Source organism: Anomaloglossus baeobatrachus, chromosome 2 (genome assembly GCF_048569485.1).
Source record: "Anomaloglossus baeobatrachus isolate aAnoBae1 chromosome 2, aAnoBae1.hap1, whole genome shotgun sequence".
NCBI classification, from domain to species: domain Eukaryota; kingdom Metazoa; phylum Chordata; class Amphibia; order Anura; family Aromobatidae; genus Anomaloglossus; species Anomaloglossus baeobatrachus.
In genome coordinates, this window is record NC_134354.1 from 795,558,405 (window position 1) to 795,695,199 (window position 136,795).

General features: G+C 49.9%; 1 protein-coding gene across 2 annotated transcripts; it reads right to left on the reverse strand.

Moving 5' to 3' along the window:
- Positions 1–27,555: 27,555 nt before the first annotated feature.
- LOC142292376 (polyunsaturated fatty acid lipoxygenase ALOX15B-like) lies at positions 27,556–90,410 on the reverse strand. Of its 2 annotated transcripts, XM_075337703.1 has the most exons (14): positions 90,239–90,410; positions 89,199–89,403; positions 88,972–89,044; positions 88,753–88,875; positions 44,402–44,505; positions 42,564–42,736; positions 40,943–41,089; positions 40,187–40,390; positions 39,746–39,832; positions 39,412–39,581; positions 28,979–29,100; positions 28,318–28,418; positions 27,918–28,088; positions 27,556–27,841 (listed from the first exon to the last, which is right to left on the reverse strand). In XM_075337703.1, exons 1-14 carry the CDS (start codon positions 90,374–90,376, stop codon positions 27,662–27,664), a joined length of 1,998 nt encoding a protein of 665 aa, XP_075193818.1. In that variant the 5' UTR covers positions 90,377–90,410; the 3' UTR covers positions 27,556–27,661. The 2 variants fall into 2 exon arrangements, with proteins under 2 accessions (XP_075193818.1, XP_075193819.1); XM_075337704.1 differs by lacking the exon at positions 40,187–40,390.
- Between the last annotated feature and the right edge of the window lie 46,385 nt (positions 90,411–136,795).

Sequence of the window (136,795 nt, forward strand, 5' to 3'; positions counted from 1 at the left end):
ATACTGTCCATTATGAAGCTCAGGAGGCAGATCCCACGCCTCCAGCAGACCAAGTTGTCCGTCCGAAGCGCTCTTCCAAACCCACGATAAAGGCCGCTGAAAACTATCACACTATGAAAGATGAGCTATGTGAACACCTGGAAGAACAGTGGGAACGAGTCACCTATTACATGTCAAGACTTGAATCCTCATCAGGTGATGCCACATGCTTACAAGCCGCTCTGGAACGGCTGAACACAGCTCATGAAAGATACAAGAGACTGTCAACAAGGTACATTACCTTTCTAAAAGACTCTAAAATTGATGAAGCTCTTTCAGACCTGAGCAAGGCAGAAGAGGTGGACAAGGAAAGAGATGCCAAGGTGCAAGATGCCATAGACAAGGCCGAACACCGTATCTCTCACCAGCAAGAAACCAGATCACACCGATCAACCTCATCTAGACGTTCCTCTCAATCATCCGGGTCATCATCCTCAAGAAGCTCAGCCCTGAGCGACAGGATACTAGAGGCCCGCATAAGAGCAGAGGAATCCAAGGTGAGACGTTCCTTCACAGAAAGAGAAGTAGAGGAAGAAGCCAAAAGGGCAGAAGCCCTTGCAAAAGCAGAAGCTGCTAAAGCAGAAGCCAAAAGGGCAGAAGCAGAAGCCCTTGCAAAAGCAGAAGCTGCTAAAGCAGAAGCCCTTGCAAAAGCAGAAGCCGCTAAAGCAGAAGCCCATGCAAAAGCAGAAGCTGCTAAAGCGGAAGCCAAAAGGGCAGAAGCGGAGGCTCGGATAAAGATTCTTCGGTCACAGATGGAAGAGGAAGTTGCGCTAGCTAAAGTGAGACTTCTTGAGCAAGCATTGATCCAAGGTCCTGATCCAGCTGACTCGCCACCACTGGAAGCAGACAATCCAGTTGATCGCACAAGAGACTATGTACTGAATCAGTTACCTGTAGCAACCCCGGTTTGCAGTACCGTCCAAGCCGACAACACCAAAACCTCCAACTTACCTCTGCCAGTGCCACCTAAAGCACCCGAGCAAATTAATAACAGTCACCAAGAGGTGCCCTCTCAAACACAGCCACCACAGCAAGATGGCAACCAAGTGTTTCCTGACCCACTTCCACAGCTCAAGCAGCGGTCATCAGAATCTACAGAGGCTAAACCACAGCTCAACCCTGCAGCAACGTCATTCTACCCGGGAACATCTCATCCATTCACGCAAGGCAGCCCATACACCCCAGAGGCATCACGAGTCGTCGTGGCAACAAGTGGTGAGAAATCAGATATGTCTGAGTTTGCCAGGTTCATGGTAAGCAGAGAGCTAATCAACACTAGTCTCACAAAATTCGATGATCGTGCAGAGAGCTACAGGGCCTGGAAAGCAACTTTCAAGGCAGCCATCGCCAATCTCAACTTCACTGCGGAACAGGAGCTCGACCTCCTGATCAAGTGGTTGGGCCCAGGCTCTACAAACCGTATCAAGAGCCTCAGAACCGTCTATGTGGGACAAGCAGAAGCAGGTCTCACTGCTGCATGAAGAGACTGGAACGCACCTTTGGCAGCGCAGAAGCAATAGAGAAAGCCCTATTCAAGAGACTGCAGGACATCCCAAAGTTCAACCTTAAAGAAGTCCATAAGCTTCAAGACCTAAGTGATCTGCTCATGGAGCTGGAGCTCGCCAAAAGAGACCCTCGTCTGTCTGGGCTGTGCTACCTGGATACAGCCCATGGAGTGAACCCAATCGTGGTGAAGCTGCCATACAGTCTGCAGGAGAAATGGGCAACGTCAGTCTCAAGGTACAAAAGAATACATGACGTCACCTTTCCCCCATTTATTCAGTTCTGCAAGTTCATTGACGAGCAGGCCCAGATGAGGAACGACCCCAGCCACGACTTCCTAGAGTTCAACACTTCGGCAGCTGCAACATCATCATCATCATCAAGGTATGAAGGTGCCATACACAAACGCAGAGACATTAAGAACACTGTGAGTGTCAGGAAGACTGAGCTACCATCACCTGCAGCACGCACAGATAAACAGAACACCATCTCATCATGAGATAAGTCTTTCAATCAAGAATGTCCCATCCATAAAAAACCGCATTCACTGAACAAGTGCAGAGGGTTTAGATCCAAAACCTTACAGGAGCGCAAGAAAGTCCTCACAGAGCTTGGGATCTGTTTCAAATGCTGCGCATCACTTGAGCACATGGCCAAGGACTGTAAATCCATTGTCAAGTGTGAGGAGTGTCATAGCGAAAAACACGTTTCAGCCATGCACCCAACCCAGCTAGCTAGAGACACACCGGCTGCAGCCACCACCACTCCCACTCCAAGTCATGGCAGGGAGCCCAAGAATCAGACTGACACCACCACAGCCGTCTCCTGCTCATGCTCAGGGGTATGTGGAGAGGGCCAAATGCAGAAATGTTGTGCCCGAATATGCCTCATCAAGGTTTATCCCGAGGGACATCCAGAAAAGGCAATGAAGGTGTATGCCATCATAGACGACCAAAGCAACCGGTCCCTAGCAGGAACCAAATTCTTTGAAGCCTTCGGAATTAATGGACCATCAGAACCCTACACCTTGAACACCTGCTCGGGTCGCATAAAGACTAGCGGCAGAAGAGCCCAGGGATTCATTGCTTCTCCTATCAATGGGAAGACTGAAATACCTCTACCAACGCTCGTTGAATGTGACCAAATACCCAGCCACAGGAATGAAATTCCTACCCCAGAAGCTGCATTTCATCAACCACACCTAAGACACCTCGCTAGCGTTATCCCACCTCTGGACAATAACGCAGAGATTCTACTCCTGCTCGGCAGAGACAATCTAAGGGTACACAAGGTGCGACAGCAGTGTAATGGGCCTGACTATGCACCATACGCCCAGAGACTGGACTTGGGATGGGTAGTCATAGGAAATGTGTGCGTTGATCGATCAGAAATTGATTCCTTCAAGACTTATGTGCATGGAGATGGGCGCACAACCTGCTTAAAGCCATGTCCTCATCACTATGGAGTGAAAGAGAAGTCTGCAGACACAATACAGCTACCTGACATCACTTCTTCTCTGCATATCGACAACTTGGGAAGATCAGTCTTTCTCACAACCAAGGACGACGATAAAGTAGCCTTGTCAGTAGAGGACAGAGAATTCATCGAAATAATGGACTGTGAGTTTTCTAAAGACAAAACCAACCATTGTGTCTCTCCATTTCCCTTCCGATCTACCAGGGTAAAGCCCGCTACACACGCTTCAATATATCTCACAATCCGTCGTTGGGGTCAAGTTGTAAGTGACGCACATCCGGCATCGTTTGTGAGGTATCAGCGTGTGACATCTAAGTGCGATCAGGATTGAACGCAAAACCGTTGATCGCAAACACATCGTATCATTCTCTAGAATTGAGCGTTTTGTTGCACGAACCTAGTCAATTGTAACGTGTGACATCCCTCATACGATTTTGTTGTCTGATGCTATGTGCGCAGGTGTGCGCTCTGCACCGCAGCTTAAAAAAGGTCCGCTTCAGAGCGCAGCTGAAAAGCTGCGTTCTGAAGCGCCTCACAATGTCTGTCATTCACTAATCTCTGTCAGTCCGTCACTATCTCTGTCCCTCACTCTCTGTCCATGTCAGTCTATCCCCCTCTCTCATATACTCACCGATCCCCGGCGCTGCACGGCGTTCACACTGCTCCGGCGGCTTTTACTGTTTTGAAAAAGCCGGCCGCCCATTAAACAATCTCGTATTCCCTGCTTTCCCCGCCCACCGGCGCCTATGATTGGTTACAGTGAGACACGCCCCCATGCTGAGTGACAGGTGTCACACTGCACCCAATCACAGCAGCCGGTGGGCGTGTCTATACTGTGTAGTGAAATAAATAATTAAATAATTAAAAAAAAACGGCGTGCGGTTCCCCCCAATTTTAAAACCAGCCAGATAAAGCCATACGGCTGAAGGCTGGTATTCTCAGGATGGGGAGCTCCACGTTATGGGGAGCCCCCCAGCCTAACAATATCAGCCAACAGCCGCCCAGAATTGCCGCATACATTATATGCGACAGTTCTGGGACTGTACCCGGCTCTTCCTGATTTGCCCTGGTGCGTTGGCAAATCGGGGTAATAAGGAGTTAGTGGCAGCCCATAGCTGCCAATAAGTCCTAGATTAATCATGCCAGGCGTCTATGAGACACCCTCCATGATTAATCTGTAAATTACAGTAAATAAACACACACACCTGAAAAAATCCTTTATTAGAAATAAAAAACACAAACATATACCCTGGTTCACCACTTTAATAAGCCCCAAAAAGCCCTCCATGTCCGGCGTAATCCAGGATGCTCCAGCGTCGCTTCCAGCGCTGCTGCATGGAGGTGACCGGAGCTGCAGAAGACACCGCCGCTCCGGTCACCTCCACGCAGGTAATGAAGACAGCCGCGCGATCAGCTGCTGTCACTGAGGTTACCCGCTGTCACTGGATCCAGTGGTGGCCGCGGGTAACCTCAGTGACAGCTCAGCTGATCGCGCTACTCACCGCCGCTCCTATCACCTCCACGCAGCAACTGAGGTGAGTAGCGCGATCAGCTGAGCTGTCACTGAGGTTACCCGCGGCCACCGCTGCATCCACCGCTGGATCCAGTGACAGCGGGTAACCTCAGTGACAGCAGCTGATCGCGCGGCTGTCTTCATTACCTGCGTGGAGGTGACCGGAGCGGCGGTGTCTTCTGCAGCTCCGGTCACCTCCATGCAGCTGACTCGCCCACCCCAGGGCTATGGGACACCCGGTGCCGGACCGGACTAGTCCGGTGGTAGTCAGTGGTGGCTGGGCCCGGCTCCGTGGCCCTGGTGGGTGTCAGTTGAATATGTGGCTTGAATTAAAGTTTGTGTTCGTGACGCCACCTGTGGTATGCGGCTACTAAGCCGCCGCTGCTGTGTGAGGCCTCCGGGATGATATTATGGCAGCAATGGTAGTACTGCTCCCCACAGGTGGAGCAATGCCCGGGGCACGGTTGGTGCTTGTGGAAGTCTATGGTGCTGCGTGACTAACACGGTGCAGGGCCGACCAGCAATGAAAGAAACAGGCACAAACAGTAGTCTCTTTACCTTCTCCTCTTTTACTCGGCAGAAACTTAGTCCAGGGAGACCGTCACAGATGGTAAAGATGGTCCGGCCGGCCTGGAAGTGCCTGGGGTGATCTTTGGCCAGTTGAGTATGAGGCCTACTCCTTAATCTTTCTCTGCTGTGTTAGGACACTGCACTTTGGGTTTGCAATTGCCCTCTTGCTGCTGGGACTTGTTGTTCGTCCCCTTTTCTGTGTGGTAGACTGCGCAGGCCCTCTCTGGTGCTTCTCTGCTGGAGTCTACACCGGGCCCTTGGGATGCAGCTGTACCTTCAGATTGCTTCTGGGACAGGGGGGCTTACAGCTCTCCTGCCCTCCGGATTCAGCTACCAGGGATGGATTTTATGCCCTGGCAACTACAGACTCCGATGTCCGAGTCCCTGCTGTGCCTCTCTGCTCCCCTTGCTTCACTGGGCCAAGCTATCCCAGCTCTAGGCCCCAGTTTACAAGGCAGCACTACTCTGCGTCTGCACTCTTTCACTCCTGTCACCAGACTAACTACCACTTCCTCCTTCCAGCCAGACTTAAGGAATGCTCCCTGAAGTTCCAGGTTCAGAGCTCCCCCTGCTGGCCGGAGGGAGAACTGTGTTGAGTGTTAACTTACTGGCCAATAGATCTCCCAATTACCTCCAGGCTCAGCATTAACCCTTTTGGGAGGGCAATGCTGTTGTGGCGACCAGGTCCTGGGGCGCCACACTCCCCCTTAGTTAAATTCAGTACTCCCGGACTGTAGAAACAAACATGACATGTTAGAACATTTCATCCCATTATGGGAGGCGCAAATACTTTAACGTTACAACCTTAAACATTACTATAAGAGTCCAGTGTGGCTCCCTGCCGGGTGTCCATTACACTGCTCCATGGGGGACCCGCCGCGTTCAAACCCCCAACGTAGGCTCTGGGCGTGCGTCAGAGCATTGATGACCCCACTCTATGCACGCCGGACGGGTTTTTCTTCAGGGGTGTTGAGCACACTGGTGCTAACTATGAACAATTTAGGTGTTGGCCACCCATAGTCCAGTGGCCCAATTGTCCATTTTCGCAATCAAAGAAAAAGAAAACATTTTGTACACAACATGACAGACATTTTGCATAACTATTTACATTCTAATAAGTACTCTTTCCCTTATACAGTTGACTCCCTATACCTTAGAGGGGGTTGTCCCCGAGTGCTGCGCTGGGACCTACGTAGCTCTGGTGTTTGCCCCTGACTACGTGGTGCGTCTTCTATCTCAGCACTACAGGTGGGCCTAACCCCCATAGGTAAGCGTGATGGTTGCCTTTGTGATCTAAGAGTCGCCAAGGGTATGACAGGTTCACCACTGACAGGGGGTTGATCCTCCTGTTCCACTGCTGGCGTGTCATCTCGTGCTGGAGCGGACGATTCTTTAGGTGGATCCGGAACCTTTTCCGTTTCTGGCTCGACCAACTGCGGAAACGTCAAAACTGGTACCACTATGGCATTGTTTATTCGGGTCCAAGTTTTGGGGAACTTTCCAAGGATGGTTTGAATCATCTCCCCTTCTTTCTCTTGACTTTGGGGACTTCCTTGTACTCCTTCCATTTCTCTTTGGATTCTGCACCGTTCAGGGCACGCTTTCAGGCGGTCTCGGGAAATTGCTTGATAGGTCTTGCCTTCATCTTTGCTTATGAGGCATACCTTACTATTGTCAAAGTTGGAGGGGATAATGGTGTAGGGCTCGCTTTCCCACTGATCATCCAATTTATGCGCCTTCCGCTTCTTCTTGAGGACTTGTTCTCCAGGTGCTAAGGGAGTTGCTGGGGCTGTTTGATTGTAATGCTGTTCTTGTCTCGTTCTTGCTTGAGACAGGCTCCTCTCTACGCACTCCTGGACCTTACGGTACCGCTGCTGCCGTTCTGTATCCCAATCCTCTATTTCTTGAACCGCCTCAGGCGACACAGTCCCCATCTCAAAGTCTACAGGCAACTTGCCTGGTCTGGCTCGCATCAGGTAAGCGGGGCTGCAGTTGGTCGAATTCACTGGGATGTGGTTGTACAGGTCTACCAGATCTGGCAACTTTTCTGGCCATTGGTTCCTTTCCTCCAGCGGTAGGGTCTTCAGCATATCAATAACCACATGGTTCATTTTCTCGCACAGTCCATTGGTTTGGGGGTGGTACGGTGTGGTTCGGATTTTCTTACAACCGTACATGTTACAGAACTCTTGGAACACTTCAGCCTCGAATGCAGGACCCTGATCAGTCAGTACCCTTTCCGGATAGCCGTGAGGTCGGCAAAAGGATGCCTGGAACGCTCTAGCTGCTGTCCTGGCTGTCTGGTCCTTCACAGGCACTACTACCAGGAAACGAGAGTAATGGTCCACAATGGTGAGGGCGTACACATAGCCTGACCGGCTTGGTGTTAACTTCACGTGGTCCAGGGCCACCAACTCCAGAGGCTGCTTTGTGACAATTGGCTGCAAGGGAGACCTTTGGCTGGCATCGTCTTTCCGCCTCAGGTTACACGGGCCACAGTCTCGGCACCACTTCTCGATCATCTTTCTCATGTGCACCCAATAGAACCGATCACGGAGTAGGGCCTCCAACTTCTTCCACCCGAAGTGTCCTGCGTTATCATGATACGCTGCTAGGACCATTGGAGCATCTCTCTGCGGAACCACTATCTGCCAGACAAGTTCATTTGTTCGATAGTTGACATATCTCTTGCAGAGCTTGCCTTGGTAGGTGAACAGTCGTCCCCTCTCCTTCCACAGCTGCTGGGCTTCCTCTGGAGCGTCTGGGCCAAGATGGGTCTCAGCTTGCGCTAGCTTCTCTTTGACCAATCGCACGGCCGGGTCACCGTTCTGTGTTTCTTCCCAATTATGGTGGAGTAAGGGGTTGACCGAGACCCCGTGCTGGCTTGAGCGCTTCACTCCCACAGCATGCTCACACTGGGACACACCTTGGTGATGGAAAGCCGGTAACTCTATCTCTTCGAGTTCATCCATGTCTTCTCCAGACTCGGGCAAGTGAGGCATTCTGGACAGCGCATCAGCATTGTTATTCTTCTTGCCAGCCCGATACTTGATGGTAAAGTCAAAGTTAGACAGCCGGGCCATCCATCGCTGTTCCATCGCACCTAACTTGGCTGTTGCCAGGTGTGTCAACGGATTGTTGTCCGTGAAGATGGTGAACTTGGCCGATGCCAGATAGTGCTTGAAGCGTTCAGTCACTGCCCAAACAATAGCAAGGAACTCCAGCTTGAAGGAACTGTAGTTTTCTGGATTCCTTTCTGTGGGCCGAAGCTTCCTACTGGCGTACGCTATCACCCTCTCTCTGCCTCCCTGTACCTGGGACAGAACTGCTCCCAGTCCCACGTTGCTGGCGTCTGTATACAGTACAAACGGTTGGCTGTAGTCAGGGTAGGCCAGAATTTCTTCTCCCGTGAGAGCCCCTTTCAGCCGGACAAAGGATGTTTCCAGTTGGCTGCTCCATTCAAATGGAGGGCTCTGCTTCTTAGCCTGCTTTGGCTGGCCCACCAGGAGATCTTGAAGGGGCGCTGCTATCTTGGTGAAACCATCAATGAACCTTCGGTAGTAGCCCACCAGTCCAAGGAACTGCCGCACCTCCTTCACTGTGGTGGGTCTTGGCCAGTCCTTGATTACAGTGACTTTCTCCGGATCAGGTGCCACACCTTCTGCGCTGACCACATGACCCAGGTACTGTACCTTTGGCTTCAAGAGGTGACATTTGGACGGCTTGATCTTCAGGCCATATTTCGACAAGGATTCAAACACTTCTGCTAAGTGCTTCAGGTGGTCCTCATAAGTCTTGGAGTAGACTATTACGTCATCCAGGTACAACAGCACGGTTTCAAAGTTGTGGTGGCCCAAGCAGCACTCCATCAACCTTTGGAATGTCCCTGGGGCGTTGCAGAGCCCGAATGGCATACAGTTGAACTCACAGAGGCCCATTGGTGTCGTGAATGCAGTCTTCTCCTTGTCCGCCTCTGCCACGGGAACCTGCCAATACCCACTGGTGAGATCCAAGGTGGAGAAATAGTTAGCTGACTTTAAGGCTGTTAGTGACTCCTCTATTCTGGGCAGTGGATAAGCATCTTTATGTGTAATGCGGTTAATTTGCCTGTAATCTACACACATTCTCATTGTACCATCTTTTTTCTTTACGAGCACTAGTGGAGCTGCCCAGGGGCTACAACTATCTCTGATAACCCCAGCCTCCTTCATTTCCCGTAACATTTCCTTGGCACACTGATACTGTGCGGGCGGTACAGGGCGGTATCTCTCTTTAATGGGATGATGATCACCCGTGGGGATTTGATGTTTAACCCCTTTCACCTGCCCAAAATCTAGGGGGTGTTTGCTGAAGACCCGCTCGTACTCCTGTACCACCCGGTAAACCCCATGCTTTTGGTGCGAGGGGGTGGAGTCGGTGCCTACATGTAATTTTTGGCACCAGTCTTCCGGCTGCCCCTTGGAGCCATTGTCTTCCGCCTGGTCGGACGGGATCAAGGGTTCCACTGCTTTAATGGTATTGTTACTGACAGTGTACAGTTTTGCTACAGTGGCGTACCGGGGCAATTTGGCCTCCTCCTCCCCACAATTCAGGACACGGACGGGCACTCTCCCCTTGCGGACGTCCGCTACCCCTCTGGCTATCAGGACTCCAGGCCTACTGTCTGAATACACTGGTTCTACCAAGGCATGGTAATCCTGACCCTTGAGGCCTATTGCTGCCCGACACCATATCAACATTTCACTTCTTGGGGGTATTGCAATGGGGAGAGGGTCACTTACCCTCACACTGCCAATTTCTCCTCCGGCTAGCTCTACTTGCTGCCTCCTCATCAGGGCTCTGATCTCCCTCTGTAGGACACGCTGCTGCCCGGAGCTGGCAGTTTCAGACGCCTGTTGCAACAAAATTATCACTTCGGCAATACAATTTTCTATCACATTTGTACCAAGGGTTAGCAGTGGGTCAGATTCTTTGCGATCTATATCTACAATTATCATCCCCTGACATGGCAATTCCACCCGCCCCACTTTAATGGTTACTTCTTTGTACCCAATTTGAGGCAAGGGCTGACCATTACTGGCCACAATCGTTAAATCATCATCTGGGCCATGGTCAATGTCTGAATCAGCCCAATATCTTTTGTACAGTTTGTGGGGGATGGTTGTTACCTGGGACCCCGTATCCAGGAGGGCATTCAAAGGGATCCCATCCAGCACAATGGGAAGGACCGGGCGTCCTCCCACATACTTGCTGCGGCTGGGGTTTGAGCCGGGCTTCCTCACACCTGGGGGTTGGCTCCTGGCCCCAGGCTCGGCCCGTTTAAAGGACAGCGTCGTGCAATGTGGCCCGCCTGGTTGCAGTGGCGGCAGATCGGTTGTCCTGTTGAATCATACCGGTCTGTGTCTCTGCCTCGGGTCGGCGGAATCCTCCTCTGTCGCATCCATGGGACGTCTTCTGGGCTGGAGGCCAACTCGATTTTTGCAGGCGAGGGGGTCATTTGTAGAGACTGCACGGTCTTGGCAAGGGCAGCCACAGTCTTGGTCAGCTCCTGGAACTGCTGTCTGAGCTCTGCAGTGGGATCCTTATCCAGGGACTGCGCCTCAGCCCTTGCAGTGGCTCGTGTTGCAGGCACCACCCCGGGGTACGTGATAGCAAGAGGCCGGAGGGGTACTGGGTCATTCGGTGTAGATTCTCTCAGTACCCTGATGGCCTGGTCCTTAAACTTGGCAAAGTCCAGAGCAGGGTTCTGCAGGACCAGGATACGCAGCTGGGTCCTGTGGGCATCTGACAGGAGCCCCTCTATGAACTGCTCAGTTAGGAGTTTGTCTTCTTCACGTACACTCTCTGGGTCCACCTGTTTAACTGCTTTCAGGGCCTCCTGCAGGTTTAAGGCATAGTCCCTTATGCTGTCCGTGGCCCGTTGCTTGCACCCAAAGAATCTCATCTTTATCTCTGCTGCGGTGCGGGTGTCAAAAGTACTCTTTAGCTTGGCCAGTATCTGGGCTGCTGTCCCTTTATCTGTATCAGGCCAGGACTTCGCTTCACGCTGGGCTGCGCCGGCTAGCTGTCCCATTACTATGCCCACCTTCTGGCTCTCAGTCAGCGGATACACCCGGAATAAGCTGTGCAGGCTTTCTCTGAAGTCACTCAAGGTATGGGACTCCCCGGAGTACTGCGGCAGCCATTCTGCTCCTGGTATGTACGGCATGGTGATCGGCATTACCGGCGCTACAGTGGGGGCTGGGGCGACGGCGACTGGGACTACTTCGGCCGGTGCTGCGGCGCCCTGGGCGATGGCAGCCACCTGCTCTCCCTCGGAGTCGGACATCTTCCTCCCCCTTAGTGAACCTTACCAGGCTCCGTTCACTTTTCAAATTTTCTTCCGGGTCGCGCGGGGTTAACAGCGCTCTGCTCTGATGGCGCGCTCCCTTCGCGCTCTTTGTCAGGCACGCCCCCCTTCTTCCTGCGCTCGGCGCGGCTAATGGCGGCGGCAATTTACAACCAGTACACAGTCTTTTACACAGTTCTTCAGGCGCACAGTACCCGGTGTGACCGGGCACGAAATCCTGTTCGTGACGCCAAAGTTGACTCGCCCACCCCAGGGCTATGGGACACCCGGTGCCGGACCGGACTAGTCCGGTGGTAGTCAGTGGTGGCTGGGCCCGGCTCCGTGGCCCTGGTGGGTGTCAGTTGAATATGTGGCTTGAATTAAAGTTTGTGTTCGTGACGCCACCTGTGGTATGCGGCTACTAAGCCGCCGCTGCTGTGTGAGGCCTCCGGGATGATATTATGGCAGCAATGGTAGTACTGCTCCCCACAGGTGGAGCAATGCCCGGGGCACGGTTGGTGCTTGTGGAAGTCTATGGTGCTGCGTGACTAACACGGTGCAGGGCCGACCAGCAATGAAAGAAACAGGCACAAACAGTAGTCTCTTTACCTTCTCCTCTTTTACTCGGCAGAAACTTAGTCCAGGGAGACCGTCACAGATGGTAAAGATGGTCCGGCCGGCCTGGAAGTGCCTGGGGTGATCTTTGGCCAGTTGAGTATGAGGCCTACTCCTTAATCTTTCTCTGCTGTGTTAGGACACTGCACTTTGGGTTTGCAATTGCCCTCTTGCTGCTGGGACTTGTTGTTCGTCCCCTTTTCTGTGTGGTAGACTGCGCAGGCCCTCTCTGGTGCTTCTCTGCTGGAGTCTACACCGGGCCCTTGGGATGCAGCTGTACCTTCAGATTGCTTCTGGGACAGGGGGCTTACAGCTCTCCTGCCCTCCGGATTCAGCTACCAGGGATGGATTTTATGCCCTGGCAACTACAGACTCCGATGTCCGAGTCCCTGCTGTGCCTCTCTGCTCCCCTTGCTTCACTGGGCCAAGCTATCCCAGCTCTAGGCCCCAGTTTACAAGGCAGCACTACTCTGCGTCTGCACTCTTTCACTCCTGTCTCCAGACTAACTACCACTTCCTCCTTCCAGCCAGACTTAAGGAATGCTCCCTGAAGTTCCAGGTTCAGAGCTCCCCCTGCTGGCCGGAGGGAGAACTGTGTTGAGTGTTAACTTACTGGCCAATAGATCTCCCAATTACCTCCAGGCTCAGCATTAACCCTTTTGGGAGGGCAATGCTGTTGTGGCGACCAGGTCCTGGGGCGCCACACAGCAGCGCTGGAAGCGACGCTGGAGCATCCTGGATTACGCCGGACAAGGAGGGCTTTTTGGGGCTGATTAAAGTGGTGAACCAGGGAATGTGTTTGTGTTTTTTATTTCTAAAAAAGGATTTTTCAGTTGTGTGTGTTTATTTACTGTAATTTACAGATTAATCATGGAAGGTGTCTCATAGACGCCTGACATGATTAATCTAGGATTTAGTGGCAGCTATGGGCTGCCATTAACTCCTTATTACCCCGATTTGCCAACGCACCAGGGCAAATCGGGAAGAGCCGGGTACAGCCCCAGAACTGTCGCATATAATGTATGCGGCAATTCTGGGCGGCTGTTGGCTGATATTGTTAGGTTGGGGGGCTCCCCATAACGTGGAGCTCCCCATCCTGAGAATACCAGCCTTCAGCCGTATGGCTTTATCTGGCTGGTTTTAAAATTGGGGGGAACCGCACGCCGTTTTTTTTAATTATTTAATTATTTATTTCACTACACAGTATAGACACGCCCACCGGCTGCTGTGATTGGGTGCAGTGTGACACCTGTCACTCAGAGTGGGGGCGTGTCTCACTGTAACCAATCATAGGCGCCGGTGGGCGGGGAAAGCAGGGAATACGAAATTGTTTAATGGGCGGCCGGCTTTTTCAAAACAGTAAAAGCCGCCGGAGCAGTGTGAACGCCGTGCAGCGCCGGGGATCGGGGATTGGTGAGTATGAGAGAGGGCTGCTAACTTCAGTAACTTAGGAGATTAGCGGTCACCGGTGAGTCCTTCACTGGTGACCGCTAATCAGGGCGCGACACAGACAGAGCCGCAGCATGACCGTGAAGTCGGGTGAAGTTCACCCGAGTTCATTCTGACAGTGTGGCTCTGTCTGTGTCTGCTGTCATCTGCCATTCACCGCTGCTACATGGCTGTCTGTGTCTGCTGTCAGCGGCCATTCAGCTCTGCTACATGGCTGTCTGTGTCTGCTGTCATCTGCCATTCAGCTCTGCTACATGGCTGTCTGTGTCTGCTGTTAGCGGCCATTCAGCTCTGCTACATGGCTGTCTGTGTCTGCTGTTAGCGGCCATGTAGCAGAGCTGAATGGCAGATGACATAGTAAAAACGCATCCCTACACATTACACACGCTTGTCAAGTCAATAAATAAAAAAAAAAAAAAGGTGCCCAATGCATACGTCACAGATCACATGATCTAAAGGATCGCACACAAAATTGATCAATTTAACATAGACTACTAACGCACGTGTGACAGCAAATGAACGACCTACGTGCAATCTCATAAGATCCCGTATGCAACCTGGGCGTGTCACATCGCAAATGCGATTGTACAACTAATTGCAACGTGTAAAGTGGGCTTAAGACTCCCATACAACCGAGCTCAAGCTCAGACCAGATTTAACTCTCTTCAGCGTTCTATGAGCAGCAAACCTGAAATGAGAGAACATATTGTTGCCTTTATGGACAAGGAAGTCCGCAACAACCTAGCAGAACCCGTACCAGCTGAACTGAATCCAGCAGATCACGCAACTAGACCTATGTCTATAAGTTCTTTTGCTAACTCTTCTTGGCTTACAGGTCCAGAGTTCCTGCTGAGACAGTCAGAAGAAGGTGTCCAGGAAGCCTTCAGCATCCTAGATCCAGACAACGATCCAGATGTCCGAGCTGAAGTCAATACCCTGGCCACCAGTGCAGAAAAAACTTCCAACTTCGGTTGCCAACGTTTTGAACGTTTCTCCAGCTGGATGAGGCTCGTCAGGACTGTCGCTAGGTTAGTGCATATCGCCAGATGCTGTCGTACTGACCTTAAAAACAAAGAATGTCATCGCTGGCATGTCTGCCACAAACCTCTTTCTGCTGAGGACATCTCCCATAGCGAGTCCCTCATAATACGCCACCTCCAACAGAGTGAATTCGCCATAGAATGGAAGTGTTTATACAACAAACAGCAGATTCCATTAAGAAGCCCTCTCGCCAATTTAAACCCAGTCATCGACAGTTTCGGCTTACTGAGAGTTGGTGGTCGTTTAAATCAGGCTCATCTTGGAGTTGCAGAACAAAATCCTCTCATCATTCCCAACAAACACCATGTTAGGCTATGTGCGCACTTACCGGATTTTTCGCGGATTTTGCCGTGGATTTGCTGCATGTTTCGCTGCAGAAAATGTTCATAACATCTCTGCAGTGAATCACCAGCAAATCCTATGGAGAAAAAAAATCCTGTGCGCACTGGGCGGAATTTGACAGCTGCATGTTTTGCTGCAGGATTCCCGCAGCAAAAACAAGTGCATGTCACTTCTTTTCCGCACATCGCTGCGGGATTTCACTCCATTGACTCCAATGTTAATCATGAAATCCCGCAGGGAATAACGCAGGCAGCAAATTCTGTGCGGTTCACTGCGTTTTGCTGCGTTATTCCCTGCGGTATTTCGCGGTTTACCTCCGGTAATGTACATCGCCTGTCTGCGGTTTGCAGGGAAGTGATGTCATTACAGGAAGAGGAAGGGGAGCAGAGAGTAAACACACACATACACACACAGACATCACAGACACAGAACACACACACAGACACATAGAACACACATAGAAAGCAAACGGAAATATAGAAAACAAAGAACGTGTGCTCCGCTGTATATTTACCGTCCAGCCGAGGTAAGCACACAGCGGCGGCCCGGTATTCTCATGCTGGGGAGGGAGAGGGGCAGGGTTAATGTCCCCCGCCTCACTCCCCCTCCGGCAGCCGAGAATATCAGCCGCAGCTGCCCCGGCACTGTCGCATACATTATGCGGCAGCACCGGCGTGTCCTCGGCTCTTCTTGCCGCCGTGTAGCAGTGGCAGCAAGGTAATACAAGGGGTTAATGATGGTGGGGGACCACCGCCATTAACTCCAGGCTTGATCATGGCAGCGTCTATGTGACAGCTGACATGATCAACCCGTAAGTAAAGTGAAAAAACACAGACACCGAAAAATCCTTTATTTTAAATAAAACAAACAAGCCTCGTTCACCATTTTATTAACCCCTCCCGCACCAAAGCTCCGGCGTAATCCACCGCTCCGGCGTAATCCACAGGTCCTGCGCTGCTTACATCCAGCCGCGATGTGTCACAGACACAGCGCTGAATGAAAGCAGCAGACAGCAGAGGTAATTACCGGTCATTTCCCACGGCCGGTAATGTGAACTCACTGCCGACCGTGGGAAATGCAGCGATCTGTCCTCTATCTATCTATCCCTCTGTCTGTCTATCTATCTATCTATCTATCTATCTATCCCTCTATCTATCTATCCCTCTATCTATCTATCTATCTATCTATCCCTCTATCTATCTATCCCTCTATCTATCTATCTATCTATCTATCTATCCCTCTATCTATCTATCTATCTATCTATCCCTCTATCTATTCTTCTGTCTATCTACTATCTCAGAATTAAATGACTTTTTTTTTTTCAATGTGCTTTATTGCATTGAATGCAATAAAGCACATCCCAACCCGCACGCGGCAAAACCGCGGCAATACCGCGAATAATACCGCGGTAAAACCGCGGCAAACCGCATGCGGTTTTCGGGTGCGGTTTCCCGCGGTTTTTTACCGCGGGTGCGGTAATCTTTGAGAGCATGCGGAATTTTCTCAAGAAAATTCCATTTCCCAGTGCGCACAAGGCCTTACAGTCTTGCTGATCCGACACCACCATGAAAAGACTGAACACCAAGGCAGGCAAATTACAGAAGGTGCTTTACGGTCTGCAGGCCTCTGGATTATTGGAATGAAGAGATGTGTAGCACAAATACTACACGATTGTGTGCACTGTCGTAAAGCGAGAGGAAAACAACTGTACCAACAAATGGCTGACTTACCTACAGACAGACTTTCTACAGAGCCACCTTTCACCTACGTGGGCCTAGACGTTTTCGGACCATGGATGGTGTCCACACGCAGAACTCGCGGAGGCCAAGCAAACAGCAAGCGGTGGGCTGTGTTATTCACCTGCATGAGTGTTCGAGCCATTCACATTGAGGTGTTAGAGTCCATGGATACCTCCAGCCTAATCAACGCCTTGAGAAGGTTCCTTGCCATCAGAGGACCAGTGAAGCAGCTGAGGTCTGACCGTGGAAGCAACTTCGTCGGTGCATGTAGAGAACTGAACATCGACACCAAACCTATCCAAGATCAGCTGGCAGAGAAAGGTTGCACCTGGATCTTCAATCCCCCTCACAGTTCTCACATGGGAGGCTCCTGGGAGAGGATGATCGGGATTTCACGCAACATCTTGAACTCCATGCTAATGGACGTCAATTCCTCAAGACTCACACATGAGACTCTAGTCACTCTTTTAGCTGAAGTCTCAGCCATTATCAATTCAAGACCCCTTGTGCCGGGGACCATGGATCCAGAAACACCAACCATATTAACTCCTACTATTCTCATTACCCAAAAAACTGACAACGCGGTAATGCCCAGCGGAGAGTTCACCCACGCGAACACTGGAAACGGGTTCAATACTTGGCTGACTACTTCTGGAACCGATGGAGGAAGGAATACCTCACCATTCTTCAAGGAAGAAAGAAGTGGCGACATCCCAAGCCGAACCTCAAGGAAGGAGACCTAGTCCTCATGAAAGATCAGACCACAGAAAAGACTGACTGGCCTATGGGACTAATTACTAGGATACTGCCTAGTCAGGATGGCAATGTTCGGAAGGTGGAACTAAAGGTCATCAGGAAAGGTGAGACGAAGACCTTTGCAAGGCCAATCCACGAACTTGTTCTGCTTTTGCCCATAGAGAGCGTCCCTACAGGATGAACGCTACCGGATCTGAACTTTGAGCCATCATTCTTGTTTTGGACTCAATTGAGCTTGTTTTTGCATTTAACATGCCTTTCCTTTCAGGTTGTATTATGGGCTCAATAGTGAAATCCCCAAAGTGAATTTCAGACGGGGAGTGTGCTGTTTCTATTTGTCTTAGTTAAAACTGTTATTTAATGTTTTTCATGCTTGTCTCTGCTGCCATCTACTGGTCAGACCTTTCGGCTCCTCTGTTTCTTTTGTCCAGCCCATGGGAGTGTCTGATGACCCTCTTGCATCACATCCTGGGATGTTCATTTCCAAAGCAGAGTTTGTGAGAACAACTTCCCATATTGGATTGGAGCTACTAGGAGCAAAGTCTTCTGACCACACGTAGTAGCTTCAGAGGCAAGCATCACTGAGAATTACAATGCCAAGTACTTGGATTACTGCACTCTGCATGTCCTAACCTTTGGAGAAAATAAACCACCATTGTTTCATCTCAGCATGTGCATTTTTCACTCTGGAGCGCCCTGGTCCTGTCTGCCCCACCTATAGGAAAAACGAAGATAAGATTCTCACAACCTCTCACAACTACGCACCTTCCATCGCCTTTAAGTGGGGACAGAACAGTGCCCACACAATGTGCCCAACTAGTGCTTCTGGAGCAACGCACCTATAAAATAAGTGGGCTCTCCTCACTACATTAATGTTAAACATATGTATATAACCGCTTCTATGTTGCAAAAGAGGCAATTATGGATAGAGGCCAGCCCAGGTCCCAGTATGTGGAGCAAGCTCTACACATACCAGGACTATATCAGAACTGACCCTCCCAGTGCCAGACAGCAATATATTCCTCCTGTTGGTAGCTGTTCACATTCAGTTGCCTCACCCTTTCCACAGGCAATGTTAATTAAGCACCATCCTTGGATCTGGTCCGCCTTTATCAATGGTTTCTGTGTGGCACTGGGAGGGTCAGTTCTGATATAGTCCTGGTATGGTGCAGAGCTTGCTCCACATGCTGGGACCTGGGCTGGTCTCTATCAACAATTGCCTCTTTTGCAACATAGAAGCGGTTATATACAGGTTGCAGGTATGTGTGCTCCATTATGGTTCTGCTTTTAACTTTATCTAGGAGGCCGCATGGCACATGAAATACAGAATATAGTGTAGGACCCCCTATTGAAATTTGCCGTGACGTTGGGAGGGGTGGCTCAAAGAATTCATCAATTATTTGCTAAAAATCTCATTTATACTACAGTACAGTTGGAATAAATCTGTGAATTTGCACTTTTTATATGATGCATGCCATTTTCAGATCGTGCTGGCTCCCCTCTCTCTGAGCTCTTATATCACGGTTTCTATCAGAATATCCTATGTTTGGCTGCTATCACACACTAAAGGCCGCTTTACACACTGCGATATCGGTACCGATATCGCTAGCGTGGGTACCCGCCCCCATCGGTTGTGCAACATGGGCAAATCTCTGCCCGTGTCGCACAACATCGCCCGGACCCGTCACACTACTTACCTTCCCTGCGACGTTGCTGTGACCGGCGAACCGCCTCCTTTCTAAGGGGGCGGTTCGTTCAGCGTCACAGCGACATCACAGCAGCGTCACTGAACCGCCGCCCAATAGAAGCGGAGGGGCGGAGATGAGCGGGACGAACATCCCGCCCACCTCCTTCCTTCTGCATTGTGGCTGGGAGGCAGGTAAGGGGAGCTTCCTCGTTCCTGCGGTGTCACACAGAGCGATGTGTGCTGCTGCAGTAACGATATTTGAGAATGGACCCCCATGTCACCGATGAGCGATTTTGCACGTTTTTGCGAGGATGCAAAATCGCTCATAGGTGTCACACGCAACGGCATCGCTACAGCGGCCGGATGTGCGTCACAAATTCCGTGACCCCAACGAGATCGCTGTAGCGATGTCGCAGTGTGTAACGCCCGCTTAAGAAACACTTTTTTTTTTTTTTACAAAATAAAGTTTTTGTATTGCCATATTTTGAGAGCTACAATTTTTCTGTATTTCTGCCAAAAGTGTCATGTGAGGGCTTGTTTATTGCTGCGTGAGTTGACATTTTTATTGGTACAATTTTTGTATACATGCCATTTTTTGATCGCTTTCTATTCTGATTTTTAACAGGCAGAATGCCCTTTTGCGGATTTGCTTTGCAAGACAGTGCTGCCCATAGGACTCAGCTAATATGGCCACCGCATGGACTCTGGTGACGCATGGCCTCTGGTGATGTGAGGTCCTACGCTCTCCCTCAGTGGCATCACATGGTGAGATGTGCATCTTAGTGACTTCACTGGGAGATTTCTCCAGACATTACACTCCTCAAGGCCACAGAAAGAGAGCAATTCTCTTAGAACGCACCTACGTTGTGGACGTCACGATTGCAGGTGATGATTATTAACAGATTTATCTTTTTTTATACTCAGCAACATTATTGGTGGAGGTGGCGAGAATGCTGACAGAGTCTGTTCACCGGGCAGAAGCTTCTTCTGACTCCTTGTATCAGAAGTGTCGCTGCCTGGAATCTGCCACAAGGAATCTCCTCACAAATAAAGATAACTTGGTCACCGTTCACACCTGATGTCTGCCTTATTCTGGCCTACTGACCCTCTTCCCAGAGCAGAAGTGTAGAGCGTCCTGGGGTCATGAGCATTTTCTGCCTTGTAAATAGTCAGGGTTCACTGTCCCCATCATTCTTCATTCTGTTGAGGGTTGTCGTACCTCGGAGCTTCTGTGTGTGACACTTCTTCAAGGCATGAAAGTCAGGTGCTAAGTGATTCCACATGTAGATATGGAGCTGCCTTCAGGCCTGATGGAGTCAGATGACAAGCAAGGTGAATTAAGGCAACACAGAACCACTAATCTATGTCCACACAATGAACCTCAGGAGGCCAGAAAATGCACTTACCACTTATGAGAGCAATCCTGGCCATCCTCGTAATGTGTGAGTGTCTCCAGCTCCCTCCCTGCACCATGCCAGTGAAAAAAACATGGGCACTGCTCACCACCTCTAATGGCTGCCAGATTTACCAGACTGAGGGTGATGTGACGAGTGCCCAACAGGTCATAGGGTCAGTGGCTCAGAAGTCTGGGACTACTCCACATTGGCAGAGAAGCCTCCAATCTCCAACCGGTAACTCCTCAGCCAAAGAGGAGAGTGGTAGAGCGCAGCAGAGATCCGAAGAGGCCAAGGACAGCGTAGACATAGACACTTTGCAGCTGGTAAGTAGCACTGCAGGACCCAAACAAGCTTCAAAGACACCCCCCTCGTCTCCACTGGACTTCCTCTGCAAATTATGGCTGATAGGATGTTGTCAGGGTATAAAGACGATCCCTGGGAGATCAAGGACCCTAATGCCGGCGTCACACGGGACGATCTATCGTGCATTCACACGAGCGATCGTACCCGCCCCTGTCATTTGTGCGTCACGGGCAATTAGTTGCCCGTGGCGCACAAAGTTGTTAACACCCCGTCACACATACTTACCTCCTGAACGACCTCGCTGTGGGCGGCGAACATCCACTTCCTGGAGGGGGAGGGACGTTCGGCGTCACAGCGACGTCACACAGCGGCCGGCCAATAGAAGCGGAGGGGCGGAGATGAGCGGGACGTAACATCCCGCCCACCTCCTTCCTTCCGCATTGCCGGCAGGACGCAGGTAAGCTGCAGTTCATCGTTCCCGGGGTGTCACACGGAGCGATGTGTGCTGCCTCGGGAACGATGAACACAGAAGGAGGACCGAGATTCTGAAAATGAACGACGTGTCAATGAGCAATGATAAGGTGAGTATTTTTGCTCGTTTACAGTCGCTCGTAGCTGTCACACGGTACGATATGTCAAACGATGCCGGATGTGCGTCATTAACGACGTGACCCCCGACGACATATCGCCCGATATATCGTACCGTGTGACGCCGGCATTAGTCTTCCTCATTCAGCCATCAAACCATGCTCCAAAGTATGACACACTTATGGGGCTACACATTAAAGAAAAATGTTGAGGGCAGAGAGGAGGCAATAGATACTTATAGAAAATTAAATTCTGTAAAAAGCAAATTAATGCAGCAAAGATTGAGAGAGACTCATTGCCAGAGAAAGTAAAAAAAATCCAGAAATATTCTCCAACTACATAAACAGTAAGAAACTCAAAAGTGATAGTATTGGCCCCTCTAAAATAGTCTGGGTGAAATGGAGGAAGAGGATGAAGGAAAGGCCGATCTGCTGAACACCTTCTCTACAGTCTTTATACAAGACAATCCCATGACAGACGACGAGATCAGCAGACCAGAAATTCTCCATTAAATGCCACCTGATAACCCAGCAGGGTGTACAGCGCCGCCTCAAAATCACTGAAGTAGATAAATCCCCGGATGGCAAACACCCCCAAGATAGGCAACAGTTTCTAATATTTACACACTTCATAATAACAGGGTCTGCACCACAGGACGGCGCAAACAAATGTGTGGCCAATATTCAAAAAGGAGACAAAATTTGGAAATTATACAGTAGGCTTGTAAGTGTCACCTCTACTGTGGGAAAAATCCTTGAAGTTCTCTTAAGAGACGCAATCCTAGAGGATCTCAAGAAGAATAACCTCATGACCCAGCATCATCATGGGTTTATGAGGGATCGATCATGTCAGACTCATCTTATCCGCTTTTATGCGGAGGGAAGTTCCAGACTGGACCAGGGAAACGCTGTGGATGTTGTCTATATGGATTTGTCAAAGGTGTTTGAGACAGTGCAAAAAAAAGGTTGGTACATAGAATGAGAATAATGGTAATATGGGGGAAATATGTGTAATAGGGTTAAGAACTGGCTCAAAGATAAGAAACAAAGGCTGATTATTAATGGAACATACTGGGACTGGGTCACAGTTAACAGTGGGGGTACCACAGGGGTCAGTATTGGGCCATCTTCTTTTAAACATATGTATTAATGACCTTGTAGGGGATATACAGAATAGAATTTCAATATTTGCAGATTATACTAAATGCTGCAGGGTAATTAAGACAGAGGAGGATAAATTTAATATTGCAGAGGGATCAGCCCCTCATCATAGCTACTCAGCCTTCTTCCTCCAAATCCAGCTTCTCCACCATGAAGAAAACAATCTTTCCACTCTACTCTCAAGATCACATCTAACAACCTGTGCACTGGACCCGCTCCCATCACACCTCATCCCCAACATCACCGCAGTCCTCATCCCAGCCCTAACCCATGTCTACAACCTATCACTAACAACTGGTGTATTCCCTTCATGCTTTAAACATGCCTCTATTACACCCATCCTCAAAAAGCCCTCACTTGACCCATCCTCTGTGTCAAACTATCGCCCCATATCCCTTCTCCCCTATGCCTCAAAACTACTAGAACAGCATGTCCATCTTGAACTGTCCCTCATACCTCTCCTCCTGCTCTCTCTTTGACCAGCTACAATCTGGCTTCCGACCGCACCATTCCACTGAAACTGCCCTAACTAAAGTCACTAACGACCTACTAATCGCCAAAGCCAAGCGACACTACTCTATCCTCCTCCTACTGGACCTGTCCTCTGCCTTCGACACAGTAGACCATTCCCTCCTACTACAGATTCTCTCATCTCTGGGCATCACAGACTTGGCCCTATCTTGGATCTCCTCATAACTAACCGACCAAACTTTCAGCGTCTCCCATTCTCACACCACTTCCTCATCTCGCCCCCTATCTGTCGGTGTCCCCCAAGGCTCAGTTCTTGGACCCCTGCTGTTCTCCATCTACACCTTCGGCCTGGACAGCTCATAGAGTCCCACGGCTTCCAGTATCATCTCTATGCCGTTGACACACAGATCTACCTCTCTGGACCTGACATTACCTCTCTACTAACCAGAATCCCACAATGTCTGTCTGCTATTTCATCCTTCTTCTCTGCGCGATTCCTAAAACTTAACATGGACAAAACAGAGTTCATTGTCTTTCCTCCTCCTCACTCATCTCCTCCAACAAGCCTTTCCATCAAACTCGATGGTTGCTCACTCTCCCCAGTCTCACAAGCTCGTTGCCTTGGAGTGACCCTTGACTCTGCTCTATCCTTCAAGCCACACATCCAAGCCCTCTTCACCTCATGCCGATTACAGCTCAAAAACATCTCCCGGATCCGTGCTTTCCTTAACCAAGAATCAGCAAAACATTAGTGCATGCCCTCATCATCTCCCGTCTCGACTACTGCAACCTCCTGCTCTCTGGCCTCCCTTCCAACACTCTTGCACCCCTCCAATCTATCCTAAACTCTGCGGCCCGCTTAATCCACCTCTCCCCTCGCTACTCCCCAGCCTCGCCACTCTGCCAATCCCTTCACTGGCTTCCCATCACCCAACGACTCCAGTTCAAAACACTAACCATGACATACAAAGCCATGCACAACCTGTCTCCTCCCTACATCTGTGACCTAGTCTCCCGGTACCTACCTGCACGCAACTTTAGATCCTCACAAGATCTCCTTCTCTGCTCCTCTCTTATCTCCTCTTCCCACAATCGTGTACAAGATTTCTCCCGTGCATCCCCCATACTCTGGAATGCTTTACCTCAGCACATCAGACTCTCCCCTACCGTGGAAAGCTTCAAGAGGAACCTCAAGACCCACCTCTTCCAACAAGCCTACAACCTACAAAAACTCTCAGTCCAGTAGACCACTGCGCAACCAGCTCTGTCCTCACTTATCGTACCATCACGCATTCCCTGTAGACTGTGAGCCCTCGCGGGCAGGGTCCTCTCTCCTCCTATACCAGTCTGTTATGTACTGTTAATGATTGTTGTACGTATACCCTCTTTCACTTGTAAAGCGCCATGGAAGAAATGGCGCTATAATAATAAATAATAATAATAATAATTTGTGTAGGCTGGAGTCTTAGGCTGAGAAATGGCAATTAAAGCTTATTGTGGATAAATGTGCAGTCATTCACTTGTACAGCATAAATAAAATGTGTAATTATGTACTTAATTATAAAACACAGGGTAAAACTGTTACTGTTTTAAAAAAGACTGGTGTGTATGATAGGATGGCAAATTCAAGTTTACTGACGAGTGTCAGGCAGCTGCTGCTAAGGCTAATAAAATAATGGGAGGCAATAAAAGAGGCCGAGATGCTCATGAAAAGAATATACCTTTACCCCTTTAAAAGTCACTAGTGCGACCACACTAAAGCGGGCTTTACACGCTACGATATATCTAACGAGATGTCGGCGGGGTCACGTCTTAAGTGACGCACATCCGGCATCGTCTGATATATCGTAGCGTGTGAAAGCGGTGAACGAGCAATAATACTCACCTTCTCGTTCATCGTTGACACGTCGCTCATTTTCTAAAAATCGAACGTCAGGTTGTTCGTCGCTCCCTAGGCAGCACACATCGCTCCGTGTGACACCCCGGGACGAATGAACACAGCATATCTGCGTCCCGCCGGAAATGCGGAAGGAAGGAGGTGGGCGGGATGTTTACATCCCGCTCATCTCTGCCCCTCCGCTTCTATTGGGCGGCCGCTGTGTGACGTCGCTGTGACGCCGAATGTCCCTCCCCCTTCAGGAAGAGGATGTTCACCGCCCACAGCGAGGTCATTTGGAAGGTAAGTATGTGTAACGGGGGGTTACAGGATTGTGCGACACAGGCAAGAAATTGCCCGTGCCGCACAAACGATGGGAGTGGGTGCGATCGCACGACTAATTGCTGCGTGTAAAGCAGCCTTTAGAATACTGCGTACAATTTGGGTCTCCAGTGTATAAGAAGGACAGAGCTGAGCTACAGCGGGTGCAGAGAAGAGCCACCAAGGTATTAAGGGAATGGGTGGAATAGAGAAGACGGGTTATTAAAGGGAACTAACAACCAGGATTTTACTGTACAATGTGCAGACAGTGCCATACCGGCACTAGCAGGTGAAGTAAACAATACCAGCTGTTTTCTTATTTGATCTTTGATAGCAGAAAATGACGTTCATAAAGATCCAGAAATTCATGCATCTGGTGATGGACGTGGATATCGGGGGCGGGACTATGTGGGTGGGGTCATCGGTGTATATTCCTCTTCCTGTGTCCTCTATGGCTTGCCCCCGATTCTTTATTTATATATTGTGCCACGCCACCATTGTTGCTATTGGCGGCATGTGCGCATTGCTACACTAATGATGTTTTCATTAAAATGGTGCCGGAGTCCGCGCATGTGTACCGCCCCGCACTCAGCTGCAGCCGAGCCACTCGGATCCGGGCTCGTGTATCAGTGGCCCGAGCGTCTCCGGACCGGGGGTCATGTCGCTCTGAAAGGGGGCTGGCATGTTGAGAGGCGTTTTTGTTTAGATTTAGAGTTCGTGACGCCACCCATGGGTTGTGGTGAATGTAGGCACCATCGCTGCCGGTTAATGGGCACCCCGGGGGAGATGTTGGGGGCAGCTTGTGATGTTAACCCCTCCATGGGCAGGGGATGATGGCCCCGGGACCCGGATGATGTGGTGCAGTGTCGGTGCGCGGCCCGCGGGCCCAGTAGTACTCACTCGGACAAACACACGGGAGTCTCTGGTAAACCAAACGGTGGATAGTCGGTGCCCACAGCCGGTCGCTCCGGTCCCTAAACGGTTAGTGGTGTCCGTCTTCTCCTGCACCTTTTTGTAGATTTTGGACAACCGCGCTTCAGCGACGGGAGACCCGCTCCCCGGCATGTACGTTGGGAGAGCCCTTTGCCCGCAGGCGCTGGCCCGGTGGATGTTTGGCCCTTGGCGGTGGCCGTGATCCGGAATCGGTGGGCTGTTGCCTTCTTTCGGGACTTTGGGTGGGAAAGGACCTAAAGTCCAGACCTCAATCAGTTAATTAACGGGGTCTGGTAGATTCAGTACCGCGTTTCAGGGTCTGAGTACCCCCAACATGTGCTGCGGTTTCCAACTGGTTCCCCGCTTCGGTACCGGCGGGCCACTACTCTGTCCCGCTTACCTACGGTTCCACCGGGCTGTCTTCCCGACTCCTGCAGACGGCCACCACCATCTGCCTCCTGGTCAAAGTACCCGGGCTCCTACCCAGGGCATAGACAGATTTTACACTCCACTGAACTCCTTCACTCCCTAACTTAATCTGCTCCACTCTCCTCCTCCTAAACTCATCTGCACTAGAACTTTCTGCCTCTGGGCATGTGAACTCCTGGGGGTGGCGTGCGACCGCCAGGCTCTGCCCCCATGGTGTGGACATCAAACCCAGAGGGAGGTAACCAGGGTTTTAATGGGTGGCTGCTGACACCTTATTTGGGGATGGTGTTCTGTATGGGGCTAACTGTGACTACCTGGCTAGTCCAGGGCGTCACACATGTATGTACCGTGATCCCCAGTGCCATTTTGTTGAAAACTCTGCGGAGAAGACTATGAGTGACAGAGGTGCAAGCGCAGATGTAAAAATATCTGTGCACACGCTGATGCCGCTCGTAGTCTACTCCATAGTGTCTTTAATAAAATGGTGCCAGAGATGGCGGTACACGCATGCGCAGACTCCAGCACAATATTAATGAAGACATGATCACTGTAGCCATGCGCATGCCTCTAATAGCAGCAATGGAGACACGATATTTAAATAAAGAAAAGGGGGCACGCCATAGACGACGCAGGAGGGGGAATTTACAGCAAGGACCAGACCCACAAAGGCCTGCACCCAATGCATATGCCAATCAAAGTGCAGGGCATTGCTGGAACTTTGATTACAGAAATTTCAGCAATGAAGCATCCGACCTTTCTACAACAGGCATGCTTGGATACAGCATCCGAGTGCCAGTATGGCTCTGCCTTTACTTCATATAGAGAAATCCTAATGGTGGGTTCTCTTTAACAGCGAAGAAACCTGTATTAGACTAATTCTCTTCTCTAGTATATTACAGCTTTCATTCACACAGGAATGGACCCAATAAGACGTGACCTCCATCGATCGGATGAAGCCAGTAGTGATTGAGGACAGAAATGACAATCACTTCACGCAGAAAACACACTTGGAGTCCATGTCACTTTATTGTCCAGATCCCGTGTACACAATGATACTAAACACTTTACTATTCACCAGAACAAGGCATCCTCGAAGTCCAGAACGCGCTGAACGAAGCCTCAACATTAGATGGAGACCGCATTCTCCGTCATCTTGGGGTCCAGGTACAGGTAGGACAAGCGCCGACTCTGGTTCTTCTCATTAATTATCTCGGATATCTCAGCAAGCTTCTCCTGGAATTTCTGAATGAACTTTTGTGGAGTTTCTTCAATAAAATGCACATCGGGGTAGCTCCCGAGACGCCTCTAACATACAGGAAAAAAAGCATAAGCCCACGTGGAAAATGTATAGAATAGTGCACCAGCTCTATAAAATACCCACCTGGTCCTTGGGCTCCTTGCTGAGCCCCTTTACAGTAATTTGTGCCCTAGTCGTAGTGTTGACATCAGGCAGCGAGTCCAGGATGGTCTGCAGTGTGGTGACCCCTTTGGCTGAGAGCGGGGGTCTCTTCATAGTTGTTGGTCCATTGGGCATCCAGGTATAGAAGTCAGACTGCAGAATAAACACTTGATAAAGGACACAGAACAAGGCCACGGTCTCATTGTGAACAACCCTTTATCACCGAGGACGAGTCTATGAGCATCTATGAGTAGACAGAGCAGAGGACTATTGGAGTCTGGTGGGAGGAGACACTGGACCAGTCTCAGGGGAGGGCTCCTCGGGACACCAGGAATGAGACCCCATATCATGTGTGAATAATCCACAATTTTCTGCCACTCACCTGACTATTATTCATGGCAGCGTGCTGAGTAGAACATCTGAAGATCACCATGGTCAGGTATTTCACCAGTGAGGATACGGTCTCCAGGGAGGATGGGATTCCTGGTGGAGGAGCAGACGAGGAGAAGAACCATATACCAAATCTTCATCTAGTTATGTTGTGTCACTAGTATTTACCATCACTGCTAACTTCCCACAATTACTTTATTTCTGGGGTTACCGTGGGGTTATTGCTGCAGTTCATTCTCTTCAGAGCGTTGCTCAGGTAACTGCAGCATTAATAGTGGAAATTTCCACTCAAATCAATGGGGCTGTACAGTGGGGACCAGGAGCGCTGCTCTGAAGACCTTGCTTCTCTGTATCTCATCACTTAAGATTAGTGATCTGCCGCAACCGTGTGAAATGGGAATCTGCTGGAGGAAAGTCCTCGAAGAGTTTGTCAAGAACGAACAACACACCACAGTCAGTAGCAAAAGATGGTTGTTCCTAAGTAAAGCCGGGGAGGTTTCTACACCTCAAGTAAAGCTTCATTTATGTCTTGTTCCATCAAATCTGACAACCTGGTGTTCTGATGTAAAGAAAAGCGCCGCAGACAATAAGGGAACCCAACGCACAATAATAATGTTATTCATGGTGGTCGGATGACATTACGATGGTCGTACCTGAGGATTCATGCTGTAGGAAGCCCTTTTCGTAGATCTCGGCTACCCAGGCCTGCAGTTCTGGATCCGTCCGCACAGACTCGTCCCCCTTATAATAATACCGCACCATTCTGGAAACAAAGCTGGAGGGAGATGGAGGGTTAGATCACCTCCTATATATTGTAGGTCTATTATAAATAGACATCTATGTGGCAACATCATGTGCCGTTAATCTGTGCACAGCAGGTCCTATCTGAACATTGGCCCTATGCTGGCACAAAGTACCCATGTCGGACTATTCTCGAACATTCACGGGTTCATTGCCCATAAAGTGTGAAGCTTTTATGTAGATCATATGACCCTGAGTGGACACAGTCTGCATTTATTACACTGAGCAAAGATATGAACACAACACTTTTGTTTTTGTTCCATTTTTATGAGCTGAACTCAAAGATCTAAGACTTCTTCAATTCACACAAAAGGCTATTTTTCTTAAATATCATTCACAAATTTTTCTAAACCAGTGCTAGTGAGTGTGACGACATGGTCTCTGAGTGCCTTGCATGGGTTAACTTTCTTAACATTCAGCCAGACATGAAGACAGTTTGTTTATAGATGGGGGATAATCCCTCATTGTTCTACAAGACTTTTGGGAGTTTAGTATTGAAGTTTTTGTTGACTCATGTAATTGTTTTGGCCACTGAAGGCCAGACACCCAGATAACTCAATTATGCGAACTTCCCATTGTATTACTATGTGAATTGCTAGATGTGATGTAATTTACCTGTCTCACCCTTGTCTCTGGATATTTGAATATAGCTTGAAATTCATACAATAAGAGAAGCAACCTTGTACAACCAATCCGATAAGGGCACATGATATCCTAAGGGAAGGTTATGGATATAAAAGGTGACTTCTTGGAGTCACCAGGTTGTTGATGGATGTTGCATGATCCAGTCTAAGCTCTTAGGAGCTGGCTAGGAGATCAGAACCAGGATGCCTTGTGGACTCGGTCTAGGGACTTTGGCTCCGACTAGAGGATCACTTGGCTACATGGCTTCAATCTAGGGACTCCGATTCCGATTGGAGACCATAACCGCAGTCTAGGGATTTCGACTCTGGCTACCAGGATTATATCATCATACCAGAGACTACTTATGGAAGAAACCCAGGTTGGGACAATCCAGTCACCTGACTACAGACATTGCAGACCTCAGCCAGCTTCCTAAATCTGGCGTTATTCCAGTCTCGGTGGGTGCCCGCCGAAAGCGGGGTGCTGCTGGATTGGAGTAAGTAGCCCTGGAAGCTCCGAGCCACGGACATTCTAAATCCCTGGTGAGCCAGGGGAAGGGTGAGACTCTGTTGCCTGTTACATTTGTGTGTTTTGCTGGTTATGTGTTATGTGCCGTTAATTGTTTGGGGATCCAATAAAGTCTGAATATTGTGGTTCCCTCACCCTGTGTTGTCTGAGTAGTGTTCGGCCCACGGTTAAGGAGGTTGGCGTTCAGTTGGGATGAGCTTTGGGCCCAGCTGTCTTTCTAAAGGTGGCCGGGCCAGGGGACGAGAGCACCCACTGACCCTCGCGTCTCCACAATTGGTGGCCGCAGTGGAATACTACTCAGCCTGGTTTATCCAGGGGAGCTGCAGTGGACTGGTGTTCTCAGACACCGTCCAGGGCTCAACAACCAGGGACTCACATAAGCATACCTAGCAGGCCATAGGGGAGGCATTCAGGTTTCGGACGCTGCCATGTCCAACCCCACCAGCTCAGCCATGGGACAAGGACAAGAGAGATGTTACGACCGCAGCAGTAAAGGGATGCTACAGGATCTGTGCCAGAGGCGAAAGACTGACTACAGGAACGCTGAGACTCGGTTGGACTTGATCTTGGTCCGTTGGGATGCCCAGAATGATGCAGAGGACGATGAGGATCCCGCCGATATTGACCCAGAGGATTTAAACTATGTGCCGCATCATGGATCTAGTGACAATAGGGAATCAACTTGGTCCCAAATGGCCCGAGCCACAGCGTTGTTGGCTGCACTGGAGCCTAAATCCTCAAGAGAAGAGAGGGCTTGTGTTCTGGAATATGTTTATGGGATTCCAGCTGTAGTACTGCTAACACCAGCCGCTCGAGAAGGGTGGTCCCGCTACCCAGCAGAAGCTGCGCCAAAACAAAGGACTACAAACAGGGCCTGTGACTTGCTCAATCTACGGCGCTGTTATACATGTGGGCGCCGTGGACATATCGATAAAGATTGTCTCCAAAACCGAGGCCCCATGCTTGGAGCCCATCTGCCAGCTCAGCCAGTCAAGGTCTGTGACATTCAGAGCCAGGGACTATGAGACACTGGTTCCTCCATTACCCTGGTAAGCCCAGTTATTGTTTCCCTAGAAGACCATTTACCAGATTCCCAATTATCCATCTCCCTGGCTGAGGGCCAGCGCTCGGACATCCCTCTGGCATGTGTGCAGTTGGACCTAAGGACCAACCAGGGAGAGGTTGATGTAAGACTTGTGGAAAGCCTCCCCACACCTGGTACTTTGGGGACTAACCAGGAAGCGATCGATGTGGGACTTGTGAACAGCCTCCCCACACCTGCTATTTTGGGGACCAACCAGGAAGCGATTGATGTGGGACTTGTGAACAACCTCCCCATACCTGTCATTGTGGAGACTGACCAGAGCAAGGCTGATGTGGAGCTTATGAACAGCATCCCCACCCCTGTTATTTTGGGGTCTGACCAGGAAGAGGTCCATATGGAGCTTATGGACAGCCTCCCCACACATGTTGTTTCGGGGACTAACCAGGAGGAAGTTGATGTAGGGCTCATGGATGGTCTCCCCCCTTCTGTTGTTTCGGGGACTAGCCAGGAGGAAGTTGAAGGGGGGTTCATGGATGGCCCCACCAAGTCTGTTTTGGATACCACCCAGAGGGAAGTGGAAGTGGGGATTGTGGATTACCTGCTCACACCAGTTATTTTGGAGTATGACCTAGGACAAGGACTATCCAGCCAGTTTGTAGCAGCCGTCACCCACGTCCACGCCAAGCAGGACCTTGATGTGGATCTGTCTAACATCTTTTCCAAGGATAATTCACATTCCCAGTCTCCATCATCCACTTCTGAGCCAACAACCGTGAGTAAGCCTAACCAGACTGTGGCTATTGACTGGGGAAAGATTGATAGTAAGAAATGTATGCAAGCCTAACTAATGGACCTCACCTTAGTGTTTGTCTGCAATATGGCTGCTCAACCTGGGGGAGGTAATCAGGGGGAGGTGTATAGATGCGAGCCTCAACTGCTGACCTCACCATTAAAAAAGACAATGCCATCAAGAGGAGAAGGATGATCGGAAGCCCATCCTTTCTGGCTAATAATAAGAAGTGGGAGGAATGTGATGACATGGTCTCTGAGTGCCTCGCATGGGTTAACTTTCTTAACATTCAGCCAGACATGAAGACAGTTTGTTTATAGATGGGGGATAATCCCTCATTGTTCTAAAAGACTCTTGGGAGTTTAGTATTGAAGTTTTTGTTTACTCATGTAATTGTTTTGGCCACTGAAGGCCAGACACCCAGATAACTCAATTATGCGAACTTCCCATTGTATTACTATGTGAATTGCTAGATGTGATGTAATTTACCTGTCTCACCCTTGTCTCTGGATATTTGAATATAGCTCGAAATTCATCCAATAAGAGAAGCAACCTTATACAACCAATCCGATAAGGGCACATGATATCCTATGTGAAGGTTATGGATATAAAAGGTGACTTCTTGGAGTCACCAGGTTGTTGATGGATGTTGCATGATCCAGTCTAAGCTCTTAGGAGCTGGCTAGGAGATCAGAACCAGGATGCCTTGTGGACTCGGTCTAGGGACTTTGGCTCCGACTAGAGGATCACTTGGCTACATGGCTTCAATCTAGGGACTCCGATTCCGATTGGAGACCATACCACAGTCTAGGGATTTCAACTCCGGCTGCCAGGATTATATCATCATACCAGAGACTACTTAAGGAAGAAACCCAGGTTGGGACAATCCAGTCACCTGACTACAGACGTTGCAGACCTCATCCAGCTTCCTAAAACTGGCGTTATTCCAGTCTCGGTGGGTGCCCGCCGAAAGCGGGGTGCTGCTGGATTGGAGTAAGTAGCCCTGGAATCTCTGAGGCATGGACATTCTAATCTCTGGTGAGCCAGCGGAAGGGGGAGACTCTGTTGCCTGTTACATTTGTTTGTTTTGCTGGTTATGTGTTATGTGCCGTTAATTGTTTGGGGATCCAATAAAGTCTTAATATTGTGATTTCCTCACCCTGTGTTGTCTGAGTAGTGTTCGGCCCACGGTTAAGGAGGTTGGCGTTCAGTTGGGATGAGCCCTGGGCCAAGCTGTCTTTCTAAAGGCGTCCGGGCCAGCGGACAAGAGCACGCACTGACCCCCGTGTCTCCACAGTGAGTACTTCTCCTCTGTGGAGATAATCCATCCACATCACAGGTGCGACATGTCAAGATGCTGATTAGACAGCAGGATTATTGCACAGGTGCGACTTAGGCTGGCCACAATAAAAGGTCACTCTAATATGTGCAGTTTTACAGTAGTGGTGGGTCCTGGTTGTCAGAAAACCAGTTAGTATCTGGTGTGACCACCATTTGCCTCACACAATGCAACACATCTCCTGTGCATAAAGTTGATCAGATTGTTGTTGATTGTGGCCTGTGGAGTGTTGGTCCACTCCATTCAATGTCTGTGCAAAGACGCTGGATATTGGCAGGAATTGGAACATTCAGTCGTATATGACTCCATACAGGCAGTCTGCCATCTGCCCTGTACAGTGAAAACTAGGATTCATCCATCAAGAACAACCTCTCCAATGTTCCAGATGCCATCATACAGTACAGACCAAATGTTTGGACATGTGTGGGATGAAATACGTAACAAAAGATTGTGAAACAACTGAAAATATGTCTTATATTCTAGGTTCTTCAGTAGCCGCCTTTTGCTTTCATTACTGCTTTGCACACTCCTGGCATCCTCTTGATGAGCTTCAAGAGGTAGTCACCGGAAATAGTTTTCCAACAGTCTTGAAGGAGTTCCCAGAGATGCTTAGTACTTGTTGGCCCTTTTGCCTTCACTCTGCGGTTCAGCTCACCCCAAACCATCTCGATTGGGTTCAGGTCTGGTGACTGTGGAGGACAGGTCATCTGGCGTAGCACCCCATCACTCTCCTTCTTAGTCACATAGCCCTTACACAGCCTGGAGGTGTGTTTGGCGTCATTGTCCTGTTGAAAAATAAATGATGGTCCAAGTAAACGCAAACCGGATGGAATAGCACGCCGCTGCAAGATGCTGTGGTAGCCATGCTGGTTCAGTATGCCTTCAATTTTAAATAAATCCCCAACAGTGTCAGCAGCAGAGCCCCCCCCCACACCATCACACCTCCTCCTCCATGCTTCACGGTGGGAACCAGCCATGTAGAGTCCATCCGTTCACTTTTTCTGCGTCGCACAACGACACAGTGGTTGGATCCAAAGATCTCAAATTTAGCCTCATCAGACCAAAGCACAGATTTCCACTGGCCTAATGTCCATTCCTTGTGTTCTTTAGCCCAAACAAGTCTCTTCTGCTTGTTGCCTGTCCTTAGCAGTGGTTTCCTAGCAGCTATTTACCATGAAGGCTGCTGCACAAAGTCTCCTCTTAACAGTTGTTCTAGACATGTGTCTGCCGCTAGAACTCAGTGTGGCATTGACCTGGTCTCTAATCTGAGCTGCTGTTAACCTGTGATTTCTGAGGCTGGTGACTCGGATAAACTTATCCTCCGCAGCAGAGGTGACTCTTGGTCTTCCTTTCCTGGGGCGGTCCTCCTGTGAGCCAGTTTCTTTCTAGCGTTTGATGGTTTTTGCCACTGCACTTGGGGACACTTTCAAAGTTTTCCCAATTTTTCAGACTGACTGACCTTCATTTCTTAAAGTAATTATGGCCACTCGCTTTTCTTTACTTAGCTGCTTTTTTCTTGCCATAATACAAATTCTAACAGTCTATTCAGTAGGACTATCAGCTGTATCCACCAGACGTCTGCATAACACAACTGATGGTCCCAACCCCATTTATAAGGCAAGAAATCCCACTTATTAAACCTGACAGGGCGCACCTGTGAAGTGAAGACCATTTCCGGTGACTACCTCTTGAAGCTCATCAAGAGAATGCCAAGAGTATGCAAAGCAGTAATCAAAGCAAAAGGGGGCGACTGTGAAGAACCTAGAAGATAAGACATATTTTCAGTTGTTTCACACTTTATTGTTAAGTATTTCACTCCACATGTGGTAATTCATAGTTTTGATGCCTTCAATGTGAATCTACAATTATCAGAGTCATGAAAATAAAGAAAACTCTTTGAATGAGAAGGTGTGTCCAAACTTTTGTATGTTAGCATTTGCCCACTCAAGTGTGTTACGATGACAAACTGCAGTCAGGTGGAGACCCTGATGAGGAGGAGAAGCTGCAGTCAGGTGGAGACCCCCGATGAGGAGGACGAGCTGCAGTCAGGTGGAGACCCCCGATGAGGAGGACGAGCTGCAGTCAGTTGGAGACCTCAATGAGGATAACGAGCTGCAGTCAGGTGGAGACCCTGATGAGGACAACGAACTGCAGTCAGGTGGATACCCCGATTAAGAGGACGAGCTCCAGTCAGGTGGAGACCTCATTGAGGATGACGAGCTGCAGTCATGTGGAGACCCTGATGAGGACAACGAACTGCAGTCAGGTGGAGATCCTGATGAAGATGATGAACTGCAGTCAGGTGGGGACCCCGATGAGGAGGACGAGCTGCAGTGAGGTAGAGACCCTTATGAGGACAACGAGTTGCAGTCAGGGGGAGACCCTAATGAGGACGACGAGCTACAGTCAGGTGGAAACCCCGATGAGGAGGACGAGCTACAGTCCGGTGGAGACCCCGATGAGGAGGACGAGCTGCAGTCAGGTGGAGACCCCAATGAGGAGGACGAGCTGCAGTCAGGTGGAGACCTCAATGAGGATGACGAGCTGCAGTCAGGTGGAGACCCCAATGAGGAGGACGAGCTGCAGTCAGGTGGAGACCCCGATGAGGAGGACGAGCTGCAGTCAGGTGGAGACCTCATTGAGGATGACGAGCTGCAGTCAGGTGGAGACCCTGATGAGGACAACGAACTGCAGTCAGGTGGAGACCCCGATTAGGAGGACGAATTCCAGTCAGGTGGAGACCTCATTGAGGATGACGAGCTGCAGTCAGGTGGAGACCCTGATGAGGACAATGAACTGCAGTCAGGTGGAGATCCTGATGAAGATGACAAGCAGCAGACAGGTGGAGACCCCAATGAGGATGATGAACTAAAGTCAGGTGGGGACCCCGATGAGGAGGACGAGCTGCAGTGAGGTAGAGACCCTTATGAGGACAACGAGTTGCAGTCAGGGGGAGACCCTAATGAGGAGGACGAGCTACAGTCAGGTGGAAACCCCGAAGAGGAGGACGAGCTACAGTCCGGTGGAGACCACGATGAGGAGGATGAGCTGCAGTCAGGTGGAGACCCCAATGAGGAGGATGAGCTGCAGTCAGGTGGAGACCCCGATGAGGAGGACGAGCTGCAGTCAGGTGGAGACCCTGATGAGGAGGATGAGCTGCAGTCAGGTGGAGACCCCGATGAGGAGGACGAGCTGCAGTCAGGTGGAGACCTCATTGAGGATGACGAGCTGTAGTCAGGTGGAGACCCTGATGAGGACAACGAACTGCAGTCAGGTGGAGACCCCGATTAGGAGGACGAACTCCAGTCAGGTGGAGACCTCATTGAGGATGACGAGCTGCAGTCAGGTGGAGACCCTGATGAGGACAACGAACTGCAGTCAGCTGGAGATCCTGATGAAGATGACAAGCAGCAGAAAGGTGGAGACCCCAATGAGGATGATGAACTGCAGTCAGGTGGAGACCCTGATGAGGAGGACGAGCTACAGTCCGGTGGAGACCCCGATGAGGAGGACGAGCTGCAGTCAGGTAGAGACCCCAATGAGGAGGACAAGCTGCAGTCAGGTGGAGAACCTGAAGAGGAGGACGAGCTGCAGTGAGGTAGAGACCCTTATGAGGACAATTAGTTGCAGTCAGGGGGAGACCCCAATGAGGAGGACGAGCTACAGTCCGGTGGAGACCCTGATGAGGAGGACGAGCTGTAGTCAGGTAGAGACCCCAATGAGGAGGACGAGCTACAGTCCGGTGGAGACCCTGATGAGGAGGATGAGCTGCAGTCAGGTGGAGACCCCGGTGAGGATGAAGAGCTGCAGTCAGGTGGAGACCCCGATGAGGAGGACGAGCAGCAGATGAGCTTCCCTGAGAAGGTTTCTGACAGTTTGTTCAGAGAGTCTTTGGTTTTGCACAGATTCTTGCAGCCGCTGTCCAGGTGGCCGGTCTATCATGATCTTGGAGGTGAAGGTGCTAGATGTGGCGGTCCGGGGCTGGTGCGGTTACACATGGTCTGTGGTTGTGAGGTCTGTTGGATGTGCTGCCAAACGCTCTGAAACGCCTTATGATGGAGAAATGACCAATCAATTCACGGCAACAACTCTGGTGGACAATCCTGCAGTGAGCAGCCAAGTGCACGCTCCCTCAAAACCGGCGACATCTGTGGCATTGTGTTGTGTCATAATACTGCACATTTTAGAGTGTCCTTTTATTGTGGCCAGCCTAAGGCGCACCTGTGCAATAATCATCTTGTCTAATCAGCATCTTGGTATGTCGCACCTGTGAGGGGGATTATCTCCACACATAAGAAGCAAAAGTAGCACCGATTTACTCATATTTGTGAACAATATCTGAGAAAAAAAAGACATTTTGCACATAGAAGTCTTAGATCTTTGAGTTTAGCTCATGTGTTTATATTTGTGTAGATTCCAGTGCAGTGTATCATGCAGTGTTCATATGGATGCTCCATGTAGAGTGGATATAAAGTCTACACAGCCGCCAGGTTATCAAGTAATCAAGTCTATCACAGAGAATCATTTTCAGCTTGTCCCCCTTATTGTACTGTACAGTTTAGTTGAAAAATAAACTGAAATCATTTTGAGAGGAAAAATATAAATAAAGAACTGAAATAATGTGGTTGCATAAATCTGCATACCCTACACTAATACTTTGGTGAAGTCCCGTGTGAATTTCTGACACGTCCAGTCTTTTTGGGTCGAGGTCTATCACATCTAGAATCGCTGATCTTTGCTCCCTGTTCCCTGCAGTGGCTCCATATCTGAAAGATTGCGGAGCCATGTTCTAAACTCAGTTTGGTCCATTCCAAAACTTTCATCTTTTGGTGATTTGGAGGTGGCTTGGGGTCGTTGCATGCTGAAAGGTGAAATTCCTCTTCATCGTCAGCTGTTTTGCAGAGACCAGAAGGTTTGAGCAAAATTGACATATTTGGAACTGTGGATAATTCCCCCAACCTTGACTGTTGTAATTCCCCAGTTCCAGCTGTTGAAAATAGCTCCAAAGCATAATGCTGCCTCCAGCATGCCTCACTGTGGGGATGTTGTTCTTTTGTTGATAGCTTTGTGCTTTGTAACCAAAACGTTCCACCTTGGTCTCATCTGACCATAAGTTATTTTCCCACATGTTTTTGGTAGACTTGATGTAGGTATTGGTAGAACACAATTCTTTTTGTAATTTCTTCAATTTTTGAAGGCTGTTCTGTTATTGGTTATGTCACTGTTGTTTCAATTTCAGCTCCTTCTAGAAGATGTCTTTACAGTGTCCATGGTAAATCTAATGCCTTGGAAATTCTTTTGTACCTTCTTTTGACTGATGACTTTCAACAATTAGATCCTTTGCTGTGTTGTCAGCTGTTTGCAGACCAGAAAATGTCAGGAAAATCCTCCTAGAACAGCGACACTTTCCTTAGGGTTTATCAGAATTGCTGTAACTGACAGCGGCTGAGCGATGACTACAATTAACATGGGAGTAAATGTGATTGGCTGATTCTGAACACAACCACCAAGCTCAGATTATAAGAGGGTGTGAACACTTATGCAACTACATATTTTAGTTTGGTTATTTTTATTTCCCCCTCAGAACGATTTCAGTTTGTTTCTCCATGGATTTGTGTAGATTATGGGCCACATTAAAAGTTCAAAAAGTCCTGAAGTGATTCTTCTTGGTTGGATTTTTTTACATGACAAAAACTGGCATTTTAACGAGGGATTTCCTACAGATTCTCCAGTTTCCTTCCACACTCCACAAACTGATAAGGAATTTAGATTGTGAGCCCCAATAATGGTGGCAATGATGGAAATCTCTGTAAAGTGCGGTGGAATATGTTATCGCTATATAAACAATGCATAATCAATCAGTTTCATTATCTTAAGTCGCTCCCTATCAATCTCATTATTTTTGAGGCTCCGATGATGTCCTTCCCATCCAGAGCCGATATCACCATGTACACGTCACCTCTCCATCGCCTCCCAGATCATCCTCCCATCATCTCTGTAGTAGTAATTGGGAATGGCCTCCAGTCCTCGGGCCTCGATGTCGTCAGGCAGGCAGAGACCGCTGTACGTCACCTCCTGCATCGCCTTCTTCAGTAAATCAGAAATGCCTGCTTGACCAAGAGCTATAATCTGAGCAAAAACAGAATATGTGGACTATCAAGGGTAATTTCACATGTTCTTCATCTACATCCATAAGATCCACCAGCACATGGCAACCGACCTCTGTCATGAAAAAGTGGTTGTCATAACCCCCACCCCCCAACAAAGGTTCTACTTATAAATAAGGGTCTTACCTTATCAAAGACACCCCCGGGACCAATGAGTTTACGCCTGGCGAGAATATTGATGTCCAGAGTGTAGCGTAGATGAGGGATAATGAGCTGCAGGAAAAGTGGAGAAGAAGAGACTGTAGCTAAGTAGACAATAAAACTACTGATGAGTGAATAAGACATTTTCCACTGTTAGAGAAGATCTCCAATGAATTGATATGAACATTGGCCTAAGACAGGGGCAGATTATGGGTAGGGGTGGTGGATACTGGTGGTCTTTGTGGTCCGCACCCATGCACCATGTCTGCGTTTCGGTAGGCAATAGGAGTCAGAATGTTACAAATAAAGAACAGAAGTTTTTTTTCTTCGATGGATCCATCATATCACAAGTTGGATTCATTTAAAAAAGACTATTTATCTCTGATACATGTCCTGTGAAATCCATCCATGGGGTGGACACCTCACCTTATACATTGGATGGTTAAGAGGCAGATGCCGGTGAGTGGCGATGGTAAAAACTTCAGCAAAGAGATGGGTGTGGAGCAGATGATAGACCGTCTGGTGGACATGGAGGTCAGAATTGCGCACCCAGATCTTGGCCAAGGTCCAGTCCCACTCATTGTCACTGGGCAAGAAGATTGGTGTCTGTTCTCCCGGAGTCTGACCCAACTGTAATGGAAGAGATGGACCACATCCAAAAAACATTGCTAAAGGTATAAAGAATTCAACCAATTTTCTAGCAAGCATTACAACAACCCATCATCCATACAGAGCTTATAACGTGGACATGAAACATGCACCAAGACCCTCCGTCATGGCACGTTCAGAAGACAAGGAGACATCTTGCATTATGCTCTAGTGCTGCACTCACTGAAGTCAGAACCAATTCCCCATAACCTTTCAGATCTTGCTCTGGGTTAGAGATGAAGCTACCAGAAAACAAATTGGACACTTCCGAAGACTACAATTCTCTTGATTACAGGCACTAGAAGTGTTTAGCCATCACACTATAAGAACGATAGATAGGAAGTTCACAATGTTGAACCTTTTCCAATAGCTCAAGATTAAACAAAACATTCCCTTCAAAATTTATGATGAGAAGAACTGTGGGCAGAAAGTGGAGGATTCTTGTCAGGAGGATGTGAAGCTTGGTAGGAGGATCGAGAATGAGGGCAAAACACACCTTAGATGCAAATACTATATGGGGTAACTGGATAATACCTGGATAGCGAGGGGGAGCAGCTGGTCCTCGGGGTCCTTCCATAGCAGACACATGGGTGCAGCGATGTATTGTGGATTTTTATTAATCAACTTATTTTGAGGAACTCCCTCTAGGATCTTGTAATCAACCAAGAAGATGTTTCCGTTCTGTGGACAGGATGGAGAAGTTATCTTCTGTGGGTTTCATATGATCAGTTATAGGAAAGCAGAAACTGCCTTTCTACCTCTGACAGACAACAGGTTATTTCTTGTAGCACCTTCTCATGTGTGCCACCCCCGGGGAAGCAGCCGAGCGCTCGGATCCGGGTTCGCCAAGGCACGGGGGTCTCCGGACCCAGGGGTCGTGCAGGCCACTCAAATGTAAGGGGGGAATATTTACAGGGAAATTGGTATGTAGTTTGTGATGCCACCCGTGGTGTATGGTAATTTGGGAGGTTCCACCGCTGCCGTTGGGAGTACCTGGGGTGATGAAGTGGGGCAGCAAGGTGTCGTAGACCTCCACGGGTAGGGGGATGCCCCGAGACTTGGTGTGGGGTTTGGCCATGGGGTGCAGGTGTCACTCTCGTACTCACTCAGTTCATAAGTAGACACTGACAACCGGGTAAACCAAGTCTCTGGGTACCGCTGCCGCTGAGGGGAGCTCGTCCGGGTCCTGTCCCCAATGGTGCTGCCTGGTGATCCGTGACCTGCCTCCCGTCACTTAGTTTGACTTCAACTTGTGGGTCCGGTAGCATGAAACTAGCCGGGCCCCGCTCCCTACTATGGCTAAGTATGGGAGCTTGCTCTCAGGGCTCACGCTTAGGATTTTCTGGACCATTTTGGATTTGGAAAGTCCTATCCCCCTCGTTGCGCTAATGCCCCGATTCTGGAGTGGGTGGGAACGGATCATAAAGGCTCCGTTCTCCTCAGGTGAATTGTCGGGTTGCCTGAAACTACTCCGCGACCTAGGGTCTGTGTACCCCATCGTGCCTTAGGTCCCGGACCGGTGATAGTGCTTGGCTGCCGGCTGTCCTTCTCGACAGATCTAGGCCTCTTGCCACAATCCCCTGCGACCGGGGCTCCGGCTCCTCTAGGCCCAGATAACCGTCTGCAACCTAGACAGCTTTTCCAGGAGCCACCGCTCCCGACCTCCTCTCACTCTCTCTCTCTCACTGACCAACTGACTACACTCCTCACCTCCCCTCCCTGACCCCCCAGGTGGGTGACTCTATTCCACTCAAGCCGTCCACTAATGTGTCCGGTGGGTGTGGTGCAGGGTGTATCTAGGATTTGATTTGCTGTTGGAGGCAACACCATTTAGTTAGGGACCCAGAACCAAGAGGGTGGTGGAATACTGCACGGGAGGGCAGCTTGTGCAGTACCCTGTGATGACCTGATAGTCCAGGGGCGTCACACATGTTTTAATTAGAATATGGTAATTTAGGGCACTCACAACCACGTGTCTCCTTGTCTGGGGAAGACCATATGCTATAAGTACATAGTGGTCATTGAAGGTGCATCTGCTTTACAGTAGATTCTCCTTATTAAGTAAAAGTGTCCTAAGTCCTTTCCTCCCACTAAGTTGTGTATTGGGGAAGGAGGCTTTGAGGAAACATAAGTAAGATGGTGATCAGTCCCTCACCTGCAGCTCTTTAACCAGGTCTGTGGAGGTCCCCAGGGAGGAGGCCACCATGCTGCTACTGACCGGGAAGTTCTCTGGTAATTTGATGCATTTCTTTATCAGCATTGGGTTAACTCCATTCAGAAACTGGTAACCAAAGAAGGAGTCCTCTTTCCAGATCCGGAAGACCTCATCTGGAGAGGAGAAAAAGATGGGAAATGGTTTATGGGTCAGGATTATCAGAATAAAGATAGAAGCATCAGGGCAGTGGACTATATTTATGGTACAGAGGACCATGGTCACCAACATCCATTAATTCAGAAATGAGCTCTTTCTGGATATGCTGAATTTTTAGGATGTTTTGTATAGGGCTTTATTCACATCAACATTTGTAAAAAAAAGTTCCGCAACTGAAAATCCATCCCATACATGTGAATGTACCTTAACTTCAATGATCTGATAATGTGGCACTCAAATCACTCTGAACCAAGTCAGCAAAACCAGAGCCACACGATCTTTACTAGAATCCATCTGTATTGTGCTCTTTCTGGACCTCTTATCTTGTGGTGGGTCTTCTGGTCTTCTGGTTGTCTCCCTTGTCTCTATACTGTACATGTCATTCATTTTTCCCATGTCTGAGCATTATTGTCTTCGGACGAGGTTGAGCTTATCTAATCAGCCTATTATGAAACCTCAGCTTGGTTGTTTCCACTCCATGTGTAAGGGTCCCGTTACACATAGCGACGTACCAGCGATCCCACCAGTGTTTCAACCTGAGAGGGATCGCTGGAACGTTGCTACATGGTCGCTGTTGAGCTGTCAATCAGGCAGCTCTCCACAGCCATCAGCCACCAGCGACCCGTGTAACGATGGCTCCCTGCACACTCAGAACCGGCGCTCGTTGGTCTTCCACCATCAAACACGCCGATGCAGACTGCACAGTGGGAGAGCAACGAGCAAAAAAATGGTCCTGATCGTTTTTTCACGATCAGCGACCTCGCAGCAGGGGCCCGCTCGCTGCTGCTTCTCATACACAGCAATATCACTGGTGAGGTCGCTGATACGTCACAAAACCAGTGACGGCTCAGCGATCTCGCTAGCAATCTCACTATATGTGATGGAGGCTTAAGGTTTATCTTGATTTAGTCAAGGATTTCCACCTCCTCATCTAGTTCTTCACAAATCTACTAAATTGTTGATCGATAATTTACAGAGATACGCCTTAAGATGGTTTTACACCACCCAACCTGCCGCACTAAACAAGCACTGATCTGAATATATTTACCGATCGGCAATCATTTAGTTTACACAGGCAGACTGCGGGGAATGAAGGTCAGGGAGAGGTAAGCTGGGTAGTGGGACAGATCAGAGCAAACTCACAGGAACCAGAGGGCACGCTGCAGAGCAGGAATTATTATTGGTGACACCCTGGAGGAGTCCACACCATAATAAAGCAGCGTGGGCCTCGGAAAAAGGCACAACCAAAAAGACCCCTCCCACAGACTTAACCCCATTAGAGCCCCTCTATAGTCATGACAATGAGCTGCGGAGAACAATGATATTTTGTGCAGCAGGAAAAGATCTTCTCACCCAACGATCAATCATTTTGCTCATTGATTGGCTGATCGGCAGCCTACTTGGACTGCACGATTATAATGACACAAGCGTTCCTGGCAGCACTCAATCACAATTATATGTCAGCGAAACTTGACCTTTAGAGCTCACAATCTTCAGATCCGTTTCCTGACATTATTCACACTATAGCGAGACCATTGCTGGATAGAGATGAGGAGTAAATGGAGAATAAAGTGGCAAGAAGCAGCCCGGAGGCCCGAAAAGGCGTTGTGAAGGATACGCACCTGAAATTTTGGTTCTATTGAAGAAAAATAACAGTTTGCTGTCTTCTAGCTTTCCCCAGGAATCCGTGCGTTTTGAGATACCTCTTAATCTTATTTCAATCTCTCTATAAGAAAGCAGATATACATGCGGTTATGGGGCTTCTAGGTGGAGGACCAAGATGATACATGTTGAAATGGGGTAATTCAGACCATTGGTGGACACAGACAGAACAGAACAATATTTTGGCCCTTTACAATCCAATAGTTCTGCTTGTGACAGATACTGTTTTGAAGGTGGATATGGACCTCTCACCTCTCGGGCCGTTGTGCAGCTGAACGGGTTACACCAGCGATATGTCCACCTCTGATTCAGACCCTCTCACCCTGCAATGTGGACGTCACATGTGTCTACAACTATCTGACAGGTCATGTGTCCTACCAGTATCCTACGCTAACGAGTCTAAGGACTTGGACAATTGCAGGCCATCTGCTGCACACACATGATCTGGCAGATATTTGTAGACGCGATGCCTCGCTCATCGCCCAGTGAAGTGAGACGAGCCAAATCACCCCATCAAGAGAAAACATAAGAGTCAGACATCCTTCACAAGGCAAGTTATATGGTTTATAATCCATAAATGGCAACCATCTACCATAATGAACAGCTCATCACTGGTCAGCTATTACTATGGAGGAAGGAGCCTTCACACATTGGGGATCATTATCGACCATCATACCTCCAACCTCAGTTCAGTGGAGACCTCCTGTGGATCACATAGAAAGAACATCCATCGGTATCATGAAGAAGTGGCCTAGTGTCACAGGGTGTGATGGCATCACTAGGAACAGGGGAGCCTAAACTGGTCCTCAGGCTAAGGGAACTCTAACTGACCCTGATCCGAATGATACATCTGAAGGTGATGGTGTTTGGGCCGCCTTTCTTGCCCTAGCTCCTGAATAACCCTGGTCTAGTTGCCACCCTGCCACTACCCAGCAGAGGGCCAGTACAGGAGTGATTATTCTCACACAAATAAACAGACAGGGGAAAAACAAAACTCCCAGCAATCACTCAAAGAGGTATAGACAATACGTGATCAGGAGGAAACTAAAGGAAGGAGGAAAGACAAGAAGAGAATTTCCACAACATACCAAACAGCACTCAATAGTTCACCAGTGGGATCACATACAGCTATTATCGGCATGGGAGAACAGGCTCCACCACATTAAAAAAGGCTGGGGCAACTGTGATAGGTCTCCTGCATCATGTGACTCCAGCAGTAATCCACAGGCTAGCAGAAATTAACTCCTGCAAGCTTAATTACTAACAAGAGCACAGCTGGTCGACGGCCGATCCTGTCTGTGCAACCCAAAAGCAGCATCGTGTGGCGTGTCCGACTCTGCTGTATGAACGGTGTCAGAAGTAGTCCTGACACTCGGTGAGTTTTTAGCCAGACACCGTGTGATACCTAGGCACTTTGGATTGGAGGTGAAGTCAGGGATCTCTGTCCCCAATGATAACCTTAGTAGAGATGAGCCACCCCCCTAGTGTTCGATTTCGGTTCGGTTCGTAGAATGGCGACTCAGTTCGGCGAACGTTCGACGAACAACTTCGAACCCCATTGAAAACAATGGCAGGCTAACACAAACACATGCAAACACATTATACATATACACATACAGTTAATAAACATTGCCACTACACTTACAGGTCCGCGCGACGTGTCTTGCACTCTGTCTCCCGCCGCTTTTCCTTCCGATCATCGCTGCGTCCTCCCGGTAACCAGCACTGATGATAGGACCTTCCGTAACGTCGTCATAGCATGTGACCAGTCACGTGTCTATTATCTTATTGGCTTACAGACTGGTCACATGGCTAGACGTTATGCTAGGTCCTGTCAGTGCATCTCTCCGGAACGCGGTGCTCGTTTCAGCATCTCCGTGTACCAGCAAGATGCTCGGGCACATGCTCGGCTCCCCACTCCTGCATGTCAGCGCTTTTTACAGAGTCAGCCCACATGCAAGGACTGGCTGCCACAGCCGGTGAATTGCGGCATCGGGAATCAGGTGATCGGAGCACCGATGCTATAGTAACCCGCCTGTCAGATTAGTTTAGCAACGGTGGCAGCAGTGACGTCACCGCTTACAACCCCCAGCCTCTGCTTACTCACTGAGTGATTAGACTGCACGGGAGCAGCAGCATCTTCCTCCCATGCAGTGCTGTCTGATGTAGCAGAGCTGCATGGGTTGAAGGAGAATGAAGACAGAAGACCAGGATCGTGGAGGGGTGAGAGGGAATAATAAACATGGAGTCTCTAAGTGTGTCTGTGTATTTATTTCTATTAAAGTATTTTTTCTCTGTGTGGTGTTTTTCTTAACCCTTTATTGGAGATTCTTAATGGCCAGGTCAAACTTGCCTGACATTAAGAATCTCTGGCTTAATACTAGCTAGTAAAACAAAGCTAGTATTAACCCATTATTACCCAGCAGCAAGCCACCCGGCTTCAGATCTGCTGGAAGAGTTGGATACAGCGCCAGACGATGGCGCTTCTATGAAAGCGCCATTTTCTGGGGCGGCTGCGGACTGCAATTTGCAGCAGAGGGGCCCAGAAAGCCCGGGCCAACCTGAGCTGTGGATTCCAATCCCCAGCTGCCTAGTTGAACCTGGCTGGACACAAAAATGTCCTTTGTCCATGTTGTTTTTTTCTTTAATTATTACATGAAATTCATGAAAAAATTACAAAAAGGGCTTCCCTATTTTTTTAGTACCCAGCCTCCCAGCCGGGTACAAATAGGCAGCTGGGGGTTGGGGGGCAGTCATACCTGCCTGCTGTACCTCGCTAGCATACAAAAATACGGCGAAGCCCACGTCATTTTTTTGGTGGGCAAAAAACTCCTGCATACAGTCCTGGATGGAGTATGCTGAGCCTTATAGTTCTGCAGCTGCTGTCTGCTCTCCTGCATATACTAGTGGATGAAGTATGCTGAGCCTTGCAGTTCTGCTCCCCCTGCCTCTCCCTCCAGCATACAGTCCTGGATGGAGTATGCTGAGCCTTGTAGTTCTGCAGCAGCTGTCTGCTCTCCTCCATACAGACAGACAGCAGACAGCAGCTGCAGAACTACAAGGCTCAGCATACTCCATCCAGGACTGTATGCAGGAGTTTTTTGCCCCCCCCCCAAAAAAAAATTACGTGGGCTTCGCCATGTTTTTGTATGCCAGCCAGGTACAGCAGGCAGCTACAGGCTGCTCCCAACCCCCAGCTGCCTATATGTACCCGTCTGCGAACCAAAAATATAGGGAATTTCATGAAATAATGAAAACAAAAAAATCACGTGGGCTTCGCCCAATTTTTGTGTCTATCCAGGTACAACTAGGCAGCTGTGGATTGGAATCCTCAGCGCAGGGTGCCAAAGCTTCCTGGGCACCCCTGCTGCGAATTGAAGTCCGCAGCCGCCCCAGAAAATGGTGCTTTCATAGAAGCGCCATCGTCTGGCGCTGTATTCAACTCTTCCAGCTGCCCTGGTGATGGGTGGCTCGCTAGGTAATAATGGGGTTAGGGCTAGCTGTATATGATCAACTGGCCCTAAGCCCGAAATTCATGGTGTCTCGCCAATATAAGGCATGGCCACCATGAATTTCTAGTACAGATAAAAAAAAAACCACAACACACAGAAAAATATTTATATTAGAAATAAAACACAACACAATTAGTGACTCCATCTTTATTGAAATAAAGAACCCCCCTGCGCAGTAATCCTGGGTCAAGGGTCCTGCGCCGTCCAATCCGGATCCAATATCATCTGATCGGTTTGTTGAAAGGCAAAGCGATCAGATGATGTGTCAGGTTCAAGGGCCTGAATCACATGACACAGCAGCTGATTGTATAAACGGCTTTTATACAATCAGCTGATGACAATGACAAATACAATGTCTTATAGTGTCAGCTGATTCCATCAGGTGACCGCATCAGCTGATCATCGCCAGGTCTGAGAGAGAGAAAAGAGAGAGAAAAGAGAGAAAAAAGAAGAAAGAGAGAGGGAGAGAGTGTGGCACCCCAGGGTTGCCACAGTAACAACACAAAGGGTTAACTCCCCACACACAACACCAAGACCTCCTGGCCAGAAGGGGGAGACCAAGCTGCTTCCCTGTATATTCTGGTGGGGGGGGAGGAAATGGTCAGAAGTAGTTTCAGTTTGGAAGTTCAGTGCAGAGCACTGAGGAGAAAGGGTCTGCAGGTTGGAAGCTGGTTTTAGCTCACCTCAGGATCCACTGACCAATTCCAGGCCTAGCTGAGGGTCTGAGGAAAGGAGAAAGAGTACACAGAGGAACATTCCTGGGAGGCAGAGCATTGCTGAGTTCATCCCAGTGGAGCACACAGAACGGATGCTGGATCCGAGACTGCAGGTTACATACTGCACAGTGAACACCAGAGAAGTGAGGATTCCACATTCTCTATCTGTACCACAGACACAAGCAACAAACGCAGAGTTCAGGAACATACAAGTAAGGACTCGAGTTGCCTGTCAGGTCGGTACCTAGGAGCAGAGCAGAAGCAGAGCCGGCTGCATAGTTCACACATCAGCAGGGCCACAGACACACAGTGCAGGCAAGGAAGCCAAAACGGCCCGGCTGGGTGGGAGAAACCCTGAACCCCTCACAGACTCCGTGGACAGTACTCTGCTGAATACCATCATCAGTAAAGGACAAAGAAACTGCAAAACCGTGAGTCTGCCTGTTTATTGTGCTCGTGTCCTGCGCTCCCCCCATAGACTAACACACTGCCCCGGGGAAAAGGCTCTACCCGTGGGGAGCCGTCCCATCTCAAGCTGCCTTCCATCACCCCGGAGGTTCTGCAGCAGCGGTGGTCATCTCTGATCACATTCCACGGGTGGCGTCACGAACATAACCCCCCTTTTTATTGTGGAACCAGGGAGCACGGACCGGGTCACGACACCGTGATCCCCTTTCCAGAAGCGACCCCTTGGCCCGGTTCTGGGTATCTCCTTAACCCCTGGCGACACAAGAGCGAGAGAGAAGACAGAGAAGAGAAGAGAGAGAGAAAGGAAAGAGAAGAGAGAGAGAGAGAAGAGAGAGAAGAGAGAGAAAGAAGAGAGAGAGAGGAGAGAGAAGAGAGAGGAGAGGAGAGAAGAGGAGAGAAGAGAGAGAAGAGAGAGAAGAGAGAGAGAGGAGAGAGAGAGGAGAGAGAGAGAAGAGAGAGGAGAGAGAGAAGAGAGAGGGGAGAGATAAGAGAGAGAGAAGAGAGAGGGGAGAGAGAAGAGAGAGAGGAGAGAGAGGAGAGAGCAATGCAGCCTCATTCCGTGAACTGCTCCGATTTTAGAGGTGTGTCTCGCAGCTCACAGCTGGTGTCCAGTTTCTCCCCTCAGTGCATAATTAAATTAAATTATAATTATAAATAAATAATAATTATAATTTAAAAATAAATTAAATTCTTTACCGGGGCGGCTGAACTCGAACTCGTGAACTAATTCTCCTTAGGTAGTAGCTCTAACCATTGAGCTACTGCCTCTCATGAAAAGCATGGGAAGATTTGGTAATCTTGACCTTTGTATTGCAGTAGAGAATCCAGAAGGGGATTATGATATTAAAGAGGAGAGAGAGAGGAAAAAAAGAGAGAAAGAGAGAAATAGAGAGAAAAAGAGAGAGAGAAAGAGAGAGAGAAAGAGATAGAGAGAGAAAAAAAGAGAGATCGAGAGAGAGAGAAAGATAGAGAGAGGGAAAAAGAGAGAGAGAAAAAGAGAGAGAGAGAGAAAGAGAGAGAGAGAGAGAAAAAGAGAAAGAGAGAGAGAGAGAAAGAGAGAGGGAGAGGGAGAGAGGAGAGAGCAATGCAGCCTCATTCCGTGAAACGCTCCGATTTTAGAGATGTGTCCCGCGGCTCACAGCTGATGTCCGGCTTCTTCTCTGCATAATTAAATTATAATTATAAATAAATAATAATTATAATTTAAAATAAATTACATTTTTTACCGGGACGGCCAGGACTCTAACTCATGAACTAATTCTCCTTAGGCAGTAGCTCTAACCATTGAGCCACTGTCTCTAATGAAAAGCATAGGAAGATTTGGTCATCTTGACCTCTGTATTGCAGTAGAGAATCCAGAAGCAGATTGTTCAGCTGCAAGGCTGGATGGGCGGATGGATGGACGGGCAAACACCGGCACTACCGCACTCATCACCGCACGCATGCAGGCACCTTCGCCCCAATTGTCACCGCACACCCAGACATTACCTCAGTGACGTCCCTGCTGACAGCACGATTCACTTCAGTTGCTGCATGGACTTGACACAGTCAGGTTCTACTGCCGCTCTTGTCAGCTTCATGTAGCAGAGCTGATAGCGTCATGGGACCTCTGTGGATTATGTCGGACCTGGAGGGGTATTTGGGGATTTTAATGAAAGAGGGTGTTTTTCTGTCTTTTATTCCAAATAAAGCATTTTTCGTTGTGTGTTTATTTACTTTCACTTACAGTTTAATCATGGAAGGTATGTCGGGGAGACGCCTGCCATGATTAACCCCTTATTACCTTGATTGCCACCACACCAGGGCAATTCGGGATGAGTCCCGGGACTGTCGCATCTAATGGATGCGGCAATTCCAGGCGGCTGCTTGCTGATATTGTTAGGGTGGTGGGCTCCCCATAACATGGAGCTCCCCATCCTGTAAAATCCCATGGCATGTAGCTTTGGGATTGTCATGATAGCACGGACCCTATTTTGGTTAATATGAGGAGGATTTTTCTGCCTGGTAACGTGAGTCAGCTGGCATGTAGCCAATCAGCTGACTGCACGGGTGTTTATGAAATATTGATGGGTTATTGTCAACTTTGTGTGAGAAGGAGTTTGTATAAATATCTGGGTTTTAGTCAGCTGTGTCAGTCACAGCTGACAGGATCAAGTGATTTGTCATGAAGTCACTGCTGCAACAAATGCTCAGGAGAGCTGGAGAGGAAGACGGCGATGAGAGCCTGCCTTGGGATGGTACCGCTGAAGTGTCGGGCGGTATGGAGCGGGGTGAGGTGTCTGTAGTACCTGTTCCTGGTTCGGGTGCGACTCCGGTGGAGGTTACGGTCGGTGCTCGGTGCTCGAGGAAAAGGAAAGAAGTGTACTCACCGCCGGCGTCGGGAGGAAGAACAGGTCGGAGGTCAGCTGGAGCGAAGAGTAGCAGCGCTTGGTAGAAGTCGGCGGCGGCATCGCTGGACCAGTCCCGCGGTGAAGGAAGAGGCAGTCGGGCGAGATCTTCGCGGTCAATCCCAGTGGTATCGCGAGAGTTGGGCATCACGGGCTGGCTGGTTGTCGCGTCATCACGAGGTGACCGCCGGCCAGGATGTCTGATGTCTGGCTTCCACCGCTCCAGAAGAAGATGGGTTCTTCAGGCCACCGGCGGGTGAGGACTTCGGTCTGGGCTGTAGCTTGCTGTCGCTGCTGCAAAAGAGCTCTAGTGCAGCGGCGGCGCTACAGGCCTGGTCTTCGGAGGACTCCGGGAGCGAGAGCGGTGAAGCGGGATGAACTTCAGGGCCTACCGCTGTGGCCGGCGCAGACATCGCTCCCCAGCTGCTGGAGACAACCGACAGGATTGGTGATCGTCCCTGCAAGTCTGGTGAGCTATCCTATTCCCTCGGTAATAACACTGGAGTAGGTAATAGGGACAGTGTTAGGGAGTTCATTTACAGCGTGTGCGCTGAGTTCATGCAGGGGGGAAGAAGGGTAGACACCATACACACACATGTACAGCCTGATGCACATCAGGGTAGCTTTAAGGGCATCCCTCAAACATGCTTTGAGGAAGCATTAACTTGTCAGGCTTCGCCTTTAGGTTTTCATCTGAGCAATGCGACAAAAGAGGATTTGGAGCAGAGAATATATGGATGGGTTTTCTTTGTCACCGTCAGGTAGGGCTTTATTGTGTTTGAGTGGGCATGAAGCCAAAGGTGAGAGTGAGCTTATGAGGAAGGTTTTCAAATCCTTTCACATTTGGCTGCAGGCCTTCTCAATTTATCCTATCGTAGCTTTTGTGGGCATTGCTTGGCTTATATACGATGAATCACAAGATGCCGGTACATTCCAGGATGAGATGGAGTGAGAAGGATGTGGGGTTATGGCTGAACTTGATGTTGCCACAGAGGGGTATTTTAGCAAAACAGGCTCCTACTCAACAATTGAAAAAGGAGTGTGTTTTGTTAATAATGAATTAACGTGTAAGTGGCTTAATAATTTCGGGTTCAGGCATGAGTGCTCATCCTGTGATGGTCCTCACCTTTTAGCCAGATGTTTTAAACGGGGTGGGTCAACAGGTTTATAATCCTTGGGAGTTGTTTTTTTTTTTTTCTCAAAAGCACAGACTCCTGTGAGCTTGGGAAAAATGCTGCCATGGTTAAAGCGGTACCCAGACAGGGAGAAAGCTAGAATAATATATAAGGGCTTTAAACATGTTTTGTTTTTTTTTTTTGTTCCTTATTTTACAGGTTTAGGATGTGTTTTAGTTAAGAATTTACCGTGTGTTAGCCCTCAGAGGGTTTTTTTGTTGCTAAACACATCGGAAAAGAGCTGCGGTTAGGTAGGTTAGCAGGGCCTTTCCCTGGACCACCTTTTGTTTATTTTCGTATTTCACCATTAGGGATAGCACCTAGGAAAGAAACTGGCTTTTTCAGGGTATTCCATCACCTTTTATATCCTAATGGTGGGTCCCTCAATGACGAGGTGGATACCGGAGTAGCTTCAGTTAGTTATGTGTCGTTTGATATGGCAGTAGAGCTCCTTAGGCAATTTGGTCAGGGGGGCCCTACTGGCAAAATCGGACATCAAGTCTGCATTTCGGCTGCTTCCAGTACACCCTTCAAGGTTTAACTCTCTTGTATTTTTTTTTTTTTTCTTTAATGGTGAATTTTATTTCGATAGATGCCTCCCGATGGGGTTCGCATTGTCGCGTTTTTATTTCAAATGTTTTTCTTCATTTCTTTATTGGGTAGTGCAGGATTCAGTACTTGCTGGTGGAGTCCTGCACTATCTTGATGATTTTTTGTTTATTGGCCACGGGGGCTCGAATTTATGTATGGAATTGGTTCAAAAATTTTTAATGGTCATGGAACATTTTGTGGTTCCCGTGGCCAAGGAAAAAACGGTATTCCCATGCCAGAAAATAGAATTTTTAGGAATTTCAATTGATTCTGTGGCTATGGAATACAGATTTCCAAAGGAAAAATTGTCTCGCTTGCAAAGCTTAGTAGAGGAAATTTCTGCTAAAAGAAAGGTTACCCTTCGAGAGTTACAATCTCTGTTGGGATCGTTGAACTTTGCTCTCAGATTTATCCCTATGGGGAGGGTGTTCTGCCGACGGTTGTATGAGAGTATCAAAGGTTTGAATTCAGCAGGTGCGCATGTTCGGGTATCGGCTGAAATGAGGGAGGTTTTATTTTTTATTTTTTTTTTTTTTCCAGGATCGGTTTTGTTCTTCAGAGGATCTTGGTTTGAGCATGTGCACAGATAATGGTTTTGGTTTTTTAGTTTGTTTTGGTATGGCTTGGTCAACAGGGACCTGGCAGGAGAAGTGGGTTGAGGTTGGTTTAAATAATAAGAGAGATGTTTTGCATTTGTTTTCAGTTCTTGTTTCTATCTTTGGTAGTACGCTTGCCAATAAGAGGATTAGTCTTCGGTCTAGTAGTGAAGGGGTTGTTTTCGGGATCAATACCCTTTCTTCAAAATGTTTTTGGGCAGCGAAGGTTTTGAGACAGCTGGTTTTCAGTGTTTGAAATCTAATATTTGGTTGAAGACGTCTCTGTTCAGGAGCTAGAGGTTGTTTCACTTTTATCTTGCTTGCAGCGGCTGACCAGTCTGAGGGACGGAGCGCAGGAGGGAAGAAAAGAGTTGCCCTGTCCAGAGCGCTTGTGGGTAGTGTTGGGAATTTAATACCAGTATATATTAAAAATTCTTTAGCTTCGAATACATGGGCAGCATACAGTTAGGTCCAGAAATCTTTGGACAGTGACACAATTTTCGTGAGTTGGGCTCTGCATGCCACCACATTGGATTTGAAATGAAACCTCTACAACAGAATTCAAGTGCAGATTGTAACGTTTAATTTCAAGGTTTGAACAAAAATATCTGATAGAAATTGTAGGAATTGTCACATTTCTTTACAAACACTCCACATTTTAGGAGGTCAAAAGTAATTGGACAAATAAACCAAACCCAAAAAAAAATATTTTATTTTCAATATTTTGTTGCGAATCCTTTGGAGGCAATCACTGCCTTAAGTCTGGAACCCATGGACATCACCAAACGCTGGGTTTCCTCCTTCTTAATGCTTTGCCAGGCCTTTACAGCCGCAGCCTTCAGGTCTTGCTTGTTTGTGGGTCTTTCCGTCTTAAGTCTGGATTTGAGCAAGTGAAATGCATGCTCAATTGGGTTAAGATCTGGTGATTGACTTGGCCATTGCAGAATGTTCCACTTTTTTGCACTCATGAACTCCTGGATAGCTTTGGCTGTATGCTTGGGGTCATTGTCCATCTGTACTATGAAGCGCCGTCCGATCAACTTTGCGGCATTTGGCTGAATCTAGGCTGAAAGTATATCCCGGTACACTTCAGAATTCATCCGGCTACTCTTGTCTGCTGTTATGTCATCAATAAACACAAGTGACCCAGTGCCATTGAAAGCCATGCATGCCCATGCCATCACGTTGCCTCCACCATGTTTTACAGAGGATGTGGTGTGCCTTGGATCATGTGCCGTTCCCTTTCTTCTCCAAACTTTTTTCTTCCCATCATTCTGGTACAGGTTGATCTTGGTCTCATCTGTCCATAGAATACTTTTCCAGAACTGAGCTGGCTTCTTGAGGTGTTTTTCAGCAAATGTAACTCTGGCCTGTCTATTTTTGGAATTGATGAATGGTTTGCATCTAGATGTGAACCCTTTGTATTTACTTTCATGGAGTCTTCTCTTTACTGTTGACTTAGAGACAGATACACCTACTTCACTGAGAGTGTTCTGGACTTCAGTTGATGTTGTGAACGGGTTCTTCTTCACCAAAGAAAGTATGCGGCGATCATCCACCACTGTTGTCATCCGTGGACGCCCAGGCCTTTTTGAGTTCCCAAGCTCACCAGTCAATTCCTTTTTTCTCAGAATGTACCCGACTGTTGATTTTGCTACTCCAAGCATGTCTGCTATCTCTCTGATGGATTTTGTCCTTTTTTTCAGCCTCAGGATGTTCTGCTTCACCTCAATTGAGAGTTCCTTAGACCGCATGTTGTCTGGTCACAGCAACAGCTTCCAAATGCAAAACCACACACCTGTAATCAACCCCAGACCTTTTAACTACTTCATTGATTACAGGTTAACGAGGGAGACGCCTTCAGAGTTAATTGCAGTGTGACGCCCTGGCACAGCCAGGTTGTCACAGAAAGAGTTAATCCTCCTTGGTAATCTGATCCCACACCGATGCAGCAAGACAAACCACATCCCCCAGGGTAGGAGAAAAGCAGAGCAGAGGGGAGGGGCTGGAGCAGAGTGTTGGAGAAGCAGACAGAAGTGCAGCCTGGAGCTGTAGCTCCTAGGCTGAAAGAAAAGCGTGCTCCGAGAGGGCCGGGACAGGCTGTAGTGAGGAAGGGGCCAGAGGTAGCCGGAGCAGGGCGGTGGCCCCTCGGTACCTGGGTGACCCGGATCACTACAGGGGAGTGGATTCCCCGTTCCCGGCTGAGGAGAAAGAGGAAGAGAGTGGAGAGAATGGCACCTGGCTGCAGGGAAAGAACAACAAGGGCTGCTGCACCGTGTGTGAGACACTAACACCCCCGTACCAAAGGCTGCGGACACCAGCAATTCCTAGTTTACCAGTGACTCCATGTGACTTACTTGTGAGTACACCCGTGCCCTCGGGCACCGCACTGCAGCACTGCGCCCTGCTCCCTCCTTACCCCATCACTGGGCCCCGGGACAACCAACCCCCTACCCACGGAGGGGAGAAATAACATCTAGCTGCTCCATATCATCACTCCCGGGATCCCCGTCCAGAGCAGCGGTGGTGTTCCACAATCACCACAACCGTGGGTGGCGTCACGGACAATCTCCCTTAACAAAACCCCTTTTACTGTGGAGCCTGGGATCACAGACCGGGTCACGCTACCGTGATACCCACAGAAGTGACTCTGTGGCCCGGATCTGAGTAGCCCCTGGTCCCCGGGCGACACATTTGGCGTCAGGAACAGGATCGAACCCATCCAGTTACCTGGAGGAAGTGCGCCTTGTTCTGGACTGTCAGTGGTGATCCGCTACAAAATTTTTGAAAGTCGCCATCTTTGCCGCCATTTTGGGCGCGAAAATCTCCCGCCCAGCGCCTTCTTCCCCAAGCGGTGGGCGCGAAAAAGAGGCTCCGCCCCCTGAGAACGCGGACGGAAGTGAAGCTCCGGAGGACCGGAAGCGAAAGAGAAACTTTAAAAGTTGCTAGAAGGACTGCTCCCGAGTACCAAGGGGGAGCAGTAGGAAGGAACTGCAGTTCATGTGACCGGGACTGTAAAGGCAGGGATGCCAGGACTTTGCCTAATTCCGTTCCTGGACAAGTAGTAGCCGCAACCCCGATGACATCTTACCCGGCTCCGGCAATCCGCCCGGCCGCGACGGAGATGACGACGGCTCCGGCAGCCCGCCCGGCCGCAACGGAGGTGGCACCCGATTGGAAGTCTGCCCCAGATGTGGCGCCAGCCGCTCCCAGGTACCCCGTCACGGCTGTGGAGCAGCCGGAGTGCACCTGCAGAGAGGAGGAGCAGGCCAGTGAGAGATGGAGCCCTCGGCAGTTAGCGAGGCCGGTTGTAGCCGGCGCCGAGGGCGTCCAAGTGAGCCTGGCTTCTGAGCAGGAGGCAGAGCACGGAACCCGTGCCCCGTACTGGGAGTGGCGGCAGCGGCAGTGGTAGTGGAGCATGGACGGCTACCCACAAGTTAAAAAGTTGACTGTTTTATGGACTGTCACCCCTGTTGAACGCCCTCAAGTTCAGGAGGAGGCCATCTGGTCCGCAGGTGTGGGGTGGCAGAACGGTTTAAAGTTTTAGAAAACGTACCTCCCGATGTGGGAAGATGTATGATTGTAATGTGTTTATTTTTTCCTTTTTCCAGTTTTAATAAATGTTGGTGCCTAGACGGCCCGAGGACGGGCCGTGTTTTACCAAGGGGGTGTGTGACGCCCTGGCACAGCCAGGTTGTCACAGAAAGAGTTAATCCTCCTTGGTAATCTGATCCCACACCGATGCAGCAAGACAAACCACATCCCCCAGGGTAGGAGAAAAGCAGAGCAGAGGGGAGGGGCTGGAGCAGAGTGTTGGAGAAGCAGACAGAAGTGGAGCCTGGAGCTGTAGCTCCTAGGCTGAAAGAAAAGCGTGCTCCGAGAGGGCCGGGACAGGCTGTAGTGAGGAAGGGGCCAAAGGTAGCCGGGCAGGGTAGTGGCCCCCCGGTACCTGGGTACCCGGATCACTACAGGGGAGTGGATTCCCCGTTCCCGGCTGAGGAGAAAGAGGAAGAGAGTGGAGAGAAAGGCACCTGGCTGCAGGGAAAGAACAAGGGCTGCTGCACCATGTGTGGGACACTAACACCCCCGTACCGAAGGCTGCGGACACCGGCAATTCCTAGTTTACCAGTGACTCCGTGTGACTTTCTTGTGAGTACACCCGTGCCCTCGGGCACCGCACTGCAGCACTGCGCCCTGCTCCCTGCTTACCCCATCACCGGGCCCCGGGACAACCAACCCCCTACCCACGGAGGGGAGAAATAACATCTAGCTGCTCCATATCATCACTCCCGGGATCCTCATCCAGAGCAGCGGTGGTGTTCCACAATCACCACAACCGTGGGTGGCGTCACGGACAATCTCCCTTAACAAAACCCCTTTTACTGTGGAGCCTGGGATCACAGACCGGGTCACGCTACCGTGATACCCACAGAAGTGACTCTGTGGCCCGGATCTGAGTACCCCCTGGTCCCCGGGCGACACAGCAGCCCTTAGAGTCCCTTGTCCAATTACTTTTGGTCCCTTGAAAAAGAGGAGGCTATGCATTACAGAGCTATGATTCCTAAACCCTTTCTCCGATTTGGATGTGAAAACTCTCATATTGCAGCTGGGAGTGTGCACTTTCAGCCCATATTATATATAGAATTGTATTTCTGAACATGTTTTTGTAAACAGCTAAAATAACAAAACTTGTGTCACTGTCCAAATATTTCTGGACCTAACTGTATGCTGCCGCATGGGAAAGATGGAGGAGTTTTTGTGAGGGAAGGTTTTTAATTGTTATTGTAGTAATTTATCTGTTGTGTGGGAATATGTTCACTTTGAGCTGTCATTTTGTATTAGTTATTTAACACTACACTAAGCTTTGTCTGGGGTTTCCTTTTTTCTTAACTTGTGGGGTTTTTAATCTCTGTTTTTCGTTTTTTCCTATCAGGCAGTTTTTGAAAGGGCTTAAGAGAAGCTCCAGGCAGGCTGATGTTAGACGTCCCATTTTTGGTGGAATTGCTGGAAGAGTTATGGGTTACCTTAGGTTCGGTTTGTATGGATGACTTTGAAGCAGCTTTATTTAGGACTGAATTTGTGATAGCATTTTTGGCAGCTTTGCGTATATCTGAGTTGGTGTCGCCAAGTAAGAAAGTGGTAGGTGGTCTATTGGTTAATGATGTGAAAGTATTTAGAGGTCATTGTTTGATTTTTATTGTATGTTCAAAAACTGATCAACTCGGCAAAAGGGCAATTGGTTAAGCTATCAACTATTAGAAGTTCAAGGGTCTGTCTGGTTGCGAATCTCAGGCATTGGTTTTCGATTTGTCCGCATCTTGGTAAGGCTTTATTTTTGCACAGGTCTGGAGATCCGGCTACTAGGTTCCAATTTAATGCAATGTTAAAGCGCTGTTTGGTTAGTTGTGGTGAGAGCAATTTAAAATTGTAATCACATTCATTCAGAATTGGCGCGGCTACAGTAGCAGCTAGCTTTGGTAATAAAAAAAAAAAAAAAAAAAGTAGAATTATGAAGTTGGGGAGATGGACTTCTGGTAAGTACAAGTTATAGGTTTGACCGAATTTTTTGTTTAATTATATTTATTTTCAGAACCTTTGATCGTGTGGATTGTTGGGCGTTCGGTTATTTATTTGGCCCAGAAGCGGGCTGCTGTGCGGACGTACACAGAAAAGCTCTCTTTTTCACACGATCAAGTTATTTATTTTTTGGATTAGTTGTAGAGGTATGAGATGGGAGCACCTGATAGCTGAGCTGAAGAGGAGTGCTAGGCGAGATCAGTCTCCGGATTTTTTAATAATCCACCTGGGAGGTGATGATTTGAGTAGGGTGAAGAATCTTGAGTTTATCTCTCGGGCTGAAAGGGACATTATTTTTGTTAAGAACCTTTTTTCCTACAGCTTCCGTTGTATTTTCGGAAATCATTCCTGGATTGGTTGGAATTGTTCATAGTATCATAGTATCATAGTTTTTAAGGTTGAAGGGAGACTCTAAGTCCATCTAGTTCAACCCGTAGCCTAACATGTTGATCCAGAGGAAGGCAAAAAAAACCCCAATGTGGCAAATAAGTTCCAATGGGGAAAAAATGTCCTTCCTTCGTCCACATCCGGCAATCAGACTATTCCCTGGATCAATACCCTGTCATAAAATCTAATATACATAACTGGTAATATTAAATTTTTCAAGAAAGGTATCCAGGCTCTGCTTAATGTTAGTAGTGAATCCCTCATTACAACATCATGCGGCAGAGAGTTCCATAGTCTCACTGCTCGTACAGTAAAGAATCCTCGTCTGTGATTATGATTAAACCTTCTTTCCTCAAGACGTAGCGGATGCCCCCGTGTTCCAGTCGCAGGCCTAGGTGTAAAAAGATCTTTGGAAAGGTCTCTGTACTGTCCCCTCATATATTTATACATTGTGATTAGATCCCCCCTAAGCCTTCGTTTTTCCTGTCTTGGTATTGCAGCCCACCCATTCCTCTAATAATCTTGGTGGCTCTTCTCTGCACCCTCTCCAGTTCAGCTATGTCCTTCTTATATATCGGTGACCAGAATTGTACACAGTATATAAGTGCGGTCGCACTAGTGACTTGTACAGAGGTAGAACTAGATTTTTTTCATGAACACTTCTACCTCTTTTAATACATCCCATTATTTTATTAGCCCTAGCAGCAGCTGCCTGACACTGGCCACTAAAGTGAAGTTTACCATCCACCCATACACCCAAGTCTTTTTCTGTGTCTGTTTTACCCAGTGTTCTACAATTAAGTACATAATCATAAATGCTATTTCCTCTACCCAAGTGCATGACCTTACATTTATCTACATTAAACTTCAATTGCCACTTCTCAGCCCAATCCTCCAATTTACATAAATCTCCCTGTAATATAAACTTATCCTCCTCTGTATTGATTACCCTGCAGAGTTTAGTATCATCTGCAAATATTGAAATTCTACTCCGCATGCCCCCAACAAGGTCATTTATAAATATGTTGAAAAGAAGGGGGCCCAATACTGACCCCTGTGGTACCCCACTATGAACTGAGACCCAGTCCGAGTATGTACCATTAATAACCACCCTTTGTTTCCTATCACTGAGCCAGTTTTTAGCCCAGTTACACATATTTTCCCCTATCCCCATTATTCTCATTTTATGTACCAGCCTTTTGTGTGGCACCGTATCAAAAGCTTTTGAAAAGTCCATATACACAACATCCACTGCATTTCCCTGGTCCAGACTTGAACTTACCTCTTCATAGAAGCTGATCAAATTTGTTTGACAGGATCGATCCCTCATAAACCCATGTTGATACTCTGTCATAAGGTTATTTTTCTTGAGATACTCCAGTATAGCATCTCTCAAGAAACCCTCAAGGATTTTACCAACCGTAGAGGTTAAACTTACCGGCCTATAGTTTCCCGGCTCAGTTTTTGTCCCCTTTTTGAATATTGGCACCACATTTGCTATGCGCCAGTCCTGCGGTACCGACCCTGTTATTAAGGAATCTGAGAAGATTAAAAATAATGGTCTATCTATCACAGAACTCAATTCCTGTAGTACTCTGGGGTGTAGCCATCCGGGCCCGGAGATTTGTCAACCTTAGTGATTTCGAGGCGGCGGCGTACTTCCTGCTGGGTTAAGCAGGTAATATTCAAGGGTGAATTTATGGTATCACTGGTCATGTCATCTGCCATGGCATTTTCTTGTATAAAAACCGTAGAAAAAAAGTCATTCAGCAGGTTGGCTTTACCCTCATCCCCTTCCACCATTTCACCAAGACTATTTTTAAGGGGGCCAACACTATCGCTTTTCAGTTTTTTACTGTTTATGTAGTTAAAGAATATTTTAGGATTATTTTTACTTTCTCTCGCAATGAGTCTCTCTGTCTCAAACTTAGCTAACTTAATTTGCTTTTTACATATTTTATTTAATTTTCTATAATTATATAATGCCTCATCACTACCTACTCTCTTTAATTCTTTTAAGGCTTTCTGTTTTTTTTTATTGCTTCCCTTACAGCTCTATTTAGCCATAGGGGTTTCCTCCTATTTCTAGCATGTTTGTTCCCATAGGGTATATTTTCTGCACAAGCCCTATTCAGGATGCTCATAAAAGTCTCCCATTTGCTTTGTGTACTTTTATTACTTAGTACATCATCCCAGTTTATTGCACTAAGATCATCTCTCAACCGTTTAAAATTTGCTTTCCTGAAGTTTAGTGTCCTTGTAGCCCCTCTACTAGACATCTTACTAAAGAATACATGAAAACTTATTATTTTGTGATCACTATTCCCCAAGTAACCCCCAACTTGTATATTTGATATGCGGTCTGGCCTATTGGTTAGTACAAGGTCTAGTAGTGCTCCCCTCTTGTGGGGTCCTGGACCATTTGTGAAAGGTAATTATCTTTCATTGTTATCAATAATCTATTTCCTTTGCTGGAACTGCAAGTTTCTGTTCCCCAATTTATATCAGGATAGTTAAAGTCCCCCATAATAATTACCTCTCCGAGACTCGCTGCTTTATCAATTTGCTTTATGAGGAGATTCTCTACCTCTTCCATAATATTCGGCGTCTTATAACACACCCCTATCAGTATTTTATTATTCATTCTCCCCCCTTATCTCCACCCATAGGGACTCTACATTCTCAGTACCCTCACATATGTTGTCACGCAGGATGGGTTGTAAGGATGATGTTACATATAGACACACACCTCCCCCTCGCTTATTTGTACGGTCATTCCTGAATAGGCTATAACCCTGTAAATTAACAGCCCAGTCATAGCTCTCATCCAGCCATGTCTCTGATATCCCCACTATATCATCATTTTCTTCCAACAATATTAATTCTAATTCCTCCACCTTATTTGTGAGGCTAATGTTCTCATTTTGGATTTATGAAAAACATTAGGAAAAGAATAAATAGGGTTTTTGCTAAAGTTTTCAATTCCTTGGGTGAGTTTTCATTTACGCATGTGGATTTAGGGGGTTTTGAGGGTGGCCTTTATTGGCCTGATGGAGTACATCTATCGGACGGACATAGATATTGATATTTTCAATCTTGGACTTCAGAGTATGGTGGAAAAATGGCTGTGGTTGTGTGGGGGGTCACTAATGAGGCATTAGTGTCCTAGTGGGGTAAAATCGCCCATGGGTGGATTCTGGTATTCAGTACAGTAAAATGGTATCTTTAAGGTTAAAGTGGTATTTTTATGATGGTTATGGTTTTTATGAGATCTGGTTAAGTTTGGTAACCCTTAAAAAAAACAATACGGCCAATTTTTCCAACCATATTCAAGTGTCTGTGTCAGTTTATTGGTATGAGAATGAATGGGTTCTGTGTTATCCTGACAATACCAGCCTCCAGCCGTGCGGCTTTATCCTGGCTGCTATCAAATATGGGGGGACTGCATTTTTTTTATTATTTATTTATTTTACTGCACGATAAAGACCCGCCCGCTGGCGGCTGTGATTGGTTGCAGTGAGACAGCTGTCACTCATCGTGGGGGCGTGTCTGACTGCAACCAATCATGGGCGCCGGTGGGCAGGGAAAGCAGGGAATACCAGATTGAATAATGAAGCAGCAGCCATTTTCAAAAGTGGAAAAGCAGCCAGAGCTTTGTGACAGCCGTGCAGCGAGGCGCCCAGGCCCGGACTGACAGGCGGGAGGGGCGGGACTTCTCCCGGTGGGCTGGCCGGTGGAGGGGTGGAGGGGGCCGCCCCCCGCCTCTCCCGCACTGCCTGCTGTTTAAAATTATTTTGTGGCTGCCGCTACCCGCCGGCCGCCACTATAGCCAATTTTCAATGCTGCTGGCCGCCGCCGGTATTATGGTAGAGGCTAGATCCCAGTGGCCAGAGGGACCTCTGCTGACGTCACGCCCATGTGACCGGCCTCTTGTGTGGGAGGAGCCTGTAGTTCCCGGCAGTCAGTGCACAGTTTGCCGTACAAGCAGCAGGATGTTTCCCCTCTTCCCTGTCTCTGCTGTTTTTCTACCCCGACGTTTGTGATATAACAGGAGGTAACATCTGATGGAGATTATCATTAGTGATGAGCGAGTACTAAAAAGCTCGGGTGCTCGAAGCTCGGGCCGAGCCTCCCAAGATACTCGTGTACTCGGCCCGAGCAACGAGCCCAATGTTATCCTATGGGAGACCCGAGTATTTTTGTGAAATGACCCCCCGGCAGCATGGAGAAACCCTAAAAATGTCACAAAAGTCTCAGAAGAGTGCTCAAATGACATGGCAACAGCATGGGAAAGACCCCTTGAAGCATTTATCACTGAAAAGTCACAGCTGTCAACAATTTTGTCCGCGTTTTACGACATTTTTACGGACTCACCAGAAAACCTTCCAAAATGACCCCAAAATGATTTTTCATGGTGGAAATGTTAAGGGCACATACCCAATAGTGAGATAGAGCTGGTGTTACTTTTTGAGATTAATACATGAAAGATTTTACGTGAAAACATTGTGTGGCACTCCGATGTCCCTGAGAAGAGACGTACATGAAGGCCTCTTGAGTCTAATGTGCCCATTTTGAGGAAGTGAGTCTTTGTAGTATTTTCCTTTGCCAGGGCAGTCCAAAATTGTGAGGTTCACCAATGCCTCTGCATACAGACGTGCATGAGGGCCTGTAAACCTGAAGTGCCCATTGTCAGGAAGTGGGTCTATTGTAGTATAGCCCTTAGGCAGGGCAGCCAAAAATTGGGAGGCTCCACGTTGTCCCTGGATAGAGACGTGCATGAGGGCCTGTAAACCTGAAGTGCCCATTGGAAGGAAGTGGGTCTATTGTAGTATAGCCCTTAGGCAGGGCAGCCAAAAATTGGGAGGCTCCACGTTGTCCCTGGATAGAGACGTGCATGAGGGCCTGTAAACCTGAAGTGCCCATTGGAAGGAAGTGGGTCTATTGTAGTATAGCCCTTAGGCAGGGCAGCCAAAAATTGGGAGGCTCCACGTTGTCCCTGGATAGAGACGTGCATGAGGGCCTGTAAACCTGAAGTGCCCATTGGAAGGAAGTGGGTCTATTGTAGTATAGCCCTTAGGCAGGGCAGCCAAAAATTGGGAGGCTCCACATTGTCCCTGGATAGAGACGTGCATGAGGGCCTGTAAACCTGAAGTGCCCATTGGAAGGAAGTGGGTCTATTGTAGTATAGCCCTTAGGCAGGGCAGCCAAAAATTGGGAGGCTCCACGTTGTCCCTGGATAGAGACGTGCATGAGGGCCTGTAAACCTGAAGTGCCCATTGTCAGGAAGTGGGTGTATTATAGTATAGCCCTTAGGCAGGGCAGCCAAAAATTGGGAGGCTCCACATTGTCCCTGGATAGAGACGTGCATGATGGCCTGTAAACCTGAAGTGCCCATTGTAAGGAAGTGGGTCTATTGTAGTATAGCCCTTAGGCAGGGCAGCCAAAAATTGGGAGGCTCCACGTTGTCCCTGGATAGAGACGTGCATGAGGGCCTGTAAACCTGAAGTGCCCATTGTCAGGAAGTGGGTGTATTATAGTATAGCCCTTAGGCAGGGCAGCCAAAAATTGGGAGGCTCCACGTTGTCCCTGGATAGAGACCTGTTAGGTTCTTAGTGCCTCCGTGCTTGCATTTAAAAACCGCACGTGTGTGCCTGTTGGTGGCAGCTTTCCGCTGCATTTGGGTGAGTTTTGCAAAAACTTGGATATAACGCACAAGTCTAGTGAATACACATCAGCACAGCATTGCAAAATGCGCAAGGGCGTTGTCAACGAACAAGGAAGTGGACGTGATGGTGGTGCAGGCAGAGACCGAGGTTGTGTGCAAGCTCTAATTTCGCCACAACAAAGGGCCACATCTAGTCGCTCGCACGTCCTGTCCCAAATTCTTGGGGACCGCAGCAGTACACCGCTCTTGAACCAAGACCAGTGTCAACAGGTTGTTAGTTGGATAGCGGATAATGCTTCCAGTCAGATTGGCACCACCACAAACACTCTGTCTTCCACACGGTCAAGTGTCAGTAGCCGTGATACTGCACCGCACATTTCAGAACCTGATCCTCCTTCCTACCACCAGGCCGAGTACACGTCCACGGACATTACTGATCCCACACTTGGACACTCGGAAGAGCTGTTCGTTCACGTTTCCATTCACAAATTCTGGCCTCTCGCCAGCTCCTGTTGAAGTGGGCCATGACGAGATTGTATGTACAGATGCCCAAATATTTGAGCAGCCACGTTCTCACGAAGTTGGCAACGTGTCTCAACAAGGGGTGGACGATGATGAGACACAATTGTCAGGAAGTCAGGAGGAGGAGCAGGGTGCGGAAGAGGAAGACGACGTGGTGGATGATCCAGTAACTGACCCAACCTGGCAGGAGGATATGCAGAGCGAGGACAGCAGTGCACAGGGGGAGGGAGGCGTAGCATCCCAACAGGCAGTAAGAATCAGAGTGGTGGCCCCAGGCAGACGTCAGGCAACTGTTCCCCGGAACAACACGACACAAGGTGCCTGTACAAATGTTAGGTCTTCCCGAGTCTGGCTGTAATACTATTGTATGTATTGAGGATTTCGATTGCGTTAGGGCAATGACAACCAGAGACGAGTTCTTGGTGCAAGACGTTTATAATATGCAACCAGCAAATATGTACATAAACGGAACAAAAACACAGTAGAACATAAATACAGGAAATACCTTCCAGGGACGGAGCGAAAGGGAATTCCCGGGACCGCGCACCGGACTCCCCCAGGGAGACCACCAAGAGCGAACCCCTATACAGGGACTGTCTGGCAATCACCCCAGAAGCCCTAAATGCGCAGCAGCCGGGACACAAAAGGGCAATAGGTAAGTCCAAAAATGTCCGTACGTGATGTGAGTCCAGAGTGGTATTAAACGGAAGGAACCGGGCAGAAGTGCCGACCAAAGACGGCAAACGGAGTCCGGGCACAGCTAGATGATACCAGATGAAGTCCAGAGTCGGTGTCGGTTGTTTTCCAAGAGGATCCGAATAACAATCAGGAACCAAAAGCAGCAGGGCAGGAGCACACAGGAAGCAGTATACTCAGGCACTGGACTAAGCTTTAAGGGCGGCTTTTAAACAGATGGACAGGAAGTAGGGCAACAGAACAGAAAACTCCATGTTAACAAAGGGCAAGCTCTTTCAAAAGAAAACTGGAAAACCCGGAACTCTGACACTGGCAGTTTTTTAAGTTGGCTCCAGATGATTCTAAAAAGGCCATTTGCAACACCTGCCATGCCAGCATCAGCAGGGGTACCAAAACTAGCAGCCTGACCACCACCAGCATGATCAGGCACATGTCAGCCAAGCACCCGACTTTGTGGGAAGTACAACAGAGTCGAGGAGCAGTGCTTGCTGATGTCACTGCTACGTCTTCGCTGGTTGTGCATGCGAGCCAATCCCCTGTCCATGCTGCCTGCGAACAAGCCTCCTCCGGCCCTGCACCTGCAGTTGCCTACGCAGAAATAACACCATCATCAAGCACGTCCTTGTCCCAGCGCAGCGTTCAGTTATCCATTCAGCAAACCTTTGAACGCAGGTGCAAATACACTGCCAACGCCCCACATGCCACACTTCTAAATGCTAACTTTTCGCGACTGCTTGCGCTGGAAATGTTGCCTTTTAGGCTGGTTGAGACAGAAGCATTCCGCGACCTGATGGTGGCAGCTGTCCCACGTTACTCGGTCCACAGCCGCCACTATTTCTCCCGGTGTGCCGTCCCCGCATTGCATAACCACGTGTCACAAAACATCACACGTGCCCTGAACAACGCTGTTTCAGCCAAAGTCCACCTAACCACAGACACGTGGACAAGTGCATGTGGGCAAGGCCGCTACATCTCATTGACGTCACACTGGGTTAATATTGTGCAAGCTGGGACCCAGTCTGAGCGAGGGACGGAACACGTCCTTCACACACCAAGTTTTGCAGGCCCTACCTCAGTCAGGGTTTCACACACACTCTACAGCTCCGGAATGTCATGCTCCTCAGCCTCCTCCTCCTCCTGCGCATCCTGATCCACTTTACCCTCCACACCAGTCCCAAGCTGGAAGTGTCGCGGGCGGAGGAGGGGACGGTGCGCTCTCCCACTGCTCGGGTCCGGCTGACGCTGCTCTACGGCTGCTGCTGCTCGTTGGCTCGAGCGATGGCCGGATCCCGGGGACTCAAGCGGCGCTACTCGCCCGTGAGTGAAAAGGGGTGGTTTGGGTTTTGGGGATATTGTCCGTGACGCCACCCACGGTTGTGGTGATTGTGTGGACACCACCGCTGCTCTGGACGGGGATCCCGGGAGCCTGTGACAGGGAGCAGCTTTGTTGTTATTTCTCCCCTCCGTGGGTAGGGGGGTTGGTTGTCCCGGGGCCTGGTGATGGGGTAGAGATGGATGACAGGCGGGTTGCGGGGCCTGATGAGGTGCAGGGTCGCAGGGGCAGCGCTGTGCCGCACGGCACGGAGGTACTCACTCAGCCCAATGATGATGACACAGTTCACGGTTAAACAAGTGGCTGGATGGACGGGTCCCTCGGAAGGCTGCGGTTGTTCCTCCCTGCAGGTTAGTGATGACTGTCTCTCCCTGCACCTAAGTTAAGTGTTGGTAGTGATGGTTTCCCAACGGTAACCCGCTCCCCGACCTGGATATGGGCCGGAGGAGCCCCTTTTGCCCACAGGCGCTGGCCCTGGGAGACGGTTGCCCTTGGCGGTGGCGGTGTCTCCCCTTCACGGTTGGACGGTTGCCTTCTATCTGGACTTGGCTGTTTGGAAACCCTGAGGTCCCCTTCACTAACGGATTTGGCAAATTCACGGCGACACCAAGCCTTGCCGGGATCCGAAAGTCCTCTGCCAATGGTGCTGGCTTCTCTTTGTATACCGGTCCGGTACGGCCGGGTCACCACCCGTCCACGGTCCTTACGGCAGACTCCAATCGGCCTCCACTGCAGACGGTCACCACATCCTGCCAACCTTGCTGTCCTGTCCGGGCCACACACCCGGACCAACTTCAGGCTCTTTGCTGTCACTTTTCTCCTCTCTACTACTTTCCTCCTTCCACTTCCTTAGCTTAACTCTCACTGCCTGTGTTTTCCCTCCTCCTCGGTGGGTGGAGACCAACCGCCTGGCTCCACACCCTGGTGTGGACAACAGCCCCTGGGGAAGGCAACAAGGATTTTGTGTTTTGACTATGATATGCCTGCAGGGAGTGTGGGGTGTTTAAGTGTTGTGCTCTGTGGCCCCTGGCTTGTCCAGGGCGACACAGAAGCACTGCAGCACTGCCTCGGCGAAGCGGCAACAGGCAGTGCTGAAGCTAATCTGCATAGGTGACAAACCCCACAATGCAGAAGAGGTGTGGACAGCTCTGAAACAGCAGGCAGATCACTGGCTCACAACTCTGAACCTAAAGCCAGGAAAGGTCGTGTGTGACAATGGCCGGAACCTGGTGGCGGCTTTGAGGCGAGGCCAGCTGACTCATGTTCCATGCGTGGCCCATGTGCTCAACCTCGTGGTTCAGCGGTTTCTAAAGTCATACTCAGAGCTGTCTGATCTGCTGGTAAAAGTTCGCCGCCTGTCTGCACATTTTCGAAAGTCACCTACTGCTTCAGCCGGCCTTGCCGGCTTAAGACGCCGTTTGGATCTTCCGGCACACAGACTGGTGTGTGATGTCCCCACGCGTTGGAATTCAACTCTGCACAAGTTGGTCAGGATATGTGAGCAGAAGAGGGCAGTTGTTGAGTACCTGCATCACCTAAGCCGTCGGGAAATGGGTCAAACTCCACACATAACACCTGAGGAGTGGAGATGGATGTCCGACCTATGCACCATCCGCCAAAACTTTGAGGACTCCACCAAGATGGTGAGCGGCGATGACGACATTATTAGCGTCACCATACCGCTTCTCTGCCTTCTAAATTGGTCTCTGCTCAAAAAACAACCATGATGCATTGCAGGCGGAGCGCGATGAGTTTGAGCAAGAAACAGTAGTGGGTGTGGGTGATAACACACAGCCCAGCCTCGTCTCATCACAACGTGCAGTGGAGGACTATGACGAGGAGGAGGATGAAGACATGTAGCAACTCTCTGGCCAAATTGAGGATATGACATGCAGTCATATCCTCGGTTCAGCGTGGCTGGCCAGAGGACAGGGTAGATGATGAGGAGGAGGACAGCATGTTCAGTCATCGTGTTGGTCAGGATACTGAAGTGATGGCTGTTAAGAGTCTGGCACACATGGCTGACTTTATGGTAAGCTGCCTGTCTCGTGACCCTCGCGTTAAGAACATCTTGGCCGACAATCATTACTGGTTGGTAACACTGTTAGACCCACGCTAAAAGGAGAACTTTATGTCTCTTATTCCCGAGGCGGAGAGGTCAGGCAAAATGCAGCAGTTCCAGAAGGCCATAGTCACGGAAGTAGGCAAAGCATTCCCCTCACAAAACGCTAGCGGCATAGGTCAGGAATCAGTGGACAACCAAGGCGTACAGCCGAAAGGGGCACAAGTCCAATCCGCCAGAGGTAGGGGAACAGTCTTTAAGATGTGGGACAGTTTTCTCAGCCCCTCACATACCACAGCCCCTGAGGTGAGGGGTAGTGCCACAAGAAATCCTAAGTTTGGCCAGATGCTCAAGGAGTACCTTGCAGATCAAACAACTGTACTCCGACATTCCTCTGTGCCTTACAATTAATGGGTATTCAAGGTGGACACGTGGCATGAATTGGCTCTCTACGCCTTGGAAGTCCTGGCCTGCCCTGCCGCTAGCGTTTTGTCAGAGCGTGTTTTTAGTGCCGCAGGTGGAATCATTACAGATAAACGCACCCGCCTGTCAACTGAAAATGCTGACAGGCTGACTCTGATCAAGATGAACAAGGGTTGGATTTGGCCAGACTTCACCACACCACCAGCAACTGAGAGCGGAATTTAAAGTTTGCCATGTACCTCCACTCACCCATGGGTACACACTTCTGGACTTTGGCTAATCGCTGGACTGCTCCTCCTTCTCCTCATGCGCCATCATGGTGACCATTACAATAGTTAGGCCTTTGTTTCAGGTATAACCCCAGTGGTAAATTTTTTCGCCCATTCTTTCTGAATGGACATTACAACGACAGGAGACCCGCTCCTTTGCAATGGGAACAATGTTTTGAGGCCCTCATGCACATCTCTATCCAGGGACAATGTGGAGCCTCCAAATTTTTGGCTGCCCTGCCTAAGGGCTATACTACAATAGACCCACTTCCTGACAATGGGCACTTCATGTTTACAGGCCATCATGCACGTCTCTATCCAGGGACAATATGGAGCCTGACGCTGCCACCGACAGCCACACACGTGCTGTTTTTAAATGCAAGCACGGACGCAATAAGAACCTAACTGGTTTTTAGGAGCGACAATTACTGAGAAGTCTGACACTATCAGACACTGCTGACTGACGTGTATTATACACTAGACTTGTGCGTTATATAATAGTTTGTGCAAAACGCACACCTGTACGCTGCCACCGACTGCCACACACGTGCTGTTTTTAAATGCAAGCACGGACGCAATAAGAACCTAACTGGTTTTTAGGAGCGACAATTACTGAGAAGTCTGACACTATCAGACACTGCTGACTGACGTGTATTATACACTAGACTTGTGCGTTATATAATAGTTTGTGCAAAACGCACACCTGTACCCTGCCACCGACTGCCACACACGTGCGGTTTTTAAATGCACGCACGGACGCAATAAGAACCTAACTGGTTTTTAGGAGCGACAATTACTGAGAAGTCTGACACTATCAGGACTGTTTTAGACTGTGTACACCAGCCCCAGATATGATGAAGGCTGGTATACGGTCACCACTAGGAATGGCTATATACCCTGCCTGCCTGCCTGTATACTGCTACAATAGTCCTGACAAGGACTCTTCTGGTCACTAGCCTGTATTCCGACCTGGCTATACCCTGCCTGTATACAGCAACAATAGTCCTGAGAAGGACTCTGCTACTGTACTCCGACCTGGCTATACCCTGCCTGCCTGTATACAACTAGAATAGTCCTGAGAAGGACTTCTGGTCACACTGTTTGCAGCCCTGCTCCGGAACTAACTATAAAGGGCCGCAAACCTTTCCCTGAAGCAGCGACACTCTCCCTGCACTGACAGTCTGGATGGCTGTGAGCAGAGCACAGCGCGCCGGCCGGTATAAAGGCTCGGTCACGCTGTGCAGGCCGGCCAATCACTGCAATTCCACAACTAACAGGGCTGTGGCATTGCAGTGGTCTGCCAGCCAATCACTGCATGAGGGCTGGCTCTCAAAAGAGCGCCAACATGCAGAAATGAAGACCACGAGTACAGCACGAGTATCGCGAGATTACTCGGTCCCCGCCGAGCAGCCCGAGTACAGCGATACTCGTGCGAGTACCGAGTAGTTACAAGCATGCTCGCTCATCACTAATTATCATGTATGAGCCTCAGGGGGAAATAAAAAGGGATTGTAGGTCACCGTCTCTGGGTGCAATAGTGTGCAGCAGTAAGTGTGTGAAGCCCCGCTAGTATGTGTCGGTGCAGTACCTTCAGGGACTCCACGTGGATGGAACAGTCTGGTCACAGGTAGGGAACCTTTTTTTAGGATTGTCGTGACGCCACTCTCAGTATTGCGGTCAGCGGGGACCGCCACTGCAGATTAAGGGATGCCTGGGGCTGATGGTGGGTGCAGTCAGTATATTAGCCCCCTGAGAGTGAGGCAAGCCCCAGGCCCCGGTGTATGTGTGTGGGACCACAGGTCGCAGAATGACTCAAACACAGTCCAAGAAGTCTTTCAACGTGTTTACTCACTGTTTGGAGGTCACGGTGAGATGCCCGGGCGACACTGTGATAACCAGGGTGAACCAGGAATTCCAGGAGGCCGTTCTGAGGGTAGCTGTCCACTCGCCTTCCTTGCACTCTTTCTGTTTTAGGAGGATCCTTTGCTTGAAGCGTGGTAGGACCCCTCCAGGGAAGCTGTTACCACCCTGCTCCCCTCTCTCTGGCTCGTCTGCCGGCAGCGTGGCCTTGGTGGGATGGCTTCTGGCCCTGTCCCCTTATGGGCCTGGTGATTGCTGCTTGGCTCAAGCTCTGTGTAGTCGTGGTGAGGGCATGAAGTACCCCCCCCACCTGTAGGTTAAGCAGCTCTGGATGATCTGCTGCCTGTACTGGGGACCTAGTTCCCCTTGTGTGCTCGGATACCGGGATCTCCGTACTCAGCCACCCTTCTCTCTGGATGATTTTCAGGCCGACCCACGGTACTCCTTTCTCCCCCGCTTTCAGCTACTGCACTCCTCAGGACCTGTCTGACACGAGAGCTCCTCTGCTCCCTTCCACACACTTCAACTTCTTCCTCCAGACTCTCCTCTTCCTCTCTCTCTCTGCCCTGCTTCCTAGCAACCAGCCCCTGAACACACCCCCAGCTGGGAATTGAAAGTTAACCCCTTCTGGCTACCCAAGGGTCCCCTCTGGTAATGTGGGAGGCCTGGTCACTATATGTTTGTGTGTGCACCTCATCCTGGCCTTTGGAGATTACCTGGAAGCATTGCTCCCGCATGGGTGCAATACTCTGTGGTGCCTGACCAGGTCAGGGGCGCCACATTCCCCCTTAGTTATCATCAGCACGTCCTCGGGCTGCAAAGACAAGAGAAAAAGGTAAATACAAACTTTTCCCACGCAGGGGCAATTATTTACATTTAAACATACCAGGTACCATTCCACCACCAACCACCCACATGTCCGAACCCCACCCAAAAACCTCCAGGAGGTAGGTCGCCGGTCCTTTTGGTGACCAGGGCTGGGCCATCACATTCCCCAGACCTTTCCTCCAATCTTCCTCTCCTGAGGGGAGTGGTGTAAGGTAGGCCCCATAAACAGGCGTACCCGCTTCCGAGTGTTGGAGGGCAGGCCCCATAAACAGGCGTGCCCCCTTGTTGGTGCAGAGCCATGCCCCTCAACAGGCAGACTCTGTGGTTGGTACCAAGGAGGTAACTTTTTTACAATGCAAGAGTTTGTGGTTAAATCCAGTTCATAACCGGTGGTCCATTTTTTAAAGTGCACGTGAACTAGTGCAAAGAAAACATTTTAAAGAGGTCTCACAATAGTCCTTGTGGGCACATTTCACTTAAACGTTACTTAACTATAACAGGTTAAACATTACATTTCATACCGTCACTTTGAACTAAACTGTACTTTCTCTATAGCGTAATGGGAGCTGACCAAAGTTGCTGCGGGTTGATCTACGCAGTACTATACTGTCATCTGTCTGAGGTTGTGTCCTCCCACCCGATGTATGTGTCTCAATGTGAATAATAGGTGTACTAGGTATTGATACCAGTGCATGGTCTTCTGCTTCAGCTACATTTGGCTCTTCCAGGTTCTGAACAGGTTCTTCTGGTTCTCTTACTTCTCTAGATTGAGGGAATGTAATGACTGGAATAACTACTGCTCCATTGTATTGAGGCCAACTTGCTGGGAAATCTCCAAGTACAGTATGGATCATCTTTTCTTTTGGTTCTTGAACTGGCAAAGGGTTGGGAATTTCTTCAGGGATTCTTAGTTGTTCAGGACATTTCTTTAAGCGATCTCTAGAAACGACAGCTGTTGTTTTTCCTCCATCTTTGCTGATAAGGCATGTCTTTTCATTGCTAAGCGTCGATGGTAACACAGTATAGGGTTCTTCTTCCCAGTGATTGTCAAGTTTATGACGTCTTCTCTTCCTTTTGAGAACTATATCTCCTGGCATCAAGGGAACAGCAGGTGCTTTTCGATTGTAGGCCTTTTCTTGTTTCTCACGCTGCTGAGTCAGGCTTCGCTCCACACACTCTTGTACTTTCTTGTATTGGGCTTGGCGGTTGGAATCCCAATCAGCACCTTGTAGATGGTCTTCAGGGGTCTCAACTCCCATTTCCAGATCTACTGGCAATCTCCCGGGTCTGGCCCTCATCAGGTATGCCGGTGTGCAGTTCGTGGAACTCACAGGGATGTTGTTATACATGTCCACTAGATCGGGCAGTTTTTCTGGCCACTGACTTCGTTCTTCTAGTGGGAGAGTCTTCAGAAGGTCGAGAATGATGTGGTTCATCTTCTCACACATGCCATTGGTCTGAGGATGGTAAGGCGTAGTACGGATCTTCTGGCAGCCGTATAGGTTACAAAACTCCTTAAACACTTCAGCTTCAAAGGCTGGTCCTTGGTCAGTGAGCACTTGATCTGGATAGCCATGTGGTCGACAGAAGTGTGTCTGGAAAGCTTTGGCTGCAGTTTGACCTGTCAAGTCCTTGACTGGTACTACCACCAGGAATCTGGAGTAGTGGTCAACCATAGTGAGAGCGTAGTTGTAGCCTTGTCTGCTGGGTGCCAACTTTACATGGTCCAGGGCCACGATCTCCAGGGGCCGTTTAGTTTGGATTGGCTGGAGTGGTGCTCTCTGGCTGTGCTGGTCTTTTCTTCTAAGATTGCAGGGCCCGCAGTTTCGACACCACTTCTCTAGGGCAGATCTCATGCCCACCCAGTAGAATCTTACTTTAAGTAGGGCCTCCAGTTTCTTCCAACCAAAGTGGCCTGCACCATTGTGATAGGCTTCTAGCACCATCCTCGTATCCTTCTGTGGTACAATCACTTGCCACACCTTCTCATGCGTCCTCGGGTCAATGATGCTCCTGTAAAGTTTGTCTTGATAGATGAATAATCGACCCCTCTCCTTCCATAGGTACTGTGCCTCAGGTGGGGCTCCTTTGTCAAGGCTGGCGCCCGGCTGGCTGATCAGTTTCTTTACCAAGCCTACCGCTGGATCATTTTCCTGGGTCTCCTTCCAGTTGTAGTGAGGTAGTGGGTTCAGGGTCACCTCTTGGCGGTTGGCACGCGACTGCCGACACTGTTTTGCTCCATGGCGATGGAACGCTGGCAGCTCAATCTCTTCAAGATCATCTTCATCTTCACCCTCGTCTGCTAGGTGAGGCATCCTGGACAGAGCATCTGCGTTGCCGTTCTTGCGGCCAGCTCGATACTTGACAGTAAAGTCATAATTCGCCTGTCGGGCTACCCAACGCTGCTCCATGGCACCCAATTTAGCAGTATCCAAGTGGGTCAGGGGGTTGTTGTCCGTGAAGACAGTGAATTTGGTGGCTGCCAGGTAGTGCTTGAACCGCTCTGTGATAGCCCATACCATGGCCAGGAACTCTAGCTTAAATGAGCTATAATTCTCTGGGTTTCTTTCAGTAGGCCTGAGCTTCCTGCTGGCGTAAGCAATCACACGCTCTTTGCCTCCCTGCACCTGTGAAAGCACTGCTCCCAGTCCCACATTACTGGCATCGGTGTACAGTACGAATGGCAGACCGTAGTCAGGGTAGGCTAGGATCTCTTCACCCGTCAAGGCCCCTTTCATCTGTCTGAAGGAGTGTTCTTCTGCTTCTCCCCAGTGAAATGGCGGGCCGGAGATCTTTCCTTTCTTCTTTGGGTGGCCTACCAGGAGCTCTTGCAAAGGCGCTGCCATTTTCGTGTAGCCCTTGATGAACCTTCTGTAGTAGCCTACCAAGCCAAGGAACTGGCGTACCTCCCGGACGGTAGTAGGTGTGGGCCATTCCTGGATGACTGTGACCTTCTCTGGGTCCGGTGCTACTCCTTCTGCACTGACCACGTGACCTAGGTACTGGACCTTTGGCTTCAGTAAATGGCACTTGGATGGTTTCAGCTTCATTCCATATCGGGATAGCGCTTCAAAGACTTCAGCCAGGTGTTTCAGGTGGTCCTCGTAGGTCTTGGAGTACACGATGACATCATCCAGGTAGAGCAGGACGGTCTCAAAGTTGAGGTGCCCTAGGCAGCATTCCATAAGCCTCTGGAAGGTCCCGGGGGCATTGCAGAGTCCAAATGGCATGCTGTTGAACTCACAGAGGCCCATTGGAGTGGTGAAGGCCGTCTTCTCCCGATCTTCTTCTGCTACAGATACTTGCCAGTAGCCACTAGTAAGATCTAGGGTAGAAAAGTAGTTAGAGGTTTTCAAGGCAGCGAGGGATTCCTCTATCCTTGGCAAAGGGTAGGCATCCTTGTGTGTTATCTGATTTATCCGTCTGTAATCCACACACATCCTCATCGTGCCATCCTTCTTCCTCACCAGGACCAGGGGAGCTGCCCAGGGGCTACAACTGTCCCTTATGACGCCTGCCTCCTTCATGTCCTTCAGCATGTCCTTTGTGCGCTGGTAATGGGCTGGTGGAATAGGCCTATGTCTTTCCTTAATGGGAGGATGACTGCCTGTGGGTATGTGATGTTGCACCCCTTTGATCCTACCAAAGTCTAGTGGGTTCTTACTAAAGACCTGCTCGTATTCCTGCACGACCCTGTAAACCCCATGTTTCTGGTAGTCGGGTGTAGAGTCAGTCCCCACGTGTAGTTTCTGGCACCAATCCTCTAACTGCTTTTGGGAGGTCTCGCCCTCTTTTGAGTCAGCTTGTGTCAGGGGACCTACAGGTGTTATGGCGTCATCTGAGCATGTAAACAGTTTGGCTATGGTAGCGTACCTTGGTAGTCTGGCTTCCTCCTCCCCACAGTTCAACACTCGTACAGGCACTCGTCCCTTGTGTACATCAACTACCCCCCTGGCTGTCAGAATCGTGGGCCAGTGGTCTGAATGAGTGGGCTCTAGTACAGCCTGGTAATCTTGTCCTCTGAGACCTACCGCTGCTCTACACCACATCATCATTTCACTCCGTGGGGGTATCACAATGGGGTTAGCATCCATCACCCGTACACTACCAATCTCACCGCCAGTCTGTTTTACCTGTTGCTTCCTCAGAATGATTCGGATCTCCTTTTGCAAGGCTCTTTGCGACCTGCCCTCAGCACCTTCAACAATCTGGTGAAGCAACAACAACACTTCCCCTAGGCAATTTTCTATGACATTAGTGCCTAAAATCATTTGCGGGTTCCTTTCTCTAATATCAGTGTCCACAACAATCAGTCCTTGTCCCTTCATTTCCTGCCTTCCCACCTTTATGGTTACCTCTTTGACCCCGATCTGGTCTATAGGTTGTCCGTTGGCAGCATAGATGGTGAGGGAGGGGTCCGGTGGTCGGAGATCGTCGTCCGACCAAAACCTCCGATAAAGGACATACGGGATCGTGGTGACCTGAGAGCCGGTGTCCAATAACGCCGGGGTAGGGATCCCGTCCAGGACGATGGACAGGACAGGACGTCCACCCACGTACTGATCACAGCAGCGACTTGGGCCTGATCTTCTTAATCCTGAGGACTGGCCCCCGGCCCCAGTTTTGGCTCGTTTAAAGGACAGGCCCTTGCATAGTGTCCCGCCTCCTGGCAACGACGACAGATGGGTTGTCCAGATGAGTCATAGCGATCACTGCTCCTGCCTCGGGTTGGGGGACCTCTTCTCCTCCGCATCCAAGGGACGTCCTCTGGGTTGTCAGCTAGCAGGATCCGATGAGGGACTTTGGTCTCTGAGGGCAACTGCATTGCTTTCAGGATTTGTGCGACGTCCTTAGTGAGCTGTTGCACCTGGGAGGATAGTGTATTTATGGTCTCTGCTGGCGTGTTGAGTCCTTTTGCAGTTACCAGGGCCTGCGAGGAGGATTCCGCTCCTGCAGCCGTGGAACTGGCAGGCCATGCTGGTGCGACGGGGTCTGTGTCCACAGGAGGTTGGAGTGCTTTCACTGCCCTGTCTTTCAGAATGGCAAAGTCCACGTCAGGGTGTTCCAGGGACCACAGCTTCATCTGCTTCCCATCCTCAGGAGAGCGCAGGCCCCGCAAGAATTGTTCCTTCATCATCCGGTTTCCTTCCTGATCACTGACAGGGTCCACCAGCTTGAGAGCCCGTAGTGCAGCCTGCAGCCTGAGGGCATAGTCTCTTATACTATCTTGGGGCTTCTGACGGCAGTTATAGAAGTCCGTCCTCAGCTCTCCCTCTGTGCGGTGTTCAAAAGCAGCTGCTAGTTTGGCAAAGATGGTCTCAACAGAGCCCCGGTCATCATTGGTCCAGGACTCAGCCTCCAATTCTGCTGCTTCAGTCAATTGTCCCAGCACCACAGCGGCCCTCTGCTTACCAGTCATCGCGTGCATGTCTAGCAGGGTGTTGATCTTCTTCTTAAACCCGGTCAGCGTGTCTATTTTACCGGCGTATTGGGGCAGCCATTGCGCTCCTGGGACATACAGCAAGGAAACTGGCATTATGGGGGAGATTTCAGCCGGCGCGGCTGCGACCGCGGCACCGGCACCAGGCGCTGCTGCGTCCAGCGCGACGGGGGCTGGCATCGCTTGGGCTGCGTCGCCCTGACCAGGGGCATTACCTCCTGCAGCGTCCATTTTTCTTCAAAAATCTCCGCGCCCCCCTTTCCACTTCCTGGGTCAGAACGCTCTCCGAATTGTGGGGGTTCTGGGGCGGCCACACCTCTTCGTGGGCGGTGCTCTTCTCCCTCGCGCGGGCTGCAGCGCGCGCTTTTGAAGATGGCAATATGGCGGCGGTTCAATTTTTGCGGTCGGACCTCTGAGGCACACGGTCACCTGTCTGAACAGGTCTAGTCCTTATCCTGTTCGTGACGCCAGAAGTTGTGAAGCCCCGCTAGTATGTGTCGGTGCAGTACCTTCAGGGACTCCACGTGGATGGAACAGTCTGGTCACAGGTAGGGAACCTTCTTTTAGGATTGTCGTGACGCCACTCTCAGTATTGCGGTCAGCGGGGACCGCCACTGCAGATTAAGGGATGCCTGGGGCTGATGGTGGGTGCAGTCAGTATATTAGCCCCCTGAGAGTGAGCCCCAGGCCCCGGTGTATGTGTGTGGGACCACAGGTCGCAGAATGACTCAAACACAGTCCAAGAAGTCTTTCAACGTGTTTACTCACTGTTTGGAGGTCACGGTGAGATGCCCGGGCGACACTGTGATAACCAGGTTGAACCAGGAATTCCAGGAGGCCGTTCTGAGGGTAGCTGTCCACTCGCCTTCCTTGCACTCTTTCTGTTTTAGGAGGATCCTTTGCTTGAAGCGTGGTAGGACCCCTCCAGGGAAGCTGTTACCACCCTGCTCCCCTCTCTCTGGCTCGTCTGCCGGCAGCGTGGCCTTGGTGGGATGGCTTCTGGCCCTGTCCCCTTATGGGCCTGGTGATTGCTGCTTGGCTCAAGCTCTGTGTAGTCGTGGTGAGGGCATGAAGTACCCCCCCCACCTGTAGGTTAAGCAGCTCTGGATGATCTGCTGCCTGTACTGGGGACCTAGTTCCCCTTGTGTGCTCGGATACCGGGATCTCCGTACTCAGCCACCCTTCTCTCTGGATGATTTTCAGGCCGACCCACGGTACTCCTTTCTCCCCCGCTTTCAGCTACTGCACTCCTCAGGACCTGTCTGACACGAGAGCTCCTCTGCTCCCTTCCACACACTTCAACTTCTTCCTCCAGACTCTCCTCTTCCTCTCTCTCTCTGCCCTGCTTCCTAGCAACCAGCCCCTGAACACACCCCCAGCTGGGAATTGAAAGTTAACCCCTTCTGGCTACCCAAGGGTCCCCTCTGGTGATGTGGGAGGCCTGGTCACTATATGTTTGTGTGTGCACCTCATCCTGGCCTTTGGAGATTACCTGGAAGCATTGCTCCCGCATGGGTGCAATACTCTGTGGTGCCTGACCAGGTCAGGGGCGCCACAAGTGCGATGCTCTGACCGTGGGGAGAGAGGGTGCGATGCTCTGCCTGTGGGAAGGGGGAGAGAGAGAGGGTGCGATGCTCTGCCTGTGGGAAGGGGGAGAGAGAGAGGGTGCGATGCTCTGCCTGTGGGAAGGGGGGAGAGAGAGGGTGCGATGCTCTGCCTGTGGGAAGGGGGGAGAGAGAGGGTGCGATGCTCTGCCTGTGGGAATTGGAAGAGAGAGGGTGCGATGCTCTGCTTGTGGGAAGGGGGGAGAGAGAGGGTGCGATGCTCTGCCTGTGGGAAGGGGGGGGGAGAGGGTGCGATGCTCTGCCTGTGGGAAGGGGGGGGGAGAGGGTGCGATGCTCTGCCTGTGGGAAGTGGGGGAGAGAGAGGGTGCGATGCTCTGCCTGTGGGAAGGGGGGGGAGAGAGAGGGTGCGATGCTCTGCCTGTGGGAAGGGGGAGAGAGAGGGTGCGATGCTCTGCCTGTGGGAAGGGGGGGAGAGAGAGAGGGTGCGATGCTCTGCCTGTGGGAAGGGGGGAGAGAGAGGGTGCGATGCTCTGCCTGTGGGAAGGGGGGGGAGAGCGAGAGGGTGCGATGCTCTGCCTGTGGGAAGGGGGAGAGAGAGGGTGCGATGCTCTGCTTGTGGGAAGGGGGAGAGAGAGAGAGGGTGCGATGCTCTGCCTGTGGGAAGGGGGGGGAGAGAGAGGGTGCGATGCTCTGCCTGTGGGAAGGGGGGGGGAGAGGGTGCGATGCTCTGCCTGTGGGAAGGGGGGGAGAGAGAGGGTGCGATGCTCTGCCTGTGGGAAGGGGGGGGAGAGAGAGGGTGCGATGCTCTGCCTGTGGGAAGGGGGGGGGAAGAGGGTGCGATGCTCTGCCTGTGGGAAGGGGGGGAGAGAGAGGGTGCGATGCTCTGCCTGTGGGAAGGGGGGAGAGAGAGGGTGCGATGCTCTGCCTGTGGGAAGGGGGAGAGAGAGAGGGTGCGATGCTCTGCCTGTGGGAAGGGGGAGAGAGAGAGGGTGCGATGCTCTGCCTGTGGGAAGGGGGGGAGAGAGAGGGTGCGATGCTCTGCCTGTGGGAATTGGAAGAGAGAGGGTGCAATGCTCTGCTTGTGGGAAGGGGGAGAGAGAGGGTGCGATGCTCTGCCTGTGGGAATTGGAAGAGAGAGGGTGCGATGCTCTGCTTGTGGGAAGGGGGAGAGAGAGAGGGTGCGATGCTCTGCCTGTGGGAAGGTGGGGGAGAGAGAGGGTGCGATGCTCTGCCTGTGGGAAGGGGGGGAGAGAGAGGGTGCGATGCTCTGCCTGTGGGAAGGGGGGGAGAGAGAGGGTGCGATGCTCTGCCTGTGGGAAGGGGGGAGAGAGAGGGTGCGATGCTCTGCCTGTGGGAAGGGGGAGGGAGAGAGAGGGTGCGATGCTCTGCCTGTGGGAAGGGGGGGAGAGAGAGGGTGCGATGCTCTGCCTGTGGGAAGGGGGGAGAGAGAGGGTGCGATGCTCTGCCTGTGGGAAGGGGGGGGGAAGAGAGGGTGCGATGCTCTGCCTGTGGGAAGGGGGGGGGGAGAGAGAGGGTGCGATGCTCTGCCTGTGGGAAGGGGGGGGGGGAGAGAGAGGGTGCGATGCTCTGCCTGTGGGAAGGGGGGAGAGAGAGGGTGCGATGCTCTGCCTGTGGGAAGGGGGGGAGAGAGAGGGTGCGATGCTCTGCCTGTGGGAAGGGGGGGGAGAGAGGGTGCGATGCTCTGCCTGTGGGAAGGGGGGGGAGAGGGTGCGATGCTCTGCCTGTGGGAAGGGGGGGAGAGAGAGGGTGCGATGCTCTGCCTGTGGGAAGGGGGGGTGGGAGAGGTGCGATGCTCTGCCTGCGGGAAGGGGGGGGGAGAGAGAGGGTGCGATGCTCTGCCTGTGGGAAGGGGGGGGAGAGAGAGAGGGTGCGATGCTCTGCCTGTGGGAAGGGGGAGAGAGAGGGTGCGATGCTCTGCCTGTGGGAATTGGGAGAGAGAGGGTGCGATGCTCTGCTTGTGGGAAGGGGGAGAGAGAGAGAGGGTGCGATGCTCTGCCTGTGGGAAGGGGGGGGAGAGAGGGTGCGATGCTCTGCCTGTGGGAAGGGGGGGGGAGAGAGAGGGTGCGATGCTCTGCCTGTGGGAAGGGGGGGAGGAGAGAGAGGGTGCGATGCTCTGCCTGTGGGAAGGGGGGGGAGAGAGAGGGTGCGATGCTCTGCCTGTGGAAAGGGGGGGGGGGAGAGAGGGTGCGATGCTCTGCCTGTGGGAAGGGGGGGGGAGAGAGAGGGTGCGATGCTCTGCCTGTGGGAAGGGGGGGGGGGGAGAGAGGGTGCGATGCTCTGCCTGTGGAAAGGGGGGGGGGAGAGAGGGTGCGATGCTCTGCCTGTGGGAAGGGGGGGAGAGAGAGGGTGCGATGCTCTGCCTGTGGGAAGGGGGAGAGAGAGAGGGTGCGATGCTCTGCCTGGGGAAGGGGGGGAGAGAGAGGGTGCGATGCTCTGCCTGTGGGAAGGGGGGGAGAGAGGGTGCGATGCTCTGCCTGTGAGAAGGGGGGGAGAGAGGGTGCGATGCTCTGCCTGTGAGAAGGGGGGGGAGAGAGGGTGCGATGCTCTGCCTGTGGGAAGGGGGAGAGAGAGAGGGTGCGATGCTCTGCCTGTGGGAAGGGGGAGAGAGAGAGGGTGCGATGCTCTGCCTGTGGGAAGGGGGGGAGAGAGGGTGCGATGCTCTGCCTGTGGGAAGGGGGGGGAGAGAGGGTGCGATGCTCTGCCTGTGGGAAGGGGGGGAGAGAGGGGGTGCGATGCTCTGCCTGTGAAACAGGGCCATCAGCAGAGGCGAGTATAGGTGAATATCATTTTACATGGGGTAATATATTAGGCGAGATTGGGATGTCTTGAGTAGTGGACAATCCTTGTATATTGCACATTTTTATGTCAATTTTTTTCTTTATGACAAGCTGCACATATTTATTGTTTTATTTTGAGAAGGATGATGTTAGTATATTCTATATGTGTCGCCCTGGGCAAGCCAGGGGACACAGGTCACACACCACCACACCCCACATCCCAGGTAGGAACATCACAGCTAACCAAAAATCCTTGTTGCCTTCCTCCAGAGGCTGATGATTCACACCAGGGGGTGGGCCAGGCGGTTGGCTCCGCCCACCAAGGAGGTCACAGCTCTGGAGGCGGGAAAACCAGGCAGTCAGCTCAGGGACGAGCTTGAGTAAACAACTAAGTGAAAGTAGTGAAAGTAGAAAAGTGGTAAAGGAGGAAAGCAAGTGAGGTGACAAGGAAGAAGGAAAGCCTGAAGGCACCCGTTTCTTAGAGCCAGCGCCTGCGGGCAAAGAGTAGAGCTCCCCCGGTCCAGCTTGAAGCCGGGGAGCGGGTTACCGGTGGGGACCCATCGCAACCAATCAGTTCATCAAGGTGCAAGGAAAAGGGACATCACCGTCACCTACCGGGAGAGCAAGTGCAGCCGTCCGTGGGACCGTCTATCCAGCAGTTGGTTTACCGTAAAAACTGTGTCACGTCTCAGGCTGAGTGAGTACCACAGTGCCGCAAGGCACAGCGCTGCCCCCGCGTCCCTGCGCCCACCAGGCCCTGCACCTCACAAACCATCACCGGGCCCCGGGATCCCCAACCCCTACCCACGGAGGGGCAACACAACACCTGGCTGCTCCGCATCATCATCCCCGGGAGCCCCGTATAGAGCAGCGGTGGTGAAATCACCACAACCGTGGGTGGCGTCACGGACAATAATCATCCCCACACCCAACAAACCCCCCTTTCACTCACGGGCGAGGAGTGCCGCTCGAGAAGCCCCCGGGATCCGGCTCACCGCTCGAGCCACCACTGAGCAGCAGCCGCCGGACCCGAGCAGCAGGGGTGAGCGAAGTGTGCCGACACCCTCCTCCCCGCCCGCGACAACTTGGCGTCACGAACAGGATCTTACCGCTCTGCCGTCTGGTAGAGGTGCGCCTTGTTACCGCCGGAGGTATCCGGCAGAAAAATTTCAGAAGCCGCCATCTTTGGCGCGAAAAGTTCCCGCTCGAGCGTCTTCTCGAGCAGTAGAGGCGCGAAGGCCAAAACCCCGCCCCGAGAGAGGAGGGGCCGAAAAGAGCTAAGGGGGACGCGATGGCGGCTGGACGCATGTAGCTGCAGCTATAAAAGCAGGGACTCCAGGACTCTGCAAATATACCGTTCCTGGAAGAGAAAGCCATCATGTGGATGCCGTCCCGCGACACCGTAGCCCCCGCGCCTGGAACCGCAGCGTGGGTGGAAATCCGAACCGCGCAGCTCTACCAAAGGCTGCAGGTCAGGATGCAGCTCCTCATGGAGGAGTGGGAGGCCGACATGGCGGACGTTGTAGCCACCGTGCGGAGACGCGAGGAGGAAGCGGAGAAAGGGAGGGTGAGTGACCCACGTCCCGATGCCCTTGAAGGGCCGGTCATCGCGGCTGTGGGGCCCGGTCCAAGCCCTCTCCCCCCGTTGCCTCCCTCGCCACCCGTCCCGGAGGCCGTGACCCCGCCACTAGGCCTGCTACCACCGCAACCGGTAGCAGTACCCAGCGTCCCCGCCCAGGCGGGCCGACCTGTAGCCGGAGCCCGCGGCACCCCGGAGGTGTTACCGTGGAAGACTCCGAAAGTGGAACCGGAGGCATCCCCCGAGAAGTTCCCCGAGCTGGAGCCGATGACCCGCTCCGAGCCGTAGGCCCAGCAGCGGAAAGCCCCTATGCCCATCCCCCACACTTCGGCTGAGGTAGCGCCGGGTTGTTGTTGCAAGGCAGCGCCCAAGGCCAAGACACCGCGGGACATGCCGCCCAGAGTCCTGACAGTGGGCAACGTCCAGGATGTCCCGCGGGGCCCGACCCGTGCGCCGGCGCTGGCGGCAGCGCTGTATTGGGATAGGGATCCGGTACCGCTGGGCCTGGAGATCGCCGAGAGGGAGCGGAAGAAGGCCGAACTGGTGGCCCCAGCTATCCGAGAGAAAGAGCACCTCCGGCAAGCAACCTCCCGTGTCCGGGGCCCGTCGTACGTGGGGCAGGTGAGGCGGTTTGATGTCCGCCGGGGCTATGGGTTCATCTACGAACCGGGCCTGGAGGCCGAAGTGTTTGTAGCCCGGCGGGATGTGAATGCCCACCTGCCTGAAGAGCATCCCGGCCGCAATCTGATGCCGGGAGATATCGTACAATACACCCGGTTCTTTGGGGAGTGGGGGTGGTTCGCGCTGGACGCTAAACTGAAGGGCAGCCCAGAGGCCCAAGCGAGCGCCGCACCCCCTCCCTGGGAAGGAGCACCTGAAAGTCCGGAGTAGGGCAGCAGATGCCCGTTGCACCGTCCCCGTTGGGACCACCATTTTGTTAAGTTTGTTTAAAAAGTTTGAAAATGAGAAGAAAAATGATTACCGAAGTTTTACCTGATTTGCTTGTGATTGCAACCGGCTGGAGCCGGCACCGTTGTCCCCGTGGGGACCGTTAAAAAGTTTTTGCATGGGAACTATCCATGGACAAGCCTGTGAACTTGCAGGGCAACCACAAACGTTAGTGGCTTGTAAATATGTTGTTTACCGTTACTGTTTTCCGCATGCCGCCTCCGGAGAGGCAGGTTGGAGGGAGGGCCCTGAGCAGAGCAGGCTGGGGCCCAGCCACCAAAGGAACCGGTGGCTAGCCTCTGGAGGGAAGGACAGATCCCGCTCGGGTACCGTGTGCTGGACTGTGGGTCAAGGGGTGCTGCCTGGGTTTTAGGGGCAGCATCAGGGCCAGGTTGCTTGGGTGGGAGAGAGCGGAAACCGTAACCGTAAACCGTTTTGCAACGTTAAAGAAATGTGCCTCCCGTCTTAAGAAGAGTTATTATTAAAAATGTAAATATGTTATATCCTTATGTTATCTTTTTCAGAAAAATAAAACCGGTGTTGGACGGCAGCCCGCGGACGGTCTGCATTTTGCTAAGGGGGAATGTGTCGCCCTGGGCAAGCCAGGGGACACAGGTCACACACCACCACACCCCACATCCCAGGTAGGAACACCACAGCTAACCGAAAATCCTTGTTGCCTTCCTCCAGAGGCTGATGATTCACACCAGGGGGTGGGCCAGGCGGTTGGCTCCGCCCACCGAGGAGGTCACAGCTCTGGAGGCGGGAAAACCAGGCAGTCAGCTCAGGGACGAGCTTGAGTAAACAACTAAGTGAAAGTAGTGAAAGTAGAAAAGTGGAAAAGGAGGAAAGCAAGTGAGGTGACAAGGAAGAAGGAAAGCCTGAAGGGTCCAGCTTTGTGTAGGGCCAGGTCAGCAAGGTCAGCAACGGCGGTGACTGTCTGGAGGGGGACCGTTTGGAAGTTCCTGGAAGGGCCCCGTTGGCTGTGTGCCCGGCGGTCTGGAGCAGTGTTCCGAAGGACAGTCAGCACCAGGGCAGGGGCCTCTCGGACCCCGGCAAGGCTAGGAGTCGCCAAATTTGCTGAATCCGTCAGTGAAGGGGACGTAGATCCCCCAACAACAAAGACCCGATTGAAGGCAACAGCCCAGCCAGTATAGAAGAGACACCGCCACCGCCAAGGCACCCGTTTCTTAGGGCCAGCGCCTGCGGGCAAAGAGTAGAGCTCCCCCGGTCCAGCTTGAAGCCGGGGAGCGGGTTACCGGTGGGGACCCATCGCAACCAATCAGTTCATCAAGGTGCAAGGAAAAGGGACATCACCGTCACCTACCGGGAGAGCAAGTGCAGCCGTCCGTGGGACCGTCTATCCAGCAGTTGGTTTACCGTAAAAACTGTGTCACGTCTCAGGCTGAGTGAGTACCACAGTGCCGCAAGGCACAGCGCTGCCCCCGCGTCCCTGCGCCCACCAGGCCCTGCACCTCACAAACCATCACCGGGCCCCGGGATCCCCAACCCCTACTCACGGAGGGGCAACACAACACCTGGCTGCTCCGCATCACCATCCTCGGGAGCCCCGTATAGAGCAGCGGTGGTGAAATCACCACAACCGTGGGTGGCGTCACGGACAATAATCATCCCCACACCCAACAAACCCCCCTTTCACTCACGGGTGAGGAGTGCCGCTCGAGAAGCCCCCGGGATCCGGCTCACCGCTCGAGCCACCACTGAGCAGCAGCCGCCGGACCCGAGCAGCAGGGGTGAGCGAGGTGTGCCGACACCCTCCTCCCCGCCCGCGACATATACGTTTAATAAAAAATATTTAAAACCATGACTCTTTTCTGTTCTGGTAATTACACATATTTTTATGGCAAGTTGCAGCTGCAGTGCTGGTGCTGCGTGCGTACAAGTATGTATTGCAGTGCTAAATTTACCACAATGCTAATGAAAATGGTTATTTTTTTGGAAAGTGATTTTTGCATGTGGGCTGCTTTGGTTTGAGTTCCAGGGCTGAATTTCAGTCCCAGTCCGGCCCTGGAGGCGCCGGTGATCGGTGAGCAGGAAAGGGAGAGGGATTGTGCTGGGGACGCAGGACGCATGCAGATAGCAACATGCGCACATACTTACTATGAAAAGCCACCGGAGCAGTGTGACAGCCGTGCAGCGCCACACCCGTGATCGGTGAGTAGGAAAGAGAGAGGGATTGTGCTGGGGACGCAGGAAGCATGCAGATAGCAACATGCGCACATACTTACTGTGAAAAGCCACCGGAGCAGTGTGAACGCCGTGCAGCGCCACGCCCGTGATCGGTGAGTAGGAAAGAGAGAGGGATTGTGCTGGGGACGCAGGACGCATGCAGATAGCAACATGCGCACATACTTACTGTGAAAAGCCACCGGAGCAGTGTGACAGCCGTGCAGCGCCACGCCCGTGATCGGTGAGCAGGAAAGAGAGAGGGATTGTGCTGGGGACGCAGGACGCATGCAGATAGCAACATGTGCACATACTTACTGTGAAAAGCCACCGGAGCAGTGTGACAGCCGTGCAGCGCCACGCCCGTGATCGGTGAGTAGGAAAGAGAGAGGGATTGTGCTGGGGACGCAGGACGCATGCAGATAGCAACATGTGCACATACTTACTGTGAAAAGCCACGCTTTTGGTGATCGAACCGTTATCGAACGTAACTCGAACTGCCGAACTTGAAGCAAATCGTGCGAGTTCGTCGAATGACTCGAACACCGACCAAAATCACTCGAATTTGAAATTGGCGAACCGTTCGAATCGAACATCGCTCAACTCTAAATCTTAGATTGACCACAACATTTCTTCCTGACCTGAGAGTGAAGCTTCTAGAACACTTTATATTACAATATACGGGAAATATTCACTGTGTGCACGATATATCTGGTGGAACACCTACACCAGATTCATGCCGATCAGGAAGCTGATTTGCTTTTGGAGGGAGAAGCTTTCATTCATGGGTAAGTTTTTAACACTGTCTGCATCAATGCAGTATGGGGCCCCTGGGGAGTACAGCTTCCACCTGCAACACAATAAGAAATAGATATAAATGGGGAACATGATCCCGGGGAACCCCAGAATCCACAGCACGTCATCCTGCTATTAGCAGGACACTCACTTGTAAACGTCTCTGTTCTTCTCCAGCTCCTTTGTCCTTTGCTCATCTCCATTGCTGGTAGATCGTATACTGGCTGAAAGAAGAACAGGTCACCCGGACAGTACTCAGCGCCCCCTGCAGGGACCGTGCATCCAGTACAGAGAGTAATAAGATTACAGGTCCTTAAATTTACCCTTAGAGACAGACTATTCTTGGGAAATTGGTTCTCGTTGCTCAGGATTACTCACCTGTCCCCTCAGGGATCAACACATTGGTCTGTCCAGATATCCACTGGTACACAGGGAACTGGTATAGTTTCCCCTCGGGGGAGGTGACATGGATGTACTGGACGTACCAGGCATCTGAGATTGGAAGCACATTGCGCTCTTTGTAGAGTCGCACAGACAGCAGCTCCCCAACATCCCCCTCAATGGTCACATCAAAGGTCCGCACCTGAAGAGGGAGAGAACATGGACCCCACATTATGATAGACACCGAAAAATCTACTGGATGTAGATGAGTGACCCACCTGCACATAGTGTAGAGTGGGGACATGGAGTCAATCAATAAGCAGTACATAGGACAGCGGGCGGAGTGCTAACACCACACTGTTTTTGGTTCCTGTAGACCTCATAGCACCACCACCATCAGCTACCAGTGACCGGAGGCACAGGACACGTGGAGGGAGCCAACCCTGTGCCTCCTTCACACCTCTGCAATGTGAGGCAGCACAGTCTGGGCACCAGGACTGTTCAGATTCACAATTCAGATGTTTCCATCATTAAGAGTGGAGACATGTCTATTCAGAATATATAATACACCTCTATGAGGTGTTATGCAATACTGTCTAGTTCTAGTATGTCCCAATTGCAGATTTTAGGGTCCTCAGTCGTGGTGCGAAGCGTTTACAGACATAAAACCAATAAAGAACTATGGACTTCTCAGGATATATCACAGACACAACGACTACCAATAGCTTAATGCAGACATCATCCCAACCCATTAAGGTCACAGACCCTTGATGATCAGATGTGGCCCACATGACTATAAGTGAGTGATTCATGGCAAAGCTAAAGGGAATCCAAAAGCTGAACATATGTGGCCCCTGGTTGTAAGACACCATCATTGTGCTCAATACCAAGTGGCTGCAGCTTTGCCTGCCCTGATGGGCCAGTGACCTTACTAAGAAAACTTGGTTACCATCATGTCAAGAGTGTAGCAGACCTGGAGCTCATTTCAGCTCTGTCACCCAAGGGTCACACAGATAGTCCAGACTGAAACAACTCACCTTTCCAGGGAACCACAGATGGGACAGTTTCTTCTGATCGCTTTCTCCATTTACCCCCAGAAGGCTGATGGAGATGGCGTCAATGGTCCCAGAGAACAAATCCTTTCCAGTGGCCACCGTCACCTTGTAGCTCACCATATCTCCAGTGGATGCTCTGCACTGGATCAGCTCTGTCCCGAGTTACTGAGTGTGGGTGGGGGGAGAACGTCTGTAATAATTCCTCCAGGAAAACATCATAAGAAGTCATTAACACATGTGAAACACCAAAGCAGCTGACCCGTGTGACAACAACCTGGGGCCCAGACACATGTGTCTCTGCAGGAGCAAATATGCCGAGAGGAAAGACGCTGTGGCATCACATAAGAGTACAGAATAGTGGACTACAAGCCTTTTCGGCAAATGGTTCCTGACTGATGGCTCAGGCAGAGTGGTCGGTGTTTGGTGGGACCCTCCCTGTGGCCTAGCAGGGAACAACAGGTAATAAGTGTCAGTGTTCGATAAACAAAAAAAAAATGGGTCAGGTTATGTTGTGCAGGGGTGCCTGGTTGGACCTGCTGCAGGTGGTATGGGTGGCGTGTTCGCCCCTTCCATATTATGCCCTAGTAGTTTTGTACGGTTGGTTAAGCCCATGTGTTAATAAGGTTCCCTCCACTGGCCATATGCCTGTTTCCGGCATCGGCTGACGGAAGCGCAACGTCTGTTGCATCGGTCGTTACCTTCCTCCAGAGATGGCCGACAAGGAGCTGCTGGCGGTGCTGGCTGCACGCCCGCAGACACGGGATACCAGGCTGAAGGCCCGTTTGTTGGAGCTCATTGGCGGTGGCTCTGCAGGTAGTTTCCTGGCCCCCAGTTCCAGTGCACATGCTGATGCGGGGGGCAGACGCTCATCGTGCCAGGTCCACCGTCCACAGAGACTAAAGGGCCATTTACACGCTGCGACATCGCTAACGATATATCGGCGGGGTCACGGTGTTTGTGACGCACACCCGGCGTCGTTAGCGACATCGCAGCATGTAACACCAAGGAGCGACGCTCAACGATCGCAAAAACGTCAAAAATTGTTGATCGTTGAGACGTCGCTCCTTCACGAAATATCGGTGGTGGTGCATGCCGCAGGTTGTTCGTTGTTCCTGCGGCATCACACATCGCTGTGTGTGACACCGCAGGAGCGACAACCATCTCCTTACCTGCATCCACTGGCAAAGAGGAAGAAAGGAGGTGGGCGGTATGTTCCGGCCGCTCATATCCGCCCCTCCTCTGCTATTGGGCGGCCGCTTAGTGACGGCGCTGTGACGTCGTTGTGACGCCGAACGCACCTCCCCCTTGAAGGAGGGATTGTTCGGCGGTCACAACGACGTCGCTGCACAGGTAAGTGCGTGTGACGCTGCCGTAGCGATAATGTTCACTACGGCAGCGATCACCACATGTCGCACATACAACGGGGGCGATGTCGCAGCGTGTAAAGCATCCTTAAGTCCCGGCTCCCACAATGCACACCATCGTGACAGGGGAACTGTGAGACAGCAGTGGCAGGCTTCCTCAGGTTCCTGCAAGCGTCCCGCTCCCTCTATTTCCTCCGGCAGTGCAGCAGCTTCCTGCCCAGAGAGATGTGGCCGTAGCCTCGCCCCATCAACACCCGCAGCCATCGTGGGAACAGTGGTGGTGCATAGCGCGAGACGGGGTACAGTGTCGGCACATAGCACAGGTAGTGGCATGGCCATCACAGCCCATAGTAGTGTCCTGATGGGAAAAGTGGTGTGTGACGCCAGTGGACTATCAGGTCGTCACAGGGTACTGCACAAACTGCCCTCCCGTGCAGTATTCCAAGTCCCTCATGGTTCTGGGTCCCTATCTAATAGTGTTGCCTCCAACAGCAAATCAAATCCTAGATACACACTGCACCACACCCATCAGGCACACCAGTGGACGGCTTCAGTGGAATAGAGTCGCCCACCTGGGGGTCAGGGAGGGGAGGTGAGGAGTGTAGTGAGTAGTCAGTTAGTGAGGAACCCTCGAGCTGTGAGGAGCTCAGAGGAGGTTGGGAGTGGTGGCTCCCAAGTGAAGCAGTCTAGGTTGCAGACGGTGGTATCGACCTAGAGGAGTCGGACCCCCAGTAGCAGGGGATTGCAGCTAGGTGCAACCTGAACCTGTCGAGGAGGATGGTCAGCAGCCTGGCACTGTCACCGGTCCGGGATCGAAGGCACGACGGGGTATACGGACCCTATGTCGGGGAGAAGCTTCAGGCAACCCGACAATTTACCTGAGTAGAACAGAGCCTTAATGATCTGTTCCCACCCGCTCCAGAATCGGGGCACAAGCGCAACGAGGGGGATAGGACTTTCCAATCCAAAACGGTCCAGAAAATCCCAAGCGTGAGCCTGAGAGCAAGCTTCTATACTTAGCCATAGTGGGGAGCGGGGCCCGGCAAGTTTCAGACTACTGGGCCACCACGTCAAAGTTAAACTTAGTGCCAGGAGGCAGGTCACGGATCACCAGGCAACACTATTGGAGACGGGACCCGGACGAGCTCCCCTCAAGCGGCAGCGATACCCCGAGATTTAGTTTACCCGGTTGTCAGCGTCTACTTATTGACTGAGTGAGTACATGAGTGACCCCTGCATCCCCACTATCCAGAGCCCTGGGGCCTTCCCCTACCTGTGGACGGTGACGACATTTAGCTGCCCCATTCCATCACCCCGGGTACTCCCAATGGCAGCGGCGGTACTCCCAATTACCATACACCACGGGTGGCGTCAGGAACTATATCTCCCCTGTAAATAGCCCCTTTCTTCATTCGAGTGTGGCCCCTAGCCCCCGGGTCCGGAGACCCTCGAAACACAAATAATCACCCCCCAGATCCGAGCGGTTCGATCCGCTGCAGGGGCGGCACAGGTGCAGGCAGCGTCGTCAGCTGAGGAGCCCCTTCCCACCCAGATTCATACTGAAGTACAGGAGCCAGCGGCAGGTGATGCTTCTGGGATCCCAGCTGGGGTGGCTGTGATTCCCGCAAGCGCCCCACCGAACCTGGAGATGCCCATTCAAGGTACACCAAAACATAGGTACCGCAGAAGGGCACGATCCAGGTCTAGGTCCCTTGGTACAGGTCGTTCAGAACCCCGGCATCGGAGTGCAGACGTTGCTGCAGGCATGCTTTCAGAGCTTCAGGAGGCAGCAGAAGATCTCATCGTTCCCGTTCCTCGCGGTGGCGTTCTCCGTCATCATCAGGCAGTTCTTGCAGCTCCGCCGGGTCAGATTGGAATAGAAGGCACAAATCATCGTTGTCAGCCGGTGGGTCATTTTCCGATGCAAGTTAAGCCACGGTGACGCTTTCCCTGCATGGGTAACATCCGCTCCAGCTGACCGTGATGGTAAGTTCAATTTGCTGGGGCCTGGGGATCTAGAGAGAATGAGAGTAGCCTAATTGTAGTTATAAAAGCGTTGTTAGTAAAGCTAGTGTCAGGTGAATCCCAAGCCCCTTGGTGCCGCAGTCAGAGTCCTTATCTCAGGCTGCGGTACACAAGGAGGCTTTTTTCTGCAGGTTTAGCCCATTGGGTTTTCACTGATAAATACATTAATGACAAAAAAAAAAACAAAGGATAGTGTCGGCCCCTTAAAATACCATAACAAGTTACTTATAGAGGACAAACAAAAGACTGCGATATTAAGCAGGCACTTCTCATCCGTCTTCACCAAGGAACTAACTGTTCCAGGGATCATTCAACAAGTGAAAAATCAAAGTTCACTACCTGATATAATTAATTGAACACAAGAAGAAGTACGCCTGTGTCTGAGTAAATTAAACATTGACAAATCCCCCGGGCCAGATGGCATTCATCCACGAATATTGAGGGAATTGAGCTCAGTAATCGACAAACCGCTGTATCTCATCTTCTAAAGGCCACTTTAAGGGTGCTTTACACGCTGCGACATCGCTACCGATATATCGTCGTGGTCACGTCGTTAGTGACGCACATCCGGCGCCGGTAGCAACATCGCAGCGCGTGACACCAAGGAGTGACGATCAATGATCGCAAAAACTACCAAAATCGGTGATCGTTGATACGTCGCTCCTTTCCTTAATATCGTTGCTGCTGCAGGTATGATGTTGTTCGTCGTTCCTGCGGCACCACACATCGCTATGTGTGACACCGCAGGAACGACAAACATCTCCTTACCTGCGTCCACCGGCTATGCGGAAGGAAGGAGGTGGGCAGGATGTTACGTCCCGCTCATCTCCGCCCCTCTGCTTCTATTGGATGGCTGCCGTGTGATGTCGCTGTGACGCCGCACGAACCGCCCCCTTAGAAAGGAGGCGGTTCGCCAGCCAGAGCGACGTCGCAGGAAAGGTAAGTCCGTGTGATGAGTGTAAGCGATGTTGTGCGCCACGGGCAGCGATTCGGCCATGTCGCACAACCGACGGCGGAGGGTATGCTCGCTAGCGATCTCGCTAGTGAGATCGCAACGTGTAAAGTACCCTTTGCACACTACGATTTATCTGACAATATGTCGTCGGGGTCACGGATTTCGTGACGCACATCTGGCATCGTTAGCGACGTCGTTGCATGTGACGTCTACGTCCGAACGATCGCAAATAGGATGAAAATCGTTGATCGTTGACACATCGTTCAGTTTCAAAATATTGTTCGTCGTTTGGAATGCAGCAGACATATTGGTACATTTGGCACCCTGCCAACGACGAACAACATCCACACGACCGCCTTGGTCAAACAATATATCGCTGAACGATGTTGTGTCGTTTGTGAGATCGTTATGTGTGACCGCTAATAAATGACCTCCTATGTGCGATCTCGGCAAATTGTAACAACGATCTGGGCGTGTCACATCGCTAACGAGATCGTCAGATAAATCGTAGCATGTAAAGTGGCCTTTAGACTCGCTTGTAACAGGGTGGCCCGCCGGTACTGAGCCGGGGAGCAGATTTGCATCAAGCACAAAGGCAGGGCCATCGGACCCTGACTAGGCTAGGAGCCGCCGACAACAGTCAAATCCGAGAGTGACCGGAACCCCAGGGGTTCCCTCACACCCAAGACCCGACAGAAGGCAACAGTCCACACAGTGAGGATAAAAAGCCACCACCATAGGCTAGAGATCCAAGGGCCAGCGCCTGCGGGCAAAACGGGCTCCTTCGGTACATACACGTCGGGGAGCGGACTACCGTTGGGAAACCATCGGAGTCAATACATTCTACACAGGTGCAGGGAAAGACAGCCACCATCAACGTGTCCGGGGAGAGCAAAGACACTGCAGCCGGCTGCGGATCCCGTCCATCCAGCTGTTTGGTTTACCAGAGACTCTGTGAATCTGTGCCTGAGTGAGTACAACAGTGCCATCTGGCACCGCGCCGCGCTGCCTCCGCAACCCTGCACCCCAGCTACCCTGCCTCCCCGTACCACCACCGGGCCCCGGGATCACCAACCCCCCTACCCACGGAGGGGGAACCAACATCCTAGCTGCTCCCTGCCATCGCTCCCGGGATCCCCGTCACCAGCAGCGGTGGTGCCCATTATCACCACGACCCGTGGGTGGCGTCACGGACTATCTCCCAAAACAAACCACCCGCTTTTCACTCGTGGGCGAGGAACGCTGCTCGAGTCCCCGGGTCCGGCCCACCGCTCAAGCCATCGAGCAGCAGCCGCGGACCCGAGCGTAGCGAGTGCAGCCCCTCCGCCCGCGACAAATGCACCGAGGACGGAGTAATCCTATAGCTGCGTATCAGGGGCGTACATAGAAATCATGGGGCCCCATAGCAAAATTTCTAATTGCGCCCCCCCATAAACAAAAAAATTAATAATAATAAATAAATATTCAGCTGGGACACAGAAGAGAATATTTCACAACTTTACAGCCCATACCAAGTAATTTTCTTCTTATTGAAGACCCTAGATTCCCCTTTCATTGCAGCCATAAAATATGATTGCAACAAAAGTGCCCCACAAACACGGTCAGTATCTTCCATCAGCATTTGTAGCCACATCCAGGAGTGGGCGAATAATGCAGAAGTGGTGCCCGTGTTTCTATTACACTTTTCCTCTGATTTTACCACTCCTGGTTTTGGCTACAAATACTGAGGTAAAATACTGGCCAAATACTCAATGTGTGCACGGGGCATTAGAAGAGAATAATGGGCCTCACATAGTCCTCCATATAGTAACTCCATATAGTAAAATGATGAGGCGATTACTTGTTTTCACCAGGCAACCTCTGTAAGTGCATATGTGCTACAGTGTAATAATCACAGGACAAGGAGGGGTTAAACATTCAAGTAATTAATCTCTATAGGAAATAAATAATCTTTCCCATATTGATATCAGAGAGAAAAAGTGACCTCCATACACAACACAATCCACTATACCAAGACCAATAATACCACATATAAGGAGGAAATACCGCCACACCATGACCAGACAACATATTACCACCATATAGTGACCGAATACACCCACATACAAGGGAGAATTACTGTCACACCGTGACCAGACAACATATTACCACCACATAGTAACCGAATACAACCACATACAAAGGAAGAAATAGTTCAACACTATGACCAGACCACATAGTGACCGCATAATACCACATGCAAGGGAGAAATACCGCCACACTGTAACTAAACCACATGGTGACCAAATAATACCACATACAAAAGAGAAATACCACCATATCGTGACCAGACCACATATTAACACTACATAGTGACCGAATACAACCACATACAAGGGTCAAATACCAACATGCCATGACCAGACCACATACTGACTCAATAATACTACAATAATGATCATGAATAAAAACCACAATATTAATAACACTAATATTACCATCAGTGCCATTATACACAGGAGCTCTGTATATAGTGTCAGTACACAGGTAATGCAGTGATCACCAGTGACATTATACACAGAAGCTCTGTATATAGTGTATGTGTATAGTGTACAGGTAATACAGTGATCACCGGTGACATACACAGGAATTTTGTATATAGTGTACAGTTAATACAGTGATCACTGGGGACTTTATAGACAGGAGATCTGTATATAAGTAATACAGTGATCACCAGTGACATTATACACAGGAGTTCTGTATATAGTGTATAGTGTGTGTGTGTACATGTAATACACTGACTTACCAGTGACGTCTCTAGCTGACGTTGGTCACCTTCGCTTTTCCTCTCCATCTGGTGCTGACCGCAATCACTTCTTCCAGCCAGAACATGCCTCTGCAGAAAATAACACACAGTCACCTATAGCCGATCACTCCCAGGGCACATTCCACACTGTTTCCCCAATTTCTACACTACATCAGACTTTCGTTCCCACCATGAAAGATAGTATCCTAAATAATAAACTATATTTCATCAGTAATAATGTCCCCTAATTTGCCCCTACAGTAATTATCTCCACTATTTGCCATCATAAACCAATAATGTACTGTATGTTCCTCATTCTGGCCCCATATAGTAATTATGTCCCCCATCCTGGCCCCCTGTATTTAATAAAGTCTCCAATCCTAGCCCCCTTTATTTAATAATGTCTTCAATCCTAGCCCCCTTTATTTATTAATGTCTACCTTCCTAACCCTCTATATTTAATAATGTCTCCCATCCTGGCCTCCTATGTTCCTCCATCACAGGCCTTTAAACTGACCCATCCTGGGCTCCTATGTTCCTCCATCACAGGCCCCTAAAACTGCCCCATGCTGGGCCCCTATGTTCCTCCATCACAGGCCCTTAAAATGCCCCATCTTAGGCTCCTATGTTCATCCATCCCAGGCCCCTAAACTGCCCCACCCTAGGCCCCTATGTTCCTCCATCCCAGGCCCCTAAACTGCCCCACCCTAGGCCCCTATGTTCCTCCATCCCAGGCCCCTAAACTGCCCCACCCTAGGCCCCTATGTTCCTCCATCACAGGCCCCTAAACTGCCCCATCCTGGGCGGGCCCCTATGTTCCTCCATCCCAGGCCCCTAAACTGCCCCATCCTGGGCTCCTATATCCACTACTCTGTCCATTCACAGAGGGAGGAACAAAAAGATTCTTCTCACCTCCCTGCGCTCCCTCCTCCACCCTGCGGCTTCATATCCCATGTGGTCAAATGGCCACTACACCCATCCGAAGCAACGCGATGACATCAGAGCGCGTCGCCTAATAGTGATGTTTAAAGATGTAGTCCCACATACATGCATACACATGCAGAAAGGCACACACTGACACATGCATGCAGACATGCACACACACACATACGAAGATGCACTGACTTGCAAACGTATGTAGACACACATAAATGCACACAGTCTTACATACATAGACAAACAGAAATACAAAGACAGACAAATGCATGCAGACAGGCACACAGACACATGCATACAAATGTGTCGCGGGCGGAGGAGGGGACGCTGCGCTCTCCCACTGCTCGGGTCCGGCCGCAGCTGCTGCGGCTGCTCGGTGGTGGCTCAAGCGGTGGGCCGGATCCCGGGGACTCGAGCGGCGCTCCTCGCCCGTGAGTGAAAAGGGTGGGGATTGATTGTGGGAATTTGAGATTGTCCATGACGCCACCCACGGTTGTGGTGAGGTTGGTGACACCACCGCTGCTCTGGACGGGGATCCCGGGAGCGGTGACAGGGAGCAGCTTTGATGTTAGTTCTCCCCACCGTGGGTAGGGAGGTTGGTTGTCCCGGGGCCCGGTGATGGAGTAGGGATGGATGGCAGGCTGGTGAGGTGCAGGGTTGCGGGGGCAGCGCTGTGCCGCACGGCACGGTGGTACTCACTCAGCCAATGATGAGGACACAGTTCTCGGTAAAACACACGGCTGGATGGACGGGTCCCACAGACGGCTGCGATGTTGTTTCTCCCGGCAGGTTGATGGTGACTGCCTTTCCCTGCACCTATGTAGTGTAACGGTTCCAATGGGTTCCCACCGGTAACCCGCTCCCCAGCTTGGATATGGGCTGGAGGAGCCCCTTTTGCCCGCAGGCTCTGGCCCTGGGAACTTTAGCCTTGGCGGTGACTGTGTTTCCCTCTTTCGGTTGGACTGTTGCCTTCTGTAATCCCAGGAGGTTCCCTTCACTAACGAATTCGGCAAATTCACAGCGACTCCTAGCCTTGCCGGGGTCCGTAAGCCCCTGCCAGATGGTGCTGACTTCTCTTTGTGTACCGGTCCGGTACCGCCGGGCCACCGCCTGTCCACGGTCCTTACGGTAAACTCTGATAGGCCACTCCTGCAGATGGTCACCACCGTCTGCCAATCTTGCTGATCTGTCCGGGCCGCACACCCGGACCAACTTCAGGCTGCTTAACTGCCACTTTCCTCCTTCCACTTGTACTTCCAAACTCAATCTCTTCCCTCCTCAACTCCTCTCCAAAACTCATCTGCCTGCTTTTCCTGCCTCCAGGACTGTGAACTCCTCGGTGGGCGGGACCAACCGCCTGGCCCACCCCCTGGTGTGGACATCAGCCCCTGGAGGGAGGCAACAAGGGTTTTCGTCTGACTTTGGTGTGCCTGACTGGGAGTGTGGGGTGTGGTGGTGTTGTTCTCTGTGGCTCCTGGCTTGTCCAGGGCGCCACAAATGCACACAGACATGAACACTCATGCAGACAAGCACACTCACTCATACATACGTAAACACACACGCATAAACACACAAATATATGCACACTATAGATGAGCGATGTTCGAGGTTCGCGGTTCGCCAATTTCATGTTCAAGTGATTTTGGGGGTGCTCGAGATCGAACTCGAACGCGAGCTTTTTGCTAAAAGCTCGATAGCTCGAGTTACGTTCGAGAACGGTTCGATCAGCAAAAAGCCTAGCTAGTTACTAGCTGGCTTTTCACTGTAATAGTGTGAGTCACTGTGATTCACACTATTATCAAATTTCAGCGTATAGTGTGCGGGGGGGACGCGGTTTAGATCTGTGGTGCAGAGAGAATGCCGATCGCCATTTTTTTTTTTCCTAAGCGCGCATGCAGTGGCGCGGGCCAGGCTGTCAGCCAATCACAGACACACACAGCTAAGTGGATTTTTGCCAGACAAGCAAGGGCATGTGTCATAGGCTGTGCATGTCACATGTCCTTGCCTTATAAATACAGCCATTTTCCCTCACGGCTCCATTATCTGCTTTCTGCGTGTAGGTGACAGTCACTGCTCCCGCTGCTCCTACCGCCGCTCTGGCTGTGTACGCTACACACACAGCGCTCTACAGATTAAGGACTGCAGTTTTCTTCAGCCCTTGCTTATTTGCAGGCGCTCAGAGCCATAGCTGACAGGCAGGTCAGTGCAAATGCTGTATACAGCTTCAGATAACAGCGTCTGTGTCCCTCAGCTCAGGGAATTCCTTGCTGCATTTCACCATTAGGAGGGCTAAGCGCGCGCGTCTTGTGGGGCGGGCCAGCATGTCAGCCAATCCCAGACACACACACAGCTAAGTGGACTTTTAGCCAGAGAAGCAACGGCATGTGTGATAGGATGTCCATGTCACATGTCCCTGCATTATAAAAACGAGTATCTGCCCGTCCGGACGCCATTATCTCTTCTGCGTCCTTGGTGTCAGACATCACTGGCGCAGCTCCGTCCTGAGTCCTATCGCCGATACTGCTGTATGCGCTCCATACACAGCGCTGGACAGCATAGGGATAACACTTTCCATCAGTCCTGTTAAGGGCTCGTACCGGCAGGGTCAGAGCCATAGGTGACAGGTCCTGAAAACAGCGACAGCGTCTGTGTAGCAAAGGTCAGGGATTTCGTCGCTGCATTTCCCCATTAGGAGGGAATAGAAAGGCAGGCTTCCTTTCCTCTACCCAGAGACCCACAACCCTGCCACTGTACCCTCCTGTCCTCTGCACACTCCAACTCATTATAACTAAGCCATTATACTAGCAAACACTCAGTGTACCTAGTGGCATCCTATACGTGGCTATTGGACTTCTGTATCGTCCCACTAGTGCGAAGACATTTGCAGCACCTCTGCCTGCATTGCACACTCCAACTCATTATAACTAAGCCATTATACTAGCAAACACTCAGTGTACCTAGTGGCATCCTAAACGTGGCTATTGGACTTTGCTATAGTCCCACTAGTGCAAAGACATTTGCAGCACCTCTACCTGCATTGCACACTCCAACTCATTATAACTAAGCCATTATACTAGCAAACACTCAGTGTACCTAGTGGCATCCTGAACGTGGCTATTGGACTTTTGTCTAGTCACACTAGTGCAAAGACATTTGCAGCACCTCTACCTGCATTGCACACTCCAACTCATTATAACTAAGCCATTATACTAGCAAACACTCAGTGTACCTAGTGGCATCCTAAACGTGGCTATTGGACTTTGCTATAGTCCCACTAGTGCAAAGACATTTGCAGCACCTCTACCTGCATTGCACACTCCAACTCATTATAACTAAGCCATTATACTAGCAATTGATGCTGCCAGTTTAAGGGCCGTAGTTGCATTGTCAGGGATATTTATTCTTTATTATTCTGCTGTTAATAAAGCTAGACCACCGCTGCAATCTACACCACCTCTCAATTTTTACTACCACATTTTCAGTGCACAATCTTGTCGCAATCAACATGAGTGGCAAAATGACAGATGCTGGTGGAAAGGGGAAGAGGCGTGGTGGAAAAGGAAAAAAAGGGTTTGTCCGTGGGGAAGGTGGCAAAGCTCCATTATCATCTGCTGAAGATAGACCATCTACCAGCAAAAGTAAGATGTCTACTACTTACCGTGGACAATCCGATGTGCTCCCTTTTTTACGGACACGAACAACAGGAGCAAAGGTAGATGATGGCCAAAAAAGGAAAATGCTTGAATGGATCTCAAGTGGTCCAACAAGTGCCCTCTCAGCCACTTCAAGTACTGCTTCCAAAAAACACCAGTCCTCTGAGTTGTCATCCCAATCAAACTTGCTTTCTCCCAGCTCTGAAGTCTCCATCAGCCCTGCACAGTATGGTGGAACTGAGATGGCTGAGTCTGCAGAGCTGTTCAGTCACACTATAGCCTGGGAATCAGAGGTCTGCTCCCAAGCTACAGTGAGTACAGACCAGGAAATGGTCTGCAGTGATGCCCAGAACCTTTGTGACTCTGATTCAGGCCGTGAGGACCAAGTTTCTGAGCATAATGTTGACCCTTTGTCACAAACTGTAACACCTGTGGTTATAGACAATGAGGAACATACTGATGAAGATGAGACGCAGATACCCGATTGGGATGACAACTTAAATATTCGGTCAGGGCAAGAAGAGGCTCGGTCTGAGGGGGAGGGGAGTGCAAACACAACAATTGATGATGAAGTTCTAGATTCCACCTACTGTCAACCCACAGTCAGGCACTCGAGGAGGTCAACAGAGGTGGTGGAGGAGGATGCAACTGATGACGAAGTTACCTTGCGCCTTCCTGGACACAGTCAGAGTACTGGTAGCACGTCTACAACTGCATCCTCAGCCACCACTCTGCCTCTGAGCATTATTCGGGGTGGCTCAGCAGGTCGCATGGCCTCTAAGCCTTGCCTAGCCTGGTCCTTTTTTGACATAGAAAAAGATCGCCCAAATTATGTGATCTGTAAAATTTGTCATGGTTCTCTTAGTAGAGGTCAAAACCTCAGCAGTTTGACAACTTCTTCCATGAATCGTCACATGAATAAATATCATATGGCCCGGTGGGAAGCTCACCGTGCTGCAATGCGGCCTAGCGGAGCGAACCATCCACCGCCTGCCCCTTCCAGTGCATCCGCGTGCTCGTCATCTTCTAGGACTGTGGGGACAGCTGTCACACCTGTTTTTCCACCCACAACTTCCACCACTGTAACCGCAACAGGCAGTTTGCTTGGTAGGTCGTCAGTTGGTTTGGAAGGGGAAACAAGTGAGTGTGTACAGCTCTCTCAGACATCGATAACACCAACGTTGGATGAAGGCAACATCATGTCTCCGCCTGCACTTTCCTCACAAACCTGCATTTTTCCAGGGACACCCTACTCAACACCGTCTACACACAGCAGCCAGATCTCTGTCCCTCAGATGTGGTCAAATAAAAGGCCACTTCCTGCGACCCATGACAAAGCTAAGAGGTTGACTCTATCCCTCTGTAAGCTGTTGGCTACCGAAATGCTGCCTTTCCGCCTAGTGGACACACAGGATTTTAGAGACCTTATGTCTGTCGCTGTGCCCCAGTACCAGATGCCTAGTCGCCACTACTTCTCTAAAAAAGGTGTGCCCGCGCTACACCAGCATGTCGCACACAACATCACCGCTTCCTTGAGAAACTCTGTGTGTGAACGGGTGCATTTCACCACCGATACTTGGACCAGTAAGCATGGACAGGGACGTTACGTGTCGCTCACTGGGCACTGGGTAACTATGGTGATAGATGGTGAAGGGTCTGCTGCACAAGTCTTGCCGTCCACACGACTTGTGTGTCAATCCTCTGTCTGTCCAAGTTCCGCCACTGCTTCTGCATCCTCCACCTCATCTGGGTCCTCCACCTCCGCCCCAAGCCTGCCTGGTCAGGCCACCAGCGTTCTCACTGCGCAGAAGGAATCACGCACCCCTCATTACTATGCTGGCAGCAGAGCGCAACGGCATCAGGCGGTCTTTAGCTTGACATGTCTTGGGAATAAGAGTCACACAGCTGAGGAGTTGTGGTCAGCTCTGCGGTCCGAGTTTAATAAATGGTTGTCTCCACTCAACCTGCAGCCTGGTAAGGCCGTGTGCGACAATGCTGCAAACCTGGGTGCGGCCCTTCGCCTGGGCAAGGTGACACACGTGCCTTGTATGGCTCACGTGTTGAACCTTGTCATCCAGCAATTTTTAACACACTATCCCGGCCTAGATGGCCTTCTGAACAGGGCACGAAAACTGTCTGCTCACTTCCGCCGTTCAAGCGCCGCAGCTGAGCGACTTGCATCGCTCCAGAAGTCTTTCGGCCTGCCGGTTCATCGCCTGAAATGCGATGTGGCGACACGCTGGAATTCAACTCTCCACATGTTACAGCGACTGTGGCAGCACCGCCGAGCCCTGGTGCAATACGTCATGACATATAGCCTGGGCCAACGAGATGCAGAGGTGGGGCAGATCACCCTGATGGAGTGGTCTCAGATCAAGGACCTATGCACCCTTCTGCACAGTTTCGACATGGCGACGAATATGTTTAGCGCTGACAATGCCATTATCAGCATGACAATTCCAGTCATTTACATGCTGGAGCACACGCTAAACACTATTCGGAGTCAGGGGGTGGGACAACAGGAAGGGGAGGAACTACAGGAGGATTCATATGCGCAAGGGACAACAACATCACCAAGGTCCAGACGTTCATCATCACCAACGCGGCAGGCATGGGACCATGGGGGACAGGGATCAACAAGGGCGCATGGTAGCAGGCGAGATGTTGAGGAGGGTGCAGGAGAACATGAAGAAATGGAGGACGAACTGTCCATGGACATGGAAGACTCAGCAGATAAGGGAGACCTTGGTCAAATTTCAGTTGAAAGAGGTTGGGGGGAGATGTCAGAGGAAGAAAGAACGGTTAGCACCTCTATGCCACAAACACAGCGTGGACCTGGTCCGCATGGCTGCGCAAGACACATGAGTGCCTTCTTGTTGCACTACCTCCAACATGACCCTCGTATTGTCAAAATTAGAAGTGATGATGACTACTGGCTCGCGACACTATTAGATCCCCGGTACAAGTCCAAATTTTGTGACATAATTCCAGCCATAGAAAGGAACGCACGTATGCAGGAGTATCTGCAGAAGCTGTTACTCGATCTTGGATCGGCTTTTCCACCAAACAACCGTGCAGGTGCAGGGAGTGAATCTCCCAGTTGTAACTTGACAAACATGGGACGGTCTCGTCATCTTCAACAGTCTACCCGTACCAGTAGGACTGTATCTGGTGCTGGTAACAGCAATTTTATGGAATCTTTTCATAATTTTTTTAGACCCTCCTTTGCAAGGCCACCAGAGACAACAAGTCTGACACATAGTCAACGGCTGGAGAGGATGATACAGGAGTATCTCCAAATGAACATCGATGCCATGACTTTGCAAATGGAGCCTTGCTCATTTTGGGCTTCAAATCTAGAAAAATGGCCAGAGCTATCCAGTTACGCCTTGGAGATTTTGTCGTGTCCAGCTGCCAGCGTTGTCTCTGAACGTGTCTTCAGTGCTGCTGGGTGTGTGCTGACAGATAAGCGCACGCGTCTGTCCAGTGACAATGTGGACAGACTGACGTTCATCAAAATGAACAAGTCATGGATCCAGAAGGAATTTACTACCCCTGTGTCATCCTGGGGAGAGTAAAGGCTTGTGGATTTGGAATGTGCTTGATGCAAATCTACCTGTGAAGTGTACAACTGGGTCACAAGTGCTGCCACTGAATGGGTGGGTGTGTGTGGGGCCCAATTTTTGGAAAAAAGGGAGACTCCGCTTGGAGTAACCCTTGCTTGCTGTGTTTTTTAAAAGGAGCCAAGATGAACAGAGCTGGGATCAGGAAAGACTTTGCTACCTACCCCGGTGTCATCCTGGGGACGGTTAAGAATGGCGTATTTTTGAATGTGCTTGATGCAAATCTAGCTGTGAAGTGTACAACTGGGGCACAACTGCTGCCACTGAAGGGGTGGGTGTGTGTGGGGCCCAATTTTTGGAAAAAAGGGAGACTCCGCTTGGAGTAACCCTTGCTTACATTGTTTTTAAAAGAAGCCAAGATGAACAGAGCTGGGATCAGGAAAGACTTTGCTACCTACCCCGGTGTCATCCTGGGGACGGTTAATTATGGCGTATTTTTGAATGTGCTTGATGCAAATCTAACTGTGAAGTGTACAACTGGGGCACAACTGCTGCCACTGAAGGGGTGGGTGTGTGTGGGGCCCAATTTTTGGAAAAAAGGGAGACTCCGCTTGGAGTAACCCTTGCTTACATTGTTTTTAAAAGAAGCCAAGATGAACAGAGCTGGGATCAGGAAAGACTTTGCTACCTACCCTGGTGTCATCCTGGGGACGGTTAATTATGGCGTATTTTTGAATGTGCTTGATGCAAATCAAAACATCATGTTTGCAACTAGGGCACAAGTGCTGCCACTGATGGGGTGTCTGTGTGGCCCAATTTTTTGAAAAAAGGGAGACTCCGCATGGAGTAACCCTTGCTTGCTGTGTTTTTTAAAAATGATCCAAGATGAACAGAGCTGGGGTCAGGAAAGACTTTGCTACCTACCCTGGTGTCATCCTGGGGACGGTTAAGAATGGCGTATTTTTGATTGTGCTTGATGCAAATCTAGCTGTGAAGTGTACAACTAGGGCACAAGTGCTGCCACTGAATGGGTGGGTGTGTGTGTGGCCCAATTTTTGGAAAAAAAGGGAGACTCCGCTTGGAGTAACCCTTGCTTGCTGTGTTTTTTAAAAATGATCCAAGATGAACAGAGCTGGGGTCAGGAAAGACTTTGCTACCTACCCCGGTGTCATCCTGGGGACGGATAAGAATGGCGTATTTTTGAATGTGCTTGATGCAAATCTAGCTGTGAAGTGTACAACTAGGGCACAAGTGCTGCCACTGAAGGGGTGGGTGTGTGTGGCCCAATTTTTGGAAAAAAAGGGAGACTACGCTTGGAGTAACCCTTGCTTGCTGTGTTTTTTAAAAATGATCCAAGATGAACAGAGCTGGGGTCAGGAAAGACTTTGCTACCTACCCTGGTGTCATCCTGGGGACGGTTAATTATGGCGTATTTTTGAATGTGCTTGATGCAAATCTAGCTGTGAAGTGTACAACTAGGGCACAAGTGCTGCCACTGAATGGGTGGGTGTGTGTGGGGCACAATTTTTGGAAAAAAAGGGATACTCCGCTTGGAGTCACCTTGCGGTGTTTTACATGATTTTAGAAGGGCGTGCCATGCCTATATCTGTGTGTCCTCCTCTTTTTCCTTGTCCAGCTGTTTTGTTTTTGCATGAGTATATGTCCTTGTCACTTTCCCATGTGTTTGTGTTGTGTTGTGAGTTGTTTGTCACCTTTTGGACACCTTTGAGGGTGTTTTCTAGGTGTTTTTATGTGTTTGTGATTGCCTGCCATTGTTTCCTATGCAGTTCGAGTTCGGTTCGTCGAACGTTCGACGAGCCGAACTCGAACGGGACCTCCGTTCGGCGAACCGACCTCGAGCCGAACCGGGACCGGTTCGCTCATCTCTACTAGCGACGCAGTATCGCTCACAAATCGTGAGTCGTGTACTGCTCGCTAGGTTCCATAATATTGTTTCATTTAGTAGTTCATCGTTTCCGGGGTAGTACACGCCGCTCCGTGTGACACCCCGGGAACGATGAACAGCAGCTCACCTGCGTCACGCGGCCGCAGCCGGCTATGTGAAGGAAGGAGGTGGGTGGGATATTTACGTCCCGCTCATCTCCGCCCCTCCGCTTCCATTGGCCGGCGACTGTGTGACGTCGCTGTGACGCCGAACGTCCCTCCCACTCCAGGAAGTGGACGTTCGCCGCCCACAGCGAGGTCGCACGAGAGGTAGGTATGTGTGACGGGGGTTACTGACTTTGTGCGACACGGGCAGCGATTTGCCCGTGACGCAAAAAGGACGGGGGCGGGTACGATCGATTGTGAAATTGCACAATCGGTCGTACCGTGTAAAGCAGCCTTTAGATGAGAGGACTTAGAGAGCCTTGAGACATGGGAAAGTCCAACTACAAAGGGTGAGGACTCTTCTAGGGGTCCTTGGTCTCAAACCGGTGAAGAAACTTATTTCCCCTCTCCACCCATGCCTCAACGTTCAGTCAGGCAGGGTTTCCCAACAGATCTTTATTCCTCTTTTCCTAAGGGAACACAGTACCCTTAGTATTTGGAAATGGCAGAAGTGAGTCTAAGGCCTCTGCCACACTCACGTGAAAATCACGCACGTGCCGAGAGACACGTATTTCCCCTGAGTGTAGGTAAGTATGTGTCTCTGGTATGTGCGGACCACGTGTGTTCTACGTGTGCTATCCGCGATAGCACACGTAGAACCGGTAATTTACATACTCACGTGGTCCTTCCTGCTGTCCGCGCTGCTGTCCGTGGTGCTGATCTTCGGCTCTAGCCCTCCCGTCTCCCCACTGCTGCTGCTGCCAGTCAGTGAAGTGAATATTAAATGAGAATAATGAGCGGCGGTCGGCAGCAAGAGGCAGCAGCGGCAGAGACAGGAGGGCTGGGAAGGTGAGTAAATGTTTTTGGTTTTTTTAACTGACACGTGTGTTTTCTCCGGCGCGTGTCACAAGGGATCGCATCCACACTACACCCGTGTGATACGGGTGCGGGCCGTGTGACACCCGTGCTGCCGGAGAAAACACTGACATGTCAGCGCTTAGAAAAACGCACACACGTACAAATGCACACGGACACACGTTCTGTGTGGTTTTACGTGTGTGTGCCTGCTACAATAGGGTAGCATTGCTTAACGTGTCTCCGTGCCGCTGGTACGTGCAAAAAATGACAAACACGTGCTGGCGGCACGGATGTGTGTCGCAGGCCTAAGAGGGGACTGTTGAGGGTACGAATTGAGTAACCTAAAATACTTAATTCAGCCATTTCACAGACTCAAAAATGTGGTTTAGTTGATATAACCTAACAATTTATAAATGCTTTTGTTTCCTACTAACTCATATATGAATATATTCAGTGATTTTCCTTAATACAAAATGCCAGCTGTGGACTTTCTAATCTCGGGGAAAAAGTTTTGGAAGAACCTATCCCATCAGGCTGATGTGTCCCCGGCCTAGTCTGCTGAGCACTGGCAGTGACACGCAAGTTAATGTCACATCTAGAGATGAGCTACCCCCCTAGAGTTCGAGTTCGGTTCGGTTTGTCGAACGGGGCATCGTTCGACGAACCATTCGACGAACCTCTCGAATCCTATTAAAAACAATGGGAGGCAATCATAAACACATAAAAACACATTATAAAGGTACAGTGCCTACAAGTAGTCTTCAACCCCCTGCAGATTTAGCAGGTTTGATAAGATGCAAATAAGTTAGAGCCTGCAAACTTCAAACAAGAGCAGGATTTATTAACAGATGCATAAATCTTACAAACCAACAAGTTATGTTGTTCAGTCAAATTTTAATACATTTTCAACATAAAAGTGTGGGTCAATTATTATTCAACCCCTAGGTTTAATATTTTGTGGAATAACCCTTGTTTGCAATTACAGCTAATAATCGTCTTTTATAAGACCTGATCAGGCCGGCACAGGTCTCTGGAGTTATCTTGGCCCACTCCTCCATGCAGATCTTCTCCAAGTTATCTAGGTTCTTTGGGTGTCTCATGTGGACTTTAATCTTGAGCTCCTTCCACAAGTTTTCAATTGGGTTAAGGTCAGGAGACTGACTAGGCCACTGCAACACCTTGATTTTTTCCCTCTTGAACCAGGCCTTGGTTTTCTTGGCTGTGTGCTTTGGGTCGTTGTCTTGTTGGAAGATGAAATGACGACCCATCTTAAGATCCTTGATGGAGGAGCGGAGGTTCTTGGCCAAAATCTCCAGGTAGGCCGTGCTATCCATCTTCCCATGGATGCGGACCAGATGGCCAGGCCCCTTGGCTGAGAAACAGCCCCACAGCATGATGCTGCCACCACCATGCTTGACTGTAGGGATGGTATTATTGGGGTCGTATGCAGTGCCATCCAGTCTCCAATTGTCATGTGTGTGGTTGGCACCAAAGATCTCGATCTTGGTATCATCAGACCAGAGAACCTTGAACCAGTCTGTCTCAGAGTCCTCCAAGTGATCATGAGCAAACTGTAGACGAGCCTTGACATGACGCTTTGAAAGTAAAGGTACCTTACGGGCTCGTCTGGAACGGAGACCATTGCGGTGGAGTACGTTACTTATGGTATTGACTGAAACCAATGTCCCCACTGCCATGACATCTTCCCGGAGCTCCTTCCTTGTTGTCCTTGGGTTAGCCTTGACTCTTCGGACAAGCCTGGCCTCGGCACGGGTGGAAACTTTCAAAGGCTGTCCAGGCCGTGGAAGGCTAACAGTAGTTCCATAAGCCTTCCACTTCCGGATGATGCTTCCAACAGTGGAGACAGGTAGGCCCAACTCCTTGGAAAGGATTTTGTACCCCTTGCCAGCCTTGTGACCCTCCACGATCTTGTCTCTGATGGCCTTGGAATGCTTCTTTGTCTTTCCCATGTTGACCAAGTATGAGTGCTGTTCACAAGTTTGGGGAGGGTCTTAATTAGTCAGAAAAGGCTGGAAAAAGAGATAATTAATCCAAACATGTGAAGCTCATTGTTCTTTGTCTGAAATACTTCTTAATACTTTAGGGGAAACAAACAGAATTCTGGTGGTTTGAGGGGTTGAATAATAAATGACCCTCTGAATAAACTTTTCACAATTTAAAAAAAAAAAGAAATAACATTCTTTTTTGCTGCAGTGCATTTCACACTTCCAGGCTGATCTACAGTCCAAATGTCACAATGCCAAGTTAATTCCGAATGTGTAAACCTGCTAAATCTGCAGGGGGTTGAATACTACTTGTAGGCACTGTACACATACAGTTAATAAACATTGCCATAACTCTTACCTGTCCCCGTGATGCATCCTGCACTCTGTCTCCCGCAGCTTTTCCATCGGATAATCGCTGCATCCTCCCGGTAACCAGCAGTGATAACAGGATCTATCGTGACGTCAAAATAGCATGTGACCCGTCACGTGTCTATTATCTCATTGGCTACAGACTGGTCACATGGCTTTGACGTCATGCTAGGTCCTTTCATTGCATCTCTCCAGTACACGGTGCCCGTTTGTGTATCGCCGTGTACCGGCGACATGCTCTGACACACGGTCGACTCCCCGTTCTTCTTGCCCGTTCTGTTATTGACTGGCTGACACAGCCGGTCAATAACGGAGATCACCGTTGCCATAGCAACGCGCCTTTTAGCAGTGACGTCACCGCTTACAGCTGCAGCGGCACAGGGAATCACGTGATTGGAGCACCGTTGCTATGGTAACCCGTCTGTCAGCGGTGACGTTACCGCTTACAGCCAGCAGCACTGATCACTCATGGAGTGAATAGGCTGCACGGGGAACAGCAGCGTCTTCTTCCTATGCAGTGCTGCTGATGTAGCAGAGCTGCATGGGTTGAAGGAGAAAGAAGACAGAAGATCAGGATCATGGAGGCATAAGAGGGAGTAATAAACATGGAGTCTCTAATGTGTCTGTGTATTTAGTTCTATTAAAGTATTTTTTCTCTGTGTGGTGTCTTTTTTTAACCCTTTATTGGAGATTCTTAATGGCCGGATCAAACTTGCCTGACATTAAGAATCTCTGACTTAATACTAGCTAGTAAAACAAAGCTAGTATTAACTTATTATTACCCAGCGAGCCGCCGGCATCAGGGCAGCTGGAAGAGTTGGATACAGCGCCAGAAGATGGCGCTTCTATGAGAGCGCCATTTTCTGGGGCGGCTGCGGACTGCAATTCGCAGCAGAGGGGCCCAGAAAGTTTGGGCCAACCTGTGCTGCGGATTCCAATCCCCAGCTGCCTAGTTGTACCCGGCTGGACACAAAAATGGGGCGAAGCCCACATGTTTTTTTTTTTTTAATTATTTCATGAAATTCATGAAATAATTACAAAAAGGGCTTCCCTATATTTTTAGTTCCCAGCCGGGTACAAATAGCCAGCTGGGGGTTGGGGGCAGCCATACCTGCCTGCTGTACCTGGCTAGCATACAAAAATATGGCAAAGCGCACGTCATTTTTTTGTAGTTTTTAGGCAAAAAAAAATAAAAAATGCTTCCCTTGATTTTCCATTGCCAGTGAAGGTAACACCAAGCAGTGGGGGTTAGCAGCCCTTAGCTAGCAATACAAAAAATGCAGCGGGAGCCCATATATATTTTTTTAATTATTTAATTAAATAACTAAAAACAAAAAGGGCTTCCCTGTATTATGATTGCTGGGCATCACAGTGCTGTAAAAATAAATCTTTAAAAAAAATGGCGTAGCGTTCCGCGGTATTTTTGATTCTCAGCGCAGATAAAGCAGACAGCTACGGGTTGCCACCCCCATCTGCCTGGCGTTACCTTAACTGGCAATCAAAATACAGGGAAGCCCATTAATTTTTTTTATTTAAAAAAATAGTTAAAAAAAATGACGTTGGGTCCCCCCATTTTTGATAGCCAGCTAGGGTAAAGCAGACGGCTGTAGCCTGAAAACCACAGCTGGCAGCTTTACGTGGTTGGGGATCCAATGTGGAGGTCACCCCAAGCTCTTTTTTTTATAATTATTTTATAAATATTAATAATTACAAAAAAAAGTAGTGTCTCCCGCAAATTGGATCAACAGCCAAGGTAAAGCGGACAGCTGTGGTCTGGTATTCTCAGGGTGGGAAGGTCCATAGTTATTGGCCCTTCACAGCCTAAAAATAGCAGTCCGTAGGCGCCCCAGACGTGGCGCATCCACTAGATGCGCCAATCCTGGCGGTTCACCCCATCTCATCCCGTGCCCTGGTGCGGTGGCAAACGGGGTAATAAATGGGCTTGATACTAGCTGTAAGGTCACCTGACATCAAGCCCATGTGAATCATGGGTGATTAAGCCAGCATAATACTGCGAAACGTACGTCGGAGGTCTTTGGGGGCCCCTGCCATCCGCCTGCTTGTTCCCGCGCTGTCCCTTTGAACGGTAATATGCCTCTCCGCTCTCTCCTTCTCCCGCTGGGATTTATACTTTAGCCATTTGGCTGGTCTGATTGTTGGGAGGGTTGACTCTAGTAGTGTAGCAGCGGGGTGTCAGCGCTGGTTTATGCCCGCCCACCTACCTCTTACTGTTGTCTGTCACATTTTCAGGTCTTATTGTAATACCATTATTGTATTTATGTAAATTAACTTTTTCATATCAATAAAGCTTTTTATATCTATCGTATAAAACCCCCTTTTTTTGTGTTTAAATGCTGTCCATGTGCGTAGGAGGCACAACCGAACAGGTGACGCAGCAGCTGCAGCCCAGTTAATGCCACTGAACTGCTATAGTACAACAGGAACGGTAGCAAGGAAGCTCGGCGCCTGACCCTCATGTGCTGAGCCACGAATCTTGGCATGACAGTCACCGTTCGCTTACCCCTACCTACCGCTTCCAACAAAGCTTATGCCACCATGAATTCTAAGTGAAGACTGCGCACCTCCATGTTGTCTCCAGCCCCTTTTATAACCTGGGTCCACCCCAAACCCAGGGTGGAACCACCAAGGTCCAATAGCAGAGTGCCATGTCATCATCGACGTCACCTCCGGCCTATCCGGAACCGCCACGTCATTGATGACCTCATGGCAGCCGCGCCCCAAACACCTCACCAGTCATCATCTGACGACCAATGGTGAGGTGCCAGATAATAGGGGCGGGCCTCTGCGAGCCAGTCCGGAGTGGCCACGTCATCAGGACACCTGACACCCTCTGCCCTATCAGGGCCTGGCACCTCATGGACATGCTCAGTGAGGTCCTTACCGGACCTATCCTCTGATGCATTAAGTGGCATTAAGTGCCTGAGCATGCTCAGTAGCCTAAACAACAGACTCAGAAATCAGACTATCTGCCTGAGCATGCTCAGTAGGCACATCCCAGAACTTAGACACAGCACGAAGTCCAAGTACCTGTGCAAAGAGGCTGTTAGGATTAATTGTGGGAGCATGCTCAGTAGCCTGAACTGAGGACATAGTCTCAGAAATGACACAATCAGGCTGAGCATGCTCACTAGGCAAAACACCGGACTTAGACTCTGGCTGGGGTAAATCGGCGTGCCCATGCGCACTAGCCGCCTCTCCACACTTAGACGTGGTGGAAGGAACAGCCAACTGGACAACTCGAGGCACGGCCAAGAACGGCAGCCGGCGCCTGGGCGCAACAGGAACCGCAGCAGGCTGCTTGCGGCTAAGGCGGCGCCAGTTTGTAAAACTGAGGGTTACGCCAGGTTGTAGGCTTGATGGAAGAGGTTGGTCTTCAGGTTCCTTTTGAAGCTTGTCAAGGTAGGCGAGAGTCTGATGTGTTGAGGCAGAGCATTCCAGAGTATGGGGGAGGCACAGGAGAAATCTTGGATGCGATGGTGGGAAGAGGAGATAAGAGAGGAGTAGAGAAGGAAATCTTGTGAGGATCTGAGATTGCGTGCAGGTAAGTACCGGGAGACTAGGCCACAGATGTATGGAGGACACAGATTGTGGATGGCTTTGTAGGTCATGGTTAGGGTTTTGAACTGGAGTCGTTGGGCAATGGGAAGCCAGTGAAGGGATTGGAAGAGAGGAGAGGTCGGGGCGTAGCAGGGGGACAGGTGGATTAGTCGGGCAGCATAGTTTAGAATAGATTGTAGGGGTGCAAGACTGTTAGAAGGGAGGCCACAGAGCAGGAGGTTGCAATAATCCAGGCGGTAGATAATAAGGGCATGTACTAGGGTTTTTGCAGCTTCTTGGGAAAGGAATGTACAGATCTGGGAAATATTTTTGAGTTGGAGGCGGCAGGAGGTGAAGAGGGCTTGGATGTGTGGCTTGAAAGAGAGATCAGAGTCTAGGATTACTCCCAGGCAGCGAGCATGTGGCACTGGGGAAAGTGAGCAGCCATTGACATTGATGGATATGTCAGGTGGGGGGTTGAGTGAGGAGGTGAAAAGACAATGAATTCTGTTTTGTCCAGGTTAAGTTTTAGGAATCGCGCAGAGAAGAGGGATGAAATAGCAGACAGACATTGTGGGATTCTGGTTAGTAGGGAGGTAATGTCAGGTCCAGAGAGGTAGATCTGTGTGTCATCAGCGTAGAGATGATACTGAAAGCCGTGGGACTCTATGAGCTGTCCAAGGCCGAAGGTATAAATGGAGAACAGCAGGGGTCCAAGAACTGAACCTTGGGGGACTCCGACAGATAGGGGGCGAGATGAGGAAGTGGTGTGAGAGTGGGAGACGCTGAAAGTTCGGTTGGTTAAGTATGAGGAGATCCAAGATAGGGCCAAGTCTGCAATGCCCAGAGACGAGAGAATTTGTAGTAGCAGGGAATGGTCTACTGTGTCAAAGGCAGAGGACAGGTCCAGGAGGAGGACAGAGTAGTGTCGCTTGGATTTTGCGGTTAGTAGGTCGTCAGTGACTTTGGTTAGGGCAGTTTCAGTGGAATGATGGGGTCGGAAGCCAGATTGTAACCAGTAAAAATAGGGAGCAGGAAGAGAGGTACGAGGACAGTTCAAGATGGACATGCTGTTCCAGTAGTTTTGAGGCATAAGGAAGAAGTGATATGGGGTGATAGTTTGACACAGAGGAAGGGTCAAGGGAGGGCTTTTTGCGTATGGGTGTGATAGAGGCATGTTTAAAGCATGAAGGGAATACACCAATTGTTAGTGATAGGTTGAAGAGATGGGTTAGGGTCAGGATGAAGACTGTGGTGAGATTAGGGATGAGGTGGGATGGGAGTGGATCAAGCAGGCAGGTTGTGAGATGTGATCTTGAGAGTAGAGTGCAAAGATGATCTTCTGTCATGGTGGAGAAGCTGGATTTTGAGGAAGAAGGCTGAGTAGTTGTGAGGAGTGGCTGTGGTGATTGTGGACCAAAGCTTGCTCTGATGTTGTCAATCTTCTGCTTGAAGAAAGAGGCAAAGTCTTCAGATGAGATGAGAGGAGAGGGAGGTGGTGTCGGGGGACGGAGGAGAGAGTTGAAAGTGTTGAATAGCTGTTTAGGGTTGTGGGATAGAGAGGATATGAGGGATGAGAAGTAGGTTTGTTTTGCAGCAGTGAGTGCAGACTTGAAAGTGGTGAGAGCCTGTTTGTATGTAATGAAGTGCTCACTGGAATGAGACCTCTTCCATCTGCACTCAGCAATTCTGGAAGCCTGTCTCAATCTTTAGTCTGACTCGTGTGCCAGGGTTGCCTGTTGATTGTGTCAAGGTCCAAATGACGATGATGATGAGACTCAAAGGATCTCTCGATATCCGGCTGCTGTTCCTAATTAAAAATGTCATGAGTGCACTTAGAGATTAAATAACTAGACAGCAAGTCAGTTATATCTATCTCCATGACTGGCTCTAGACCAAGTGTGTTTTTTATTGTTTGAAAGAAACTCTAGACCAAACAGTAATGGGGTGTAAACAAAAGTTTTAGTCCAATCAAGTATCGCAGGGCAGGGCTTCATGACGTAGAGAGATCTACACATCCTTCTTGGATTGGTCAGTCCAGGCTCCAGGAATTTCCTTTGTCCATCTGTCTTGGGTGTAGAACAGGAAATAGCAGCCATCTTTACAATTACATATATATATATCCTAGTATATACTGAGTCTAAGGAAAATACACTGAATATGCAATCTACATATATACATGTTAGTAAGAAACAAAGCATTCACAAATATGTGTGTTAGTTCACATCTACTGAACTATATTACTGAGTCTATGAAATGGCTGAATTAAGTATTTTTGGATACTCAATTCTTTATCCTCAACAGTCCCCCCTAAAGACTTACTTCTGCCATTTCTAAATTCTAAGGGTACTGTGTTCCCTTAGGAAGAGAGGTAGAAAGATCTGTTGAAAAACCTGCCTAACTGAACGTTGAAACATGGGCGGAAAGGGGAAAGGGGTTTTCTTCACCGGTTTGAGACCAAGGACTCCTAGGCGAGTCCTCACCCTTTGTAGTTGGACTTTCCCATGTCTCAAGGTTCTCTAAGTCCTCTCTTCTAACTGTTCTGGCAATGCTGGTCTAAGACTATACAGGGTTTTCTGAAAAGGATAAGTATGAGCAGAACGCTCAGTGCAGCTCTGGTTGATTAACCCTTCTACAATGCGAGGTGTGGATCCATAGATGTTTCTGTGGTTGGATCAGCTCCTCTAGTGTTGACTCATGGCTCTTTCTCGCTTGTCCTTTAGGATCAATCAGTCTCCTGACTGGAGACCATATGCTACTAGCTCTGATTTAAGATCTGGAATTGGAGAATACACCTGTTTATCACACTATTCAGTCAATTATATAAAAATATACATGTCTATGCTAAACCAAAAAACATCGTACATAAAGACCTGCTTATTGCAAAAAGAAAACAAAACATATACATTTTATACACGATTTACTAGTTTCCACTTTTCTATAAAATATACACTTTTTGTAAACACTTTTTTTTTTTTACATACCACCTTCATGTGCTTCTCAACAATAATGTCGTTTTCTGCACTGGAATGCCTCTGACCAAACCTGGAGAGAGAGATTTACACAACACGCACAGACTTGCATACAACGTGCTCATGATATACATCTATAATCAGTTTGCAGTCTCTAAGAATGGGTAGAGTAGGTTCAGGGTGTTTCTACGGACTCTTTACAGTTTTTTCTCACTTCGTTCTAGGCACTTGTCTCACAAGACTGGGTGAATCTGCCCACCTGGGTACTGAACCCTGATGTCACCAAAGCACACACTGACAATTGTCTTTCACAGATGTTACCTGGGCCATCATTAAGAAGAGCTCTCATGGCAGAGAAAGCTTACCACCCTTTGTCCACAGACCTTAATCAGTCAGCTGGCTCCCTGCATGTCACACTCCATTCCTTGTTGTATCGCTTGTTCCTGTAGGGATTTAAGAACACAAGGAGTGACAGAAGTCACTGACGTGACCGGTGTCACCAAGGCATGGTCGGTATTGGTGAAAGACTCTCAACTCTAGGCCCGTTCACTGCTTCTTGGTCAGCTGCACCTGTGCGAGGATCTCCATCCGAATCCATCAGCTCAGATCTAGACTTTCTTTTCGGCATACCTAATTCATTTGACAACAGGAAAAAATCTACAACCTACATACACCTCTAAAGACTCTTACCCACTCCTGTTCTACCCATCTAGAGAGGCATTAATACATCACTGTCTCCTGTATCAATAGGATTGGAGGGAGTGGTCGAATTTAGACTACCTCATGTGGTGTAAACCGCAGCATAACCAGTGCAGAATCGAGCACCATCTGGTTTCATCTATAAAAACAAAAACTAAAAAAATATACATTAGATCATTCTTATAACTTCATCTCTGATCATAATACAGTTAGTGGTCATCTATACTTCACATGACTGAGAATACTAAATAAATAAACAAACAAATAAACAAATAAACCTATAGGACAAGATTTTCCTCTTTCAGTTAACAGATATACCTCATAGTAATCTAATAAACATAGCCTGTGGGAAAAAGGTCAGCTTCAAAACCTATCTAATATGCCTACTGCACCCTCGAAGAAACTGGAGAATATAATTAATACCTTATTCCCCCTTGTTTAATTGTTTATTTACCAATATGGCAAAATTCAGCGTTTTTATACTGGTATTCCCTAAAAGAAAAGATAAAACAGCAGGTAATAAATTAGCCACATACTACAACCTAAAATGAACAAACACTGAAAATAACGTATATCTTACAACAATATACATTGCTGGGAAATTTTAAAACCTTACAATAAACACTGTATCCATAAAGAAAAGAAAAACCTTTCATAGTAGAAACAACTGAGACATGATAAAATGACAGCTGTGACTAGGCGACTAACCTGCAAAAATATATGAATTGTTTAGAAATAATCGTAAAAACAGAAAAGGTGATAAAGTCACAAAATAAAAATATATTGTTCAAATAAATCGCCATTAAAAACAAAACAACACAAATTATATCGCACATCCCATGAAATCTAATATTCCCTATTCCGGTATAAGCAGTAAACTAAAAATGGGAAATCCTGAACTCTAAGGGTTAAACCAAACTTACGTCACTATTGGGGAAAGACACATTCCATTCTTATCTCTGACTTTATCAATTCAGTAAAAAATTTCACTTACTTATCTTTGACTTACATGTATTGGATAGCTGAGTAAACAAATATACAATTTATACTTATTCAAATGTGTTAGTCATTTATACCACAGAACACCTCCCACCGGGGATGGGTGGAGAGCTTTGAACAAAGAGCCATTGCGAGGGGTGTGGCTTATGAGGTATACTGCCATCAGTGGGTGTAGCAAGACGGCTGCCACAGGAAGTTCCAGGCACCTGACTTCCGGGTGCAGCATCCATGTTGTGACTCTCTGGGTGTACTGGGAGTGGCTGGAACTACGTAGTAAACCAGGGATACTTTTAGTGCCTGTAAATTTGCATTCCAGCATACAAAGGAGAGATTTGATTAGCACCAGATATAATGACTTCTAGAGAAGAACAATGAGGCACCGCTAGAGAAAAACATTTAGTGATTCTACAAACAGCAACAGACAGTGAATGAGGTCTTTGTTCTCCAGGATACTCTCACTGGAGATTAATCTGAACTTCAGTACATGGGTTGCAGCCTGCCATCTAGTGGTAGTCCAACGATTTTACACAACTTTTTGCAATCTTTTATATTTTTTCCGTTTTTTGTAACTAGGGCGACAGCGGCGTTCTCAGCTCCTACTAAAAACAACATATTTATCTTTTGAACAGAGTATTCAGTGCTTAATTGGACCGGCCGTTCCAACGGAGTCCTTTCTTGCCTCGTCCGCGTTTGTAACACGCTGACAGTGACTCGCGTCTAATACGCAGGAGAATCCGCTAACTCCAGCACCCTTACCTCAACTAAAGTGAGTTCCTTTCCTGCCTCGTCTGCCACGCAGACAGTGACATGCGCCTGAACCGCAGGTGAATACGCTAAATCCACTTAAGTTAACAGAACCCTTCCCGCCTCGTTTATTATCTATCCAACATTCAATATTCAATATTTAATATTTAATATTCAATATTTAATGTCTAATATCTAACAAACAGTGGCTGTGTCATCCGCAACACAGGGGAATCGCTAGTTCTCATACTTCTGTTCAAAAACAAACAATTTAAAAAAACTGAAAAATGCATGAACCCGTTAATTTCTCTCTAATCCAAACCAAAATAACACTTGTCTTTCTTTCAAATCATTACAACTTCTCTGTTTGCTTTACTATACAAAGGCTGCAACCATCTCCTGTATACTACCCCACTGACCCCTCCGTTCTCCTCACTGCAAAGAGCTGCGCTGTCTTGACCACCGGTGTCTCCTCCACCCCCCTTGTTTCTCAGCTAAAAGACAGCAGAGACGTAGCTGTGCAATTTGATCTCCGCTCTGTCTCAAGCAGCTGGTGGACATATGGCCCCCACCTTTTTGCTTCCTCTGAGTGTAAGAATGTAAGGATGTAGCTGCTTCTGTGGGCTTCTGCTCCCCCCTCTCGCATTCTTTGTTCTCAATAGAAAGACTGTCATGGATATCCCTGGGCTCTACCAGACCCCCGCAGTCTGCCTCTTCGCTCTGAGTGAAGAAGAAAAAAACTGCAGGCAGTGGGTGATTAACTTCCCCCCCTGCTTTTTCACAGAACAAAGACAGCAGCTGCATCCCTAGCCTCCATTTTCTCTCCCTCCGTGAACAATAACAGACAATTAACTCTCCGAGAACCAAACAGAGAAATCACAAGCCTGATTAACTATACACTTTATACAACCCAACAGCTACTCAAAAAAAGCACCCCATTTCTAATTACAGACAGCCGGATACTTTAAAACCTACCCCTAGCCCCTATGGGGACTGGGTCCGTTTCTTGCTCACCGGCGAGTGACAGTCACACCGTTAGGTCTCCGGTGCACTACCATTCTCCGGACTAGTGACCACCCCCTTTCACCAGGTGTCTCTCGATCCACAGATAAAACAGCACACACAATGTATATGATGCTCACCGTGAAATGAAGGGTGATCAATCCTATCGAGCGACACCTGGATACTTGTGGAGTAGCCCCAGATGTCCGGAAAGTGGAAGCTCTGACTCACCCTTCTCGGTGGCCCCACACTTGGCGCGCCAACTGTCAAGGTCCAAATGACGATGATGATGAGACTCAAAGGATCTCTCGATATCCGGCTGCTGTTCCTAATTAAAAATGTCATGAGTGCACTTAGAGATTAAATAACTAGACAGCAAGTCAGTTATATCTATCTCCATGACTGGCTCTAGACCAAGTGTGTTTTTTATTGTTTGAAAGAAACTCTAGACCAAACAGTAAGGGGGTGTAAACAAAAGTTTTAGTCCAATCAAGTATCGCAGGGCAGGGCTTCATGACGTAGAGAGATCTACACATCCTTCTTGGATTGGTCAGTCCAGGCTCCAGGAATTTCCTTTGTCCATCTGTCTTGGGTGTAGAACAGGAAATAGCAGCCATCTTTACAATTACATATATATATATATATATATATATATATATATATATATCCTAGTATATACTGAGTCTAAGGAAAATACACTGAATATGCAATATACATATATACATGTTAGTAAGAAACAAAGCATTCACAAATATGTGTGTTAGTTCACATCTACTGAACTATATAACTGAGTCTATGAAATGGCTGAATTAAGTATTTTTGGATACTCAATTCTTTATCCTCAACAATTGTGTGGGTTTTGGTGTGTGAGAGAGGGGCAGCTGATTCGAGAGCTGCAGAGATGGTGGTGTTGTATAAAGTGGCAGCAGCATCTGCATCGTGTGAAGACGCAATGTCTGCGAGAGTGAGAAGGGACTGAGAGAGTGAGTGTAAATCAAGGTGATTGAGATTGCTGCGAGGTTGTGAAAGATTGTGGAGGAAATGTTGTGTACTTAGAAAAGAGAGGGAAGAGAATGTGAGTAGGTTGTGGTCAGATAGGGGGAGAGGCGAGTTAGAGAGGATAGATAGGGAACAGAGACGAGTGAAGATGAGGTCCAGCGTGTAGTCATCTTTGTGAGTAGCTGCAGAGGAGTTAGGCCGAAGGAGGAAGCGAGTTTTAGAAGTTTAGAGAAAGATGAGTGAGAAGTGTCAATGGGGATGTTAAAGTCACCCATGATGATGGTGGGGATGTCGGTGGAAAGGAAGTGTAGTAGCCAAGTGGTGAAATGAACAAAAAAGGTAGGAGCTGGCCCCGGGGGGCGATAAATGACAGCCAGTTGTAGGTTGGAAGTTGAGTAGATTCGTACAGAGTGCACCTCAAAAGAGGGGAGAGTTACTGAGGGTGGCAGTGGAATTGGTGTAAAGGCACATTGGTCGGACAGAAGCAAACCAACTCCTCCACCATGCTTGTTACTGGGGCGGGGGGAATGAGAGAGTTGGAGACCACCATAAGAAAGTGCAGCAGGAGAAGCAGTGTCAGAGGGGGTGATCCAGGAGAGGCGGTGTCAGAGGGGGTGAGCCAGGAGAGGCGGTGTCAGAGGGGGTGAGCCAGGAGAGGCAGTGTCAGAGGGGGTGAGCCAGGAGAGGCGGTGTCAGAGGGGGTGAGCCAGGAGAGGCAGCATCAGAGGGGGTGAGCCAGGAGAGGCAGTGTCAGAGGGGGTGAGCCAGGAGAGGCAGTGTCAGAGGGGAGGAGAAGCAGTGTCAGAGGGGGTGAGCCAGGTTTCTGTGATGCCAAGAATGGAAAGTTTATTAGTGATAAAAAGATCATGAATGTAGGAAAGTTTATTGCAGACAGAGCGAGTGTTCCATAGAGCTCCTGTTAGTGGGACTTGGTGTCGCGGGCGGGGAGGGGACGCTGCGCTCTCCCACTGCTCGGGTTCGGCTGCTGCTGCGGCTGCTGCTGCTGCTCGGTGGTGGCTCAAGCGGTGGGCTGGATCCCGGGGACTCGAGCGGCGTTCCTCGCCCATGAGTGAAAAGGGGGGGTTTGATTGTGGGGATTTGATATTGTCCGTGACGCCACCCACGGTTGTGGTGAGATTGGTGACACCACCGCTGCTCTGGACGGGGATCCCGGGAGCGATGACAGGGAGCAGCTTAGATGTTGGTTCTCCCCTCCGTGGGTAGGGAGTTGGTTGTCCCGGGGCCCGGTGATGGGGTAGGGATGGATGGCAGGCGGGCTACGGGGCCTGGTAAGGTGCAGGGTCGCGGGGGCAGCGCTGTGCCGTACGGCACGGTGGTACTCACTCAGCCAATGATGTACACAGAGTCTCCGGTAAAACAAACGGCTGGATGGACGGGTCCCATAGACGGCTGCGGTGTTTCTCTTCCCGTCAGGTTGATGGTGACTGCCTTTCCCTGCACCTGTGTAGTGTAAACGGTTCCAATGGGTTCCCACCAGTAACCCGCTCCCCAGCTTGGATAGGGGCTGAAGGAGCCCCTTTTGCCCGCAGACTCTGGCCCTGGGAACTTTAGCCTTGGCGGTGACTGTGTTTCCCTCTCTCGGTTGGACTGTTGCCTTCTGTCGGGACTTGGCTGCTGGGAAACCCAGTAGGTTCCCTTCGCTAACGGATTTGACAAATTCACGGCGACTCCTAGCCTTGTCGGGGTCCGTAAGCCCCTGCCGGATGGTGCTGGCTTCTCTTTGCGTACCGGTCCGGTACCGCCGGGCCACCGCCCGTCCACGGTCCTTACGGCTAGCTCCAATAGGCCACTCCTGCAGACGGTCACCACCATCTGCCAACCTTGCTGATCCGTCCGGGCCACACACCCGGACGACCTTCAGGCTGCTCAACTGCCACTTCACTCCTCTCACTTTCACTTCAAAACTCATCTGCCTGCTTTTCCCGCCTCCAGGACTGTGAACTCCTCGGTGGGCAGGACCAACCGCTTGGCCCACCCCCTGGTGTGGACATCAGCCCCTGGAGAGAGGCAACAAGGGTTTTTGTCTGATTTTGGTGTGCCTGACCGGGAGTGTGGGGTGTGTTGGTGTAGTGCTTGTGACGTCCTGGCTTGTCCAGGGCGCCACATTGGGGAGCGGGGGCTGGGTGAATGGGTATAAGGTTAGAAGGGTTGTGGAAATTTATGTTAGAGTGTGGATGGCAGTTAGATGTCACAATGGTGATGTGGTGAGGAGGAGCAGGATTTGGAGAGATATCCCCAGCAATGAGGAGAAGCAGAGAGAGTGTTATTAGTAGAGATGAGCGAGCCTCTGAAGGCTCGAGTTCGGTTCGGTTCGTTGAACGGAGGACAAGTTCGAGTTCGGTTTGATGAACCGTTCGACGAACCTCTCGAACCCCATTGAAAACAATGGCAGGCAAACACAAACACATAAAAACACATAGAAAACACCTTCAAAGGTGTCCAAAAGGTGACAAACAACTCCCAAGACACCACAAAAACATGGGAAAGTGACAAGGACATATACTCATGCCAAAACAAAATAGCTGGATGAGGAAAAAGAGGAGGAGACACAGATATAGGCATGTCATGCCCTTCTAAAATCATGTAAAACAAAGCAAAGGGACTCCAAGCAGAGTCTCCCTTTTTTCCAAAAATTGGGTCCCACAGACACCCCTTCAGTGGCATCACTTGTGGCCCAGTTGTAAACTTGACAGGTAGATTTGCATCAAGCACATTCCAAATCCACAAGCCTTTACTCTCCCCAGGATGACACCAGGGTAGCAAAGTCCTTGCTGATCCATGACTTGTTCATCTTGGCTCATTTTTAAAAACACAGCAAGGGGACTCCAAGCAGAGTCTCCCTTTTTTCAAAATATTGGGCCCCACAGACACCCCTTCAGTGGCATCACTTGTGCCCCAGTTGCAAACTTCACAGGTAGATTAGCATCAAGCACATTCCAAATGCACAAGCCTTTACTCTCCCCAGGATGACACAGGGGTAGTAAAGTCCTTGTGGATCCATGACTTGTTCATTTTGATGAACGTTAGTCTGTCCACATTGTCACTGGACAGACGCGTGCGCTTATCTGTCAGCACACACCCAGCAGCACTGAAGACACGTTCAGAGACAACGCTGGCAGCTGGACACGACAAGATCTCCAAGGCGTAAGTGGAGAGCTCTGGCCATTTTTCAAGATTTGAAGCCCAAAATGAGCAAGGCTCCAGTTGCAAAGTCATGGCATCGATGTTCATTTGGAGATACTCCTGTATCATCCTCTCCAGTCATTGACTATGTGTCAGACTTATTGTCTCTGGTGGCCTTGCAAAGGATGGTCTAAAAAAATTCTGAAACGATTCCATAAAATTGCTGTTACCAGCACCAGATACGGTGCTGCTGGTACGGGTAGACTGTTGATGACGAGACCGTCCCATGTTTGTCAAGTTACAACTGGGAGATTCACTCCGTGTGTACCGCCCTGAGAGGGGCTCGGCCGCTCCCTTCGCCGGGCCGAGCTGCTCGAGGTCCGGGCTCGGGTTGTCGGTGGCTTGAGCGTCTCCGGACCGGGGGCCACGTCGCTCTGTTAAAGGGAGGCAGTAGGGGGCTGGTGTGGGATGAGGTGCGCAGCCGGGGAGGGCCGCGTTGTCGTCGGACGAGTCGTGACGCCACCCACGGGTCGTGGTGACGGGATACACCACCGCCGCGGCTGGAGTGAAGGCGGCTCCTGGGATCAGTGTTGAGGGCGCAGCCTGGATGTTAGCCACTCCGTGGGTAGGGGCGGTGTGTCCCGGGGCCTGGTGGGACGGGCGACGGTGTTGTCGGGGTGCAAGGTGCCGTACTGCGGTGTGATGTTGTGCCCGGATGGCACTAGTGTACTCACTATTAATCCACACTCAGAGTCACTGGTAAACCAAAGTTCGGGTATGGTGGGGTCCCGCAGACGGCTTCTTGTGTCCCTTGTGAGGCTGATGGTGGCCCCTTTCCCTTGCACCTCTTGTTTTTACTGTTGGCTCCCCTGCCTGGACAGTGGTAGCCCGCTCCCCGCCGTTTAGCTGCCGGAGGAGCCCTCGGTTGCCCGCAGGCGCTGGCCCATCGGGTGTTTGGCCCTTGGCGGTGGCTCTCACCCGGTATCGATGGGCTGTTGCCTTCTTTCGGGACTTTGGGTGAGGATGAACTCGTGAGAGCCAGACTGCAATCAGTTAATTTGCCTAAACTCAGTGGCTTCCAAGCTAGGACGGGGTCTGAGTACCCGGTTTCTGGTGCTCCGGTAAACGGTTGACTCCCCGGTTCAGGGCCGGCGGGCTCCAACCCTGGCCCGGTCCCTACGGTTCCACCGGTTGCTGTACCGGTACTCCTGCAGGCGGCCACCACCGTCTGCCTGCCTGATGTTACGGGGATCCCAGGCTCCAACCCGGGTCCCTGACAACTCTCTCCTCACACCTCCTGTCAACTCCCTGACTAAAACTTCTCTCTTTGTGTTTACAGCCTCAGGACAGTAGTCTCCTCGGTGGGCGTGCCTTTCCACCTGACTCCGCCCACCTGGTTTACCCTACTGGCCCTGAGGGAGGCATCAGGTCTCCCTTACGGGTGACGGATGTGTCCTCACAGGGGATGGGGGTGTGTGTGTGATGTGGTGGGTGTTGTTACCTGTGACCCCTGGGGTCCAGGGCGTCACACGTGCACCACTGGTGTTTGGTGGAAAAGCCGAGCTAAGATCGAGTAACAGCTTCTGCTGATACTCCTGCATACGTGCATCCCTTTCTATGGCTGGAATTATTTCACAAAATTTGGATTTGTACCGGGGATCTAAGAGTGTGGCAACCCAGTAGTCATCATTACTTCTAATTCGGACAATCCGAGGGTAATGTTGTAGGTAGTGCAGCAAGAAGGCGCTCATGTGTCTTGCGCATCCATGCAGACCAAGTTCTCGCTGTGTTTGTGGTGGCGAGGTGATAACCGTGCTTTCTTCCTCTGACATCTCCCCCCAACCTCGTTCAACCGAAATTTGACCAAGGTCTCCCTCATCTGCTGAGTCTTCCATGCCCATCGAGAGTTCGTCCTCCATTTCTTCCAGGTCTCCTGCACCTTCCTCAACATTTTGGCTGCTACCATACGCCCTTGTTAATCCCTCTCCCCCACCATCCCATGCCTGCCGCCTTGGTGATGATGAACGTCTGGACCTTGTAGATGTTGGTATCCCTTGCGTATATGAATCCTCCTGTACTTCCTCCCCTTCCTCTTGTCCCACCCCCTGACTCCGAATAGTGTTTAGAGTGTGCTCCAGCATGTAAATGACTGGAATTGTCATGCTGATAATGGCATTGTCAGCGCTAAACATATTCGTCGCCATGTCGAAACTGTGCAGAAGGGTGCATAGGTCCTTGATCTGAGACCACTCCAGCAGCGTGATCTTCCCCACCTCTGCATCTCGTTGGCCCAGGCTATACGTCATAACGTATTGCACCAGGGCTCGGCGGTGCTGCCACAGTCGCTGTAACATATGGAGAGTCGAATTCCAGCGTGTCGGCACATCGCATTTCAGGCAATGAACCGGCAGGCTGAAAGACTTCTGTAGCGTTGCAACTCGGTCAGCTGTGTCGGTTGAATGGCAGAAGTGAGCACAGAGTGACCGTGCCCTGTGCAGAAGCCCATCTAGGCCGGGATAGTGGGTTAAAAATTCCTGGACAACAAGGTTCAACATGTGAGCCATACAAGACACGTGTGTCACCTTGCCCTGGCATAGGGCCACTCCCAGGTTTAAAAACAACCTCTACTCAAAATATTGTGTTTTGCAAGGTGTGCACAGTACCAACATTCCAAACTGTACTATTGAAAAATGAGATTTTTGGCAAAAAATTGCAATTTTTCGAGCTACCTCGCCACATCACGGCAAATCTCTTGAGGAAGTCCTACACTACAATATTTGTATTTAAAGTATGCCATGCGGCCTCACATATGCAAAAATAGGACTGTACAGCACGTACCTGGTGCTTTTCAGTCTCGTCTCCATGACTAATTCATGGTTGAGGGCGGGAGAGGCCCAAGCACATGCTGCTTAGAATATATAGCCTGTGGACAAGGCTGGATGGCAATGTGTGAACAGCCACCAATCGCCAAAAATCAAAACAGATGGAAAAATAAAGAAATGAAGCACTCCCAGGTTTGCAGCATTGTCGCACTTGGCCTTCCCAGGCTGCAGGTTGAGTGGAGACAACCATTTATAAAACTCGGAGTTCAGAGCTGCCCACAACTCCTCCGCTCTGTGACTCTTATTTCCAAGACATTTCAAGGTAAAGACTGCCTGATGCCGTTGAGCTCTGCTGCCAGCATGGTAAGGAGGTGTGCGGGATTCCTTGTGAGCAGTTATAACGCGGGTGGCCTTACCAGGCAGGCTTGGGGTGGAGGTGGAGAACCCAGACGAGGTTGAGGAGGCAGAAGCAGTGGAGGAACTTCGACATACAGAGGATTGACGCACAAGTCGTGGGGACGGCAAGACTTGTTCAGCAGACCCTTCTCCATCTCTCATCATAGTTACCCAGTGCCCATTCAGCGACGTGTACCGCCCCTGTCCATGCTTACTGGTCCAAGTATCGGTGGTGAAATGCACCCTGTAACACACAGATTCTCAAGGAAGCGGTGATGTTGTGTGCAACATGCTGGTGTAGTGCAGGCACACCTTTCTTGGAGAAGTAGTGGCGACTGGGCATCTGGTACTGGGGCACTACAACTAACATAAGGTCTCGAAAATCCTCTGTGTCCACCAGGCGGAAAGGCAGCATTTCAGTAGCCAAGAGCTTACAGAGGGATAAAGTCAACCTCTTAGCTTTGTCATAGCTCGGAGGAAATGGCCTTTTATTTGCCACATCTGAGGGACCGAGATCTGCCTCCCATGTGGAGACGGTGGTGAGTAGGGAGTCCCTGGAAAACTGCAGGTCTGTGAGGAAAGTGCAGGCGGAGACATGATGTTGCCTTCATCCAAAGTTGGTGCTCTCGATGTCTGAGAGAGCTCTACACCAGCACTTGTTTCCCCTTCCAAACCAACTGACGACCTGCCAAGCAAACTGCCTGTTGCAGTTAAAGAGGTGGAAGGTCTGCATGGAAAAACATGTGTGACAGCTGTCCCACAGTCATAGAAGATGAAGAGTGTGCGGAGGAACTTTAAGGACCACACGGTGGTTGGCTCCGCTAGGACGCATTGCAGCACGGTGAGCGTCCCACTGGGACTTATGCTTGTTATTCATGTGACGATTCATGGAAGAAGTTGTCAAACTGGTGAGGTTTTGGCCTCTACTTATAGATTGCCGACAAATTTTACAGATCACATGATTTGGGAGATCCTTTGCAAGGTCAAAAAAGGACCAGGCTAGGCAAGGCTTAGAGGACATGCGACCTGCAGAGCCACCCCGACTTGTGCTCAGAGGCAGAGTTGTGGCTGAGGATGCAGTTGTTGACGTGCTTCCAGTACTCCGACTGTCCAGTAAGGCGCAAGGTAACTTCGTCATTAGTTGCATTATCCTCCACCGCCTCTGGTGACCTCCTTGAGTGCATGACTGTGGGTTGACAGTAAGTGGGATCTATAACTTCATCATCAAGTGTTGTGTTTGCACTCCCCTCACCCTCAGACCTAACCTCTTCCTACCCTGACTGAATAGTTAAGTTGTCATCCCAATCTGGTATCTGTGTCTCATCGTCATCAGTATGTTCCTCATTGTCTCCACCAACAGGTGTTACAGTTTGGGAATGAGGGTCTACATTATGCTCAGAAATGTGGTCATCAGGGCCTGAATCTGACTCACAAAGCTTCTGGGCATCACTGCAAACCATTTCCTGGTCTGTACTCACTGTAGCTTGGGAGCAGATCTCTAATTCCCAGGCTATAGTATGACTGAACAGCTCTGCAGACTCAGCCATCTCTGTTACACCATACTCTGCACGGCGGATGGAGACTTGAGAGCTGGGAGAAAGCAAGTGCAATTGGGATGACAACTCAGAGGACTGTTGTTTTTTGGATGTTGAAATCGAGGTGGAGGAGAGGCCACTTGTTGGAGCACTTGAGATCCATTCAAGCATGTTCTTTTTTTGTGCATCAGCTACCTTTGTTACAGGTGTTCGGTTCCGTAAAAAAGGGAGCACATCGGATTGTCCACGGAAAGTAGTAGACATCTTACTTTTTCTGGAAGATGGCCTTTCTTCTGCAGATGTTAATATAGCTTTCCCACCTTCCCCACGGACACAAACCTTTTTTCCTTTTCCAACACGCCTGTTCCCCTTTCCACCAGCATCTGTCCTTTTGCCACTCATTTTGTTAGCGACAAGATTGGACCCTTAAAATGTGGTAGCAAAAATGGAGAGGTGGTGTAGATGGCAGAGGTGGTCTAGCTTTATCGACAGCTGAAGAACCAACACTGACTATCTCAGTCAATTTTAGTATGCCCCTAACAGTGGCAGCACAGTTTGCTATTAGAATAGTGTGGCAAAATTGGCCAGGTGGGTACAGTGCCCGGGTGCTGTGGGTAGAAGGACAGGAAAGGAACACTAAGTTAGTATTTCAGACACTTTTAGGATGGCCCAAAAAGTGTCAGCTCTTTGGGCAAATAAAATAGCGTGGCAGAAATGGCCAGGTGGGTAGAATGGCCGGGTGCTGTGGGTAGCAAGACAGGAAAGGAACACTAAGTTAGTATTCCAGACACTTTTAGGATGGCACAAAAAGTGTCAGCTCTTTAGGCAAATATAATAGTGTGGCAAAAATGGCCAGGTGGGTAGAATGCCCAGGTGCTGTGGGTAGCAGGACAGCAAAGGAAGCCTCACTTTCTATCCCTGCTAATGAAAAAATGCAGCAAGGAATTGCCTGAGCTGAGGTAGCCAGACGCTGTTATATAAAGCCTTGCACAGCGCTGGCACGGACCTGCCTAGCAGCTATGGCTATGGACGCCTGTAAATCAGCGCTGAAAAGGGCTGCAATAACCAGCAGTCCCAAATCCCTAAAGCGGTGTGTAGATTGCACTGTATCTCTATAGCGCACACAGCAGGAGCGGCAGCAGCAGCGGGAGCCGTGACTGTTAGCCACACACAGAAGGCAGATAATGGCGGCGAAGGGGAAAATGGCCGTATCTTCTAAGGCAAGGAGATTATTTATTATTATTATTTATTATTATTTATTATTATAGCGCCATTTATTCCATGGCGCTTTACAAGTGAAAGAGGGTATACGTACAACAAATCATTAACAGTACAAGACAGACTGGTATAGGAGGAGAGAGGACCCTGCCCGCGAGGGCTCACAGTCTACAGGGAATGGGTGATGGTACAATAGGTGAGGACAGAGCTGGTTGCGCAGTGGTCTACTGGGCTGAGGGCTATTGTAGGTTGTAGGCTTGTTGGAAGAGGTGGGTCTTGAGGTTCCTCTTGAAGCTTTCCACGGTAGGGGAGAGTCTGATGTGCTGAGGTAGAGCGTTCCAGAGTATGGGGGATGCACGGGAGAAATCTTGTACACGATTGTGGGAAGAGGAAATAAGAGAGGAGCAGAGAAGGAGATCTTGTGAGGATCTAAGGTTGCGTGCAGGTAGGTACTGGGAGACTAGGTCACAGATGTAGGGAGGAGACAGGTTGTGCATGGCTTTGTATGTCATGGTTAATGTTTTGAACTGGAGTCGTTGGGCGATGGGAAGCCAGTGAAGGGATTGGCAGAGTGGCGAGGCTGGGGAGTAGCGAGGGGAGAGGTGGATTAAGCGGGCTGCAGAGTTTAGGATAGATTGGAGGGGTGCAAGAGTGTTGGAAGGGAGGCCAGAGAGCAGGAGGTTGCAGTAGTCGAGGCGGGAGATGATGAGATGTGACATGGACAGCCTATGACACATGCCCTTGCTTGTCTGGCAAAAATCCACTTAACTGTGTGTGTGTCTATGATTGGCTGCTGACATCCTGACCCACCCCACTGCACGCGCGGTTAAGGAAAAAAAAAAAAAATGGCGATCGGCATTCTCTCAGCACTCAGCAGCAGCACAGATCTAAATGCGTCCCCCCGCACACTATACGCTGAAATTTGATAACACCGTGATTCACAGTGACTCCCTATTACAGTGAAAAGCCAGCTAGTAACTAGCTAGGCTTTTTGGTGATCGACCCGTTCTCGAACCTAACTCGAACTGTCGAACTTTTAGCAAAAAAGCTTGCATTCGAGTTCGATCTCGAGCACCCCCAAAATCACTCGAACATGAAATTGTCGAACCTCGAACCTCGAACATCGCTCAAGTCTAGTTAGTAGGTGGGAGCAGGAAAGGCCATGAGGTGGTCGTGTGTGTCTGGAGACACTGGGTGCAAAGTGGAGGAACAGATCTGAGGAGAGGGTGAGATGGGTGGGGAGGATGGAGGGAGAGATGAAAAGTTCATTACTAGGTGTAGAGATCAGAGGGGAAAGTAGAAAGTGAAGTATGATTGTGGTGAAAGTGAAGAGAAACACAAACATTGCTTACTGTTTCTATTTTTCCAGTTATCTTCCGGTCACTTCCGGGCAAATTCGGACTAATTCATTGTCTGCACACTCATAGATCCACACTTAGTGATCCACACTCCAACAAATATCTAGGCCGACAATGTGAACCACATATATAGTGTAAGTAAGCACTCAGGTGAATCACAGAAGGGAGGGGCAGGAACTCATCCTCATTACTTAAATCACAGCTGACCCCAGCTGTAGGAATACACAGCCATAGATAACAGGGAGGTCATAAAGAAAGGGGAGAATAGGGGGTTCATGAAGTGGTCAGTTAGACACATACCAATGCAGCAGCGAAGGCAGGATGATACACAAAGAAAGGCAGGTCACAATCTGTAGTAAATGTTTTTTTTGGTTATGTGCTGATTTCAAGATAAGATCTAGATTCAATCTCCCTTGGTCAGGATAATGTGCCCTAATGAAAGTAATAACGCCAGTTCTAATAGCCCCTAAAAATCATAAAGTTATTTTTAATAAATAAAATAAGTACTTAAGGGGGTAGCTAGAGCCTGTAGTGTTGTATTAGACAACAATCTAAAGGAAAGCCCATATATATATATATATATATATATATATATATATATATACATATACAGCACAGAGCAAAAGTTTGGACACACCTTCTCATCTCCAGAACAACTGTTAAGAGGAGACTTTGTGCAGCAGCCTTCATGGTAAAATAGCTGCTAGGAAACCACTGCTAAGGACAGGCAACAAGCAGAAGAGACTTGTTTGGGCTAAAGAACACAAGGAATGGACATTAGACCAGTGGAAATCTGTGCTTTGGTCTGATGAGTCCAAATTTGAGATCTTTGGATCCAACCACCGTGTCTTTGTAGAAAAGGTGAACGGATGGACTCTACATGCCTGGATCCCACCGTGAAGCATGGAGGAGGAGGTGTGATGGTGTGGGGGTGCTTTGCTGGTGACACTGTTGGAGATTTATTCATAATTGAAGGCATACTGAACCAGCATGGCTACCACAGCATCTTGCAGCGGCGTGCTATTCCATCCGGTTTGCGTTTAGTTGGACCATCATTTATTTTTCAACAGTACAATGACCCCAAACACACCTCCAGGCTGTGTAAGGGCTATGTGACTAAGAAGGAGAGTGATGGGGTGCTACGCCAGATGACCTGGCCTCCACAGTCACCAGACCTGAACCCAATCGAGATGATTTGGGGTGAGCTGGACCGCAGAGTGAAGGCAAAAGGGCCAACAAGTGCTAAGCATCTCTGGGAACTCCTTCAAGACTGTTGGAAAACCATTTCCGGTGACTACCTCTTGAAGCTCATCAAGAGAATGCCAAGAGTGTGCAAAGCAGTAATCAAAGCAAAAGGTGGCTACTGTGAAGAACCTAGAATATAAGACATATTTTCAGTTGTTTCACACTTTTTTGTTAAGTATTTCATTCCACATGTGATAATTCATAGTTTTGATGCCTTCAATGTGAATCTACAATTTTCAGAGTTCTGAAAATAAAGAAAACTCTTTGAATGAAAAGGTGTGTCCAAACTTTTGGTCTGTACTGTATATACCGTGTTTTTCCAAAAATAAGACACTGTCTTATATTTTTTTTGCCCCCCCAAAAAGAACTAGGGCTTATTTTTCGAGGAGGTCTTATTCTTGGAGAAACACGGTTGGGGGTAATTTTACCCCCCAAAAAAGCAGACCCCCCCACTTCCCAGGAGACTCATACTCACCAGACCAGGACTTTTGCGTGGCTCCCAGGTCCTCCCTGTGATCTCCGGTCGGTGCTGCACGCCGTCCTACCCTGCTTCTAGCTGACACGCTGACACACACAGCAGATCGCAGGCACACACAGCAGATCACACACACACACAGCATATCACACACACACACACACACACACACAGCAGATCACGCACACAGCAAATCACCCAGACACACACAAGATAGCAGACACACACAGCAGATCGCAGATCACACACACAGCAGATCACCCACACACACACAGCAGAAAGCAGACACAAACAGCATATTACCCACACAGCAGATCGCAGGCACACACAGCAGATCACACACACAGCAGATCGCAGGCACACACAGCAGATCACACACACAGCAGATCGCAGGCACACACAGCAGATCGCAGGCACACACAGCAGATCACATACACAGCAGATCACCCAGACACACAGCAGATAGCAGACACACACAGCAGATCACACACACAGCAGATCACCCAGACACACACCAGATAGCAGACACACACAGCATATCACCCACACAGCAGATCGCAGGCACACAAAGCAGATCGCAGGCACACACAGCATATCACCCAGACACACAGCAGATAGCAGACACACACAGCATATCACCCACACAGCAGATCACGCAGGCACACACAGCAGATCACAGGCACACACAGCAGATCGCAGGCACACACAGCAGATCACACACACACACACACACACACCAGATCACACACACAGCAGATCACAGATATACACAGCAGATCACACACAGCAGATCGCAGGCACACACAGCAGATCACACACACACACACACAGCAGATCGCAGGCACACACAGCAGATCACAGATATATACAGCCGATCACAGGCACACACAGCCGATCACAGATACACACATCCGATCACAGGCACACACAGCCGATCACAGATACACACATCCGATCACACACACAGCAGATCACAGATACACACAGCCGAACGCAGACATACACAGCCGACTGCAGACATACACAGCTGACTGCATAAAAACACACAGCCAATTGCAGACACACACACAGCCGATCCCAGACACACACAGCAGATCACACACACACACACCCACACACACATCACATCACATCCAGCACTTACGGCAGCAGGGAATGAGAGCAAGTCACATGTCCGGCCGCAGGCCCTGTTCGTTGCACTCCACTGCACTGCCTCTCAGGATTCTCCCGGCGAGAAGAGATCGGTGTCGCTGGATGAGGTGAGTGTGTATGCGATCCAATGTGTGTGCGATCCGATGTTTGTGTGTGTTTTGATGTTTGCGTGTGATCCGATGTTTGTGTGTGCGATTTGATTATGTGTGCGATCTGACTGTGTGCGATCCGATGTTTGTGTGTGAGATCTGGTGTGTGTGTGAGAGCTGATGTGTGCGGGTGTGTGATCACTGCAGGTCCTGCCGCTCAGTGTCGGGTGAGTGTAATTGCCGGGTGCTGCTGTGTATAATGAAGTGTCCTGCAGTATCTGTAACTTTTTTAGCTGCAGGGACACTTCATTATTGATCCGCGACTAGGGCTTGTTTTCGGGGGAGGGCTTATATTTAAGCCTTTCTCCGAAAATGCTGAAAATCCCTGCTAGGACTTATTTTTGGGGGAAGTCTTATTTTTGGAAAAACACGGTAGACGTAATTGGAGTTCTAAGGAGGGTGGGTCGCAAATAAGTTTCAAATAATATATATCTAAATGGGAAAATTTTAAAATTTAAGGTTGACAACATTCACAGATATCTTATTAAGGGGGGACTGTGAAGGTAGCCTGGGCTATAGATTGTTCGTTCAAATGTAATAAGATTATTTGTGTATGTAAATAATCAAAATATAGATGTCATTGCATAATTATCTGTGTGTCTATATGACAATTGCACAGACGCCATAAAATGATTCTAAGCTGTATGGTCAAGAAAGAGTTAACCAAGGACGAATGGACAAATGTACAGACAATGAACAGAGAAGGTATTCATGCTTATCAGTGGTTTCACACAAAGAGGGAATGTATTATCTGAGGTATGACATGTGGGTTTCTATGTGCCTACGCACCTCCCTGTACTGCTTTGATGTGTGAGAAAAGACATATTGATACTTTTGTACATGTCTGAAGGTTGAAATGTAATACTAAAATCTGAGCTATAGAATATACATGCCAGTTGCCAACACTGACTCAAACAGTGAACACATTTTGTTGTGGTCATTGCTTCTGAGTTATTTATTATATCTGCGCAGATACCTAATTTGGACCCATTCTTTGGATTTGCCCTGAACAAAGACTCCATTAGCAGTCTTACCTAAATTTCTCCCTGGACAATGTCACCTCACCAGCACTCTGACATCTCTGCGTATGCCAGCGTTCGGGGCAGTGCATCATCCTCTAGTTTTGTTGACTGTAGACCACAGGCTCTAAGCAACCTGAGGTCTACACAACGGCAAGTGGTAATGCTGAGAGATCAAGTCTTACTACTCTACCGCAGAGCTCAACTATAATGGAGAGCGCAGATTTTGTGAAAGAATGGGCCAAAATCCCACCTGAGCAATTCCGGTGATTAGTGTCTCCATACAGGAGGTGTATGGAGCTCCATCACCAACAAACGTTTTTGTGCAAAGTATTAAATACATTTCAGTAACGTGTTCAATACTTTTCCCTGGGTCATTTCTCATTATTACACATATTTTCTGCACATCTCTGGTGATTTCTTTGCCTGTGTGGATTGGATGGGTTGTTATTGTTGGAGCAGGTGTAGCTCCAACTACAAGTTTCTGGGA

Bases quoted from the DNA above. Each gene is read 5' to 3' on its own strand.
- LOC142292376 (XM_075337703.1), bottom strand. From the start codon at position 90,376: ATGGTGAGCTACAAGGTGACGGTGGCCACTGGAAAGGATTTGTTCTCT. The intron at 89,404-90,238 runs GTGAGTTGTTTC...CTCCCTCTTCAG, and splicing joins ATCTGTGGTTCCCTGGAAAG to GTGCGGACCTTTGATGTGAC. The intron at 89,045-89,198 runs GTGAGTAATCCT...TTCTTCTTTCAG, and splicing joins GTTGATCCCTGAGGGGACAG to CCAGTATACGATCTACCAGC.